The sequence below is a fragment of the Cibotium barometz genome, chromosome 21 (assembly GCF_041138505.1).
Source record: "Cibotium barometz isolate CiBa-2024 chromosome 21, ASM4113850v1, whole genome shotgun sequence".
In the NCBI taxonomy this organism is placed as follows: domain Eukaryota; kingdom Viridiplantae; phylum Streptophyta; class Polypodiopsida; order Cyatheales; family Cibotiaceae; genus Cibotium; species Cibotium barometz.
In genome coordinates this window covers 23,407,957-23,552,135 of record NC_141066.1, presented here as the reverse complement: position 1 = coordinate 23,552,135, position 144,179 = coordinate 23,407,957, and the positions used below count along the sequence as shown (strand labels likewise).

General features: G+C 43.2%; 1 protein-coding gene and 1 long non-coding RNA gene across 8 annotated transcripts; one reads left to right on the top strand and one right to left on the bottom strand.

Annotated features, from left to right (window-relative positions):
* The first annotated feature begins 25,389 nt into the window (after window positions 1-25,389).
* On the top strand, window positions 25,390-126,581 carry LOC147626969 (mitogen-activated protein kinase kinase kinase 3-like). 7 transcript variants are annotated; one of them, XM_086815535.1, is made up of 12 exons: window positions 25,459-25,583; window positions 25,929-26,279; window positions 26,400-26,772; window positions 38,403-38,831; window positions 38,905-38,992; window positions 39,709-39,771; window positions 39,860-40,020; window positions 54,126-54,201; window positions 91,723-91,782; window positions 125,049-125,159; window positions 125,245-125,454; window positions 125,555-126,581. In XM_086815535.1, exons 2-12 carry the CDS (start codon window positions 26,114-26,116, stop codon window positions 126,083-126,085), a joined length of 2,268 nt encoding a protein of 755 aa, XP_086671661.1. In that variant the 5' UTR covers window positions 25,459-25,583; window positions 25,929-26,113; the 3' UTR covers window positions 126,086-126,581. The 7 variants fall into 7 exon arrangements, with proteins under 7 accessions (XP_086671658.1, XP_086671665.1, XP_086671659.1 ...); XM_086815532.1 differs by having other exon boundaries at window positions 25,390-25,583; window positions 25,929-26,772; XM_086815533.1 differs by having other exon boundaries at window positions 25,449-25,583; window positions 26,087-26,772.
* On the bottom strand, window positions 111,943-116,847 carry LOC147626970 (uncharacterized). Its single transcript, XR_015268431.1, has 3 exons — window positions 116,791-116,847; window positions 116,622-116,644; window positions 111,943-113,705 (listed from the first exon to the last, which is right to left on the bottom strand). It is a non-coding gene; the product is annotated as an uncharacterized LOC147626970 (long non-coding RNA).
* Window positions 126,582-144,179: the final 17,598 nt, after the last annotated feature.

Below are 144,179 nucleotides of genomic sequence, written 5' to 3'. Positions count from 1 at the left end.
AGGGTGTTCTCACGTGAAGAGTGTGTGTATACAAATAGTGTGCACATAATAGTGCATGGCCATACATGAATATAGAGTGTCCACAAAAATCTTCATGGTTGAGAGTGTTCACATAAATCATTATGGCGATTCCAACATTCTTCCCTGTTGAAAATGCAACTGCCCTCAGTTGCATAAACAGTCGATTGACGATTTTCACTTGTGATGTATGACCTGTACTCATAGAGAAGTAAAACTAAAAAGTAGATTGTTAAATAAAAAGTAAAATCAGAATACATATTGCTTGAAAGAAATCCAACGGCCTATACACACTATGCACACACTTACTTTGCAAGTCGACTGTTTTCCCCACGAAACAACTCATAAATGCGTCGAGTCAGAGGTGATCAAGCTCACTCTTGCATGATAATCCATCAATAATGCTAGCATTTCCATCATTCCCATTGCTTTAAAAACATCGTGAAATACCTCAACTCGGGGGACCTTTGCACAGAATAAATTCAACTGTAAAATATCATACCTCGTACATTACCTCAATTTGGTGACTTTTGCACGCAATAAATCCAATTGTATAATATCAAACCTTGTGTAATACCTTAACTCGGTGACCTTTACATGGAAAAAGTATAAATTTTAATCGTGTGGTGAGACCTCCATCGGTATCCTCACACGGATGCATTGGGGTAACACCTCAACCGGTACCCTTAAACAAATGCATCAAGAAATTCGTGTGATACCTCGACTCGGTGACCTTCACACGCCTACATTAGCCCCTACACCAAATGCAAGATTAAATGAAATTGTTTGTGAGATAAGTCGATCAAGGCAAGGTGTGTGTGGCCCTAGCGTGTTCTAGAATTGCAATGAAGTGAACACTTATCCATATTGAAGAAATAATACCATAGAAAAGGAAGTTATCTTGTTTGAAAGTTGAGTGTTGAGCCATGACATCGGATTCTATGATTTTTGTAGTGTTGCAAGAATTCGACAACGTAAAGGGAATGAGGTAAGGAAGTGAAAGGTTTGAGAAGAAGCTTATAGGGTAGGTGGGAGGGGTACGATGAGGATACACCTGCAAAAGGATTAGAAGCAGACAAACATGGCCTACACACACACACACACACACACACACACACACACATCTCTATATGTATGATATATGTATATATATACAAACACACACACACACACACACACACATCTCTATATGTATGATATATGTATATATATGTACATATACATACATACATACATACATACATACATACATACATATATATATATATATATATATATATATATATATATATATATATATATATATATATATGCTAATAAAATCACAAAATTTAACTAATATATAATTTGGAGAGAAAAATTGTGCATGTGCATCTCAAGTACAAAGCTTCATATAAAAGAATATACAATATCTACATCGAAGTGTTGATTTGGGCGACTCAAAGATTCAAGTCGAATAAAGAAAAGTGCTTGAAGTATGATGCCTTGAAAAACTCATAAAATCTATATCAAGTATTAATAGGTTAGTTCTTTAAAAAAACAAAACAAAAAACAAAAAATTAATGAATATACAAACTTTAATTGATTTGACGGCACCGTAGTGCGATTCTCACCGCGCATGAGATGGATTGTTTGATAAAGCATGCTAAAAAAAACTAATAATCTCAAAAGAACATAATATACATATAAATAGAGTTGCTTTTTTTTGGGGGGGTTTCTAATTTTAGAGACATAAAATTTATCACATTATAGATAAACATAGATCCCTAATTATTACTTTTTTTCTATTTTTAGAAAGGACTGACAAATCTGGCCTAATAGAAAGGTGACTCATCTTGTTTGAAAGTTGAGTGTTAAGCCATGATATCGGACTCTATGATTTTTGTAGTGTTGCACGAATTCGACAAGGTAAAGGGAGTAAGGTAAGGAAGTGAAAGGTTTGAGAAGAAGCTTATAGGGTAGGTGGGAGGGGTACGATGAGGATACACTTGCAAAAGGTCTAGAACCAGACAAACATGGCCTATATGTGTGTGTGTGTGTGTGTGTGTGTGTGTGTGCTAATGAAATCATAAAATTTAACTAAATATATAATTTGGAGAGAAAAACTATGTGCATGTGCATCTCAAGTACAAAGCTTCATATAAAAGAATATACAATATCTACATCGAAGTGTTGATTTGGGAGACTCGAAGATTCAAGTTGAAAGAAAAGTTGCCTTGAAAAACTCATAAAATCCATATCAAGTATTATTAGGTTAGTTCTTAAAAAAACAAAACAAAAAATAAAAAATCAATGAATATACAAACTTTAAATGACTTGATGGAATCATACCTGCCCCCGTAGTGTGATTCTCACTGCTCATGAGATGGATTGTTTGATAAAGCATGCTAAAAAAAACTAATAATGTCAAAATAACACGATATCCATATAAATAGAGTTGCTTTTGTTTTTTTCTAATTTTAGAGATATGTAAATTTATCACACTATAGATACATAGATCCCTAATTATTACTTGATATGTACATAGATCCCTAATTATTTGATAGATAAACATAGATATACATAGGTCGAAAATTTGATTTACGCAACCTGTTTTAAAAAAAACAACACAAAAAAGCAACCTCGGATAGTAGTCCACTAATCTGGTCATAACTTTTGCTAGAAAACTCCGATTGAGGAGATTTTTAGTGCGTTGTAAAGCTGACAATCAACTCTACAAGTTTATAGAAGAAGTCAAAATTTGTCGAAAATGTGATTTACGTAACCTGTAAAACAACACACACAAAAAAAAAGCAACCTTGAGAGCGTAGCCAAGCTTTGATTCCATTGTTGCAAACGGAAGCAAGATGAGACATATAAAACCACATAAAGCATGGAAACATACATATCAAGAATATCATGAGAGCTTCAACACGTAGGGAGAGGGAGAGAGAGAGAGAATCATTTGCTCAATTGGCCCTGCAAATGAGTGCCATGAATGGTCCCCTTATTGGGTATTTATAGTTTTTATTAAGATAAATTTGGCAAAAGCCAGTTACAATGCCTTTCTCACCCAATTTAGAACTTTTGATACAAGAGGGTGTTCTCATGTGAAAAGTGTGTGTATACAAATAGTGTGCACATAATAGTGCATGGCCATACATGAATATAGGGTGTCCACATAAATCTTCATGGTTGAGAGTGTTCACATAAATCATTCTGGCGATTCCAACATTCTTCCCCGTTGAAAATGCAACTGTCCTCAGTTGCATAAAGAGACGGTTGAAAAATTTCACTTGTGATGTATGTATGACCTGTACTCATAGAGAAGTAAAACTAGAAAGTAGATTGTTAAATAAAAAGTAAAATCAGAATACATATCGCTTGAAAGAAATCCAATGGTCCATACACACTATGCACACACTAACTTTGCTAGTGATCGACTGTTTCCCACGAAACAACTCATAAATGCGTCAAACTAGAGGTGATCAAGCTCACTCGCGCATGAAATCCATAATTAATTCATAAATAATGCCAGCATTTCCAACATTCCCATTGCTTTAAAAACCTTGTGCAATACTGTGACACAAAGTTGGGGTTTTGACTTCGGTCACTTCATAGAATCAAAACACACTTGTATAAAACCTCACAGCCTCCTCACCTCCCTTTCTCTCCCTAGGTTAAGATAAAGATAAACACATCAAAGGTGAGATCATAATTCATGGAAAGAAAGATGAAAGGCTCAGGAGAAGCAAGAATTTCTGCCAGTCTTGCAGCTCCAAACAAGAGGGCAATTCTTTGTTGGAAGAAAATCTTCCGACTCAGGACTATGTGAACGGAAATATACGGGGAATGTTGGTAAGGTCCATCTGTTCAAATTGGGTGATTTGGATGGAACATCTTAAAGTAAAAGAATATAGCAATCACTTACAAGAGAATAAGATACATGGGATTTGCTTTTTGATAAGAGATTAAGAGGAATTAATCATTATTAAGAAGAAATAATGGCCAAAAGTCTATAAAAACAAAGATACACAAAGAATTGCAGTTTTAAATTCATATAGACTGTACAAAAGAAGATTACATAGGTACGTAGAGCTTGAAGAGAGATTTGCGCCTATATAAAAACTTTCAAAAATGGGCAACTGAGCGCAACGTTATGAGCATTTTACTACAAGGCTATAAAACTGCTAAAATTCGCCTAAAAGTTAGCAACTTTGGGAGAAATTCTGATCATCAAAAAGTAAAGGACTAAAAAATTAGTTACATGAGTGGAAAGAGTATATAAAGAGCTTCCTAGCCCTATGATCAATTTTAGAAACCAATACCCGAGTGATGAGTAATTACCGGTTAAAATTTGGGTATTAGACCACAAAAATTGCACTTCCCTCTTTGCATGAAATCTCAATTTTCACATAGCCTCTTGCCTTTCATCTCCTTCATGATTCAAGTTAGAGGGTAAGGGTTAACATTGCTCAGCGGACAATCGTAAAGATTTACCTATGGTCCCCAAAGTCCACATGCTCATTACCGCTAAAACCATTGGTACCTCCAAAGGAGGGTGGCAATAAGGCAAGGGCTACCTTGAGAAGTCACAGGCCCACCAAGATAATAACTCCTTATCTCACTTATCATAAATCATCACAAAGAGGTCCAAAATTGGGTTAAGCATGAGGAGCTAATGCTAAATGAGACATTCACATGTAAAGAGAGTGTTTAAATAAGGGTTTGAAGATAAGAGAATGGCAATGACACAAAATGCTCAATTGAGGATTCATTGATTTGAAAGGGAGAGGAGGGCTCCTTTTATAGGTGGAGAATCACCCTCTCTTCCATTGTTACAAATTACAACATAAAAATCTTCAACCCTTCAATGACATAAGGGTAGATGTCACCATCAATTGTCCTCTTAGGTTAAGTCTTTTATTGATTATTAAATTGAAGTCTTTTTGACTTTGAAAGTGTGATGAGATAATAGCCAAGTCTAAGTGGCATGTAGGTGGAGATCCCACTTACACATGGCGAAATTCTCCTCTTCCATGTAGGCATTCTAGAAGAATCTTTCCCAATTATGCACCTACACACACTCCTCCACATGTCTTCCACACTGCCCAACTTGTAGCCTTATGGTGAATACTATATTAATAATACAATTAAAATCCATGTGAGCATGAAGGCCCACTTTTATTTTCCACATCACTAGCCTATCTAGCATACCAAAGTATTTATCAAGCATACTTGTGGCATTTACAATGTGTGCACCCTAAATCAAATAAAACCATTATATTTGAAGATAGAATGCTGTTATCAGGGTAGCCGCCAAGCCGCCGCATCACCATGCCGTTATTCCATTGTGGGCGCCGCAATCTTCGTGGGACAAGCTTCCAAATTATTGCCATTGAGAAACCATCAAAATATGTACAAAATTGAAAATAAAAGATATCAATTTTTCATGTCACATCTTTCCCCCCTCCCCCAGCAGATCCTCCATGCTTGTCTTGGGGGTCTGCTGGCCATGGTGCTCGTCGAGGGTAAAATATCTTTAGCCGGTACTCATTGGCACGTCCGGGAATCTCCTGGCCACATGCATCCTCTAGAAGATAGGTGTTATTTTTGAACTTTTGCTTTATCCTGAAGGGGCCTTCCCAGCGTCGAAGAAGCTTCTTATCTAGCTGTTTCTCCACACGGCCATCATACCTCATGTGACTAAGCTTCCTTGCTTGAGTTCTGGCTTCCTCTTCTTCTTCGTGAAAGTGTCATGCCTTGCCTTGTGCCGTTGTTGTGCAGCCTCCAAATTTTGAAGTGCCTGAAGTCGCCTCTCATCCAAGGTCTCCAGTTGTACTAGGCATTGGGCATGTGTTTCTTCTTCATTATTCAAGTAGCGTGCAAAAGATGTGCGAAGGCTTGTGATTTCCAATTCTATTGGCAAAATAGCCTCCATTCCATAAACGAACTGAAAAGGTGTGAAACCAAGAGAGAGTTTGTGAGTTGTCCTATAGGCCCATAAGAGCCTCTGGTGGCAAATGCACATCCCACTTTCTCTTCATAGTATCCACTAGCTTAGACAAAGATTCACAAAGCAGTCCATTAGTTTTTTCTACTAAACCATTACATTGGGGATAATAGGGAGTTGACATAGCATGCTTTATTTTTAATTTCTGCACCAAAGCTTCGATCAAGTCATTCCTGAAAGACCTCCCCCCATCCGTAAGGATTTCTAATGGGCACCCAAATCGGGCACATATGTATTCCCTGAGAAAGGATGCCACAGCCACTGCTTTATTATTGACCATGCATGGCCTTTTCTAATGGGCACCCAAATCGGGCACATATGTATTCCCTGAGAAAGGATGCCACAGCCATTGCTTTATTATTGACCATGCATGGCCTTTGCTTCTGCCCACCTTGTTGCATAATCTGTGGCCACCAATATGTAATACTTCCCATGTGAGGAACGAGGAAGTGGGCTGCTTATGCTCATATGCCTGGCATACTTCATAGCTTCTGCACCACTCATAGACATCCTTGCTGAGTCGAGGCCAATAATAACCTGTGTTAAGGATCCTCCGAGTTGTGCTGGCTGAGGCAAAGTGACCTGAACATTCATGCAGGAAGATTAGCAAATTAAATGTATTATTGATCTATAATTAAGGCACTATTAAGTCTTAACCCTCCTCTTGCACCTTAATGTTGATAGTTTGAGTGAATCTACAAGATTAGCTTTAATCTCATGTTGTTAATCTCTTTTCTTGATCAAGAAACTTTCCAAACCATCCTAATCACCAAGTGATGTAATATTTATTAGTAATCACCTTGATTAAGCCTCAAACTTGCTTAATCTCTACATAATCCAACAAGTATGGTTGTTGTCCACCTACTTTGTCCCTTTTCAACCTTTCTTTGTATAACAATGGTTCTTTATAAGAAAATCAACCAATTACTGAAAAAGGTTGAGAGATTGAGTACTTAATGTATTCCACTCCAAATCCATGTTAAAACTTGATTTTCACAAGATTTCAATTTTGCACACTTTCTTGATCAAGATTTGGTAATCAACACTCCAAGATTTCAACTCTACACTTTCTTGATCAAGATTTGCAATCAGTACTTCCAAGAGATTCTTTGAAGGCTTACACGTTTCTTAATCTTTTTCCCATGAAGATTTGCACAAGACCAAAGATCTTTGACAATCCCTCACAGAAACAATCTAAAAAACTTTGTAAAAAACTAATCCAAAAATGATTAAACACTCCCTAAACAAGAATCTAAGCAAAGCTCTGATACCAATGCAAAAAAAGTAACCTAGGCAAGGGATAAAACTCCTTGGTTGGAGTCCTCACAACTAGACTCAAGGGCTAGAGTCCACAGAGGTTGCTCCTCAATGCCTTGAGTAGCCATAGGTTCATGAAGGAAGCCATGAAAGATTGTTCAAGAAGCTAATAGCTCTAAGAAAGATAAAGTGTATATTTTTTCAAAAGGTAATGAAGGTATCATCAATTACACAAGACGTGTGCCTTTCATAGTTCCAAGGCCCATGTGTGTCCATATGTATAAATGGCCTTAAGCCCCCATGTGCCTAGGCCCTGGTTAGTAGACACATCCGGGACCTTCCTTAGTATACCCCTCTGTAGGCCCATGCGGATGTGTGTTCCTCCATGAGTGCTATCAACTCTAGAAAGCATGCTGGGCACAAATGTTATCCTACCACTATAACCAAATTTGGTGTGTACACCACGGCACATTATGGGCAGTGTGGCAACTCTTGGTTTCCAAGAAATATCCCATGTACAAGTAAGTAATAAGAGAGTAGAGAAGAGGGAGAGTTCATAAGTATTGTAATGCAAGGGAATGAAGGTATTATATTGCTTAATGTCAAAAAAATGACATTTACAAATAACTAGTTTTCACAGTAGGTCGGAGGACAAAAGTTAAAAATGGTCCATTAGCACTAGTTCTAGTCTTAAGCAAATATGTGGGTTTGTGACTTCTCTATTCGGCATTAAGCTCAGTTTAAGGCTGTTTCATAAATTCCAGTGCCATCTTACAAAAGATTAGGCTTCCGTTACATGTGGGTAAGATGGTGAAGCGCCTTATGGATAGGAAGAGCTGGAAAAAGGGTTCTTGGAGACATGATGATGATGAGTTTGTTTAATAAATAAAATTAATTTGAATTCCACTATTTCTTTGACAAATGTTGATTTTATGTGATTATGTGATTATGTCCTGCAATAAATTTTCTACGTTGCTCTTTTTCCTTGACTTTTTCAATGACTTTGTTAGATTACTGTAATACCACTACGGGCGTTACCACGAGAGGGGACAGCCTCTGGCTCACCACCCAGCCATAGAGGAAGAATGAGGATTACCCCTCATTCCCTAGGCTATATAGTGTGTGGCTTGTTGTCCACACTAGCCTAGCCGCCCATGACTCCACACGGGTGTCCTCTCCCACTGAACCCCGGATGGCCACGTCCTTGGCCATCCAGTCTGCCGCCGTCGGTCATCACAGGCGTTACAGCCTACGTGACATTACCCCCCCTTAAGAAGAGTTTTCGTCCTCGTAATAAACAAACTGGGGAAACCTCTTGGAAATTGCACTACGGCGTTCCCAAGTAGCTGCCTCCTCATCCCTGTTTGTCCATTTAACAAGTACCTCCTGGTACACTTTATTTCGGGTTTGTCTGTCACGATACTCTAGAATCTTTTTAGGTTCATGTGGTATCTTTGGTGGCTCTATCAAGTCCACCAAAATCTCTGGAGAAACTGCGTTCTCTAACCCGTGAATTGATTTCTTCAGTTTACTGACATGGAAGACAAGATGGAATTGAGAACTCTCCGGTAACTCAAGTTTATATGCTATGTCCCCAATCTTCTTAAGGATTTTAAAAGGAACACAATATCTCGGAGAAAGTTTATCACACTTTCCCGTTTTCATGGTTTCTGACTGCGCAGGAACCTTAAGGAATACAAAGTCACCTTCTGCAAAGGTCACCTTTCTACGTCCTTTATCCGCATAAGTTTTAGCGCGATCCTGAGCGCTACGAATGCTCTCACGTGCGGCTCTGAGCATATCATTCATATCTTCAAGGAAATCCTTGACAGATTGAATCTTATCCTTTTCTAGGCCTACAGCCATCGGAGATCTCGGCTGGAATCCATACATTAACATGAATGGTGTAAATCCAATCGTCTCGCTGAGTGTTTGGAGCTGTTTATAGGCAAACTCCAATAAAGGCAAGTACTCTTCCCAACAATTACTAACATAAGAACGCAACATATCCTCTAGAATTTGGTTAGCTCTTTCAGTTTGACCATCAGACTCCGGATGATCTGCCGTACTCATACTCAGAGTAGTATCCAACTTTTTGAAGACTTCCCTCCAAAAATGACTGTTGAACTTTCTATCTCTATTCGACACTATATCTGCCGGCGATCTGCCGTACTCATACACAGAGTAGTATCCAACTTTTTGAAGACTTCCCTCCAAAAATGACTGTTGAACTTTCTATCTCTATCCGACACTATATCTGCCGGCGGGCAGGCCATATAGCTTGTAGAGATGTTCAATAAAGAGTTTTGCCAACTCTGGCGTTTTAACAGTTTTCTTCGTGGCGATAAACTTTGCCATTTTAGTTAACCTGTCCACTACCACCCACACCGAGTCATTCCCTCGACTCGTCTTGGGTAAACCGATAATGAAATCCATGGAAATGCTTTCCCATTTCCCTTGAGGAATCCCCGACGAAGTTTATCACTCCCCTTTGAAGCCGTGGCAGTCAAAGGTGATGAAGGGCCTACGTCAGAGCTCTCCGGCTCCAAGCTGTACCCGAAAGACACGGCTAGTCTCTCCGGACTAACTCTCGGCTCCCAACTATACCCGAAAGACACGGCTAGTCTCTCCGAACTAACTCTCGCTTCCCTTCCCGTTGCACCTTCGGCCAGTCTCTCCGGACTAGCAATACGTGCCAACGAGGGAGGTGGTCACGTTTGTGAAGAAGTGCGTACACGTACAGCGCGCTAGACCTCTGTAAAAGATGGATCGTGCTCACATAAACCACGTAGTGATTCCAAGAAATCATTCTTGAAGACTGTGAAACTAAGTTCATTAATTTGTGGCATGCGACTAAGTGCATCTGCCACCACGTTATACTTACCTTTCTGGTAACGTATCTGAAGGTCAAACTCCTATAGAGTCTCCGCCCACCGAGCTTTTCTACCCTTCAGTTCATTTTGACTTGAAAGCCATTTCAGACTTTCATGGTCCGTTCGGACCTCAAAAGTAGCACCATATAAATAGTGTCTCCACTTTTTCGGTGCATGAACTATCGCTAGTAACTCTCGCTCGTAGGCTCGCTCGTAGGCTGAGTAGTTACGCTGCGCACGATCTAACTTTTTACTCTCAAATGCAATTGGACGTCCCCTTTGCATAAGTACAGTCCCAATGGCCTCATTACTAGCGTCTGTTTCCAAAACAAACGGCTCATTTGGATCGACAATAGTCAAAATAGGTGGAGCTACGGTCACCTTGAGCTTATCAAAGCTCTTCTGTTGGGCTTCCTCCCAACTAATGTTTTTAGTTTTTGACCGTAAAACTGGTCAGTCACGGGACTCCGATCTTCGCGTAGTCCTTCACATACTATCGGTAGAACCCCGACATGCCAAGAAAAATCTGCAGTTCCTCGAGATTCTTCGGCGCTAGCCATTTAAGAATACCCTCTACTTTTTCTGGCTCCATCCGCGTACCATCAGCGGATATAATATGGCCAAGGTAGTGAATTTCTGTTTCAAAAAATTCACATTTTCTCTTCTTTGCAAATAGTTTGTGCTTTCCCAACAACTCGAACACTAGACGCAAATGCTCTATGTGTTCTTTCTGTGTCTTACTGTACACAAGAATATCATCTAGGAAAACTACTACGAATTTTCCTAGATATGGACGTAAAATGCTGTCCATCAGCGTCATAAACGTCATTGGAGCATTGGTTAGCCCAAAAGGCATAACCAAAAACTCAAAATGCCCGAAACGGGTCCTAGATGCTGTCTTCGCAACATCTTCTGCTTTAATTCTAACCTGATGATACCCTAATCTTAGGTCTACTTTTGTAAAGTATCTCGATCCATAGAGTTGATCAAACAACTCATCCATGCGTGGCATCGGATACTTGTTCTTAATCGTTATCTGATTAAGAGCCCTATAGTCTATGCACATCCTCATAGATCCGTCTTTCTTCTTTACCAGAAGAATAGGCGATGCCCACGGACTTGAACTAGGCCGAATGAAGCCTTTGTTCAAATATTCTGTCAAGTGTTTTTCCACCTCCTGTGCCTCGAAGTGGCTTAATCTATAAGTAGGTTTGCTTATAGGTTTTGATCCTGGCATAACTTCGATGCCATGGTCTACTTCTCTAGATGGTGGTAAGCCATTTGGCAAATCATCAGAAAAACATCCTGAAATTCCTCTAATAAATTCATTAAAGTATCTACGTACTTTTTCTTTAATGTCTCTTTCACCTTGGATGTTTTCTTGTTTGAATCACATGCATGCCAAACAGGGTTTTCAAACAGTGGGTCTCGTCTAAGGCTATTTTGTTTGCCTTGTTTGTCTACGCAAACATCATTTACAGTTTCATCTACGGAAACAGAATTTAAAAGAGGGTAACAAGCATATACCTCTGCTATCTGATCTCTACGGACCGCTGTGCACAGCTCCATGGAGGAAATAAGTGGTGTGGCGGGGACAGTACGGTCGCCCTGCAGGGTAATGACTCTACCTCCATGCTCAAAACATAGCGTATTATGTAGGTAATTCCGAGCTAGTAGACTAGGGCCCAAGCCATACAGCCACTCCCTGCCTAGATATACGTCTGTTCTGGCTAAGTGCATGACCTGAAAGTCAAGCGGAGTCTCGTAGTCCTGCATAGATAATGGGACCCCCAATACTACGGTATTCCATATCGTTTTGTCATATCTGTTGGCTAGGCCAACAGTATACTCATGATCACTCTGGGTCTCAGTCAACCCCAACTTCTTGACTAACGAGTAGTTCAAGAAGTTGTGGCTAGCTCCATCATCAATAAAAATTGTGACTCTACGGCCACCTATGGTGCCATACATGTACACCATGTCATGCGGACCTACAGTAGGCTGCCACATCGCTGGTGTCACTGAACAAGCGTGATGCTCATCACAATGACACACTGTCATCTCTCTGAACTCTGCAGAACTGAGAGGGGAGTCTCTGCACTGTATGCAACTGCCTAGAGGATTTACCATCTTTTTTGGGCTCGTTGCCACTCATGCTGGCTTTAGGCTTTGGATACTCAGCCTTCGTGTGTCCTACATCATTGCAATTAAAGCAGCAATTTTCCTTTCGCGCTTTAATATACTGCTCTTTCTTTTGGATTTCGATGTCTCTTTTTTTCTTGGATGGTCGCGGTTTTTTAGACCAATGACCACCCTATCCTTCCTGGTCCGTCCTATCCCCTTGTTTATCATTGCGGAACCTTTTTCTTTTAAGGCCTGACCTCCTCTTTTCACTACCCTCGGCCCTGCTCGAGCCACCACGCGCACTACGGCACTTGATGTCATCGAATATCTGCGCATACTTAATTGCCTCTGCTAAGTCTTTAGGCTGTAAGGGCTCTACGTACTCAAGGTAATCATCTTTGGGGCCTCTTTTAAAGCATCGCAATGTCTGGAATGCATCGATCCCCTTTAGCTTGAGTACTATCTCCCTATAGTCTGAGATGTATTGAGTCAGGGATTTGTTCTCCATCGAGCACTTGTCCCATAACTCCTAGTTTCTCTTCGCCTCATTAACAGGCAAAAACTCTTTTCGAAACATCGTTTCAAACTTCGTCCAAGTGGCAGGACGAGTTGTCAAACTCATCCACCACTTGTACGCTTTGTCGGTTAATGAGAGGCTAGTCTCTACGGGCTGTATCCAGCTAGGCTGCTGTCGCAGCGCGTGCAAATCTGACCACTTCGCTAGAAACATGTTGACCGAGTCCTTGTTTCTCTCCTTCTCCTCGCCACCAAAACTAGGCGGCTTTAAGTCTTTCAATAACGACGAAGCTGTCTCTACGGATGGCCCCGCAGGCGCATCGGCCTGTACTCCTAAAACCACTGGCGAGACTACGCTCACCCGTACCGTAGGAGTTCGTCTATCACGAGGAGTCAGAGTACTAGCCTAGGCGGCTGTCAGTGCATCTAACCTTGTAGAGATGCTCTGTAGCATCGTGACTAAGTCAACCTGGACTTTACCCATATTGTTTAGTTTGGCATTAAGATATTTAAAAAGTCCACTAGAGAGCTCCGTCTCCGTCAGGATGTCGGCAGGGTCCAATAGGTCATAATCGTCGTCTCGTCATATTCCAAGAGGTCCTCCTCGGTCCCCTCGACGACGTCGGTGTTCATGTCATCTAGCTCATCGGCCAGAAAGGGGTCATCTGCTATTGCAGTCGCGGGCTCGCTGGGTCCTAAGGCGGGGTCAACAGACGAGGAGGATACTGGCGGATCACACGTGATCGACGAGCGCACTCCGGACTGGACAACGGTCGGGCGTATACGGCCTGACAATTCGGTCGGGATCAAACCCACGACCGAGGACAAGAGACCTGAAAACCCTAGAGAAGTAGAAGGCGGTGGGGACACACTACGCCTCGCAGACATCTTTAATTCTTGCACAAAGAAAAATGCGAGAACTTGGAAATTACAAAAAAAAACGCTAATAAAATGAGTAGTGGTGGAGAGAGAATAGTCACCCCGCTTACGGTCGCCTGTGCGACTGTCGTTGACTGCCGATTTGTGTTACACTGCAAGTCTCTACAAGCGTCGCTACTCCGGGATGCTTTGATTCGAGAGAAAAGTGCCTACAACTCATGTTAGATTACCGTAACTCCACTACGGGCGTTACCACAGGAGGGGACGGCCTCTGGCTCCGGCCTCTGGCTCACCACCCAGCCATAGAGGAAGAATGAGGATTGCCCCTCATCCCCCAGGCTATATAGTGTGTGGCCTGCTGTCCACACTACCCTGGCCGCCCATCACTCCGCATGGGCGTCCTCTCCCACTGAACCCCGGATGGCCATGTCCTTGGCCATCCGGCCTGCCCGTCGGTCTCACAGGCGTTACAGCCTACGTGACAGACTTGAACCTGCAAAAGAATATCCCAAAACTTATCGATATAAGCTTGGACATTCTCTTTATCAATCTGGCGCAGAGTATCCCATCGTTGACGTGCTTTAGCTTTATACTGAGATGGTAGAAAATGTTTCTTTAAGAGTTTCTGAAACTCTTTCCATGTTGAAGGTCGATGTTTACCTTGTTTAATCACGTTCCACCATAAAGTTACACTTTCAATTAAATGATTACAAGCACATTTAATTATATATATATATATATAAAGTTTATTGTAAAGGGGTTTATCAAAGCTTAAGAAAGTTTTTAGTGGAAAAAGTCGTGCGGAGCCCCCGTTTGTAAGCTTTATTATTAAAAGCGTAGTATAAAGCTTTTAATTAAGCTTAATAATAAAAGCTTACAATGCTTTTATGAATTAATCCTCCCAACGCAGTTTATGATGTCTGCTGGCGGTGATCGCGTTGCTTGCATAGCGTTCTCATTCACTCTCCTTGACCTCAACTCGTAAGCTTTACTATTTAAAAAGCTTTTAATCAAGTTTACTAGTAAAGTCTTACAAGACTTTTATGGCATATTCCAGCGCAGCTTAATAAAAGCTTAGGTGTGAAGCAATCGGCGCACGGCCAGTCCCCTCCTCGAAGAAAAAAATTTCCCAAACCTTATTAACATCACGTGGCCGTGAGTTGGAAGGGAAAGAAGATGGATTTTTTTTAAAAAAAGTCTAATTTTTGAAATTTTCCCAAGAGTGCATATTCTCCATAAATTGACTCTTGGAGATTTGTACAGAGTCCATTATAGGTTCCTTTCTCCCTCAGTAGTTTAACAACCTCAAAAGCTAAGCAGGATTTGCTCTCAATTTTGGAATTCATCCATATAGACGGATTAGAAAGAAGTCAAGAATCTAGCAAAACCGCTTTTCAATTTAGGAGTGGTTTCATGGTTTTCTCAAAATGGTTTACCACCCTCCTCTTAACCTTTGGTTATTACCCTTTGGTTAATAGAGGCAATTCTTTAAAAACCTTTGAGCTTAGCTTTCTCCCACTCAATTTTATTCCTAGGTTTTATCCCTAGGGAGATATGAAAAGATGCAGGGGAGAAGAGAGCTTGAGCTCTTGCAAGCACACACACTCACAAAACCCTAAAAGAGCACACACAAGGTGAGAGGCTGAAAATCTTCTTCTTCTTCACACAACACTCAACACACCATATACAAAGATAAGAGTACACACCATATGAAAGGTACTCAACCAAATACATACTAGGTTCTCTATAGTGTGAACCCAACTAAAAATGAGCTGGCACTATAACTATGCCAGTCTCTAGAATGGCTGTCACACAGCCTGTCATCCCACTAGCCGCATATCACCCATGATCTCACCAACCATGCCAGTGGTGTAATTGTGGGGCCTATCCCCCAGGCGGGTCATCAGTGTCCACCGCCTCACTAGATGAGCTCGATATCTCAACACTCCTCCTCAAGCTCAACTCCATCTCATGCACACCAAGCGAAGCCTTGAATTTGTGGAGCTTCTCTGTACCTAATGCTTTGGTGAAGATGTCAGCTACCTGATCCTGTGTGCTGACATAAACAAGGTCAACATCTCCTGCCAAGACCTTCTCTCTGACAAAATGGTAGTGGACCTCTATATGCTTCGTGCGAGCATGAAAAAACTGGGTTCCTGGCCAACTGTATACTGCTAATGTTGTCACAGAAAATAACAACTTGTCTATCCACCACTGATAGACCCAAATGTGCAAGTAGCTTTTTCAACCAAGCGATCTCACATGCTGCCATAGCAGCACCTCTGTACTCGGCCTCTGTAGTAATGGATAGAGCAACCGTAGGCTGCTTCTTGCTGCTCCAAGTCACAGTAGCACTCCCCAAAGAAATCATGAAGCCACTAGTAGATCTTCTATCTGAAATACTACCAGCCCAATCAGCATCTGTGTACCCATGTACACATATCTCTGTCCCAGTTTCATAAAATAGTCCACAATGCAAAGTAGACCTCACATACCTCAGTATGCTTCTCAATGTATCCAAATGCGGCCTGCATAAACTGACTCACCAACCCCATAACATAGCTCAAATCTGGACTGGTGATCGTCATGTAGATCAAGCTTCCTACTATGCGCCTATACATAGTAGGATCCTCCAAAATCTCTCCTGAATCTGCACTCAACTTGCCATTCTGATCCAATGGCATTGAGATAGGCTTACAGCCTATCATACCATACTTGGACAATATGTCCAAGCCATACTGTCTCTGCAGTAATCCAATACCATGTGGTGACCTAATCACCTCAATGCCCAAGAAATATCTGAGCTCCCCCAGATCCTTCATCTCAAACTTCTGTCTAAGCAAGATCTTTACAACAAAGATCTCTGCATCATGGTCCCCCGTAACTCATCTACATAGATGACAACAAGCACAACCCCTCTATCACCGTGTCTCACATACAGCGAGAAATCTGCATTGGCTACATGATATTCAGAAATCTTGTCAGCAGACCATGCTCTTGGTGCTTGTTTTAAGCCATACAAGGCTTTCTTCAACCTGCAAACATGCTCGGGGTGACTCACATCCTCATAACCAGGTGGCTGGAACATATACACCTCTTCCTGCAAATCCCCATGCAAGAATGCATTCTTTACATCCATATCTGATGTAAAGACCATTTCTTTGACGTAGCCACCACTCCTATCACAACTCTCACTGTTGCCATCTTGGCAACTGGGCTGAAAGTTTCCTCATAATCAATGCCATATGTCTGCGCATATCCTTTGGCTACCAATCTAGCCTTGTACCTGCTTCTGCTTCCATCACTGTTATGTTTTACTTTGTACACCCACTTGCATCCAATGGCTTTCTTGCCTTCAGGCAATTGCACTAAATCTCAAGTCTCATTTCCATATAGTGCATCCATCTCCTCATCCATAGCTTTCTCCCAACACACATTTCCAACAGCCTCATCAATGCATGTGGGCTCTACAACCTGCACAACCTTTGCCATGTATGCATAGTGATGTTCCACATAACCACCATCATAGGTAAACCTCTGCACAGGATTCTTCACTCTCCCAGATCTCTGCATTCATGGCTTCCATAGCCTTCTTTACACCAGGTGTTCTCATAGTTGGTATCCCAAGCTCCTTATCAAGGCTCATCTCTGAGCCACTAGACTCTCCATCAACATGAGAATGCCCTATAGAAATGTCAGGCATACGAAGGGGCTCAACCACTTTTTCTTTGCCTTTATGTGATGTACTAATCACATTTGCAGGACTGGTATTATGACGCAGCCTGCCACTCCATGGTCTTATTAACTGAACCACTAGATGAGGACTCTCCTGGTCCACTCAAAGACTGTGATTGCTGACTTGCATTCTGTGCAACCACATTTCCACTCACATCAGCCCCAACAGCTTCTTTTTCAGTAGCATACCAGCTGCTCATCTCATCAAAAAGAACATCCCTACTTACTCTCAACTCACGTGTAGCAGGGTTATAACACCTGTATCCCTTTGCTCAAGGGAATATCCAATAAACACACATTTTTCAGCTTTTGGATCCAGCTTAGTTCTCAACTCATCTGGCACATGCACATATGCAATGCATCCAAAATTTTCAGATGAGACAAATCAGGTTTTCTGCCAGTAAACCTCTCCTCTGGAGTTACATCATGTATGGCTGTAGTTGGAGTCCTGTTCATGATGTAAACTGTTGTAGAAAAAGCCTCAGCCGCCCAATAGCTATGCGGCATATTCTTCTCTTCCACCATCAATGCTCGTGCAATCTCAGCAATGTGCTTGTTTTTCTGCTCAGCAATTCCATGTTGCTGCAGAGTGTATCTGCATGTAAAGTATCTCTGAATACCATTCTTTTTTAAAAATTCAGAGAACTCATTGGAAAAGTACTCTCCCCCTCCATCTAACCTTAGGCACTTTACATATTTCCTTGTTTGCTTTTCAACCATAACTCTGAAATTCTGAAAGTGAGTGAAAACCTCACTCTTCTCCTTCATGAAGTATCACCACACTTTCCTTGTGTAGTCATCAATAAATGTCACATAATACCTGCAGTCTCTCATAGGCATGGTCTTCGTAGGACCCCATACATCTGAATGCATAACATCTAGTGCATTTCTGCTCACATTTCTGTTACGTGGAAATACATGCTTTGTTTGCTTTCCAAATTGGCATGCTTCACATATTTTCTGCATACCTTCAACTTTAAACTTTGGCAGCCCTGTTACAATTCCTTAAGTCTGCATACCTTCAACTTTAAACTTTGGTAGCCCTGTCACAATTCCTTTAGTTTGCATAGACTTCATTCTTTGCACATTCACATGTCCAATTCTTTTATGCCAAATGTCTGTGTCTGCAACAATTCCTGAACCATTTGCAAACATTGCAGCACTCGCTTCAGGCATGTTTACATTCAACGTAAACATTCTGCCCACTCTGTTGCCTTTTGCAACAACCAACCTGCACTTGTCTTTAAAGTCTTCAACATAACAACCATCAGGATTAAACTGAACCTGCAAACCCTGCTCAATCATCTGGCCAACTGAAACCAGATTCTTTGTTATGTTCGGAACATGAAGTACATCTGCAAGGTACTTCACTTTGCCATCCTGCATAGACAATGGCACATCTCCAACATGGGCAATCGGATGAGCAGTGTCATCCCCTGTTTCCACAAAACCTGGTCTTTCAAGGTTCTTCATCTCCTTGAACCACTCCCCATGACTTGTCATGTGGTTCGAAGCACCTGAATCAACGTACCATAGATCATCTTTATGTGCTGCTTCAACATTTTCACACATGGCATTAACGACATGCTCCATAACAAACAACCTTTCATTATCCTCATTGTTTCTGCTCGAGGATGCATAGTTCTTTTGCTGCAATTTTCCATTTTGCATGTCAGCTTGCTTCTTATAACAATCTGCTTGCACATGTCCAGGCTTACCACAATAAAAGCATCCACGTGTATTATTATACTGCCTTTGCCAATTTCCACGACCTCTTTGACTCCCCCTGCCTCTGAATCAGCCTCTTCCACCTGCGTGTTGTTGTTGTTGTTGTTGTGAATTCTGGGACTGTTGTTGTTGCTGCTGCTGGCCATAATTTTGATTACTTATTCGGCCACCTCCTTGACTGCGTCCACGGCCTCCTCTACCTCGTCCTCTTCCTGAACTTGTGTAGAAGGCCTGTTGCTCTGAACTGTTTTTGTTTTGTGAAGACTGTTAGTCTTCACCCAAGCTCTTCTCTTCTATAATCAACATGGACACCAAATCTGTAAAATCGGGAATGTTTTCTCGAGTCTGAATAGACGTCTTGAACGCCTTGTATTGTGGCCCGAGACCACGTAGACACATATCATCCATTCACATCTATCCCAATTTACATCATATCACATCAAATCCATTTCACATCACATCTCATTCATTCACATCCCGATTCACATCACATCACATCTCATCCATTCACATCACGTATCATCCATTCACATCTATCCCAATTTACATCATATCATGTTACTTATCATCATCATCTACTAAAACACCAATAGATGTAAGGGATTCCACAATACCCTTTATCTTCAATGCATAGTCATTCATAGACATACTCTTTTTCTCCACAGTACGAAGTTCATTCTTCAACTGTATCTTTCGTGCCTTGGTATTCGTTTCATAGAGTTTTACCAAGGTGTCCCACGCCTCCTTGGGGGAATTGGCATCCTGTATGTGCCCAATCATGGTGTCCTGTATACTGATAGAGAGCCAATACATAACTTTTCTGGCTCCTTGGTTCCAATCCTTGAACTCTTTCACATCTGCAGCAGTCGGATTGATGTCCGCCGGTATCTCCGGTGCCTCTTCGTGCTCACCTTCTATATAGTCCCAATAGCCCTTTCCCATCAGAAAATTTGTCAGCCAAGCATGGAAGTTGTTCTTATCAAGCTTCTCAGCAACAATCTGGTTTATGCCATCATTTGACATCTTACCAGACACACAAATTTACCAGAAATAGCACTCTGGTTTGTCCTTCACACAAACTGTTGTATTTTATGCAGCGGTATTGTAGTGCACTCAAATGTCACAACCAGTGACCTCAATGTGCATACATACACCCAATGGCAACTGTTGACCTCCTTGCAGCACACACAGTGTCTGCACAGCCAATCTGTCTTCCTGCAGTTCTTAAAACAGAGTTCTGTAGAGAATCGATGACTTACCCGCAGTGCTCGAAATCGCCTGCTTTCTGAAAAATGGAGGTCGTAACGCACCCGAAACGCGTTTTCGGCCCAAAAAAATTTGTTCGATGTCCGATAGGACTATATAGTTACCCTATAGCTTTACTCCCGCGAAGAAAGCTCCTCAATCAGAGATCGCTTGCCGGTGCCTCTCGTAGAGCTCCCGATAAGGGTGTAGTTGTTGCCAACACAAATAGGGAAGAGTAGTTGAAGCTCTTACCCTCGTACCGCTTCTTGTGCTTCTCTTGCTTGCAGCTCAGCCCTTAGCATGAACGAGGCTCTGATACCATGAAAAGATGCAGGGGAGAAGAGAGCTTGAGCTCTTGCAAGCACACACACACTCACAAAACCCTAAAAGAGAAGGTGAGAGGCTGAAAATCTTCTTCTTCTTCACAAAACTCAACACACCATATACAAAGATAAGATTACACACCATATGAAAGGTACTCAACCAAATATATACTAGGGTTCTCTATAGTGTGAACCCAACTAAAAATGAGCTGGCGCTATAACTATGCCAGTCTCTAGAATGGCTGTCACACAGCCTGTCATCCCACTGGCCGCATATCACCCAGGATCTCACCAACCATGCCAGTGGTGTAAGTGTGGGGCCTATCCCCCAGGCGGGTCATCAGTGTCCACCGCCTCACTAGATGAGCTCGATATCTCAACAAGATAGAAATCAAATAATTTGCAAGAAGTTGACTTAAATTCAAGAATTCATCAAACATCACATGACCATGATTAAAATATTCAAAAACAATCATCCCCCCTCATGTGTGTATGGCCTATTTCCCCCACACATGAGTATTTACTAAATATTTTAGTCCAAATTAGAAAATATTTTATTCCAAATTAGGTCATAGTCTCCAAAAAAGTGATGTTTTTCTTGCACGACACTCTTATCTTCAAAAATAGAGTGCCCATAAATTGAGGCTTGGGTTTAAAGCATATCACGCTTTACCAAATATTAAAAATCAAGTCTATGCTTGATAAACTATACAAAACTAATCAAAATGTGCACAAGCTAGCACATGTATTTACAAGCTTGTTTACAAAAATGGTGTGCCAAGTAATAAATTGGTGCGACTTCTCCTCAATCCTCTGAATCCTCTTCACCTATAAAATAACCAACAATAAATTGGTGAAATAAATATTCCATAAGCATACAAACCATCATCACAAACATGTTTGCCAGGCGTAAGTAATCTGGGAATCACCCCTACATACGAATCAACTAAAACAAACATTGGAGACCCCAAGCATACATCAATAACCACTAAACATATTAATATTTATAATGGTATCACCCATGATATTAACATAATTTGGCATGACGCAAAGATAATCCAAGTGTCCTCGAATGATCTAAGAGGGTAGAATAATATTTTTAAGAGGGCTTAAAATATATTTCCTTAACAACACGGGCCTCACTCTTAAGAAAACCTCCATATCAAGGTGGTAAAAAATATGTCTAAATACATGGGCTATAGGAATATGCATACATTTTTTTAACAATTGTTGGCCTAGGTGAATGGGTGGTCCTCCTCTAGCTTTAAAATTCATTCGGAAAGGATGTGTTCCAAGCCTTGATATAAATTGTGGATATACTAGCCTTACAGTTTTTTCATCCTCTTTTAGGATATTCCCCTTTCTCTTCAAGGCAAAATAGTGAGATTTTGGCACAACCCCCAAGCTGGTGGGTGTATTGATGAGAATCTAAGCTTGCTAGTCTAAATGCATTATGTTGGAGGAGCTCTCCTCTTTGAAATATGTTTGTAGATCACTTGGGTTGGTTGTGTCTTAGGAATTTTAAGCTTGATTTCGTATGATGTATATTGAGGTTTATAGTGTATACTATAAACTTAAATATGACGTATATATACTTTCATATATAGTGGTTCCTCTCATCTATTCAGGATATTGAGTATTCCTTAAGTGAAATAACACACTCAAGATGCTTATATAAACTTTCTATTATTTTTTCTCGCAAGAGAGCTATCGCTAATATATATAAACTTTCTATTAGCTACGCTAATATGTAAAACCATTTTTTGTGAAAAAAAGAAATAGATTTAGGCTTAGGTTTTCTCAAGATTAATCTTAGAATAGGCCAATTTTAATTTTACATTTTGCTTAGTTAGACTAATGAGGGTTTCAATATATATGATATCATGTGAGTGCACAAGCTATTATTTTTAAACAAGGTTTATTTACAATGTTTACATTTACAAAGGTGTCCTATTTATTCACTACTAGTGTGGTCAACTTATAGTGGACATATGAAATATTCATATGAGATTAATGTGGTTCAGATCAACACCTTGGACATTAGAGTTACGAAACTAAATTTCATTCTTGGAGAACCAAATCTCCCATAAGAAGGAGTACTAATTACACTAAATACTATGTTACTTTCATGGACATGACTGGTTTCCTTTCCTAGAATCCCCAATGAAACCCTTTATCCAAGCATTTAGTACCCATTTGCCCATCTTTGTCCACAATCTTGAAAAGGCATGGCAACAAGTACCATACATTTTCAATCCTAGACTTACATTTCATGCATCTACCTAAGCTCATATACATATGCTGTAGTTTGGAGCTAATAGGAAGGGCACCCAAAATTACTTCTCCAAAATTAACATGTGGGAGATTAGCTTTCTTTAAGGAAAGGGTAAGCAAATATATATTTTTTGTGTCAACAAAATATATGATTCTAAGTTATAAAGGGTCCCTGAGCTAGTAGAGGCCCATTCCACACAAAAAAAGGCGAGAAATATCCACATTATTCAACCTTCTGAATTGAGAAAAATCAACCAAAGACAAAGGAGAAGAGAAATGAAGGACCACCACATGTGGGAGACTCAGTGATTACCCTTTGGTCCCCCTTCCATTCCATTAATTAATAAAGAATCTATAGAATGGAGTGCATTTGTAGCTCGAAGGATCCAAAGAGAAAATCTTATAAATCTAAGCGTGCCCTTTCCAACATCCCTTAAGTTGTACCTTAAAGAGGACCAAGTGTGTCCTTTCCAATATCCCTTAAGTTTTACCTTAAAGAGGACTACCCTGTCCTTTCTAATATCCCTTAATTTGTACCTTAAAGAGGATTACCCTATCCTTTAGCATTACATTCCATGGCTACTATTGAGAGACAAACTTCTGTAGTTGTGAAGCTACCTTGACCTTGGCATGAGTTTACACCACCAAAGTCTTTGGGAGAGAAAACTTTACTCCATGAGATCTAGTGAGAAGGCTTCTTCGTAGGATTATTTCTTTATAAAAAAGCTTTGATGGGGAAGAGTAATTTGTGCCATTGGAACTTCTTGAAATAATTGAAGGGAGAGTATAACTATAAGTATGTATGCACAATATACTAGTATGCATGCATAATATACTTGATACCTTGGAGTGGAAGGGGAGAAGGAAGCTATTCCACTTCTTCATTTTAGCATTCACTTTCTAAATATAAGTATGTATCCATAAGATACTAGTATGCATGTAAAATATACTTGATACCTTGGAGTGGAAGGGGAGAAGGAAGCTATTCCACTTCGTCATTTTAGCATTCACTTTCTGAATATAAGTATGCATGCATAATATGGTTGATACCAAAGGGAGAAGGAAGCTATTCCACTTCTTCATTTTAGCATTCACTTTTTAAATAACCCAAGCAACTATAATTACTTAATTGTTAATCCCATCCCAACAAGGACAACCTAGAGATGCCTAAACACAATCCCTTGATTAATAATCTAGCATCCCCACCTTGAAATGTCAAAAGAATCATACTTATCCTAGATTTACTAAGGTTTTATATCTAGAACGTAAGGCATTTGAAGCATTGTAGGCCCTCATCTTTTGCTCATATGCCTTTAAGAAGAGGATAGATTCATTAGCAAAACATTGAATAACTAGTGGCTTGCCTTTTAGAAGTTGCAAACCTATAAATTTTCTTTGCTACTAGTTCTAAAGCTCTAATCAAAGGCTAAGTGATAACAACAAAGAGGAGAGGAGTAGGGGGCAACCTTGCCTGGCAGATCTACCAGTACCAAAATTTTAAAACAAAACCACATTAAGTAGGAGTTTGGACTTGGCATCTAATAAAAGCACATAGATGATGGAAGTTACTATCTCCCTAAAGCCAAGATTAGCAAAAGAACTCTACTAAAATGACCAATGTCCTCTCTACATATGCCTTCTTGAGATCAAGTTGAAGCAGAATACATATGTGGTTAGTGATCTGGACTAGCTCCTGCACCCTATTAGCACATTGTATATGTTGTCAAGGATGGACATACCTTGGATAAATCCATGCTAATTCTTTACAACCAATATTTGAAGCAATGGAATCAATCTAATGGCCACCACTTTAACAAGAATCTTAACAGCAAGCCTATCTAATAATGTGAAAAATTTTCACAAACTACATGCTTGGAGCATGGTGTAACATTTTTCGCATGCTAATATCTTTCCTATAGTGTATGGATAATGTAGATTGATCATGGAAGAGGAAATTATGAAACAAAAGTAGTGTTAAAGAAAGCTTGGACTCTAGCCAATGTAAAACAAAATCCTCGTCATTTGAAATTTTGATTCAAAATGCTCATCCATTTATTAGTCAAGAAGGTATTTAGTAGCGTCTGTCTAATGAGACATGTGGGATTGAATATTGGCATAAGTGGTGACATGTATGGGACTTCACACAAGCAAGTCTAACCACAACACTTGACAGTCAAGAATTGCAACATCAGCACCAGCCAGATGACCTCATGTCGTTTTCAACATGGAGAAAGTGGCAGCTTCCCATGACCTTAACAAAGGCGAGAGCATCTTGGTAGGACTTTTTTCCTTCGAGAAGGTGGGATGTTCTCTTCTATTTCATGACCTTCCTACCTTCCTAAGCATAGATTAAAAATTTCCCACAAAGGGCATACATAAACTTATTCATTGGGCATGATAAAAGAGGGGCTTGATTGATGTGCATACCCACTCTTTTTTTTTTTTTTTTTTTTTTTGGAGATAACTTGTAGGTTGTACACTTGAAAATTGGCGTGCATTGCCAACCGTCTCCAGAAGTTTCCTAGTCCACTACATGGCTTATTCTTCCTTTCTTTTTCTCTGCACTAACAGAATAGGGTCGTTTCGTCTGGTTGATTGGGTTCTTCATATTTTAGCAAGGTAAGCTCTACCCATATCTCCTCAGTCTGACGCCTTGCCTGACTGATCTTTATGCTGACTTGATCAACAAGACAGGGCATGCAGCTGTGTTTTGCTTTTACCTGGGTTTGATTGATAAGCAGGGCTTTGTTTACTAAAGAATTAATCATAGCATTAATTAAGATCACTTGGAGAATATGATTGTTTAATTAGTGTTCTTCAAGCTCAGAAGTGTTGAGTGTCACTAATTAAGCTGGCTTGATCAGAAGCATAAACGATTCGTCAATAATTAATCAAGCTTGCTCAATCAGCACAGGGTTTTGTGTGCTGAAGAAGCCATTAATCAAGCTGCCTTAATCATCACAGGATCTGGTTGCAGTGGCAGTGTTTTGCGTGATAAAATAGCAAATTTCCTTTAATTCAAGCTACTTGGGTCAGCAGCAGGGTCTTGCAGTGCAGGCAAGTTAAGTTTTGGATTGTTAGGAAGCAATTCAACACTAATCAAGCTGCCTGGATTGACATAGGGTCTTCCTTACTCGCCCATTTTTCAAATGGCCATGTTTTCCTCGCTTTTCAAACGCCCCAAGGATGCCAAGCACAAAGGAAGCAGCCGTGATAAAGAAGAGAATGCATCCTTGGATGGCCACGAGGGATCAAATGACAGTAGCAGGTCAATCCGCAGTCCCCCAAGATTGGCAAGATCACCAGTCATTCGAGGTATCAGACATCCAGACAATGTTGAATTATCAGGAATCTCTCTTAGTGGGATAGATCAGTCCGCTGAGATGACCTCTTCATTGGCTCCGGGTTCACATTCATCGTCTCCTTCCAACACAGGGTCTAGGTATCTGAGAAACTTCGAGATGCTGTCACCTCTCCCATCGCCCCCAAGGTCACCCAGTAAGATCCCTGTGGGTTCACGCTCTCGGTCTCCTTCCAACACATTTTCTAGGTACCCAAGCAACTTCGAGATGCTGTCGCCTCTCCCATCACCCCCGAGGTCACCAAGTCAAGTTGGCATTCAACCTTTGAGTCTGTGGCCACTTCCTTCTCCGAAACAGTGTTCCAGAGGAGAACAGGACAATGAGAGAGATTTGATTGGATTTTCTTTGGAAAATGCGAGGAATGGTCATGAAATGTTACTTCCTTCCTACACAGGGTTGCTTGAAAGGGACACACGCAAGCCACAGCAGTCTACCATGGATACCGAGTAAGATAGCATTCTTCAATTTATATCATTCTCCTTATCTTATTTAAAAAAAAAAATTCATCTGGAAAACATGTGTATGTTTTGTCCTTGTTTCGACAAATCTACTGTTTATATTTAGCCCCCTAGTGGCATGGCTTTTTGCCTGACACAGAGAGTCATTCAAAAGGCTTTCTTGTCCAGTCATCTGCCTCATCACATGATTTGTGCAGGGTCTATGTGCACGTGCAGCAGCTTCCAAAAAGGTAGTCCTTTAAGAGGAGTTTCAAGGGAGGCTGGCATAGACACCAACAAGGTGATGGACCCATGAAAAATATTGTGGATGTTATCCTTGGATCTGTGGACGCTGGCATGTTCAGGAGAGTGGAACTTTGATTCCCACATTGCACGTCCATCATGGCAATGCTTACTCTCTTCAAGGCACACGATTGGAGCCTGGCACATTGACCATTCTTGCACACTTGACAATGTCAACATAAAGGTGTTAAAACACCATGCTCGGTGTGGTGGGAGTGATGCCCAACCACACAGACACGCAGAGGGGCTACCACCTTGACATAGGAGCTCGTCTCGACCCATCTACCAGGTGCCCCATACTCGGAGGGGGTTCTCCAGGGGAGAGATATCATACAGGGGAGAAGGTGATGATCGTCTCCACAGGGTTGGAGAAATGTAAATCGATTGGCGCGTGGCAGGGTTTGCCAGGTGGGGTGCCGTTGACAGCCAAGGGGTGTGAAGAGTCTAGTTAGTTGTCGAGGAATCTGTGAGGGCTGGAGGGAACCTTCCCCGATGGGGAGCTGATCAAGGGAGGCCTCTTGATCTGCTGGCCTCGTTATGTGGTGCTGGGCAGGTGCAGTAGGCCCTTGTATGAGACCTTGTGGGGGTAGTGGAGCAGCCACTTGGTCCACCACATCCTTTGATTGCTATGCAAGAGTGATTTGTGATAAATGTCATTACTTTGGGCTCTGCGCTTCGTGAGTTGTGCCCCTACATCTAGCCTGACTCCATTGCAGGCGGCAGCCAGAGGACCTGCCACTCTTGCTCAGAGGTCGTTTGCTATTGCCGCTCTTGTGCCTGTTAGGGGAATGTTCCCCTGGCTTGTGAGGGGTTGAGGGTGTGAGAGAGACGGTTGGGTCAGGAATGCGCTACGTTTGGTAGCTGAAACACTGTCGTGGCAAACCAAAAAACTTGATCCGCGGCAAGAAATGGGAGCCAACCACCCGTGGATTGTGAAGTGTTGGACGAGGTTCTTTAGAGGGGCAATGAGCACGTGAGGATAGGGGAATGGAGCACCCGATCACCGGGAGAAGCTTGAAACATTCCTTGTGTAGGCCCGGAAAGCAAACTATCATTGGGAAGCTGGCTGCACTAGTCAGCAGGTCAGAGTTTGGAGAGCAGCGTGTCTTCACGTGGTGAAGTACAAATGAGCGTCCCATACTGCAGTGAGGTTTAATGCAATGGGTCTTCCTTACTCCACTTGTGTGCCTTGTTTGCATGGCAAGCAACACAGAGAGCCTTTCCCTCACGAGGCTACTCATCGGGCTTCTCACATCCTGGAGCTTATCCATATGGACTTGTGTGGTCCCATGCAGACCACTACCCAGGGTGGTGCGAGATACTTCATGCTTATTATTGATGATTTCTCACGTAAAGTTTGGGTGTATCTCTTGGTAGAAAAATCTTAGGCTTTCTCCCGCTTTCAAGAGTGGGTGGCTTTGATCGAGAATGCGACCACAAAGAAGGTTCGACAAATTTGTTCGGACAATGGAGGAGAATTCATCTCCAAAGCCTTCCACAACTTTTGTTCACAGAGAGATATTGGCCATCAGTTCTCCACACTTGGCACTCCACTATAGAATGGTGTGGTTGAACGCAAAAATAGGACTGTTCAGGAGATGGCCCGTACCATGCTTTCTTCTTGCGATCTTCCTTCCTCTTTCTGGGGGAGAAGCTGTGACCACTGCTGTCTCCTTCATCAACTGTTCTCCCACAAAGGCGTTGCTATACTGACACTGGAGGAGGCTTCTACATGACAGAAACCTTTAGTTTCACATCTCAGGGTTTTCGGTTGTGATGCCTATGCTCATATCCCTGATTCTACTAGGTCCAAATGTGTTCCCAAATCCAGGAACTGCAAATTTCTTGGTTATATCTCTCAATCCAAAGCTTACAGATTATGGGATCCAGAGACAAAGTCCTTAGTGATTTCCTGCGATGTTCACTTTGTTGAACCCTCGTCCAATGATTCTCGGTGTCACTCCGAGCTTACCATAGAGGTTCCTCATCCTCCTGCTTCTTCCTCTTCTTCCCCGGCTTCTCCACCCCCAACTTCTCCATCCTGAGTTTCTCCGCTCTCAGCTTCTCTGACTACTCTTGCATCTGTGCGATGGAGGCTTGCCCCCGGGCGTCCTCGATGGTCGGAAGTCACTGTTCGTGACTCTCATCTCTGAGATGTTGATCTTCATCAGCTTCCTGACTCCTCAGTAGCACCTTTGACACGGGCACAGAGATTATAGCAGCTTCGTCATTCTTGTAACCTTGCCTTGATGAGTAAAGTGGTGTAGTCATATGAGCCTACTATAGCTAAAGAGGCTCTTGCTCTTCCTAAGTGGCGTGCAGCCATTGGTGGAGATTGATTCCATTGAAACGAATGGTACATGGGACCTTTTGGACCGGCCTTTGCATAGGCAAGTCATTGGGGTCAAGTGGGTCTTTAAAACCAAGTTTCATGCCGATGGTTATCTGGACAAACACAAAGCTAGATTGGTTGCAAAGGGGTATTCTCAGATTGAGGGTATTGACTATGAGGAAACTTTTGCCCCTACAGCTAGATATACCACTATCCGGATAGTTCTTGCTCTCTCCGCTCATCCTCACTGGCCCGACATTTCTTATAGTGCCAGTATTCTCAATTAGTTCTCTTCCACTTCTTGCGACATTCTCATTGGCAATCCGCTCTTAGGGTTCCTCGATACTTACCACCATTCCGCTCTTAGGGTTCTTCGATACTTACCACCATGTTAGAGCTGAGAGGTGGTGGAATGATCATCTCTATCCTCATTTGATCCCTTTTATGCTCTCATTTATTGTTAAATCCCCATAGGATCTCCTCGTAGAACGCTCCTAGTACAAGACTTGAAACCTGCAAACAAACAAAACAAACATGACGGGGGTGCAGGCCTGACTCACCTCCCAACCTTGATAGCCGTGGGCAAGCCCACAAGTCTTGGCTGTCCCCACCGAGCCACGAGCTGAGCTAACTAGATGGACGTACCGACCAATCTCTACCTCGTGACGTCCCATACCGCCACACGAAGCTACCCTCGCGGGCCTCGAGACTGCTGCCGGCCTCGGCTGCATAAAGCAGGTGCACGTCTAGATCTAGGCTCCTGATCATAGAGCTCTCACAAAGACACGCGAGACTCTATATGACTAATGACTAACCTTGGCCACCCTTTTATAGGCTCTTGGCCGGTCATCGGGCGTTCACACTTGGGTGCCCGCCCGTCCATACTTGGGTGTCCGTCCATAAGTCTATCCCTAACTCAGCTCGCCAATCAGCCTCCCTAGCTCCAAGCTTTCCCAAACCTCGAAGCTAGTCTTGTGTGCGTGTAGCACACGGTAGATACACATTGTGCACATGACATACTCCCCTTCCTCTAAGAGCTCACTCCTAAGCTTACTAATCTCTCTGAAGAGTAGTCAATGTCTCCCATGTAGCGTCCTCCTCAACATGATCCTTCCACTTGATCTTGTATTCCGTGATAAGCGTATTATGCAATCTTCTTTCACGAAATCCAAGAATCTTTTCAGGTTCGTGTGGAACAAATGTCATGTCCTCAACATCTATGATTTCTTGAGGAGTAACTAACTGGTCTGTTCCACCCAGTACTTCCTTAAGTCTACTGACATGAAATACAGGATGAACTTTCACATGAGAAGGCAAATCCAATTCATATGCAACTGAACCAATCCGTCGTGTAATACGAAATGGTCCACGATATCTAGGGGATAATTTCAGAGATCGACCTGTCCGTAAAGTCTCGGAATCTTTCGGAACTTGCAAATACACCATCGTGCCTTCAGAGAACTCTCTGGGTGAACGATGTCTATTAGAATAAAATCTGTCTCGGTCTTGAGCACTTCTAATAGATTCCTTCGCAACTTGTAACATTTCTTGCATATCTTGCAAAAAATTACATGCTGCATCATGTTGAAGTCCTGAGAATCCCATTGTAATAGGTGATCTAGGTTGAAAACCATACATAAGCATGAAAGGAGTAAAACCTGTACTCGTATGCTTAGTACTGTTATATGCAAATTCTAACATAGGAAGATAAGCCTCCTATGAACTCTCTCTTTTGGATACATATACTCGAAGCATATCCTCCAAAATCTGATTCACTCTTTCAGTCTGGCTATCAGATTGAGGATGATATGAGGAACTCAAATTCAAAGTTGTTTCCAACTTCTCAAAAACAAGTTTCCAAAAATCTCACTCGTAAACAGTCCCTATCACTGACTATGTCCTGCGGTAACCCGCACAGTCTAAACAATTGCTCGATAAACTGCCTTGCTAATTGTGTAGCTGTAATGGTCTTCCGGGTCGGTCAAAATCTAGCCATTTTTGTCAAGCGATCTACCACAACCCAAATAGAATCGTGGCCTTGATGTGTTCTTGGCAATCCGGTAATAAAATCCACGGAAATACTTTCCTATTTATTACCTGGGATTTGCAAAGGATGCAACAACCCAACCTGTCTAAAGCGTTCAGCTTTATTTGCTTGACAAACTTGACCCTTGAGAACATAATCTTCTACATACCCTTTCATCTTTGGCCAATAAAAAGTGTGTTTCACTAACGATAGTGTCCTGTGTACCCCAGGGTGTCCAGTAGAAGGGGGGTCGTGACACTCCTTAAAAATCTTGGACCTAATGTCCAGGATTTGTAGTACACAAATTTTGTCATTACGGAATAGTAAACCATTCTGAAACATCCACTGGCCTCCTGCAGCCTGAATGGTATGCTGCTCAGTCATCGAGTCTTGGTTAATCAATGAGCTCCCGTCCTGGATCTTCTGCCAAAATGGACCAAAATAATATCAGTCCTGCAAAGCCCTGTCAATGACTGAAATAAGTCAGTAGAAATCTCGGTGAATGACAAAGTATTCACCTCTGTAATTCGACTAAGCGCATCCGCGACACTATTCATGGACCCTTCCCTATAACGAATCTCAAAATCAAAATCTTGCATTAATTCAGCCCATCGAGCTTTGCTTCCTCTCAAATCATCCGCATCACACACATACTTGATTGACTGATGATCAGTCAATACCACAAACTTGGAGCCATATAAATAATGTCTCCAAACCTTGAGAGCGTGAATCACAGCATAAAGCTCCTTCTCAAGGGTTGGCCAACAAGTTTGAGTGTCGTCTAGCTTTTTACTTTCAAAAGCAACAGGTCTACCATCTTGAAGTAGAGCAGCCCCGATGGCATAGTCACTGGCATTAGTTTCAAGAATATAAGGCCGACTAGGATCGGGTAATGCTAAGATAGGTGCTTCCTTAACTTTATCTTTCAAAAGTCTGAAGGCCATATCCAGATCGTTATCCAAGTGATAGGCTGATTTGACTTACGTCCACGACCTTTCAACAAGGTGGTCATCGGTAGTGTGAGCTGAGAGTACTCCCGCACAGATTTCCGAAGAAAAACAACAAAATTGAGAAAAGAACGAAGTTGTTTCACTGTTCGCGGTATAGGCCAGGCCAGAACCTTCTGAACTTGGTCATAGTCAATGCTCAATCCATCTCTAGTGATTTTGTGTCCCAAGTAAATGATGTCTGTCATGAAAAACTCACATTTACTTAATTGAGCATATAGTCGATTCTGTCTTAAAATAGTTAAGATAATCGTGAGGTGTCTAATGTGATCCTCAAGAGTATGACTATATATCAAAATATCATCCAGGAACACAACCACAAATTTTCCCAAATGTTCACGAAAAAGATCGTTCATCATCTGCTGAAAAGTGCTGGAGCATTGGTTAACCCAAAAGGTAATATGAGAAACTTGTAATGGCCATACCTAGTCCAAAAGACGGTTCTTTCGACATGCCTTTCATGAATACGTATCTGGTGATAGCCAGTACGTAAATCTATCTTCGTGAAATATTTCGCTCCTGCTAACCGGTCAATCAGGTCATCTGATCTAGGGAGAGGATAACGGTTCTTAATTGTCAGCTTGTTCAATCTCTTGTAATCTATACACATTCTCCAGGTGTTGTCCTTCTTTTTCCTAAGCAACACAGGTGTACCCCAAGGTGATTTAGTTGGACGGATCTGGCCTATCCTCAAATAATCTTTGAGTTGTTTGGCCAACTCATCTTCCTTAGCTTGGCTCATCCCCTGTAAGGTGGAATACTAACAGGGTGAGTACCAGGGATCAGGTCAATACGATGATCTACTGCCCTTTCACGTGGTAAGCCCAATGGCAGTTCCTTAGGAAATACATCTTGAAACGAATGAAGTATCTTCTGTAATTCTTTGCTTTCAAAGACACTTAATTCATTGACATCCATAGAGGTATGAGAAATGAAGAAAGTGGAATCAATACACAATGGAAAGCAGTATACAAAGAAGAATCCATTATATTGCCAAAATCAATTGTATTTACAAGGGGTCCCTGAGAGGGATGTATACAATCACCTAAGATACTATACTCGGTGTTCCTATGTTCAAAAGAAAAAATGTGACTAGACCAATCTATCTGGACTTGAAGAGTCTTAAACCACTCAATCCCTAATAATAAGTCTACATGTTCTAGGTGCATAATATAGAATTCCAGAGTATCTTTGTAGTCCTGAATCCGGATCGGTAGCATCTCCACCTTTCTATCCCATACTTGCCGACCCGCAGGTAGGCGTACCCCATAGGTATGATTGCTGGGTGTTGTATCAAGACCCAATTTTTGCACAAGTTTGTAATTAACAAAGTTGTGTGAGCTGCCAGGGTCTAGAAGAATGTGGATTCTATGGCCATTCACTTCTCCATAAACTCGGAGAAGATCATGCAAGCCAAAAACTTTACAGTTGAACAGACAATTAGAACATGTACTAGGGCGAGAAAGTACAATAACTGATGTACCTGTCAAAGACAACTGGTTAGCTGCCTTTGGCTTGGGTCCTGCGTTGGTCTTTGCACCCTTTTGCTTCGGGCACTCGTTACGCATATGTCCTTTTTCTTCGCAGATGAAGCAACGTCCCTCCTTCTTGAGCTTCAAAGCCTTAAGGAGATGTTTCTTCTTCGCTGGTGTCGAAGTTGAATTCTTCGAAGGTTGGCCCGAAGACTTTCCTTTAGTCGTGCTAGCCATTGGTGCGGAGAACTTCCTTTTGTGCTTGTTCCCTTGCTTGGTAACGGGTTTAGACTTGGAAGAGACCATTGTATCATTATAGATACGAGCGGAATGAATGGCTTCGTCCAAAGTTTTGCATTTGTTGTTTTTAACTTGTAAACCCAAAAGAGTTGTGGGATCCATCTTCGTAGCTTTCATCTGCAAGTCCCTAAATTTTTGGAGATAGACCTCATAAGTGAGGTTCTGTGAGGTCATGGTTAATGTGCGGAATGCCAGACATCTTATCTTGGGACACATTCAGAGTGTCCCTACTCTTAGACCCCATTGGGAATCTTACGGCATTTCGATTGACATTCAGAGGGTTTTTTGGCGGAGATTGTGGCATTCTTATAGAAAGCCACAGATTTTCTCCTTTATCTGGGTTTCTCTCTTGGTGGTCTGGCCACCAATCAGTGAGGTCAGTTACTGGTGCTTGCCCAGCTTGCCCTAGATGTGCAGGAGTTTCGGAGTCAGTTTACCATTGTTTATGGGAATGCAGGGAAGCACAGAGGGTTTGGTCTGCGATTGCACACCTCTTTGGTAGGATTAAGAGGGATGCTATCATTTCTTTTGGTTCTATCATTTGGTTGACACAGTCTCGGCCTCAGCTGAGATTCGAGGGAGACTGACAGGAGCTTGGCCATTATGGTTAGGCAAGGAGTTGCTCGGCAGTGTTGTCTTCAGGATTTGCCACTTTCACACTTTGTCCCTCTGGCACAGAGGTTAGACAGCTCTTGGGAGATTATTGCTAGCATCTCAGCCTGGAATATCTGGAAGGCTAGATGCACCGAGGCCATTGAGGGTACTCCCGTTCTTGTTTCTCAGTGTCTTTGCAGGATTTGGAGTGACATTATTCACACCATCATGGTTACCTGGGCCAGAATCCAGGGATCTTCGAGGGCTGCGGAGAGGAAGCGAGGCCAGTTTATGAGAGAGTGGGACATTGGTATCTTTTTCACGTCCTCTCACTCCGGACCCTATTGGGAGCATGGGGCTCTTGATTGGTTGAGATCTCCACCTTTCTTGGTGTGAAATCTCCATTTTGTAAAATTTTTTCATACTTAATAGAAGTCTCCTTTCTGAAAAAAAAAAGTAGTAAACCGGGCAACAACATCACAGTCATCCTCTTTCTTGAGGAATTCTTTCTTGAAGACGTCTTCGAACTGTGCCCAAGTCGTTGGTTTAGGGTTGAGTTCCTTCCACCAAAGCAAAGCTTTTGGTGAGAGGAAACCTGCTGCTAATTGGATCTTTTTTCCATCGTCATATGGATGGAACTGAAAATGGACTTGCCACTTATGTAGCCAAGTGTCCACTATCTCCTTGGTACGCTGCTTTTGCTCGGCCCCAAACTGTTCCGGAGTAATATTGGGGCCTAAAGTAGATGCCAAGGTATCCATACCCGAAAGAGTAGATAGGGTAGTGGTCAACAAAGAGATGGAGTTCTGTAAAGCCTGCATCTGCACGGCGATTTGTGCTTGACATTCCGAGGAAGAAGCTTCGAGAGCAACTTTAAACTCTTGGAAATATGATTTTGAAACATAATCGTCGAAAAGATCGGCATCGGTGGCTTCCGTAGCCGGTAGGTCTTCACCTTCGATAAAGGGCTCCAACTTGGATTCTTGGGTCGACATCTTGAAGAGGGCAAGGTGAGAGAAAAAAGTTGATCTTGCACAAATAAGAGTGCTAGACAACTTGAGAGCTTGAGAGTTTAGTGGGCTGCTGTCCTGATGGTGTGAGCTGAGGAAAAACGCTTAAGTGCTCTATGTAGCAGAGAGGGCTGCTGTCCCATGAGCTGTAGATAAAACGCTGAAGTGCTGAATGTAGCAGAGAGGGCTGCTGTTCCACACTGTGGCCTGTAGTAGAGAGTGGGCTGCTGTCCCAATGTGTGGCCAGTAGTAAACACTGAGGTGCTGTACTGTCAGGTGGTGATGATGATAAAGCAATGTGGTGTAGGGCCCGACAGAAGCAGCAGATGGTACTGGATATGGTCAAGAAGTGGTACCCAATGATGAATGATGAGGCTAACCTATATATAGTATGAGGGAGTGCTGGTCAGCCAACCTAAAGGCTGTCGACCAGCAACAAAGACACAAAAATCCCAAATAAAACCAATAAAGCCTAGTAAATTCCCTTTTTAGGGCTGGAGAAAATGTTGTTGTTCACACATCCCCTCCCAGGCAAAAAAGGGAACCATGAGAGAAGATGATGGATTCCAAGGTCCCACACTGACACACTGGCAGAAGGAATGTATCCTCCTTTGGAAACAAAATCTGATAAGGTCAGAGAGGGCGATCGTGATGGCAAAGGTGGTGAAGGTGAGGTGATGTAGATGGGTTGATCATCTCCCAAAGTAAGATCTTGAACGGGTCTCTTCTCTGAGTAAGAAGTCCTATTCCCTCTGTGTTCTAGATCAGAGTTTGGAGAATCAACTTCTGGTGAGAAGAATTGATCCTCCGGGAGTGCGGGTAGAGGATCCATGTTGTGTGCTTTTGAGGTCTTCAATTCCTTTGCTCACGATAGCTGTGACATGTGAGGGAAAAAGGACGAGATGTATGAGAGATCAGAAGTCCCATTCCCTGTGTGGTCCAAATCAGAGTTTGGAGAATCAACTTCTAGTGAGAAGAATTGATCTTGCGGGAGTGTGGGTAGACAATCCATGATGTGTGCTCTCGAGGTCTTCAGTCCCTTTTCTCACGATAGCTTTGATACCATGTGAGGGCAAAAGGAAGAAAGGACCAGATGTACGAGAGATCAGAGCAAAACAACACAGCATGAAATAGGTGAGTGAGTCGCGAGTGAACATATGTACAAGAGCCCTCTGATGTGAGGTGACTCTGAGTAGAAAAACCAGTGCAGAAGCAGAGATGATGACGGACTTGAAGTACGGTCAATGACGAAGGCTCACGTCGGTGGATACGAGAGGTGGTCGGTGTCGAAGGCTCGTGTCGGTGTCGAAGGCTCGTGTCGGTGGATACGAGAGGTGGTCGGTGTCGAAGGCTCGTGTCGGTGGATACGGAGGCACTCCGAGGTGGTAGTGGTAGCGGAAGATGAGGTGATGCAGACTTTGGTGACAAGGGTGTTGCGGTACCTAAGGTGGTAGATAAAGAGCAGTTAGGGCTGCCGTCCCGAGTGGTGTGAGCTCTGGTGACAAGGGTGCTGCAAGACCTGAAGGGTGCAGGCTCTGGTGACAAGGGTGCTGCATACCTGAAGGGTGGTGAAGAGCAGAGAGGGCTGCCGTCCCGAGTGGTGTCGATGGTGAAGATAAGTAGAGATTGGGCTGCCGTCCCGATGGTGTGATGTAGTAGAGAGTGGGCTGCTGCCCCAGAGAGTATTGATGATAAAACGATTATGTCCTGTACTGTAGCAGAGAGTGGGCTGCTGTCCCGATGGTGTGAGCTGAGGAAACATGCTGAAGTGCTCTATGTAGCAGAAAGGGCTGTTGTCCCATGAGCTGTAGATAAAATGCTGAAGTGCTGAATGTAGCAGAGAGGCTGCTGTCCCACGGTGTGGCCTGTAGCAGAGAGTGGGCTGCTGTCCCAAGGTGTGGCTAGTAGTAAACGCTGAGGTCCTGTACTGTCAGGCGATGATGATAAAGCAATGTGGTATAGAGTCCGACAGCAGCAGCAGCAGCAGATGGTACCGAATATGGTCAAGAAGTGGTACCCAATGATGAATGATGAGGCTAACCTATATATAGTATGAGGGAGTGCTGGTCGGCCAGCAACAAAGACACAAAAATCCCAAATAAAACCAATAAAGCCCAGTAAATTCCCTTTTTAGGGCTGGACAAAATGCTGTTGTCATACACTTTGTCCTTAGTCATGGATTTTTATGTTGGCCGACCAGCCCCTTCATGATGTATATAAGAACAGGCTTTTTGCCATTTAGTTCATTCATCATTTTGCTGAAGTGTTGGATTATTGCTGGCTGCTCCAAGTCCCTCCTCTGCTTCCGCTTGCTGCCTTCAATCATTCTCTCTTTGTAGCTTCTCCCAAGGTTGCCACATCACCCTGGTAATAGTATGCAAAGAGCAAGGGCATCAAATCACTTCTAATGACTTGTTGCGCACCTAGAGGGATCTCACAATTTTTGCCTATGTTCGATTTAGCAATGTTCAAGAATCAAGATTGTATATTTTTTTCTCCATAAACGCTTCAAGGGTATTTGCATGCATTTTTTTTTTTGGTTTTTTTTCCAGATTCTGAGGTCGAGTCTGATGATTCCGTTTTCTGTTTTGTCAGAGATTTTCAAAGATTACCTTCACGCACACCCATCCACTCCTCTGCAAGTTTTGATGGGATGGGGCCTGGAAGCTCTGTCAAAGGTACAGCTTCTAGTCCACGAAGATTATCATTCAGAAATGCGGAGTGGGAAGGAGGTGGAGATATTCACACTCACATATGTCCACAAGAATTAGGTCCTCAGAAGGCTGAATATTCTCAGCGTGATGATGCGGCAAATTATGCATCTTTTAGGGCTACAGGACATCCATGGTCCCACTCTCAAACGGCAGGGACACCTACCGCATCACCTTCTGCCCCTCTTTCACCTCGTGCTGCTCCACCTCAGAGTCCCGGGAAAGCAGAGTCAAAGACCTCAGTTGGGAAATGGCAGAAAGGTCATTTATTGGGAAGTGGGTCTTTTGGTAAAGTCTATAAAGGGATACACAGGTAGTAATGCAGCTTTGGTAGATTTACAACTAGTTATGATTTGATGGCTGTCTAATGTCTTATATTCTCACAGTGAAACGGGGGAATTTTGTGCCATTAAAGAGGTGGAGTTTGTCCGAGCTGATCCCAAGTCAAAAGAATCTTCCGAGCAGCTTGCAAAGGTCTACCCCCTCTGCCCCCTATCCTACTTTTTTTCCCCATAGCTCTGTGTCTAACATTGCCCAACCCATCCCCATCCTGCTTTGCTATTTGCTCTCATAGCTGCCTCTCTTGACTGATTGTCTACCCACCAGCTCCTTACAGGGATTCCTCTTGATCCTGCTTATGTGCATATGCCCCCTCAGCCCGTTTCCACCTGCTTCTTTCTAGAGAACCATGTGCACATGTAAGAGCGGACTTCCAATTCCTCGTTCTCATATTGTATCCTCTCCCGTAATTGTGCAGTAGCAACAACCTGACCCCCCTTCTAACCTCCACCATTCAGCCTTTGTCACCACCTTGTGCAGTCATCCAAGCTCACTGTTCTAAAAGCACACCTGTTCACCATAAAATTCAGCATGCCACGTTCTTCATGTGGAAAGATCATGCACTTGTCAGATAGGGAAAGTTGTATTTTGTTTTGATATAGTCATCTTCAAACAACAATTTCTATGTTTGTAGTCTGAACAACAACTGTGTGGAGTGTTTTATGACTTCGTATGAAAGCATTGCCCATACATGGGAAGGTTGGTAGATGTTGCAAGTGGTTTGGTTACATGTGACAGGGCTCCACACGATTGCCACTCCATCCCCAACGGGCAGTGTGGATGGTCCGACACCTTTTGTAGCATAACTAGCGTAAGATTACCCATTCACCATCTTTACCTTCGATTTGCAGGAAATATGTTTTTTGAGTTCCTTGCAACACCCAAACATTGTCCAATATAAAGGAAGCGAGTTGGTACTGTATTTTGTTCAATCCTACTCTCTTAAGTTTTAATGCAGTTCTAAGTTTTAATAATTACACATCAGATTTGGTTGTGTTTCAGGTGGGTGATAGTTTGTATATCTACTTGGAACTTATTTCAGGAGGCTCATTATACAAGCTATATCAGGAGTTTAAGAAACTTGAAGAGCCTGTCATTCGACGCTATACAAGACAGATCCTTCTTGGCCTAGAGTTTTTACACAGCAGGAAAACTGTGCACAGGTATAAATTCTCTTGATGCCTTGTGTCTTTGTCTGAGTACATAATTGCCTAGACGTTTTATCCCAAGGAAGATAAAGTGAGATTAAAGAGAGAGCTAATATTATTCGATAATTAGGTAATTAAGAGCACAAGATAAGTTGTAGTCAGGAGCAAATCTCATTTTGTAGGCTTCATTGAGAAGGTGGCTTAACCTCTTGATCAATCAAAGAGTGACTTGACTTTTGACTTGAACACTCTGCTATTCTTTTCAGAGATTCTAGTAGGCAACTCTTTCCTCGTTGCATACCCGATACATTGCTTCCAATGTGTCCCGTGCAAGCTTCGATGTCTTGCAAGAATGAATGTGCAGTATAATAGTCCTTTTCATTGAAAGGGCTATCAAGGACATGGCCTGTGCATCCCTAGAGTCCCATCTCTTCTGCTCTTGTGTGGGAGTAGGTTCTACCTCAAGAGCGCTTTGAGGCCCACCTCCCCTTTGAGGCGTTGTTGGCTGTATGGTAAGTGGGCGTGTGTCATCACCACACACGATGCTCCAAAGCCCTTTGACTACCATCAAATTACGGATCATGAAACTCCAGAGGGAGTAGTTAGATTCATCCAACTTGTCCTCCTGCCTGGATGAGCACACCAAATACACTTGTAGCATTTTGAGCCATGTCAACAAAATATACCTGCAAGCAAACCAAGCACCAATGTGCATTGCCAGGCAACCAAATGTCTTGTGCAAATTTTTGCCTGCAAACTGAAGCAAGTGTAAATTTGCACCGAATAGTCCAATTACACACAATGCGTATACATATGCGACAAATCACAGCTGTAATGCCCAATTACATGCTCCAATTTGAAAAGCCCCAATTTTTTTGCACTGCAATTGCTTCAATGTGCAGTTAATTGCCCAATTTTGACAAAAGCCCCAAATTTCTGCAAGCAGGGGAGGCTTAATCTGCTGATTTTGAGGTTAATTTGAAAAACACCCAAAATCTAAGCAAAGCAGTATGTTCAATTTCTCCAATTTGTCATCAAATTGAGAAATCCCCCAAATTATCTGAACCTTGTCAATTTTCCAATTTTCCAATTTTCCTGGCAAAGGGGAATTTTGGTAGACCCCCAAAAGTTGCTGCACCTGCACTAGGACGGCTACAAAATTTGTTTATTTTTCCTTTTCATTTTTTTTGAAATTAAAATACTTGGAACTGAGATGGCCAGGTACAGCTGGCTAAGTGGCTATGTTGCAGGGGGCGTGAGGAAGTACTGGACGGAAATGAACTGTGCCGGACGGGGAACTGTGCTGGACCACGGACGTTCAGGTGGAGTAGTTGTAGGCAAGCAGGCAGAGTGCAGGATGAGCAGTACAACAGGTACGGTCGTGCAGAGGGCACATGTGGGGGTGGGAGCCGTCGAGCGTGCGATTGCCATCGGACAGAGGAGCCACAGGGCGGGAACTGCAGGACCACAGACGGCGCAATGAAGGCTCGATCTTTGGGCGGCGGCGGCTGCTCGCGAAGAAGGACGGCGCATATCGGGCAGCGTAGGCACCAGGGGCAGGCAGAGGCAGAGTTGGCTGTAGTAAAGCCGCTGGCGTGGTCGGCGCGCAGACGGTCGGAGGCGTATCTGGATGCACTATCGCTGCCGGCGCGCTGGAGGCCGGAACTGGCGCAGATGCTGACGTACGCCAGGCAAGAGGCGTTGAGTGGCAGCGGCAGTCCTGCCTGCACTAGTGCCGCCGGCTGGGTTGGCCGGAGCAGCGGACGGAACTCCACAAGCGATGGACGTGACCGATGGAAATTCACAGTCAATGGATCTGTTCGACGGAAATTCACAGGAAACTGCAGAGACTGAATTTCCAGAAAGTTGAGAACCTCCAGAGCTCTGATACCAATTAATGGTGTTGGATTCACACACACTCACACACACAGAAACTTGCACGTTAGCGTTAGGTGCAGGAAGAAGAAGCTCACACAGAAATGAGAGAGAGAGAGAGAGAGAGAGAGAGAGAGAGCCAAAAGTGTGGTAGCCACAAAATGCAAGTCAACCCTTGCATGTGTGCCACATCCATACAATATAGAAGTACAAAATATTATATGGATAGAGTGGAGTGTCCTTTCACACTTGATATCCAAGGGGAAAAACCACATGGGAAAAAGTGCCCTTGGTTAAGCCCTGTTCATACATAGCACTACCATAAGTGAGCATATGCCTACATTCATCACCCGCATCTGCACTTCCAAGGAGATCCGCTTCATGGGTGATACTCTATTATACAGAGCTACCAAATCCCTCTGGCCAGCGTCATATGTTTTATATGATTAATCACTTGTGGTGTTAAGGAAGATGAAAGAACACACACGTGCATTGAAACGATTCCACAATTGTGCCTGAGTCTCTCGTTCTTTCTTAGTAGAGGGTAAAGCTCCCCATCCTCCAACTCCGGCTGTGGAACACCAACCACAATGAAATCAGCCAAGTCATAAGATTCCAAGACAGACTCCATCATTACCTTCCATATGCCGTAGTTGTTCTCGTCCGACTGTCAATCCACCGGGAATGTGGGGAGAGTAGGGATCTTCACGTGCTTCTCAGCCATCTCAAGCAAGTCTGCCATCTCAAGGGTTCACAATGTCTTGTGAAGGGAGGGTGGGTGGGAAAAAGAATGAAGAAGAGGCTGCAAATAGTATGCAAGGTGGCTGTCCAACGGTGATGGCCGCCTTCTACCCGGTCTCCAAGTCCCGAACAGCCCGAGCAATCTCCAATCAGCACCACAAATCAGCAAACCCTCAAGCTCCCACTGTCTCCAAGCTTCAAGCCACTGGGGCTTTGATACCATGTCAGAATGCACAACGGAAATGAAAGACAACTGCTGTAGAGAGAAAAAACGTAGAATAGAGAAGAAAGAAAGAAAGAAAGATATATTAATGTCTGCGAAAGGCCAAAGTGGCCTATGAGACTAAAACATAGTACACAGCTGATGGTGTCTCATCAAAAGCAAGACAAAAAGGACTAAAAAAGTCCTAAAACAGTCCTAAACAGCTATGAAAGGAAAATACTCCTACTGAGGTACAACAAAAGTGTATAATATCTACAACTAGCACCTGGTCGTATCTGTCGAGGTGGTCCTGGCCTTCATGGCTCGCTGGCGGGGGTGGATCTTGGTGTGTTGTCCTGGCTCGTAGGAGAGCCTCTCGAAGGCATCCGAGCTCCAATAAGAAAAGCCCCAAACACCTATGATCCTCAAACTCCATCACATGTCGTAATGGTCCAAAACCCTCTCGGAAGAGAGACTAGTATCTCCCTCGTATCTCATAGTACACAGTACATCGGCATATGTAGTGCTCCTCTGACTCCACTTCCTGGTGACATAGCTGACAAATGCAGTATTCTGGCTTCATCCCCTTGTATCTGCCAGTCTCTACCCTTAGCTGATGTGATGAAGTGCGGATCTGTCCAATGGCACTGCGAATGCCATGTGAGAGATGGGTGTCCATGTATGTAGACCATGTCACAAAGCCATCTGGGGAGAGATGTAGAAAATGGTCCCGATAGTGGGCCATCTTCGTGCCTAGTGGTAGGGGGGGGCTTGACCATGTCCTTTCTGCATCTAGCCTCACGATGTCCATCCTGATCACCCTATTCTGCTCAGAGCGACTAAGGTCCAAGAAGGGCAGTCCAGGCTGTAATCAAATGGAGGGAGTGCATCAATCGTCATGCCATGTAATCTCAGCCAGGTACACATCTGGGTGTACCAACATCGTATATTGCCGTCTGCTGCTAACTGCCTGTAAGAGATAAGTGCTAGGTGTGGGTATCTCTGTCTGGGGAGCTCCCATATCCTCTGCAAAAATGTCACTGACTGGAACAGGGCTTCGGTAACCACTGGTGCGGCTCCTATCTTTGCTCTGACAATCTTATGAGGTACCGATGGTTTGCCTCGAATCATGTGTGCGATCATAGTCACTAGTGGTTTCTCTAGTACCTGCCATCCATCATAGAAATCTCTCTCTGGTCCGACCTGGTTGATAAGCGGCTCCCTCCTCGTGTGGTAGAGGCTGGGTCCCCATATGGGTGAGCCATATAGGAGTGTAGGTGTGACCAATGTGTCAAACAACCAGAGTTTGGTGCGCGGCTCCTGAAACTGAATGTAGGCACATTATCTCTCTAGTGCCCCTAGGGCTGCATATCCACGTGCCAATCTAGCCTCTGCTACTTGCCTCATAGAGAACTGTGGTCCGTTGAATGTGACTCGTAGCTACACATATGATCTGGTGTACTCCACTGATTCACCTCTAAAAAGTGAACTGATGGTCGGATCTAGTCACCTTGGCCTGTGCGGTATTGAAGACCATAATCTTAGTCTTCTCAAGGTTCACTGTGAGGTCCCTATCTGCACAAAACGACTGCAAAGCATCCAAATGCCGTTGCAAACCCTCAGGGGAGTCTGCAAAAAGTACAATGTCATTGGCATACAGCAGTATGGGTATCCAAACCCCTGCCAGACTGGCCCCCTGCCCCCCCATCCTGTCAATGTAGTCGGATATCTCATCAATGTAAAGTCCAAAAAGGGTGGGTGACAGTGGGCATCCCTGCTTCACCCCAATGGTGCTAGTCAGTGTATCCGACATGCCTCTAGGAGTCCGTACTCTGCCTATCACCGCCTCATATAATGCATAAATGCCCCACTGCATCTCCTCGGGAACACCAATGTCATGCAATCTCCTCATGAGTCTGGCACGTGGCACCGTGTCAAAGGCTTTGCGGAAGTCCACAAAGCAGCAATATACCCTCTTCTCCCGTGCTCGTCCCTCCTCAATGAGAGCCCTGAGGGTAAATATGTGATCCAAAGTCGTGAAACCTCGTCTGAAACTTGCTTGCCCAGGTGCTCTGAGTCCATGTGTCTCAGCCCATCTACTCAGCTCTCGATCCAAAATAGATCCGAATATCTTGGTCAAGCAATGGCCAATCATGATGGTCCTGTAGTTCCCTGGTATCATGGGGTCACCACTCTTAAATAGAGGTACAATAGTATGTGCCAACCAACTATCTGGGAAACCTTTGCAAATGGCCCTGTTAAACATGTGTACTAGCAATGGTGCCAATACATCTCTGGTACGTAGTCTGTCAATAGCATCCAAAACCATCCGAATGGTGACAAAGTACTATGATCCGGGCGAGTCAGTGTGACAGATGAGGGATGGGGGGCTGCCTTGGTACTTCATATAAAGTTCTTGCATATTCATGCCATGCCTCAGGTGCTGTGATAGGTGTGGGTGGCTGTCGCTCATGGAACATCCTCCACGCCCTCTTGCTGTCCTGCCCCAAAAATAGTTGGTATATCTCCATCTCAATCTTGGCCAGGTAATCCCGCTTCTTCCTCCACACGAGGCGTTTGAAGAGCGTTCTAGCCTGTCTGTGTGTGTGGATGCTAAGGGTGATCTCCCGCTGCAGGCAGTCACGAGTCTCGCGACAGTCATCATCGTACCAACCATTCTGTGGGGCCGAATGGCGAGGAGGGGTAGAAAGGGGGGGGGGTATATGGGAAAGCATATGCTGCTGAACCATGTAATACATCTGGCAACTCTTTTGTAAGCTCTTCCGTTCGTTCGTTCATTCGAGAGAGAGCTGTATAAACTCTGCTCTATACACAAGATCCGATATATAAGATACAAAAAGTGTGGGGGGCAGGGCCACACATATATATATATGGCCCTGGGCTGCTGGTCGGCCAGCCCAAAACAGGCCGACAGCAGCCCCAAATGCTCATGACCAGAAAAAAAAGCAATCGGCCAGGAAAATCACAGTCGGCCAGCACTGACAAAGGTCGGGTAGCAACACGTCCAGTCGGCCAGGTCTGAAATCAGCCAGCCGGCACACAACAGCCCCACGTCCATTGAAAACAGGGTAAAATACAAGGAAAAATGGAGAACTAGCTACACGGGCGGGCACACCCACAACAGAGGCCCTAGTGTGTAATGTACAGACGGGAGATGATTGCTAACAAGGGCATCCCTAGGGAGGCACGGATACACAAGGTATGCATGACCAGGGAAGTGGAGACAAAGGAACACTGTTTGTGTAGATGCTCACCCTATTATGAGATTCTTGAGAGATTCCATTGTCTTTTTAGAGATTGATCCAGCTCTCTCTCATGGGTTATGCAGTATACAGATCAACGATGCTTGGGTATGTACCTACTGGAGCTTCGTCGTCATTGGGATGCTAAGCTCAGACGGCGCCCACCAGGGGGCCGCAACCACAAGGATGCTGCTCAGACCTCCATTACAGACTTCTTTCGACTGCCTTAGCCTGCGACAGAGGAGGCCACTCATATGAGATGATCTACCCACATGACAGTGGCTTTGCATTTGGAGTTCGGATTTCCAACAGTACATGTGCACTTAACATAAAGACGAACAATGTTCCAGCAAGTTTTAAAAAAGGAAGTAGTTTGATTTGTTTTATTAAGATTGGGGGCTTCATTACGGAAAAAGAGTGAAGGATTGCTACATGTAAGAGGGTCAACAGATTCATATAAAAAGGGAACCAACCTGACATTAAGAATGTTGGTAAGAAAATGTCTACCTTGGATGGCTGTAGCTTTCCAGTGATCAAAAGTTGACAGGTTAAAACTGCATAGTAAAATAAGGGTATTAATTGTAAAAGGGGATCTTTGTCCTATCGTTTTAAAAGACAAAAGTTTGTAATTAAGCCTTATGGAGTCTAGTTCTAAGCTAGTGATATTGAAGTGAGGGAATGGAGGAGGAGAAATCTAGCAAAGGGTTAATTGGGTTTAATGAAGAGAATTGAAAGCAGGAGGTAAAAGAAGAGAAGGGTACACAGTCTTTGGGTTCTAGACTATCAAGGTCAATAAGAGGATTGGATGGGGCATCAATGGAAGAGAAAGAGAGGGACGGTGGAGAAGTGTGACATGCAAACGAAAGTGTGATTTGATTACCACTAAGAAAAGAGAGATTAATGCTCATCCTACTTAGACTAGAGTTTCTACTCTTGCAGGGTTATTATTGTGTAGTCAGTCGTGCGGTGCACTTCTGATGGGTCTGTGCCTGGACCGGAGTTTCTACTCTTGCTTATTGTGTAGTCAGTCGTGGAGTGCACTTCTGATGGGTCTGTACTTGGACCAGAGTTTATACTCCGACGGTTCTGGTCCAGGCATAGACCCATCGGAAGTGCACCACACAACAAACTACGCAATAATAACCCAAGGCATCACAACGGTAGAAGTGGAAACTCTGGTCCAAGCATAGACCCAGCATCACACGACTGACTACACAATATTAACCCAAGGCATCACTTACATAGTGATAACCGCCACCCAAACCCTGCTAGATTAGGCCCGCTAATCCAAGGATTAGCTCCAGGTGCATAACACAAGTGTCACCAGTGATGGATCTGAGGAGGGTGTAAGCACATCTCCCTCCATGTCATCCAAGTGTAGGCATGGGACTAGCTCTTCTTCTACTAGCGGCTTAAACTTTGCTATCTCCAGTCTCCTCACCCTCCATGGTAAGGGATTCAAGAACTGGGATAGCCACAAACTTTAGCATGTGTTGGTCCTCTTACGAGTAATTCCTGTGCTTGCAGTGAGCCTAACACCACTGACATCAAATGCTTCTTCAGGATCCTCCAGCAGTGTACATTCCTTTCCTAGAGAAGTAATCTCCAAGGCCTTTTCCGGTCGTGGGAAGCTCTCTGGCATCCTCAAAAACTCCCTCCTCCTGAGCTTCAGCCTCTGGTGAACTCTCCACTTCTGTACCATGTGCCATTGTCTATAGGGTCCATAGTTGTTAGTGCTGCACCTCATGGCTGGAGCTCTCTTATGCTATGCCCAGTAGACATTGCGCTTCTCTTGCTGCCATTGGTATGCTTTGATTTCCGGTAGGAGCTCTTCCCATTCCATTTGATCTGGGCATGGTTCTGTTCATCTTCGTGAAATGATGCTGTTCGTCTATAATAAGCCTTTCCTGCTGATACTTTTCCCTTATGGAATCTGTGAAGAAAAATAATGACTTGCCTACCTAAGCTTGACCTAATTACATGAAAGACTCTTCTACATGCAAGCTAAAACTTGGGCTACAGGAAAACTTCAATGCAACCCTAAACCCTAATACTTGAATCGGGCTGTAAATGTTGGTTGCCCTGCAAAACCTAAAAAATCCAGATGTATGGAAAACAAACACACCTTGGATGACCTAACACAAAGCTTGCAGAAAGGATGACCTGATGTTTTGATGCCCCAATGTGACATGCAAGCGAAAAACACAAAATAGAGAAGAGGTAAGAGAGACCCTAAACTACTGTATATTGCCAAAACATAGCAGAAGCTAATCTGATTAACACTAAGAAAAGAGAGATTAATGCTAATCCTACTTGCAAACACACAATAAAGAAGAGGCAAAAGAGACCCTAAATGAGTTTCTAGATCCACAGTAAGATATGTCGTGATGGGGAGAAACAGAATTAGGGTTAGAGTTCATTCATGGGAGACATACACAGAGAAGCAAGGGAGAGAGAGAGAGAGTTGTGGGGATAAGTCAACTCATGAGACATGAGTGTGTGACTCCCCTATCACACATGTATATTGCACTAGTACACATAGTGCACTTAGTACATTAAAAGTACTAAGTGTACTATGTACTATAACTTATGGGCTTGTACACACTATAAGGGTGGGCATAACGCCTTTACCCCAACAACCTCCCACTTAAAGGCAAAGTGCCCTTAAGGAAAGGAAAAGAAAAAATCAGCATGTACATGATAATATACAAGGCCATATCAAGGCTGAAAATGGCCTCATCCAATGCCCATCAAGTGTCTGCAATGAGCAAACCGCTCCGGAGGCAAACTCTTCGTCAACAGATCAGCCGGGTTGTCATCCGTATGAATCTTAACAAGCTGAATTTGCTTGTTCTCTATCACCTCTCTGATGAAGTGATACTTCACATCCACATGCTTCGTCTTTGCATGAAAGATAGGGTTCTTTGCCAACTGAATGGCACTCTGACTGTCACAATGCAACAATGGAATATCCCCTGTATAACCCAAATCAACCACTAACCGAGATAGCCATAATGCCTCCTTGCAAGCCTCTGTGGCTGCAATATACTCGGCCTCTGTAGTAGATAAGGCAGTGCACTTCTGCATCCTGGATATCCATGACACAGCACCTCCTGTGAATGTAAATACATAACCGGTAGTAGACTTCCGGTTATCTGGATGACCGGCATAATCCGAATCCGTGTAACCATGCACTAATGCATCCTGTTTGCCAAAGCAAATGCACATATCCTGTGTGCCCTTCAGGTATCTCATGACACCTTTCACTGCTTCCCAATGCTTCTTGCCAGGGTTGGCCATGTATCTAGAAACCACTTCCACTGCAAATGCAATGTCCGGCCTAGTAGCAACCATGGCATACATGAGACTGCCACAAGCTGAAGCATACGGAATCTTGGCCATATCAGCCCTGTCACTATCCGACTGTGGGCTGTCCATAGCACTGAGTTTCACATATGGAGGCAAAGGAGTACTAGCTTTCTTCCCCCCGTCCATATTGAACCTCTGCAAGACTTTGCCAATGTATTCCTTCTGAGACAAATACAACACATGCTGATTTCTGTCCCGAAGTATCCGCATACCCAAGATGTGATTTGCATCACCCAAATCCTTCATATCAAAGGTTTCATGCAGCCTCTTCTTCAAGGCATCCATCTCTTTACGAGATTTCCTGGCAATCAACATATCATCAACATACAAAATGAGAATCAATAGACTGCCATCCAAAGCTTTCTTGGTGTACAAGCAGTGATCTATGTCACTTCTCCTGAATTTCTGTGATTTCATGAATGTATCAAATTTATGATACCATTCCCTTGGTGCCTGTTTGAGCCCATAAAGACTCTTTTTCAGCTTGCATACAAGCTTCTCCTTTCCACTCACTGCATAACCCTCTGGCTGCTGCATATATATCTCCTCATGGAGATCACCGTGAAGAAAAGCAGTCTTCACATCCATCTGAATCAAGTCCAGATCATCATGCGCAACCAAAGCCAACACAGCTCTAAGTGTGGTCATTTTGACCACTGGAGAGAAGATCTCATCAAAGTCCACACCATATTCCTGCTTGAAGCCCTTAGCCACTAACCTGGCTTTGTATCTTGGCTTTGCATCTGGTGCAACTTTGAGCCTGTAAACCCACTTGCATGGCAAAACCTTCTTGCCTGCAGGCAAATGCACCAACTTCCATGTTTCATTTTTATGCAGAGAATCCATCTCTGACTTCATGGCACGCTCCCATAGAGCTTTGTCTGCCCTCTGTAAAGCCTCCTTGTAACATGAGGGCTCCCCACAGTCAGTAAGCATCAAATAGTCAATTCCTGGAACAAACCTGTCAGGGGCTCTGGAGGGTCTAGTGGACCTCCGTACCCAATGACCATCATTTGCAGGTTGCTGTCCAGCCTGCATATCACCCATTGGTGGCTCCTGTTCCATGCCATAAGGCTGAAAAATCATGCCCGGTATCTCCTCTAACTGTGGTATATCCATAGGGATATCTTCTGCCATATCTGGCTGTCCATTTGGACCATTTTCAGCACCATTTAAGGGCTGGTTTTCCTGCTGTAATGGCTGATTTACAGCCCTTTGTTGTTGTCCATGATGTCCATCATCATCAAAGATGACTCTGCTAGGCTCCTGTTGCCTTGCAGGCTCCTTATACATGCATGTTTCATCAAAAATGACATCATTGCTGCGTATGATCTTTCTATTCATGGGATCCCAAAGTCTATACCCCATTTCACCTCTGTCACCATATCCTAGGAATATGCATTTGTGAGACTTGGGATCAAGTTTGGTGCGCATTTCCCTGCGTATGTGCACGTACGCAACGCAACCAAACACTCTCAAGTGCTTGTATGACGGAGGCTTCCCTGTCCATACTTCTTCTGGCACTTTCCCACCAAGCCTCGTGTTAGGTGACCTGTTTATAAGGTGAACGGCTGTCATAACAGCTTCAGCCCAAAAACCATGAGGTAATGCAGCATGTGACAACATAGAACGGACCTTCTCCTGAATGGTCCTGTTCATCCTCTCTGCTGTCCCGTTTTGTGGAGGATCATAAGGAGTAGAGAGCTCCGTCTTGATGCCTTTAGCATCACAAAAGTCCTGAAACTGTTTGGACATATACTCTCCACCATTGTCGGAACGCAAAGCCTTCAGTGTTTTGCCAGTTTGATTCTCAACAAGAGCAACAAACTTCTGAAACACTGAGAATGTATCACTCTTCAAACGAAGAGGATAGACCCACACCTTACGTGTGGCATCATCAATAAAAGACACAAAATATTTTGCCCCTCCCAAAGAAAGCTGAGGCATCTCACATACATCTGTATGCACAAGCTCTAACTGAGCATCTTTCTGTCCAAGAGCTTTCTTGTGGGGGCACTGTAGTTGCCTACCATATATACAATGCTCACAAAATTGAAAACTTGAAAACTTTAGAGAAGGCAAGTAACCCAAACGAGACAATTGCTCCATTCCTTTGACACTCATGTGTCCCAACCGGCTATGCCACATAGAGATTTCCGGCAGCTCGGTTGCATTTACATTAGCATGGTGACAAACACCTGCATGCATAAAGTAAAGAGTGTCCACCTTAGAGCCTCTGGCAACAACCAGTGAGCCCTTACTAATTTTCCACTTTCCACTGCCAAATGTGGTAACATAATCAGCATCATCAAGCTGTCCAGTAGAAAGCAGATTCTTCTTGATCTCAGGCACATGCTTGACATCATGGAGCATAAGCTGTGAGCCATCTGAAAATACAAGCCTCACATCACCTCTGCCAAGAATCTTGCATGCATGGTTATCACCCAAATAAACCACTCCTTCATTGCCAGCAGTATACCTGACAAATAAGTCTCTGCAACCTGTGACATGAAAGGAGGCACCTGAATCAATGATCCATGAGTGCATACCATGACCACCTGTAAGAAGTGAATGGGCATCAAGTGAAGAAGTAAATAGGACCTCATCCTCACTGCCACCTGCATGTGACACATTGATTTCTTCAATCTTGACTCCACTTTTGCCCTTTGGCTTTACATCTTTGGCTTCATCCTTGTCTTTGTCTTTTCCCTTTTCTTTTTGATCATTTTTCCATTTGTAGCATTGCTTTTTAATGTGTCCCTTTTTGCCACAATAATGGCATTCCAAATCCTTTTTGGAGCGAGACTTGCTCCTTCCCCTTTCTTGGCTTTTCCCCCTTTGCTGGGATCTCCCACGTGCATTCATTGCATTGGACTTTCCAACAGAGTTGTTTTTCCTGTTCATCTCTTCTTGAAGAAGAGCACCCTCAACATCTGCATATGACAGCATAGCATTCGAATTGCTAGTGGCTGTCCTGAATGTGTCCCAACTCTCTGGCAAAGTGCATAACAAAAAAGTGGCTTTGAACTCATCGTCCATTGCCAACTTTTGATTAATGACCTGGCTGACAATACCATTAAACTCATTTAGATGGGCTGTCATAGACGCCCCTTCCTTCATCTGAAGACCTATGAGTTTCTTCAACCAATACACTTTGCTTGAGGCACTTTGTTGGGCATACAAGTCCTGCAATCTCTGCCACATTCCCCAAGCTGTCTTCTCTTCACGAATGCTGAAAAGTAATGAGTCTGACACAGACAACATGATAGTAGATCTTGCCAGCTCATCCATATCTTCCCACTCTTCAGCTGTAAGAGAAGCGGGCATCACACCCCTTTCTTTGATAGGCTTGTGCTGCTTTTTCTGGAGCAACACATTGTAGCACTGGGTTTGCCAAATATCATAATTATGCGAGCCTTCAAGCTTCTTAATGTGAAGCAATGAAGAGCTCTCACCTGTGGTTGCCATAGCAATATGCAACCTTTAATGCCTGACTCCCTGCAAATGTGCAAACACTGCACCCAAGATGTGCAAACACTGCACCCAAAGCACACAAAGTGCTCACAAATGTTCTCCCAAGCTTTATCTCCCACTGCGGAAGCAAGAATGCAACTTTTCTCCCACTTTTTGTGATGAAAACACCAAAATCTGGTTGCTGCAGATTTTGGACAGCACCTTAAATGTGCTCTTTTGCCCTTCCAAAGTACTGTACAGCAGTACCAAGTGCTCACCAATGATGTACCAAACCTGTCCCGACAAGTACAGCAGCTGAAATTGAACCTTTTGGTCACTCAAATCAGTGTACAGCCATGCCAAAACTTGCACAAAGCTGTGCCAAATCTGTACCAGCAGGTACTTGTTGTACGGTAATACAAACGTAGAAGAGGGCCGCGATCTGATGACCCTTGATGTCGAAAGTGTTGTTCTTAGACTTGGCTGTCACCAACACTGCTTCTAGGATGAGTACAAATGACCCTTGATGTCGAAAGTGTTGTTCTTAGACTTGGCTGTCACCAACACTGCTTCTAGGATGAGTACAAATGACCCTTGACCTCCCTTTATATAGGTTTCTAATAGTAGGTTGTATGCTGTGCATAGGAAAGCTAAATTGTGTGGGTGAGTGTGTTAAGAAAAGAAGGTGACGGGGTATGTGTCGTGTGTGTGTGTGCGCATGGGAAAGTAGCTAAATTGTGTGGGTGACGGGGTATGTGTTGTGCACACATAGGAAAGCTAAATTGTGTGGGTGAGTGTGTTAAGACAAGAAGGTGGTGGGGTATGTGTCGTGTGTATGCGTGCATAGAAAAGCTAAATTGTGTAGGTGAGTGTGTTAAGAAAAGAAGGTGATGGGGTATGTGTCATGTGTGTGCACGCATGGGAAAGTAGCTGTCCTTCAGGGATGCTCTTAAGTTTGAGAAAATGTGTTATATCTCAGTCACAAAAAAGAGGAAGCATCAGTATATTTTTTTGCTGTAGTTTTCCATAATGTGTAAAAACAAATTTTGGAGGGCTAAGTGTGAATGGAATGAAGAAGCATGCACCACCTTTGCTTGCTCTCTGCTCTCTAAGGATGCTGTTTTCTAGGATGGAAAGCTATGTCTATTTTCAAATATTGTTTGTATTTAGATCATTTATTTGTACAATTTCTTTTGTGTACATGTTATGCTGTCCAGGGACATCAAGTGTGCGAACATCCTAGTCGACCAAGATGGATCAGTGAAATTGGCCGATTTTGGCTTGGCCAAATATGTATGTTGCAAAACTCTTGAGGACTTTGTTTTTCGGTAGCCAACAGATAAAACATTAAAGATCATTTGATACACACACACACACACACACACACACACACACACACATATATATATATATATATATATATATATATATATATATAGAGAGAGAGAGAGAGAGAGAGAGAGAGAGAGAGAGAGAAATGATATGAAATGTTATATTAACGTCTTCAAAAGGCCAAAGTGACCTATGAGACCAAAGTTACAACCATGTGACATCTGATACACTATCTGGAAAAGAAAAGAAAGAACTGAAGGTAAGTATCTAGCCCTACAATACATCAGTAGGGAGCATCCGGAAGTAGCAACTAGGGAGAGTGGGAAGCTAATGCTACTAGTCAAAATGGGGTACACGAGTACATGGATACATGAATACATGAATACATGAATATGGGGGAGTACAAAAGTGACAGTGAGTACAACAGTATATGGCTGGAGTGGAGAGAGAGAGAGAGAGATATTTATATATATTATAGACACACACACACACGCGCGCGCACACACACACATTTTTTTTGGTGAAAGCATTGTTCTGATTATTAATTAAATGTACAAAGGAGTGTGTCTCACTGCAAAGACACACACTACTCAGAAACAATGATAAAACACCTCTAACTGATTGTAAGGAAGCTCTCCAATGAAAATATGCAAGGAGGAAGAGAGCTTGAGCTCTTCCAAGCACACACACACTCACACAAACCCTAGAAGAGAATACACAAGATGATAGGCTGAAATTTGTTTTTCTTCTTCACAACAAAAAGTTTCTACCAAAAGATAAGTGAAATACAACATAAGTACTAAAGTACTATGTACATGCGGTCCATAATGTGAACACGCTAAGTGAGTGAGCTGGCAAGATAAGTATGCCATAACTCTGTGGCGGACTAGTAGCTAGTGTAGTCCAGCTCCAGAATCATTGGCGAAGATCTATCATGTCAGCATCCTACTAAATACGCCAATAATGTAAGTAGCGGAAACAATCACCCAGGCATATCATAAGTGTCAGTTGGACATCTCAACACTCCCCTCAAGCTCTCAACTCCATCTCTAGGACTCCAAGCATAGTCCGGAATCTGCGAAGCTTCTTTGCTCCCATGGCTTTCATGAAAATATGAGCTACCTGCTCCTCTGTTCTAATATACATGAGATCAATGTCTCCTAGTAAGACCCTCTCTCTCATGAAGTGATAGTGGATCTCTATGTGTTTAGTCCACGCATGAAAAATCGGGTTTCTCACCAACTGTATATTACTGATATTGTCACAATAGCTGACAACCTGTCTGTCAACATGCAGCCCCAAATCACTAAGTAGCTTGCGCAACCAAGCTACTTCACATGCTGCCATTGCAGCACCCCTATACTCTGCCTTTGTACTCGACAAGGCAACTGTTGGCTGCTTCTTGCTGCTCCATGTCACAGCACCACTTCCAAAAGAGAATATAAATCCACTGGTAGATCTCCTATCTGCGGTACTACCAGCCTAATCTGCATTGGTGTATCCAAACACCTGCAACTCTGTTCCAGCCTCATAAAAGAGACCATAGTCTCTTGTAGAGACTTCACATAGCGCAATGTGCGCCTCACACCATCCAAATGTGGCTTCCGAGGAACCTGCTCTGCAATCCAACTGTATAGTTCAAATCTGGCCTAGTGATCGTCATGTAAATCAAGCTACTCGCTATCTTCCTATACGTAGTGGGGTTCTCCAAAATCTCACCTGCTGCAACTGCACTCAACTTGCCATACATACATACATACATACATACATACACACATATATATATATATATATATATATATATATATATATATATATATATATATATACCTAGATGAATCAAGGAACATGCCCAAATTCACCTTTTAGGAACGTGCATGTTATATACTCCATTATGCATAGTATGGACTAGATACTACAACATCCCCACTAACGTCATCAGTGCCCAATAGTGGGTGTAGAACTCTGTATCAAGATATGCTCTCACACACGCACTCCACACACACACACACACACATAAGAGCATATATTCACACAAAGCCGTTCGTACTGAGTTTCTATCAAACTTCCGGAGATGCAGGGCAGACTCAGTCATAATAAAGCCTAGCACTAAGGGAAGTAGCAAATAGAAAGAATTAGTACAGCAAATAAGTAGTCGATAAGGCAAATGCACTGCTAAAGATAGAAAGAATAAGCACAATATCAACTAGTCGCAACTCGGACGAAAAGTTCACAATGTGAAATTTGCATGTCCACTAATACGGCTTAATTATATACCTAGATGAATCCAGGAACATGCCCAAATTCACCTTTTAGGAACGTGCATGTTATATACTCATGGTAGTCAACCCACAAGACTATATAACTATCAACTCTATTATGCATAGTATGGCCTAGATACTATGACAACATCGCCACTAACGTCATCAGTACCCAATAGTGGGTGTAGAACTCTGTATCAAGATGTGCTCCCACACATGCACTCCACACACACACACACACACACACACACACACACACACACACAAGAGCATATATTCACACAAAGCCCTTCGTACTGAGTTTCTGTCAAACCTTTGGAGATGTAGGGCGGCAGACTCAACCATAATGAAGCCTAGCACTAAGGGATGTAGCAAATAGAAAGAATTAGTACAACAAATAAGTAGTTGATAGGGAAAATGCACCGCTAAAGATAGAAAGAATAGGCACAATATCAACTGGCCGCAACTCGGGCGAAAACTTCATAATGTGAAATCTCCATGTCCGCTAATACGGCTTAATTATATATCTAGATGAATCCAAGAACATGCCCAAATTCACCTTTTAGGAACGTGCATGTTATATGCTCATGGTAGTCAATCCACAAGACTATATAACTATCAACTCCATTATGCATAGTATGGACTAGACACTACGACATCCCCACTAACGTCATCAGTGCAAAATATTGTGTGTAGAGATCTGTATCAAGATATGCTCTCACACACGCACACCACACACACGCGCGCGCACACGCGCGCGCGCACACACACACACACACACACACACACACACACACACACACATAAGAGCATATATTCACACAAAGCCCTTCGTACTGAGTTTCTATCAAACCTCCGGAGATGCAGGGGAGACTCAGCCATAATGAAGCCTAGCATCTAAGGGAAGTAGCAAATAGAACGAATAAGTACAGCAAATAAGTAGTTGATAGGGCAAATGCACCGCTAAAGAATAAGCACAATATCAACTGCCTGCAACTCGGACGAAAACTTCACAATGTGAAATCTGCATGTCCACTAATACGGCTTAATTATATACCTAGATGAATCCAGGAACATTCCCAAATTCACCTTTTAGGAACGTGCATGTTATATACACATGATAGTCAACCCACAAGACTATATAACTATCAACTCCATTATGCATAGTATGGACTAGATACTACGACATCGCCACTAACGTCATCAGTGTCCAATAGTAGGTGTAGAACTCTGTATCAAGATATGCTCTCACACACGCACTCCACACACACACACACACACACACACACACACACACACACACACACAAGAGCAGATATTCACACAAAGCCCTTCGTACTCAGTTTTTGTCAAACCTCCGGAGATGCAGGGCAGACTCAGCCATAATGAAGCCTAGCACTAAGGGAAGTAGCAAATAGAAAGAATTAGTACAACAAATAAGTAGTTGATAGGGCAAATGCACCGCTAAAGATAGAAAGAATAAGCACAATATCAACTGGCGGCAACTCGGACGAAAACTTCACAATGTGAAATCTGCATGTTTGCTAATACGGCTTAATTATATACCTAGATGAATCCTGGAACATGCCCAAATTCACCTTTTAGGAACGTGCATGTTATATACTTATGGTAGTCAACCCACAAGACTATATAACTATCAACTCCATTATGCATAGTATGGACTAGATACTACGACATCCCCACTAACGTCATCAGTGCCCAATAGTGGGTGTAGAGCTCTGTATCAAGATATGCTCACACACACACACACACACACACACACACACCCACACACAAGAGCATATATTCACACAAAGCCCTTCATATTGAGTTTTTGTCAAACCTCCAGAGATGCAGGGCAGATTCAGCCATAATGAAGCCTAGCACTAAGGGAAGTAGCAAATAGAAAGAATTAGTACAGCAAATAAGTAGTTGATAGGGCAAATGCTTCGCTAAAGATAGAAAGAATAAGCACAATATCAACTGGCCGCAACTCGGACAAAAACTTCACGATGTGAAGTCTGCATGTCCACTAATACGGCTTAATTATATACCTAGATGAATCAAGGAACATGCCCAAATTCACCTTTTAGGAACGTGCATGTTATATACTCATGGTAGTCAACCCACAAGACTATATAGCTATCAACTCCATTATGCATAGTATGGACTAGATACTACGACATCGTCACTAACGTCATCATTGCCTAATAGTGGGTGTAGAACTCTCTATCAGGATATGCTCTCACACACGCACTCCACACACACACACACACACATAAGAGCATATATTCACACAAAGCCCTTCGTACTGAGTTTTTGTCAAACCTCCGGAGATGCAGAAACTCAACCATAATGAAGCCTAGCACTAAGGGAAGTAGCAAATAGAAAGAATAAGTACAGCAAATAAGTAGTTGATAGGGCAAATGCACCGTTAAAGATAGAAAGAATAAGCACAATATGAACTGGCCGCAACTCGGACGAAAACTTCACAATGTGAAATCTGCATGTCCGCTAATATGGCTTAATTATATACCTAGATGAATCAAGGAACATGCCCAAATTTACCTTTTAGGAACGTGCATGTTATATACTCATGGTAGTGAACCCACAAGACTAAAAAATTATCAACTCCATTATGCATAGAATCGACTAGATACTACGATATCTCCACTAACGTCATCATTGCCGAATAGTGGGTGTAGAACTCTGTATCAAGATATATACTCATGGTAGTGAACCCACAAGACTAAAAAATTATCAACTCCATTATGCATAGAATCGACTAGATACTACGATATCTCCACTAACGTCATCATTGCCGAATAGTGGGTGTAGAACTCTGTATCAAGATATGCTCTCACACACGCACTCCACACACACACACACACACATAAGAGCATATATTCACACAAAGCCCTTCATACTAAGTTTCTGTCAAACCTCCGAAGATGCAGGGCAGACTCAGCCATAATGAAGCCTAGTACTAAAGGAAGTAGCAAATAGAAAGAATTAGTACAACAAATAAGTAGTTGATAGGGCAAATGCACCGCTAAAGATAGAAAGAATAAGCACAATATCAACTGGCCGCAACTTGGACGAAAGCTTCACAATGTGAAATCTGCATGTCCACTAATACGGCTTAATTATATACCTAGATAAATTCAGGAACATGCCCAAATTCACCTTTTAGGAACGTGCATGTTAGATACTCATGGTAGTCTACCCACAAGACTATATAACTATCAACTCCATTATGCATAGTATGGACTAGATACTATGACATCCCCACTAACGTCATCACTGCCCAATAGTGGGTGTAGAACTTTGTATCAAGATATGCTCTCACACACGCACTCCACACACACACACACACATAAGAGCATATATTCACACAAAGCCCTTCGTACTGAGTTTCTGTCAAACCTCTGGAGATGCAAGGCAGACTCAGCCATAATGAAGCCTAGCACTAAGGGAAGTAGCAAATAGAAAGAATTAGTACAACAAATAAGTAGTTGATAGGGCAAATGCACCGCTAAAGATAGAAAGAATAAGCACAATATCAACTTGTGGCAACTTGGACGAAAACTTCACAATGTGAAATCTGCATGTCTGCTAATATGGCTTAATTATATACCTAGATGAATCCAAGAATATGCGCAAATTCACCTTTTAGGAATGTACATGTTATATACTTATGGTAGTCAATCCACAAGACTATATAACTATCAACTCCATTATGCATAGTATGGAGACTAGATACTACGACATCTCCATTAACGTCATCCTAATAGTGGGTGTAGAACTCTCTATCAAGATATGCTCTCACACACGCACTCCACACACACACACACACACATAAGAGCATATATTCACACAAAGCCCTTCATACTGAGTTTCTGTCAAACCTCCGGAGATGCAGGGCAGACTCAGCCATAATGAAGCCTAGCACTAAGGGAAGTAGCAAATAGAAAGAATTAGTACAACAAATAAGTAGTTGATAGGGCAAATGCACCGCTAAAGATAAAAAGAATAAGCACAATATGAACTTGCCGCAACTCGGACGAAAACTTCACAATGTGAAATCTGCATGTCCGCTAATACGGCTTAATTTTATACCTAGATGAATCCAGGAACATGCCCAAATTCACCTTTTAGGAATGTGCATGTGATATACTCATGGTAGTCAACCCACAAGACTATAAAATTATCAACTCTATTATGCATAGTATGGACTAGATACTACGACATCCCCACTAACGTCATTATTGCCCAATAGTGGGTGTAGAACTCTGTATCAAGATATGCTCTCACACATGCACTCCACACACACACACACACATAAGACAAAGCCCTTCGTAGTGAGTTTCTGTCAAACCTCCGGAGATGCAGGGCAGACTCAGCCATAATGAAGCCTAGCACTAAAGGAAGTAGCAAATAGAAAGAATTAGTACAACAAATAAGTAGTTGATAGGGCAAATGCACCGCTAAAGATAGAAAGAATAAGCACAATATCAACTGGCCGCAACTTGGACGAAAGCTTCACAATGTGAAATCTGCATGTCCACTAATATGGCTAAATTATATACCTAGATGAATCTAGGAACATGCCCAAATTCACCTTTTAGGAACGTGCATGTTATATACTCATGGTAGTCAACCCACAAGACTATATAACTATCAACTCCATCATGCATAGTATGGACTAGATACTACGACATCGCCACTAACGTCATCAGTGCCCAATAGTGGGTGTAGAACTCTGTATCAAGATATGCTCTCACACACGCACTCCACACACACACACACACACACACAAGAGCATATATTCACACAAAGCCCTTCGTACTGAGTTTCTATCAAACCTCCGCAGATGCAAGTACCGGATTGAAACCTACCATGTATGAAATCCGTTAGCAAGTACCGACACACACACACACAGACTTTTTTTTAGTGAAACCATTGTCTCATTAAGAAAGAAGCGAACATACATTCATAGTTGTCCCATATGAGGATAGCTACTACTCTGATCAGAAACAGTGGAGAACACTTCTAATTGTTGAAAGTGTTCTACGATTTGATGAGAATCTCAGAGGGACTGGAAAAGAGCTCTCCGGAAATAAACAAACAACCGGATAGATTCTCTAGAGAAGAAGAGCAACTGATTCTGAGCATGATAGATATTCTACAAAGCCCAGAATCTGGTCAAGGAAGTTTGTATAGTCTGTATAGGGGAGGAGAAAGGAAGTCTGTATAGTCTGGTAGGGGAGGAGAAAGGTGCTAAAATATAAGCATAAGCATGTCCCCGTGGTGTGAACATACTCATACATTATTAGCGGACATGCAGATTTCACATTGTCAAGTTTTCGTCCGAGTTGCGGCCAGTTGATATTGTGCTTATTCTTTCTATCTTTAGCGGTGCATTTGCCCTATCAACTACTTATTTGTTGTACTAATTCTTTCTATTTGCTACTTCCCTTAGTGCTAGGCTTCATTATGGCTGAGTCTGCCTTGCATCTCCAGAGGTTTGACAGAAACTCAGTACGAAGGGCTTTGTGTGAATATATGCTCTTATGTGTGTGTGTGTGTGTGGAGTGCGTGTGTGAGAGCATATCTTGATACAAAGTTCTACACCCACTATTGGGCACTGATGACGTTAGTGGGGATGTCGTAGTATCTAGTCCATACTATGCATAATGGAGTTGATAGTTATATAGTCTTGTGGGTTGACTACCATGAGTATATAACATGCACGTTCCTAAAAGGTGAATTTGGGCATGTTCTTGGATTCATCTAGGTATATATTTAAGCCGTATTAGCAGACATGCAGATTTCACATTGTGAAGTTTCCATCGAGTTGCCGCCAGTTGATATTGTGCTTACTCTTTCTATCTTTAGCTGTGCATTTGCCCTATCAACTACTTATTTGTTGTACTAATTCTTTCTATTTGCTACTTCCCTTAGTGCTAGGCTTCATTATGGTTGAGTCTGCCAAAGGGTGTGTGGTCCCTCGTGAAGGAAACAAGGGAACTCAACCACGATGATAAAGATGACATCCACAATGATGAGAAGGCGCAATCCATCATTGCATTGCATCTCACAAAGGACCTCATCCACCATGTGTCAGACCTCACCACTGCCAAACAAATGTGGGAGGAGCTTGACAAGCTTTACGGAGCTCGAGGTAAAAATTCTATAATTGCTCTTAAGATTTCTTAAAATGCAATCGGGTGAATCATTGGGCTCTCACATTTCAAATCTCAAAAGTATTATGGCCCAACTCACATCAATCAACTGCAAGGTTGATGATGACGATGTCATAGCCGTGCTTTTGAAGAGCATGCCGCCAGAATATGAGCTTTTGTTACTACTTTGAAGAACTTACCCGCACCCACTCTCGAAGGGTGCATCTCCGCTCTTCTTGAGGAAGGAACCAAGGCAAAAGACAAGGCTTCTACATCTACAAGCACTTCTTCAGCGCTCTCTATGACCACCAAGAATGTCCTAAAATGTACCTTTTGTAAGAAGAAGGGGCATAGTGAATCTAGGTGTTTCAAGAAAGACCCAAATAAGAAGAAGTGTGGCAAGTGTGTTGAGCAAGGCCACCTCTCAAGGGAATGCATGGATGGAAGAAGAGAAGAGAGCAACATAGTCTCTTTTACCACACATCTATCTGATAATCTCTTGTAATTTTTTCGTTGTTTCATGTAAACTCCTATGATCATAACTAGTTGTAAAAATGACTATCATTATAAAGGCAATATTGTGGATGTTTATTAAATGAAGAGTATCTAAATCCAATGCTACTCATGCATTGAGGGTGGGCGTTAAAATATAAGCATAAGCACGTCCCCGTGGTGTGAACATGCTCTTATTGTCATGTGCACAGCGTGTATTTACCGTGTGCTACACGCACGCAAGACTAGCTTCGAGGTTTGGGGAAGCTTGGAGCTAGGCAGGCTGATTGGCAAGCTGAGTTAGGGATATAGGAACGCAAGTGTGGACGCCTGATGACCGGCCAAGAGCCTATAAAAGAGTGGCCAAGGTAAGTCATTAGTTATATAGAGTCTCGCGTGATTTGTGAGAGCTCTATGGTCTGGAGCCTGGATCTAGTGCAGACGTGCACCTGCTTTACGTAGCCGAGGCCGGCAACAATCTGGAGGCCCGCGAGGGTAGCTTCGTGGCGGTATGGGACGTCGAGAGGAGGAGATTGGTCGGTACATCAACCTAGTTAGCTCAGCTCGTGGCTCGGTGGGGACAGCCAAGACTGTGGGCTTGCCCACGGTTGTCATGGTTGGGAGGTGAGTCAGGCCTGCACCCCCATGTTGTTTGTTTGTTTGTTTGCAGGTTTCGAGTCTTGTACCAGGGGCGTTCCACGAGGAGATCCGGTGGGGTTTTGACAGTGGTATCAGAGCGTGCCTCGTAAACGAGCAAGCCGGTAGTTAGGTAGAGAAGATGAGGTCGAAGAAAGGTATGTGTTCAAGAAGCTTGCTGTTTTTTCTGTGCATATTGCTGTTTTTTCAGATAGTATGTGCTTTTTCATCAAAGAAACCCGTGATGAGGGTGTAGGTAGATGGTAGGGTTGTTTGCTTTGCAAGAAGAAGGTTGAAGATTCGTGTTTGTGCAGTCGCATGAACTGTTGAGAGAAAACAGAAAAAGCACGTTTGCTTTTGGTTGAACGAGAGAAAGAGAGAGAGAGCGAGAGAAGCGATTGCTGGATATGCAACGTCGAGTGCTGGTCGTGTATATTGGCCGGGTACAGTGGTACTGCCGGGGCTGTTGTAGGCGTAGGCGTATAGGCGCCCAGGCCTACGAAGGCAGGCGCCCAGGCCAGGCCTGCAGGCGCCTAGGCCTACGCAGGCTGCCGTGCACACAGGTGGCCAAGCCCAGGCGCAGGTTGGCGCAGACAGCCACGATCACCTGCATGCAGGACGGCGCCGGTAGTAGCGTAGCTGACGACAGCATGTGGCGCGCCGGCAGTGCTAAATCCAGGAGGGGAGTGAAGAAAAAAACAACAACAAAAGCATTCGCTGATTTGGGGCGCTTTGGGTTTTTTTTTTAGTTTAACTTTTTTTCCAAAAAGTTTAAAGATCCCCCTCTAAGGTTTAAAGATGTGTTTTTTTTAAGAAAGCAAAATATATATATATATATATATGTGTGTATATATGTATATATATATGTGTATATATGTATATATATATGTGTATATATGTATATATATATATATATATATATAAAAACACAAAAGCAAAAGCTCAAGTAGCTTTTGGGGACAGTTATATAAACCCCTTAAGTGGGCTTCTTGCCACACATCTCTCAAGTTTTTAAGCTCTCAAGCTTTAAAGTTCCCTTGCACTTTTATTGTGCAAAGATCGAATTTTCTCTCCACTTGCCCTCTTCACGATGTCGACCCAAGAATCGGAGTTGGAGTCCCTTGTTGAACGCGAAGGCTTGCCGGCTATGGAAGATGCCGATGCCGATCTTTTTGACGATTATGTGTCAAAATCAGATTTCCAAGAGTTCAAAGTTGCTCTCGAAGCTTTTTCTTCGGAACGTCAGGCACAAATTGCCGCCCAGATGCAAGCTTTGCAGAACTCCATCTCTCTCTTGACCACTACTCTCTCTACTCGTTCGGGTATGGATACCTTGGCCTCTGCTTTAGGCCCCAATATTACTCCGGAACCGTTCGGGGACGAGCAAAAGCAGCGTACCAAGGAGATTGTGGACACTTGGCTACATAAGTGGCAGGTCCATTTTCACTTTCATCTATATGATGATGGAAAAAAGATCTAGTTAGCAGCAGGTTTCCTCTCAGGCAAAGCTTTGCTTTGGTGGAAGGAACTCAACCATAAGCCAACAACTTGGGCACAATTCGAAGACGTCTTCAAGAAGGAATTCCTCAAGAAAGAGGATGATTATGATGTTGTTTCCCGGTTCACAGCTTTGACCATGACCTCGCAGCACCTCACTTATGAGGTCTACCTCCATAAGTTTAGGGACTTGCAAATGAAAGCTACAAAGATGGATTCCACTACTCTTTTGGGGTTCTTCGTAGGTGGTTACCAGACTCATACTGTTTATAGGTTAAAAATAACAAATGTAGAACATTGGACGAGGCCATTCATTCAGCTCGTATCTATGATGATACAATGGTCTCTTCCAAGTCTAAACCCGTTACCAAGCAGGGGAACAAGCATAAAAGAAAGTTCTTTGCACCTATGGCTAACACGACTGAAGGAAAGTCTTCGGACTAACCTTCGAAGAATCCAAGTTCGACACCAGCGAAGAAGAAATGACTCCTTAAGGCTTTAAAGCTCAAGAAGGAGGGACGTTGTTTCATCTGCGAAGAAAAAGGACACATGCGTAACGAGTGCCCGAAGCAAAAGGGTGCAAAGACCAACGTAGGACCCAAGCCAAAGGCAGCTAACCAGTTGTCTTTGACAGGTACGTCAGTTACTGTACTTTCTCGCCCTAGTACATGCTCTGATTGTCTGTTCAACTCTAAAGTATTTGGCTTGCATGATCTTCTTCGAGTTTATGGAGAAGTGAATGGCCATAGAATTCACATTCTTCTAGACCCTGGCAGCTCACATAACTTTGTTAACTACAAGCTTGTGCAGAAATTGAGTCTTGATACGACACCCAGCGATCATACCTATGAGGTACGCCTACCTGCGGGAAGGCAAGTATGGGATCGAAAGGTGGAGATGCTTCCAATCCAGATTCAGGACTACAAAGATACTCTGAAATGCTATGTTATGCACCTAGAAAATGTAGACTTGTTATTAGGGATTGCGTGGTTTAAGACTCTTCAAGTCCAGATAGCTTGGTCTAGTCATATTTTTTCTTTTTAGCATAAGGACACCCAATATAGTATTTTAGGTGATTGTATACATCCCTCTCAGGGACCTCTTGTAAATACAGTTGATTTTGAAAATATAATGGATTCTTCTTTGTATACCGCTTTCCATTGTGTATTGATTTCACTTTCTTCCTTTCTCATCCCTTCCATGGATGTCAATGAATTAAGTGTGTTTGAAAGCAAAGAATTACAGAAGATACTTGGTTCGTTTCAAGATGTATTTCCTAAGGAACTGCCATCGGGTTTACCACCTGTAAGGGCAGTAGATCATCGTATTGACTTGATCCCTGGTGCCCATCCTGTCAGTATTCCACCTTACAGGATGAGCCAAGCTGAGGAAGATGAGTTGGCTAAACAACTCGAAGATTATTTGAGGATGGGCCAGATCCGTCCAAGTAAATCACCTTGGGATGCACCTGTGTTGCTTAGGAGAAAGAAGGATAACACCTAGAGAATGTGTATAGATTATAAGAGATTGAGCAAGCTGACAATTAAGAACCGTTATCTTCTCCCTAGATCAGATGACCTGATTGACCGGTTAGCAGGAGCGAAATATTTCACAAAGATAGATTTACGTACTGGCTATCACCAGATACGGATTCATGAAAGGCATGTCGAAAGAACTGCCTTTTGGACTAGGTATGGCCATTACGAGTTTCTCGTATTACCTTTTGGGTTAACCAATGTTCCAGCCACTTTCTAGCAAATGATGAACGATCTTTTTCGTGACCATTTGGGAAAATTTGTGGTGGTGTTCCTGGATGATATTTTGATATATAGTCGTACTCTTGAGGATCATGTTAGACACCTCACGATTGTCTTATCTATTTTAAGACAGAATCGACTATATGCTAAGTTAAGTAAATGTGAGTTTTTTGTGACAGACATCATTTACTTGAGACACAAGATTACTAGAGATGGATTGAGCATTGACTATGACCGAGTTCAGAAGGTTCTGGACTGGCCTATACCGCGAACAGTGAAACAACTTCGTTCTTTTCTCGTTTTTGTTGTTTTTCTTCGGAAATCTGTGCGGGAGTACTCTCAGCTCACACTACCAATGACCGACTTGTTGAAAGGTCGTGGATGTAAGTCAAATCAGCCTATCACTTGGAATAACGATTTGGATATGGCCTTCAGACTTTTGAAAGATAAAGTCAAGGAAGCACCTATCTTAGCATTACTCGATCCTAGTCGGTCTTATGTTCTTGAAAGTGATGCCAGTGACTATGCCATTGGGGCTGCTCTATTTCAAGATGGAAGACCGGTTGCTTTTGAAAGTAAAAAGCTAGATGATACTCAATCTCGTTGGCCAACCCTTGAGAAAGAGCTTTATGCTGTGATTCATGCTCTCAAGGTTTGGATACATTATTTATATGGCTCCAAGTTTGTGGTATTGACTGATCATCAGTCAATCAAGTATGTGTGTGATGCGGATGATTTGAGAGGAGGGAAAGCTCGTTGGACTGAGTTAATGCAAGATTTTGATTTTGAGATTCGTTATAGAAAAGGGTCCATGAATAGTGTTGCAGATGCGCTTAGTTGAATTAGAGAGGTGAATACTTTGTCGTTCACCGAGATTTCTAGTGACTTATTTCAGTCATTGAGAGGGCTTTGCAGGACTGATAATTATTTTGGTCCATTCTGGCAGAAGATCCAGGACGGGAGCTCATTGATTGACCAAGACTCGATGACCGAACAGCCTACCATTCAGGCTGCAGGAGGCCAATGGACTATTTCGTAATGACAAAATTTGTGTACCACAGATCCTGGCTTTTTAGTGAGCTCAGGAGTGAGCTCAGAAGTGAGCTCTTAGAGGAAGGGGAGTATGTCATGTGCACAGTGTGTATCTACCGTGTGCTACACGCACGCAAGACTAGCTTCGAGGTTTAGAGAAGCTTGGAGCTAGGCAGGCTGATTGGCGAGCTGAGTTAGGGATAGACTAACGGGCGGGCGCCCAAGTGTGGATGCTCGATGACCGGCCAAGAGCCTATAAAAAGGGTGGCCAAGGTTAGTCATTAGTTATAGAGAGTCTTGCGTGATTTGTGAGAGCGCTATGGTCTGGAGCCTGGATCTAGTGCAGACGTGCACCTGCTTTACGCAGCCGAGGCCGGCAGCAATCTTGAGGCCCACGACGGTAGCTTCGTGGCCGTATGGGACGTCGCAAGGAGAAGATTGGTCGGTATGTCAACCTAGTTAGCTCAGCTCGTGGCTTGGTGGGGACAGCCAAGACTGTGGGCAAAAAATTGCCCACGGCTGTCATGGTTGGGAGGTGAGTCAGGCCTGCACTCCCATGTTGTTTGTTTGTTTGTTTGCAGGTTTCGAGTCTCGTACCAGGAGCGTTCCACGAGGAGATCCGGTGGGGTTTTGACACTTATGGCATGTGGTCTAGGCTGGATAAGACTGGAGTGGTTTGTATGGTTACACCTCACATCAAGAGGGATTGTGGATAACCATGAGCATCTATAAAATGCACATGGCAGCTTGCCTTTTGTATCAAGTGGGAGCACCGCCTACAAGAAGCAGTGGCAATGTGCCTTTATACCAAAAGAGATCCAACTGGGAATACTCCAACTAGATATCTCCATAGAAACAATCGTTGCTTAAGGGGCAATCCTTTCTTCCAAATTCTTTTCAATACAGCTTTCCACCAAGCAAGAGATTTTGACATATGCCAGAGGCAATTTGCATGATCCTCAATCCATGGAGGTGGTAAGAGCAACTTATAAGCCTTAGCGGCAGACAAATTGGCAAATGATACAGGAGTATATCCTGGAAGTTGCCTATCAAAACACCAATCTTGGATTGGCTTGTGGTGCATCCCTAAATTGCATTGCCTGATTGCACGTGGGAAGGTAAGAACATAACCATTTCCATCTACAATATCGCATACGTGACGAATTCCCAATGTAGAAAGATTATAGGCCTTTCTTGGTTGAGACAAAGCAAGCGGTGGATCAAACATCCTGCTCCAATGAATACTTTGTAAAAGAAGTGAGTTTCCTTGATTTGGAGGCCTACTTGACCATTGCAAGTGACACAATATAACCTGTGAGCAGTTGAATATGGAGAGCTTGGAATCTGACCATGAAAATACCCAAAGATTATATCATCATAATTGATGATCCAATGACCATATTCATCTATTTGCATGTTAGTGCACAGAGCTCCCAGCATGCATGCCCATGGCTTGACTTGCTCTATAACTGCAGGTAGAAGAGTGGCTTTCCTTGCGAGTATATGATAATTAATGTTAAGGACATTGAGCCCGGGGGAACAGATAAGGTCCTGCCTTAACAAACGTAACCCTTTTCTATCTGCCTTGGTTTTCCACAGGCATTCCATTGCTTTAAACATGAAATTATCAATTTGTTTGCTCGACCAAGGTAAGAGCGGAAGATAGAACTGAACATATGCCATGATTATTGATTGTACTATATGCAACTGCACATGTAGAGGCCATGTAGATAATTTCCAGTATTCTATTTTAGAGTGCAATTTTTCCATCACCCATTGAGTTTCATCTTTCAAAGACAATTCCCAACCAATGGGATAACCAAGATGCCTCACTATCTCTTTAGGTGGGATGATCTGACTTGGCCACAAAAGCTGATACCAATCATAATCTTTCAAAGGGAGCAACTTTGATTTTTGAAAATTTACATGTAATCATACCATAGAGGGACAATGCTTTCATGAGAGTTCTTACATCAGCCCCTGTATTCTTGGGAAAAATGAAAGAGTCATCAGCATATGCCTGTGCTACAAATTGTGTACCATTACCCATGGAGAGACCATGTAGCTGTCCATCTCTTGTCAATCTTTCCATGTAAAGGAGCATTGGGTGAGTCGCAATGGCATACAAAAGTGCACTAAGAAGACAACCCTGGTGAACAGATTTCCCAAGATACCATGAGGCTGAAAGTTCTTCGTCCAAAATGCATTTTGTTGATCCCTCTTGATAAAGCCAGAAGATGACATTTTTCATTTTAGGCCCAAATCCCATTCTGTCCATTACCTGAGCTATGAACTCCCATTGTACTGTATCAAAAGCCTTAGCTATGTCCACCTGCATGATAACGTATACTTGGCATATTCAATGCCAATATACACATTTGCTATATTGTCAATGATTTGTCTTTGAGGGACAAATCCATACTGCGTAGGATGCAAACCTGCATGTAAGATGCCTTTTATTCATCTTGGTAACCAATTTATATATGACTGGCATTAAAGAGACAGGACGCTAATCTGGATTTCGATATGACTTCGCAAAGCTGTTTTTTGGGCAGTAATTTCAGCAACCCTTCTTTCCATGAAGATGACAAGCATCCAACATTTCAGCAGTGATTCACCATAAGCAAAATTGGCGATCTCAAAATATCCTTGAATATCCGGAAGAACTTCACTTTCAAACCATCCTAGCCTGGAGACTTCCATTCATAGGCCTTTCAAAGCATCATGCAGTTCTACATCCGTGAAGGGCACATCCATAATGTCGGCCCCTTGGGGTGTAATGATGGGCATAACCTGATGTAAGAAAAGCCCTCGTGCATCAAGAGCCTCTTGAAAGCGGGAGAGGGGTAGCGAAAATGCAAGAAAAGTAATCATGGCAAGCCTCAGCAAGCTGTGTTTTTGTGCATGTCCAGGTACCATCTGTTCTATTAACTCTTGTAAAGCATTGTTTTTGCCTAGAAGCATTGAGACCTTTGAAAAAAGATTTTGATGAGAACCTTTATCAAGAAATGGCTTCTGCCTTGCCCTAGTTTGCCATTTATTAAGCTTACGTTCATCGTCATGACGAATAAAAATTTCAGCTTGTGTTAACAGTTGCTGCGCATCATTATTCAGCTCTCTAGAATGACCGATTTCAGTGTACTTTTGTATTGCCAATTTTGCTTGTTCAACTTGTCCTTCGTTCTCTCCCATATGCCACCTTCCATAGTCTTGTATCACAGCGTGCATTCACCGCACAAAACTGAACCAAGCAAAATCTGTCTTCTTGCATGTGCATGAGAAGAGGATGCACAACTGAATGTACCAAATCAACAAAAGGAGCATGCGACAAATAAGTGTTATTAATCATGAGCAATCTTTTATGAGGTAAAGGACAATCATTGTCAGCCATGGCAAAGTACAGAGCAAGCCATACCGGCGAATGATCAGAAAGGCGCAATGTACGATCAATCCACATCTTACATGTGTATGCATCATACTGAGTGGCATTGAGAAGGTACCATCTATCCAAATGTGCCTAGTAATGCAAAACAACATTATGATGAAAAGTATAACCCTTAAACTGCGGCATGAGTTGTGTCAACAAATCACATGCATCCAAAGAAGTCATTGTCTGCATCCAATCTTGCCTTTCGGAGGACATCATATGAGAGCGGTGAGAGGTGTTATCATGGAAGTCAGGGGAATTATTAAAATCCCCTGCGATGAAAGCATTCGAAATCCATGGGTATGCACGTAAGGAGCACCACATCTCAGCTCTATATGCTGAAGTTTGCGAAGCATAAACACTAGCAAATTCATAGAGTTCTCCTTGAATCATACATTGTACCACAAGCCAACGGCCATTCGGATCATTGTGGGCTAATACAGGCTATAAATCATGCTTAACCATTATGAGGGTGCCAGAAAAAGATCGAGATCTTGCATAGAAGATTTGATATCTAGAGAAGACTCCTTGTCTTTCAGCAAAACTATGCTGATTATGCTCTTGCAAACAAACATATGACCAAAGAAGCCTCCATTTATTCACATCACAGATGTGAATGTATATTGTAAGTAAAACACCGGATTGGTATAGACATATTTAGAATGTGAGCGATGTAGAGGCTACACCTCAACTTGCATGGTAGCTTGACTGGTCAAGTTGCCATGCAGAGGACATTTTGGAGTTTGAAAATCAGCCATATTTTTGTGCATGAAATTCTCTGCATCATGTGCAAACAAAGAATCACCTTTGACTACTGCCGCCCACATCCTTGTAATATTGCTTGAAGTGTCTGGCACAGGGGTAGGCGAAGCGGATGTAGAAGCTCCTTCCATCCAGTTGCGAGAGACCAGGGGTCTTTGTCTAGAAAATATTGTTTTTTTGGGAGTTTGCCATGTATTAGAGTCAGGTTTGTCTTTATCTTTCACATTCATCACACGAGAACCTGTTGAGACAACTTTTGCTTTTGCTTTATCCAAACCTGCAGGCTATGAATGATTTACATTCTTGCTCTTTTGAGTTTGCACAGATGGCATTGGAGTAGTGTGAACATGGTTGCAATAGGCGGGCCACAATAAAAGCGAAGGACATTCTGATTGCATGTTCAAACTTTTTGCAAGTAAAGCAAGAACCTGCGAAATTTTCCCATTTAAGCTTAAAGAAAACTTCCTGTGTCAGAATCCCTTGCATTTCAATATCCATTGCAACCTTGTCAAGGGTTTGTTTGTCTGTATCCCAAAGGATACAGAATTTGTTAACACTGCCAAAAGATCTGGGAGGGCATACAACCTTACCCAGTGATTCAGCCAGAAAAGGCAATGCAAGGCGCATATAAACTGGGAGATCCACCACTTCAACCCATACAGAGCACCTGTGTTTGATAAAATTATGATAGTCCTTGGTGGGCGACCAAGGGTACACATGCACCATTTGATGTCCAAAGAACAAAGGCGACTTTTCCAACGGCATTTATTTATGCTTGGATTCAATGAGAATGACCTCATAGAAGCCTCTCGCACTACAGAGTAAATCCCTTCCACAAAACATCCACCAAGCATGGCTTTTATCCATTGGCCAATATCTGCTGTGCAGCAAGGATTTTACTAGGAAAAAAAAGGATTACCGCTTTTTGAGATAGTCTTGTAACAGGGTCAAAGAGTACATGACTAGGTATTTTCAAATGGAAATCCGGCCGCATCCCATGCTTGTGAGATGTTTGCAAAGCCTTCCTGAAGAGTGTCGCAAAAGTGTTGCAATTCGGGATTGCCACGATGGATCAAAATTCAGTTGTCTGTGTTTGGGATCAACATACAATTCCCTTCTATGGTAAGTAGCTACAGATTGGGCCATGAAGAAAAAGAGAGGAGAAACTCAGGCAGAAGATACAAGAGGCACAAAAAAATAAGAAGACTCAGACACAGAGAAGAAGAAGAGGGGAGCAAAGCAAAAAATAAGAGAAGCATGCAAATATGTTTAACACAGAAGGAATAGGAGAGAGAAAGAGAAAGGGTACACACGCACGCGCGCGCGCACACACACACACACAAAATACACACACACACACACAGACTTTTTTTTTAGTAATTCTTATAGTGGGAAACTTCATTGCGAGGTGAAAACCCACAAAACCCACAAACAAAACATCATGATACAATTGAGGTTGCTATATAGGGCCCATGGAATTGACTGCCTAGAAGTAGTCAAAGAAGGCCATGTATTGCTGATCGTCTATTTGGTGCAAGTTTCGACAGTCATGTAGAGACTGCCGCAACAAGCGTCGGAAGTAGGTGTATTGATCCAGAGGAATATGTCCAAAATGCATCTGATTTCTATTTTCCCATATTGTCCACAATGCCCAAAAAGTAGTCCATGCAAAGAATACGAGCGGAAAGCCAAAGTGTCTTTCCAGAATGAGCAGGAGAGCACGAGAGAAATCACAATACCATAGCAAATGAGGCTATGTCTCATCGCGTAGCATGCAGCTTTGACATCTTGCCGTAGTGATGTGCCTCTTTTCCAAAAACACACCGACTCACAAAGCTCCCACAGTGCATCTCCAAAAGAACAATCTTTCTTTCATTGGCAAACCATGCTCCTCAAACAACCACCCCACCATCTATCTGTTTTATGCACTATCCAAAGCGCATTAGCATGATTTGCAATCCAAGGAGGCGCAAGCATTTTGATATAGACCCTTTTAGCTATTAGTTCATGTAACCTTGTAGCATGAGGTGGAGCAACCCACCAGCCCTTCAAATGCTCCTCATGATTCAGTGGAGGCACTGGTTGAAGAGGCTGCAAGAGCTCACAAACACACACACACACACACACACACACACACACACACAGACCTTTCTTTTTGTGAAACCATTGTCTGATTACTTACTCAAGGTATGGTACAAGCATAGCTATCATGAGGAAGGACAAGCTAGAAATAGTGGAAAAACACATCTAATTGCCTAGTAGTGATCTCACCCAAGGCATAAGAGGCTTGGAGAGATTTACGCAAAGAGCATCTAAAATAAGTGTAAGTATCAATTGGTTGGTCGGTAGAGACTCACTAATTTCTATCATGCCAGAGAGTCCATAGTGTTCAAAATGTGTTTTGTGAGGCCGGCTGACCTCTCTAAGCCTCCGGTGGGCCCTCCCTCCAGCCTTCCTCTCCGATGGATCTCTCACAGCAGCACCCCTATCTGGCCCTCCCCCGTCTCCTCTTCCACCCTCGACACCGACTTTACCCGCAACAGTTCACTCTGCCTCACCCTCATCATTTGACCCCCCCCCCCCCCCCCCCCCCCCCCCCCCCCAACTGCCTGTCCAGAGCACTCCCGTCGCCCCCCAACACCCCTTGATCCGGAATGGAGGTAGCTGGTGGGTTCTGTCCGTCGCTTGATTCACTGCTTTTTTGAGCCGGTTGAGATGACATTGCACCTCCCTAGTGAGGGCCCTCCTGCCAGAGTCCCCATGTGGGGCCCCCAAGATCTTGGGGCAGCCTATGGACTATAGTTTCTCCTGATGTCTGCCGACAGAAGGGACCAACATGTATGAGGAGACAGGAGCCCCTATTCGGGTATGTGTGGTTTTTAACCATTCCAGACCGTCTACGCTAGATAACGGCGCAATGATCTTCTCTTTCCCCTTCAGTGCAGCCGCGGGGATGGAGTGGGCTCGTGAGTTGGTGGTAGCAGCCATCCAGGGACAGGCACTTGAGCTCTCCCACCATCTCCACGATCTTTGCATCACCGACATTCTAACCCACTTTTGGCCTTTGGCTAGGATGGAGCTTGGAGGTTCAGCCCATCGAGGCCAGGATGGGGAGATGGTAGCCTCCGGCCCCCCGGAGGTGTTGCTTTTGTATTCTTGCATACTTCTGCCATCATACCACTTCCCCCTTCTTACAGATACGTCCATTGTGATCGATGGACTCCGGATTATGCATACGCTTGCGCTCAGATAGAATGGCGTCACATGGAGGATAGGATAAGTGCCCACCTTGCGCTCAGATAGAATGGTGCCACATGGAGGATAGGATAAGTGCCCACCTGGCACGCCTTCGTCCCCGCACGGATTGTGACTATTCCCCGTCTAAACCCTTGCCCAAGACTCTCGGAGTGGAGGGAAGTTCCGCTAGTGCTACATCACATAGAGATTGAGATGCGGATTGTTTCATGGAACATTCAGCGTTTAGGGGGGCCTCAGTGCTTTCAGAGACGAGGCGTCCTCAGAGGCGAGCTTCAGAGAGGCATAGTTGGGGGACCCATAGACATTTTATTCCTCCAAGAGCATCACCTTTTAGAGGGGCGCACCCGTCGATGCAAGAAGATTCTTTGAGGCAGGAGTCACACTTTCTGGTCCCCATCCTTCGGCCCCTCTAGGACGCAGTATTTCTGTCAATGAGCAGCTTTTGCCGGCACTGACTAGCTCAGGAGTCATAGTCCCGAGGCGTGCACAGTGGATTACCATTTTGATTGAAGAGGATAGCGTTGGCTTCTTCAATGTTTATGCTCCGAATTCTGCAGTAGGTAGAGCCCTCTTTTGGAGCACAGTCCGGCAAGCCCTCCCTTAGGCTGACTTTTGGTGCTTGGGCGGTGACGTTAACATGATAGAGGCATCAGAGGACAGACTTGGAGGTGGCACGGCCACAGTCTCAGGAGTAGAGTATTTGGCCTAGGAGGAGGTGATTCTCGCACTCAGGGAACAGGACCCTTGGCATCTTCTAGATTTTGGGCGTAGCCTTGGGAGCCTTTGCTTCTCGAGATCGGATTGGAGGAGCACCCGTAATAGTGTGGTGAGGCAATGTGTCTCTTGGCCAGTAGTATACCCACTCGAAGCACCCCAACCAAGCATCTCCATAGGAAGACTCTTTGTTTCTAATTGAGTTTATTTTTCCAAATTCTATTAAGGCATGTTTTCCACCAACATGATGGCCTAGATATCCGCCAAAGCTGATTAGCATGCTCAACAATCCATGGGGGAGGAATAATCAGCATGCTTTGGCTGCAGTCAAATGATCAAATGAGATAGGCTTATAACCAGGCATCTGTCTATCTAATTCCCATCCATCAACGTGTTTTGTGCATTAAGTGGTGGAACAGGTTGTATAGACTGCATTATCTGCACAATCTCTTGCCATATTGGTCTGTGATTCATCCCCGAATCGTATTGACGATTTGCTTGAGGAAAGCTGAGAACCTGTCCATTCGCATCTATAACATCTTGTACATATCGAATACCTTTGGTGGATAGAAAATAAGCCTTTCGAGGTTCCAATTATGCTAGTGGTTCCTCAAAGACTTTGTTCCAGTGTATACTTTCCAAAGTCAAGAGAGTTTCTGGTGTCGGCATTCCTGCCAGACCAATGCAAGTGTGAGAGGATTTGTTTCCAATCTTGAATAAACCTGGTGGAATATAGATAGCCAGGTATTTTACCATCAAAAAGTTCAAGAACAATGTCCCAGTGTGTAGGGATCCATTTGCCAAGGTTTTCATGTTTGCACATAAGGTGGCTAGCATAATTGCCCATGGCTGTTTTGTTGTAGAAAATCAGCAATCATTGTGGCTTTTTTGGCCAACACATGATAATGTACGTTGAGAATATTCAAACCACCGTGCATCTTAGGCGTACAAACAAGTTCATATTTCAATAGCCTAAGCGCCTTTTTATTAGATGTGGTTCTCCATAGACATTCCAAAGCTCTTGACATGAAATTGTCAATATCTTTTTTGGCCCAAACTAAAAGAGGCAAGTAGAATTGAACATAGGCCATAACAATGGATTGAACAATCCGGAGTCGAACGTGCAGAGGTCGTGTGGAAAGCTTTCAATAATCCAATTTGTGATTCAATCGCCGTAAAACCCAGCATGTCTTATCCTTCAGGGAAGCCAACTAGCCTATGGGATAGCCCAGATGTCTAATAATCTGATCTGATGATAAGATTTGTCTTGGCCACAATATCTCATGCCAAGAGTATCCATTGAGGGGAAGCAGTTGCTAAGTTAACATGTTATCCTGCAGCCAAGCTAAAAGGTGACAATGCATCCATAAGTGGTTTCACATCAGCAGGATTATCTTTAGGAAAAAAGGAGTCATTGGCATATGCTTGTGTGAGAAACTATGAGCCACCACACATTGCTAGGCCATGGAGATTGCAATTTGCAACTAGCTTGTCCATTTACAAGAGCATAGGATGGATAGCAATTGCATATAACAGTGAACTAAGTGGGCAGCCTTGACGTAAAGATTTTCCTAGTTTCCAGGGAGTAAAGAGATCTCCTCTCAATATGCATTTTGCTGAGCCTTCAGCATACAACCAATAAGTAACATTTCGCATCTTTGGTCCAAAGCCCATTTTGCTCATCACTTGTGCAATATAGTCCCAATGTACCGTATCAAAGACTTTAGAAATATCTACCTGCATGATAATGATGTCCTAATTTGTGTATTTGGCATATTCAATTCCAATATATGCATTTGCAATGTTATCATTGATATGCCTTCGTAGTATAAAACCATACTGTGCAGGATGCAATTCTTTATGTAATATACATTTGACTGGACTGACTAGCATTTTTGTGATAAGTTTATATATCACAGGCATTAAAGTAATAGGATGCCAATCAGAAATCATTTCGCACAATTGTTTTTTAGGCACAAGCTTGATAAGTCCTTCCTTCCAAGAAGTCGACATCATCTCTATGTCCCAACAATGATTTATCATGGAGAGGATAGTGCCTTTCATAAGATCCTAGAATGCCTTTCATAAGATCCTAGAATGTCTTGAAAAGCGGTGGATAAAGGCTGTTTTCAAAGTCTTGAAGTTTGTCTTGATCGCAGGGATCAATGTAATAAACCATCGGTTAGCCTTTCCCACTAAGCAAAGGTTCAACGCATGTACCTTGGTGGGGCAATTTGGATTTCCAAAGACTTCGCATCGCTGTCAAACATTTGTATGAATGGAACAGGATCACTCGTTCCATCATATTTGCCCATGATTTTGGAAATCTATACGACCGTATTTTTGTATGAGTCACTGAGGCTGTGTGTGATTGCTCTTTCGTAGGTAGGGACTCACTTAGTTCTTGGGCAACCCTCCTTCCTAGATTAGTCAGTATGCAAGGTATGAGCATCTAGGGGTTGCAAAGGGATGGTACCTAGCATGTCTAAAGGCTTAGGACTTGTGATAGTGCTAGACAAGGAACCAAATCCTAGAGGGATTGATGTGACAAGGGACAAATCCAAAAGGGATAGATGTGACAGTGGGCGTACTCTAGGGCTAGAAGATATCAGCCATTGGGTTCAGTCTTGGTGTGAGGCTACGTAATCCCTCTATTATTGCCATATCTTGACGTTGTCAATAGCTCCTTAATGAGCAAGCACACTTTTTTTTTTTTGCTTTTTAGGTTTTCTTACAGCCTGTTTTACAGCCTCAGGAGTCTTGGTGTTCCCTTCGTTGGGTCAAACGAGTGTCCGTTTTCCCTAATAAGCTTAGGCGCTACACGCACGTGAACGACCTCTTAAAGATATTTTTCCGGAAGAAGTGCATTCCAATAGCATCCCAGATGGAAGAGGAGGTCTCAAAACCTGTTTTCCATCACTGTATCAAGATGAATTTTTTTTCCGAAAAGAATTTCATTATTTCGCAGACCGTTTTCGAATGTGTTCCAAAGGAATTTAGAAAAACTCTGTATGAGAGAGTTGTATTTTTGGAGTACTACAACTTTGTCTCTCTAAGTTTTTCGTGATTTTGCTGTTTAGACACTCAAAAAGCAGTCCGAATATAATCCTCAATCGTTTTCGCGCTGTTTTGGGCGGTTTTTAGTGCTCTAATGGCCGTTTTTTGTCTCAATTTTCGGGTTGAATTTTGAGGCTGTTGGTCGGAAGCCAAAATGATGGATTTTGCCCTCGGACGCTCGGATCAATTTCGAAGAGCTCGATGCCGGCTTTCCGATGAGTACTAGAGTGCGTCCATCGGATTCACAGTTTAGGAGATATGAGCCTCCAAACAGGACTGTTTTCCAGACTCCTTTCACGACGTGAAACAGCAAGGTGTAGTTCATGGCGTGAAACGGACTTCACGAATTTTATGAAATTTGATTTTTTGTTTTTTTTTTGCGCGCGGAGGCTGTTTTACATCGGAACAGCAGGTGTACGGAACCGCTTAAGGCGTGAAACCTTAAGGTGTGAAACGTCCGATTTATTATTATTATTATTATTGTTTTTTGGGCGTGAGGTCTTAAGGCGTGAAACCTTAAGGCATGAAACGATGATTATTTTAATTATTTATTTATTTTTTGGGGTGAGGCCTTAAGGCGTGAATCGCTTAAGATGTGAATTGCTTAAGGTGTGAAACGTTGATTATTTATTTATTTATTTTTTTGGAGCATGAGGCCTTAAGGTGTGAAACTCTTAAGACGTGAAACCGCTTAAGGCGTGAAACCTTAAGGCGTAAAATGTTTTTTTTTTTGGGTGTGAGGCCTTTAGGCGTGAAACGTGGATTTTTTATTTTTATTTTTCTGAGTCTAGAGGAAAATTCGAATTTCCTTGTTTGGGGAGAATATTTTTTGAATTTTAAATTAGGAAGATATAAACATTTTCCCAAAAAGGTAAGTGGGAATCAAAAACACTTTAATGACATCTCTCTACACCCTTCATAAATGACCCCCAAAATGGACAATTTGACAACTCATTGGTATCTTTTCATTCAATGCTCATTAGTCTTAATGAGTTATGTAAAAAAGTGCTTAGAAACTAATCAAAGATTAATCCTTACATTAATTCTTCTCCCTTTTAGACTATCAAGGGCTCTAATTAACCACTAATCACTAATTAATTCACACCATTGAGCACATCATTTAATAGAGCATGGAATTGCTAAGCTATGTGGATCAACTAATATGTAAATTAATCTATAATTAGAGATTAATTAAACTCTTAATTCTAATCTCTTCTCTTTATGCAAAATTAAGCAAAAGATAGTCAATTGATGCAATTAGATGTTTTGATACATCTAGATACTCCCAAAACACCCAAAAATACTAATTTCGATCTCTTATATGATCAAATTTGACTCCAAAAAACACATTTTCTAATCTTTTTGCCTCTTGAACTCGATTAATCACCCCTTAATGACAAAAACCAGGCAATTAAGGAAGATTAATTAATTCCAAGAGTTTTTTGATGTGTTTGAGAAAATTTTTCAATGATTAAGCTACTCATAATACTAGCTAACACTCTAATGCACACAAACCAAACAAAAAACATACAAATCAACCGAAAGTTAATGATTCTAGTTCTATGTTTAATTCTAAAGAAAGCTAAAAATCACTAAAAGTTACATTCCATAGCATTGTTTGATGCAATGGATGTAAACAAAGCCTAATACACTCTATGTGCAAGCCCTAGGAATATTAAAAACCACATTAAAAACCACATTAACAACAACAAAAATTAAGATTTAAGCTAAAAATTAAGCAAAAAAGCATTCTTTATAAAACAAAAAAGAGAGCTATTCTACACCAAATCACATACAAATCACCATCAAAAGCACTTCTTTTTCATGGGAAACCACTAATCAAGACAATGGACAATGGGTAATGCATAGATTAGAGAAAAACGATGGAAAAGCCAAGAGATGACTCCCCGGCAGCGACGCCAAAAATGTTTTTGCTCACCCTAACCATCCTTGAAACACATCCAACAAGAGATTACCTGGTAAACCGCGACTATCATAAGGATCTTTCCAATGGCCGAGCTCATAACCCTTGAGGTCTCCAAGCTCTACAACTCCTTAAGAAGCAATTCCACCGCGTCTCCCACGAGCGTTGTTACACCGCTGCGTTACACTACGTGTACTCGTCTCTCCTCTCACTCCACATCACTCACACACTCACTAGCATGCATTAGAGAGAGAGATTAGCAAGAGCAAGACTCTATTGTGCAATGGGGGAGTCCTTTGTATTATGAGAGATATTCACTTATATACATGGCTATAAGTGTTTACACTCACTTAAACTGTGGCCAACCAGGCACTTTAGGCTCATTAGAGCCTGATGCTATTACAATGACTACTCTCATAATATATACATAAAGTACATCACTTGGGACTTCATCCTAACTTACTATCACACGCTCTTGAAGCGGAAATCGCTATAAGTATTACATAGGACCATTACGGGTGCCCGTGTAGCGGTTAACAAATGCATCATCAAGCTCATCGTTAGTGAATGGTTTTTCAAAGTCATGAGCCTCTTATTGTGTCATTATACTTGTCACAGTGTCCAATAGAGTTTGGTGGGCCACACAAACTTGTGTAGTAGCAGCAAGTGGAGACGCAAACATGTCAGCAAAATGCTATAAACCTACCTCCTCAAGTTGTAGCTTATTTATGGTCCAGTTTATGGTCCATTTACCATTGCGTTGCTTTATACGCACTATGGGTTGCCTTTGACAAGAGGCATGTATATCTTTGAAGAAAGCTTTTGAGGAACAACCTTTATCAAGCAATGGTTTTTGTCAAGCTTTTACTTACCATTTTTGAAGCCTTCTTTGGTCATTGGTTTTCAAGGTTTGCTGCGCATTTCACAAATTATCTTGCTCCTGGGCATTCGAAATCCAATTCTGGTTGATTTCTGTGTATTGTTGAATAAGGTGTTTAGCGGTGGACACTGTCTTTCTTCTTGCAAATACCATCTGCCATAATCCTGTATAACAACTTGCATTCTAATTACAAAGCTATACCAGGCCACATCCAAGTCCTCACATATCTGCATAGAAAATGGATGCAAAACATCTCTCACCATTTCCGCAAAAGATCCATGCATGAGATAGCTATTGTTGACAATCAACAATCTCAGATTCATAAAGGAATATCCTCGCTCCTCGGTCCTTACGGACTCCCTTTACTACAGAGGAGCTGGCGGAGGCATTGATTGCTCTTCCTAGGGGACGCCACTGGGACTGTTGAAATGAGTGATGCTAGAGTGTCAAGTCACCTAGCCAAGTTATCCCACATGAGCTATCAAAGCTTTGTTATACTTTCTTCATATAAAAGGAGGACATTTAAAGCATTAGAATACAAGCATAACATCTCAAGTCTTTTTATGAGTACAAGTTTCCATCTTGTAACCTAACTGAACTTGAGTCTAAACTTAATTAGCACACTCATCACCATGAGTATTGTTCATTTTTATCCACCTTAGATTAGTGTTGTCATTAGATTAGGATTAGGATCTAATTAGATAGTTGATTGTCATTAGGGAGCTTGATCCATGAATTTCAACATGGTATCAGAGCTTGGTTTAAGCTCCCCATTAGCTTAGCTTTAACTCATATTAGTCTAACCTTTTTCATTAATCACTTAATTAGCTACTAATCTCATCTTATCCTTCCTTCCTCTTTGTGGCCCGAATTTCACAAGCTTGCCATTGACCATTCTCTTCACCATTTTCAAAACCCTTCTAGCCAAGTGTTGGCCTCACATAGCTATTCACTCCAACTAGAGGAATTAGAGAGATTCGCCCGTTGGCTGCCCAAAAATCGCTATAAAGCGCCGATTGGTCTTTTGAAGCTTTCATGCCGTGTACATCAAATTAGGGCAAGCCCTTTTAGCCATGTATTCGACTTACCTAAAGGCCTCCACAGCTCAAATCTTGTGGGTAAAGGCTTAGTCTACGCACTGGGAGCATCTGTTTTAGCAGGCGCCAAAAACAAGCGAAAATCAATCATTTTCGGCATTTTGAGCTGCGTTTTTTTACAAGAGCCTTTGACCCTCATCAAGAGCAAGAGGTTCATCAAGAAAGCCTCATAAAAAAGCTTTCTCATTTCTCAAATTTTCCCTCCAAAGTTTGTTGTTGTTAATTAGTGTGATTAGCACTTAATCACTGGTATTAGCAAGCAATCAGCAAAAATTGAGTTGAATCAAAATCAAAACTGAAAAATAAGAGTACTATTTCACAGTGGGAAACATCCTCTTGCATCAAAATTCACTGCAACTTCTTGCATTACTCAATTGAAGAGAATTTGTTTCATTATCATCCTTGTACTAGGACTAGACACTGGCCGTGAATCATTATCACGTGCAAAGACCTTCCCGATCTTCACACTACAGATTTGTATGAGATTAGACACTGTTGACAAAGCAAAATAAAAGCTTGTTAGTAAGACCTTCTTAGTATGGAGTGTGTTAAAGTTGTTTCAAGATTTAATGGTGATGGTTTTTCACATGGCAAAAGCAAGACGATGTACTTGCTTATGCGTAAGAGGCTTTGGCACCTTATTGAGGATGAAGAAGTGGAGGTTGAGCCACTTCAAAACAACAAAGCATTGCTCAAAATCTTGATGATGATGTGATTAGTCACATTGCTGGCATCAAGGATGCCAAGTTGGCATGGCAGGAACTCAACTTGGCATCAAGGATGCCAAGTTGGCATGGCAGGAACTCAACAAGATTTTCGGCACCGACTCAAAGAGCTCAAAGATCAACCTTCTCATGCAGTTTTACAAGCTCGACAAGAAGGATACCGAGACTATGGCACAACACATTAGTAAATTAAAAGGTATCAAACAACAACTTAGTGCATTAAAGAAAGTCATTGAGAAAGATGAATCTATTGCTATATTGCTAAAAAGTGTTGACAAAGAATCTTACGAATCAATTGTTGCTACACTTAAAAATGTGCCCAACACTAAACTCCAAGATTTAGAATCATCTCTACTTAAATAAGAATCCAAATTCAAAGATAAAGAATCATTCAAATCACATTCAAGTGAGGAAGCACTGCATACAAAGGGTGGGAGATTTCAAAGGACAAATCAATCAACATCTCAACTTTCAAGATGCTATCACTGTGGAAACTTGGTCATACCAAGAATGAATGTCGTAATAAAGATGCTTGTTTGTGACTATTGTGGAAAAATTGGTCACCTAGAAGAAGATTGCTATCAAAAAAAGAAGCAAGCAAACTACATCGAGGCCAAAGCTGTCCCAGCTGAAGACGTGCTCTTCTAGAGAAAGAACCATTGTACTTTTCACCCCTGTTATCTCTACAAAAAGTGTGATGTAATTAGCCTCTGAGGCCATATGATGCACTCAAGCTGAAATTCATAGCCAAAGTAGCTATAATGTCAAAGTAGCATAAAGACCAAAGTAGCCTAGCACAAGGAGAGAGAGAGAGAGAGTGAAAGCCTAAAAATTGTACCCAATCTAGCATCAAGGGGGGTTGTTGAAATGAGTGATGCTAGAGTGCCAAGTCACCTAGCCAAGTTATCCCACATGAGCTATCAAAGCTTTGTTGTACTTTCCTCATATAAAAGGAGGACATTTGAAGCATTGGAATACAAGCAGCACATCTCAAGTCTTTTTATGAGTGCAAGTTTCCATCTTGTAACCTAACTGAACTTGAGTCTAAACTTAATTAGCACACACTCATCACCATGAGTATTGTTCATTTTTATCTACCTTTAGATTAGTGTTGTCATTAGATTAGTATTAGGATCTAATTAGATAGTTGATTGTCATTAGGGAGCTTGATCCATGAATTTCAACAGGGACCTCATGGAAGGCGACCTTCGAGCTGCCTTCAATGAGATTATATCCACATGAGCCATGCCAAAGGGGCTTTCAGAGGGTTTGATACACTTGATTCCTAAGGAGGTTGGTGATCGATTGGAGATCCAGCAGTGGAGACCTATCAACCTTCTTGGAACCGCCTACAAGATCTTGGCCAGGGCCATGAGTCGGAGACTTTAACCTTTCCTCCTTGAGTTGATTCATGACACTCTGTCAGGTTTTGTTCAAGATCGGAGTATTCTGGACAACATCTTCACCTTCTAGGAGGCGATTGCTTTGGCAAGGATGCGGTAGCAGGACCTCATAGTGCTACTCGTTGACTTCGAGAAAGCTTACGATAGGGTGGATTAGAGCTTTCCGGAGAGCACTATGAGGTGGATGGGATTCCCTGTGGAGTGGATCCATGGGGTTTCAAGACTCTACTCAGCCTGTCACAGCCAAGCTCTCATTCAGGGAGCCCGTGGCAACAGATTCCTCCTATCCCACACAGTCCGGCAAGGTTGTCTTCTGGCACCTTACCTTTTCCTGTTCGTTGTCGAGCCCATGAGCAGTTTCCTCTCAACCTAGGAGACGGGGCTTCAGGGATTGCGTCTCCCCCTCCGTACATAGGAGTCAGAGTTTGCAGATGACACAACCGCTATCCTTTCTGGAGTTGTTGGGAATCTCCAGGGATTCGCTGAGGCGTCGAGATCTTCTGTCGCGCATCAGGAGCACAAATCAACTGGCACAAGTCGTGCGGTTTTTGGGTGGGCTGTGCATCTGCCTTGACTTGGCGTTAGTTGAGGCTTTCCAGTGGATCTCGAGGGGCACTCCAGCTTGCTATCTCGGATGCGAGGTGGGCATTGACATCTCTCCAGAGCAGCAGCTCGTCCCTCTTCTTCCGAGCATTCAGAAAAAGCTTTTGTATTGGAGTTCTGCAAGGCTCTCCCTAGCTGGTAGAGTGGTGGTGGGGAAACACGTCCTTCTTGCCACCATGTGGTACATCAATTCTTGTTGGGCCTTCTCTCAAGCATATATTGGCTAGGTTCAGCATTTGATCCGAAACTTCTTATGGACTGGTTGTGACAGGAGGCCTACTAGGGCCAAGGTGGCATGGAGAGTGATCATTCAGCCACGACGTAGAAAGGGGCTAGGCATCATTGACCGTGCTATTCAGAACCGTGCCCTGCTGGGCAAGCTGATTGTTAGAGGACTCCTTCCCGGTGGCGAGCCTTGGAAGGACTTCCTCTTGGCCTGGATTTCAACCCACACCCCGAGCCTAGAGGCCCTTGACTGCACAGTACCAGATGGATCTTCATAGAGATGCGGGCCTGCGGATTCAGCCCAGCTTTTGAGGACAGATTTGCAGCCAGTTTACTTCGAGCTTGGGATCACCTCAGGCCGGTCCTTAGTTAGGCACACTGGTAGCCTCAAAGGAGCGTCTCCGGTAGCCATTGGTCTGGAACCCCTGGCCCATTTACCCATTGGCCATATTTTGGGGACCAGACCTCATGTATCATGGGGTGCGGTGAGCATGGGACCTGCCAGGTCCCATAGAGATTGGCTTGCACATAGGCAGTTACCCCTGGAGCTTCAGGAGAGAGGCCTGACAGGGATCTAGGGTAGAGACAGGCTCAGCATCGACATTGACTCTTCTATCCCTCAGGAGTGGCTAACCCCTATCCCAGACTTGACTCCCTCACTGTGGCTAGGTTTGTTTACCAGGCATGATATTCTTTTGGCAGTCCACGGAGCGTACAAAGACAGTGGTTTGCTCACTTTTTTTGATTGGTTCACATGGCAGATTAGAGAGATCCGAGCCCCCCTTGGAGGATTTCCTACACCTTACAGAGGGTGCAGGTGATTGGATTTCAGGCGCGGAAGTGGCACATAGACCCCCGACCTGTCAAGGTGGCCAGAGAGAGATTCTAGCGGCTATGGATATGGGAGAGATGATCTTGCATGTGCCTCCAATGGGACCTGGGAGAGTGGGCTTGGCATGACCCTGTTGATTGGGAGGAGACATTGGATGGCCCTCTTTTTTGCATATGAAGCGCAGCGAGGACGCAGATTTAGATGCCAGAGATTGATGGCACCCCTTCAGCAGTGGTACATTGGCAGTCCCAAGGCCTCTCTTAGCGTTTCCTCTCAGATTTTTGGAGGAGTCTCTGGGACAGTTTTCGGCCTTGAAAGATCACTCTCTTTCTCTGGCTGATGGCACACAGGAATTTGGCGGTTGGCATGTGGTTGGCCATTGGAGGTCGACCAGCAACTTCCACGAGGTGCGGCCACCCTCAGGAGTCTCAAGTCATTGCCTTTGGGACTGCCCGAAGGCTCAACAAATTTGGCAGCAGATTCTCCGCATCTTCACGATGGGTAGGGCCTCGACCCGGATCATTTCTTGGATCGCTTGGGCCATAGAGGCTGAGATGGTCAGGGCTTATGAGGAGGATGGTGGGGGGCTTGCCCTTAAGGTCTCTCACCTCTGTATTTCGGCAGTACTAGTCACATCCCCATCTACGGACCACTGGAGACTGGGCTCATGTTAGAGATGGGAGATATGTAGTAGCATTGTAGCCTGGCACATGGCGAGCTAGATGTAGCGAAGCCATAGAGGGTACCCACACTCAGCCTGCGGAGTCCATCAGGAGCATTTGGCTCGACATCATCCACACCCTCCGCGGTCAATGGGGAAAGTTGTAGGGAGGCTCTGATCGTATGCGGAAGCGGTGGGAAGCTTTCTTGAGGCTTTGGAGGCCTAGTCCTTTTCTTACCAATAGAGGAGGTGATCTCACTTGGCATTACCGACCACCTATGCGGTTATCACAACACCCCCCCCCCCTCTCTCCTTGTATGAGATAACCTTCTCCTCATAGAGCGGCCAATCGAAAGGGAAGTGCATCTTTCTCCACCCCTTGATTATTTGATCTCCACCTTGTACATGAGGCGAGGTTGTATCTAGCCCTCCGTGGTTGTATTTGGCCCATCATGGTTGTTTTCCATTAACTAATAGAAAGATCTTTTTCTCGAAAAAAAGAGAGCAGCACCTCCAGGCTGGAGGACACCGCCTCTCGTCCTGATCTCTATGGCCTGAGCCTCCCAGCTCCATCCGAGCCAGGGGCTAGAGATGTGTGAGCATGTCGGTAATGCACACATCATGAAGATGGTGCGAGAGCTCTATTGCCTGTCGCTGGATGGTGGCAGCCACCGACTCCGAATCCCACTCCGTCTCCCCGGGGCTGCACTCAATGGAAAGGAGAAGATCATTGCGCCACTCTTTGTGTTGGCATGGATGGTTTGGAATGATGAAACACCACATAGATCCGAATGGGAGCCACTATCTCCTCAAAAATATCAATTCTTTCCACTGGAAGAGATTGGAAGAAATCGCAATCCACTGGCAGCCCTAGAATCCTAGGGGGGGAGGGGGGGGGCATTTAGGGACTGTGGTGGGAGAGCCCTCACTGGGGAGCGTAGTCACATGAAAACGCATTTCTGGATTGAGAAACTCCGAAACCCCGAAACACAAGAAACGTTTCAAAACGTTTCAGAAACTCTTGATTTTTTTGGTTTGTCAAAAAAAAGATTGTTTCTCAAAGTTAAAAGTTTCTATTTTTTGGAACTTTAGCAATGCAAAATTATGTAGAAAAAAATCCGAAACCTTGGTGTTTCTTAGCCGAAGGCCGAAACGTTTTGCCCCGAAACCTCAAAAACCCCGAAACGTTTCTGGTGACTATGCCAGTGGGGAGGCGGCAATGGTCATCTGTATCGGCTCCAAGAATCGATGAATCAAATGGTGGATGGAGCTTGTCGGCTGCCTTCGCTCTGGATCGGGCGCTGCTGGAGGAGGCGGGAATGCTTAGGAGAGGTGGAGGGAGGAGGGAGTGCAGGCTCAAAAGAAGAGGACGTGGCAGGGGGGACTATCGTGGGAAGAGTTAGGGGCGAGGATGGAGGATGAGGAGGGGGGGTGGAGAAGGCGGAGGGGGGTGGGGAGGCGGGGAAGAGGGAGATGGAAGCGGCTATGAGTGATGCACCAAAGAGGGAGGTGCGGGAAGGGGCGAGCTGGTCGGAACCTGGTGCTTGGCTGCCTGAGGGCATGCCTCTCTCCCTACCCTTTGATGATGATCTGAGCTAGGACCGGCGGGGACCACCGGAGGCGGTCTTGTGGACTGGCGCCGAGGGCAAGCTCTGGTGAGGTGTGCCATCTTCCTGCAAATGAAGCATTGGCCAGGAAGGCCCGAGTACTCCACTCTTTGTAGGATGGGGTCTCCCTGGAGGCAAGGAAGGGATATGACATGAGGCACTCTCTCTCCGAAGGGTTGGAATCCCAACCGTTTGTGCGAGGGACAAAGTGGCAAGGGGGGGGGGGGGGATCCCATCACTCCCCCAATGGCTCCACCAATCACCGGAAGAAGAGGAAGGTATTCCTTCCTGAGGCTTGGGAAGCATACTATCACAAGAAAGCTTGAAACGCTAGCCAGTGGGTCGGATACGAGGTCGAAGCCGTGCTGTGACCTCGCAAAGAAGGCTTGGGCCGTACGCAATGTGGTGGGGCTCAGCTGCACGACTCTACCTGACGCCGCTGGCAAGTCAAACTCAACCTGGTAGTAGCCACGCCCCAATCGATGAATGTTTGTGATCTTTGCAAGCGCTCCAAGGAGACTAGCCTGTAGAAGATCTCTCAGTTGTCCGCAGCAGGGTGGCTATCAACAATCTTGCACACCAGAGTGGAGGCCTCTAGAGATGCAATTGTTTTAACAAGGAGCTGGAGGTCGGCTTCTGAGAAGGATAGGCAAGGGACAGCGGCCTCGATCAGGGATGACGGAGCAGCTACCATGGAGTCCTCTTGAGGGATGAAGACCAGAAGAAGCTGAAGCTTGCTGAACAATGAAGGTGCCCAAGAATTGACTAAACTACTTGAAAAAAGCGGAGGGGAAGAGGCGAAGCCAAACGAGGCGGGGGAGGGGGACGGAAGAGGCCAAAGGGGAGGGAGGTGAGGGAGGGGGCAACACGCGCTTAAGAGGGAGCAGGCAGGAGGAGAGGGGGGACAGCGGGCTGGAATGGGGGAGGAGGGGGTGGTGGCCAGCAAAGGCAGTAAGGGCGAAAAAGGGGGGTGGGGGAAATGGGGGCGAGTAGGGCGCCCCTCGGGGGCCGCCCGGGGGGGGGGGGGGCGGGGGGGGTGTGGCATGGCAAACTGGGAGGTACAGTCGAGGGGGGGCGCTCACAGCTCCAGCTTAGATTTTGGCTCATGGCCTCAACTAGCCTCCACAAACCCTAATGTATACCGCTAGTTACCATGCTACGGATGGGTTCATACATACACAGTCTCCTCTATCAACACCTAAGACTTTGACAAATGCCCGTACATCTGGCTACAAGGTTAATAAGCACGCCCTAGACATCAATACATCATTCAAGAGGGTTACATTGGTGTGCGGGACAAGCATGACTTGACGTGTTCCGGAGTGCACATGGCCTTGACATTCCTGGGGTGGTACATTAGTTGACATGTCCCAGGCAAGGGCTCACAAGGGACCAGGTGTCCAGCCACAGGGCTTGCACTTTTCCTGTACAGTCATGTCCACGGCATCCAAGATGTACGTGACATCCCCCTTCCCATCTTATTGTATATACCTCGTTGGAGGGTGTATATACCTCATTGGAGGGTTGTAATCTGCCTCTGGGGAACATGTTTGTTTCCTCTACTAACGAGTCTTGTTTTTTTTTTGGGGGGGGGGGGGGGGGTGGGGGGGGGGGGGGGGGGGGGACTTCATGGTTCCAGAAATTGGATATCCATCATGGTTTGCCAAGCCCTAGACCAATCTGAAGTCGAGGCTATCTGTGGTGCTGCTGTTGGTAGACTGAGCCTAATTTGTTGGAAAACAATCATACAGATCCCATGCTATGCATTGCTAACAAACATACATGAGAACGAGATCTACAAGTGTTGGGTAGCCAGTCTTGCACAAAGTATGTATAGGCTCACACTTGTAACCTTAAACAGTGGCTGTGTACTGATGGAGATTGTCAAGTCATTAAGGTTAGGTGTTCAAGGCCATGGATAGGATGAACTTGGATCATTGGCAAGTGGGAGGCTTTACAAAGCGATGGCATCCTTAATAACACGTCATATTACCATTATTTGAAACACTCGTTACAGAAACTTAGTGGAGATGCTCTTCATGTGATCTTCACCTTGGGAGCTTTCATGTTTGTGTATTGTGTGTGTGTGCGTGTACTCGTGTATCCAACTATTGCCAATTAAATGATAATAGGAGGAAGCAGACTGCTTTATGCACCATCACTATCTGGACATGCATCATCATTTGCAGTAGATCATGAAGCCACAAGAGCTACTGTGGATCTGTTGGCATGATAGTATGCTGCATGGACACATACATCCACACAATCGTGCGCTGAGTGTGCATAAGGGGGGTGTGGACAAACTTGCGTATAACTATGACCTTATTTTCTATTGAGATTTTTCATGTAAACTTCTTTGCACATTAAATTTTCTCTTACTTTTTGGAGTTACTATTGTTAATTTCTGGAAACAGATGAATAAGTGTAAAGATCTGTTGTGTATGCAGATAAAGGAGCAAGGCATTCCTTTCTCTTTGAAGGGAAGCCCGTATTGGATGGCTCCAGAGGTATATGCTTGTATTCTAACTTTCCCCACCGGTTCTTCTGTATGTGTTTTTTGTACAGGATCTTAAGGCACTTCAAATTGGAAAAATATGATAGTTTGGTGCTCTCATCATGTAACTCTGATAAGCATAAGGAGCAAGTCATAAATGGTTTGCTAATCTAGTGCATTGAAATAAATATTTTAGCAAAATATGTAATATGTTCTTTTTTATCAAAAAATGAGGCTTCTATTAAGATGACAAAATACACCAAAAAACCAGGTTCAAACCTTGTGAGACAGGGTTCTTAACGCACAAACAACCTAGTACACACTACTGGTGAAGCTAACGCCATGATAAACCAGTAGGGGAGTGGTGGTAAAAAACAACCTATGGTCCCACTCTTTCATAAAAGCTCAACAAGTATCCTCATCCAAGTGGCCCAAATCTGCCAACAAGCTGTAATGCTTGAAATGATCTTCCAAGAAGAATCTATTGGTGTGTGGTATGGTCTAAATTGGGAGGCTGGAAACTTGTCCAATGAACATCTTTGAACTTCCACTGTATGTATCCATAATGCATGGTCATAAAATATTTGTGGACAAGGGTTGTGCCTTCCTATCCGTTCACAGGAGGAGCTGCTTGACTCAGAGTTTGCCGATGACACAGCAGCATACCTGTCAGGAGATGAGAGGAATCTCCAAAGATTTGCTGATGTGATAGAGATCTTCTGCTGTCCATCTGGCACACAGATCAATTGGCATAAGTCATGTGGACTTTGGGTTGACTCCTCGCCCGCCCCAACTTGGAGGCTAGTTGAGACTTTTCAATGGACCCTGAGCAGCAGTCCTGTTCGTTATCACTCCTGTTCGTTATCTTGGATGCCAGGTTGGTATTGACATTTCCCTAGACATGCAGCTAGCCCCTCTTCTTCTGAGCATTCGGAGGAAGTTGTTATACTGGAGTTAAGCTAGGCTTTCCCTAGCTAGGCCAGTCATGGTGGCAAACCAGGTACTTCTAGCCACCATGTAGTACATCACTTCCTGTTGGGCCTTCTCCTTGGCATGCATTGGTGAGGTTCACAGCAATTGATCTGCAACTTCATCTGGGCCGGTAGTGATGGGAGGCCCGCACGGGCTAAGGCAGCCTGGAGAGTGATCAAGGAGGCCTAGGCATCATCGATCCTTGTATCCGGAGCCGAGCGTTGTTGAGCAAGCTGATTGTTCGTGGACTTCTTTCGGGTGGTTAACCTTGGAAAGCTTTTCTCTTAGCCTGAATCTCAGCCCGCACCTCCGTTTTGGGTAGCCCTTGGCCCCAGAGACTGATATGGATCTTCATAGAGGTGTGGGCCTGTGGTTTTAGAACCGCATTCGAGGACAGATTTGCAGCCAGCCTCCTTCGAGCTTGGGACCACCTCAGATCGGCCCTCCAGCAGTCCTCCCTAGATTCAATAGAGGAGCGCCTCCAGCAGCCCTTGATATGGAACCCTATGGTGCGGCTACCCAGTGGTCACATGCTGGGTGCCTGTGCACACGTTTCTTTGAGAGCTATGAGGCATTGTCCCAATGCAGTCTCTCTTAGAGAGCTTCCCTGAAAGGCCCAAGCGAGGAGCCTTGCTGGGATACGAGGGAGGGACAGACTCAAGCCTCGACATTGACTCTTCCACCCCCCCCCTGCCCCCCCGGAGTGGGTTACCCCGATCCTGGACCCCTCTCCCCCGTAGTGGCTGGAAGTGTTCGCTAGTCATGACACACCTTTGGCAGTGCGTGGTGCTGATGAGAGTTCAGCCCTCCTTACTTATTCTATCGGCCTCATGGCAGTCTGGTCAGAGCAGAGTTTCAAGGACCTCAGTGGGATGCGCTTTGTAGAGAGTGAGGGTGATTGGTTTTCACACAAGCATGGTTGGCACATCGACCCTCCACCAGCCAAGGTGGCCAGAGAGGGCCTTTGGCATTTATGATTATGGGAGAGCCGTTTGCTCATGTGCCTTTAGTGGGACCCAGGAGAGTAGACTTTTGGCAGGATCCCTTTGCCAGGGAGGAGCTCCCGGCACCCCCTTCTTTGAGTACATAGCACGGTTGGGCCACAGGATTCAAATGCCCGAGATTAAGGGCACCCCAACAGCTGCGGACACTGATGATCCTAGGATCTCTCCCCATAGTTTCTTTCGGACTTCTAGAAGAGGCTGTGGGACAATTTTTCGCTGCTGAAGATAACTCTCTTTTTGTGGCCGTCAGCCCACAGGAGCCTCGCGGTTGGCACTTGGTTGGCCATAGGAGGTAGATCAACAGTCTGTCTGCTGAGGTGTGTCCATTTATAGGAGTCCCAATGTCATTGCCTCTAGGATTTCCTAAAGGTTCAACAGGTTTGGCAGAGGTTTTTCCACATCTTCAGGATGGCTAGGGCTCCCCCCCGCAGAGTCACTTTGGGCACAGTTGCTTGGACCACAGAGGCCGAGGCAGCCATGGCATATGAGGATGGTGGGGGACATGCAGTGCAGGTTGTGTATCATCAGTTCTCGACATAGAGTGTACTTTCAGCTGGACTATTGCAAAAACATGTGCAACGAAGTACGCATCAATCTTCTCATACCATGCTCTGGTCTAGTTCTGGCTCCCTCTTTGTTCACTGGACTCCAGGCTCCTATGAGAGATGGGAGATTTACACCTGTATTGCTGCATGGCATATTTGGCAAGCTCGTTGTAGCAAGGCCATTGAGGGCACCTTCACCCCACCAATGGAGTCCATCCGGAGCATATGGCTCGATATCATTCACACCCTCTGTGGAGACTGGGGGAAGCTTCAGGGTGGCTCTTATCACATGCAGAGGTAGGCCTTCCTGCGGACTTGGCATCACGGCTCTTTTCTCACTGACACTGGTGGTGGTGAGCCCACCTGGGATTATAGACCACTGGTATAATTGTTTCCGGGAGAAAAATAAAAAAATTGTGGGCCAGACTGGCCTAACCATGGAATAGAACCCAAAGTAATAAAGCAAGTGTTCTTGCTTAGCATTCTGACTAAGAAACCCATGCATTGCAGCATCAATGGTGCGTCTTTGCATCCCCATATGCAATGGTTAACTGTCTTTGAAGATATTGAATAATGGGGACATGTAGGGTTTCCGGACCATCCTCTCCTAGTTAAACCAGTAGGCCTCCATGCTGAAAGAGGGAAACGTTCTTCTTTCTATAGAAATGCCATAACCATTTCCAAAAGAAGGTCTACATGTGGTCTGCAATGCCATCTCTCCCATCGTCCCCTCTTGGTGGGAGTCTATCTAGCTAAGCCTTGAGAGAGATCTATTTGCAGCTTTCCCCTTCCCTTTGGTGCTTGAACAAGGGGCATAACCTGTCCCAACATTGCCTACATGCCTGGAACAGCTTGCAGGTTTCCTTGCGGTGAATCCATCACCAGGGAAGAGACCTCCCAGAAGTGGTATTGTTGGAAATAAGTGCACACTAGGTGTACTATTTCTCTAGTCTAGTTTCAGTCTTTGTGTCTTGAGTCTAGTGCCATGTGGCACCTCTACATTTATCCCATAAGTGAGTCTACTCAATCTTGTACTTCTCACCTATAAATTGTAGGTGTCACATCAATGAATGTATCAATCTTGTGTCTTGTCTACACTCATCTCAAGGTAACTCTTTGTCTTTCATTTGTTCTTGTTCCATTTCTAGTTTTGTTCTTGCTTTCATATTTTCAACATGGTATCAGAGCAGGCTGCTTCTGCCCTGTATTGCCTGCCATAGCTTCAGGCCACCATCTCCCTAGCTGCACTCAGCCTGTAGGACCAGCCTATTCACATTCTACACAGGCTGCGCCGACCTGAACAGCCTATTCACATTCTATCCGCCCTGCGCCGACCTGAATCTTCTGTCCGCCAGTGCGCCGGCCTGATTTCAGTAGTTGCTGCTGCCCGCCGTACTGTTGCAGCTCTTCTTTGGCTGCCTTCTTCATCAACTCAAGGGTGCGTATCATCTCAAGGAAGCTGCAGATCGACTGTCCTCCTAAACAAGTTATTTTACTGCATTCAGTTCTGCCATTGCTTCCTCTTGAAGAGTCTACAAGGTACTGTGCATTGTCTCCATGAGTTTGCTGGTTAGTCCTTTTTCCTCATATCTGCAAACTGCTAGTTCCTCATGCTTCGATGGGCTGTCAAATGCTATGGCCTTGACAAGTGGTGAGAGAGCCGGCTTCTAAAAACAGTTTGGATCTCTTCTTTCATTCATTTCTGCAATCTTGTAAGGGAATAGACACTGCCCTTGCATTTTAGCAAGAGGTAAGACCTTCCCACATGGCCTCTTCTACTCATTCTCTCATGTCTATCGACAAATTCAATGGGTCCAACTTTCATACTTGGCAAATCAAAATCAAGTGCCATCTTATGAAAGAAAGTCTTTGGGACGTTGTTCATCCTGCTGCTCCCGAAGAATCCGACATTGAGCAAGTTATCACTTATGCTCCCACTGCCAAGAATGACAAAGCCTATGCTATCATCTTGCTCGGTCTTGGAGATGATTACATTCATCACATGTCCGACATACAGTCTGCTTCTCGAGCATGGATCACTTTGGATACCCTCTTTGGACCCCGCTCTAAAAATTTTAAGATTGCACTTATGATCTCATTCTTTGATCTATATATGCAGGAGGGAGCTACTATAGCCTCTCATGTCAATTATTTTCGCAGTCTTATGGTTCAGCTTGCATCAGTGAAGTCCCCCATCTCCGAAGATATTGCTATTGCTGTGCTTCTCAAAAGCTTACCTGATACCTATGCTACTCTTGTCACTACCTTCAAGTATCACAATAATCCTACTCTTGAAGGTATCATCAATGCTCTCCAAGAAGAGGAAAGAACAAAACAACAAAAGGTAACTGACACTGCATTTTTAGCAAAGAATGGAGGTTCTAGGGTAAGAAAGCCTTGCAACCATTGTGGAAAAACTAATCATATGGAGAAGGACTGCTTCAAGGCTCATCCATGCACCATTTGTGGCCGTGATAATCACCGGGAGAAGGACTGCTACTCTAAAACCTCTACATCAGCCCCTGCATCTACCTCAGCCCATGTTGCTGCAGCATCTACATCAGCAGATCTTGCTGTTCATTCCTCACATGATGAGGAATGGGCTTTCTGATTACTTCACCTTTCTTGTCTACCACTTTGACCACCGATGATGTAGGTCAAGGGGTTCTAGTGTCTTACTCATTATGCTTTTTGACCTCTCTCTTGTCCCTACCCAAGAGGCAGAGATTGCCCTTGAGGAGGGTGTTGGAAAGATGTCTTCAAGGTCCATCTGTTTGTCTACAATCAGTCTTCTGTCTATCTAGTCTTGTCTGTCTGTCTATCTGTTGTCTGTCTATCTGTCTATCAATCTGACTGTGTCTTGTTTTAAGATCCATCTTGTCCCTATCCTTGTGGACCCATATGAGGATATCACTTGAGGAGGGGTGTCTCAGGATCTTTTGTCTCTCAGTCTATCAGTCTTTATGTCTGTCTTCTAGTCTTGTCCATCTTGTCTTCTAGCTTGTCTCTCAATCCTTGTCTAGTCTCTCTGTCTTGGTCTTATCTTTTGTCATGTTATAGTCTTGTCTTTTGTCTTCCTCCTATTGTCCACTTAAGGAGGGTGTTGGAAATAAGTGCACACTAGGTGTACTATTTCTCTAGTCTAGTTTCAGTCTTTGTGTCTTGAGTCTAGTGCCATGTGGCACCTCTACATTTATCCCATAAGTGAGTCTACTCAATCTTGTACTTCTCACCTATAAATTGTAGGTGTCACATCAATGAATGTATCAATCTTGTGTCTTGTCTACACTCATCTCAAGGTAACTCTTTGTCTTTCATTTGTTCTTGTTCCATTTCTAGTTTTGTTCTTGCTTTCATATTTTCAACATGGTATCAGAGCAGGCTGCTTCTGCCCTGTATTGCCTGCCATAGCTTCAGGCCACCATCTCCCTAGCTGCACTCTGCCTGTAGGTTCAGCCTATTCACATTCTGCACAGGCTGCGCCGACCTGAACAGCCTATTCACATTCTATCCGCCCTGCGCCGACCTGAATCTTCTGTCCGCCAGTGCGCCGGCCTGATTTCAGTAGTTGCTGCTGCCCGCCGTACTGTTGCAGCTCTTCTTTGGCTGCCTTCTTCATCAACTCAAGGGTGCGTATCATCTCAAGGAAGCTGCAGATCGACTGTCCTCCTAAACAAGTTATTTTACTGCATTCAGTTCTGCCATTGCTTCCTCTTGAAGAGTCTACAAGGTACTGTGCATTGTCTCCATGAGTTTGCTGGTTAGTCCTTTTTCCTCATATCTGCAAACTGCTAGTTCCTCATGCTTCGATGGGCTGTCAAATGCTATGGCCTTGACAAGTGGTGAGAGAGCCGGCTTCTAAAAACAGTTTGGATCTCTTCTTTCATTCATTTCTGCAATCTTGTAAGGGAATAGACACTGCCCTTGCATTTTAGCAATAGGTAAGACCTTCCCACATGGCCTCTTCTACTCATTCTCTCATGTCTATCGACAAATTCAATGGGTCCAACTTTCATACTTGGCAAATCAAAATCAAGTGCCATCTTATGAAAGAAAGTCTTTGGGACGTTGTTCATCCTGCTGCTCCCGAAGATTCCGACATTGAGCAAGTTATCACTTATGCTCCCACTGCCAAGAATGACAAAGCCTATGCTATCATCTTGCTCGGTCTTGGAGATGATTACATTCATCACATCTCCGACATACAGTCTGCTTCTCGAGCATGGATCACTTTGGATACCCTTTTTGGACCCCGCTCTAAAAATTTTAAGATTGCACTTATGATCTCATTCTTTGATCTATATATGCAGGAGGGAGCTACTATAGCCTCTCATGTCAATTATTTTCGCAGTCTTATGGTTCAGCTTGCATCAGTGAAGTCCCCCATCTCCGAAGATATTGCTATTGCTGTGCTTCTCAAAAGCTTACCTGATACCTATGCTACTCTTGTCACTACCTTCAAGTATCACAATAATCCTACTCTTGAAGGTATCATCAATGCTCTCCAAGAAGAGGAAAGAACAAAACAACAAAAGGTAACTGACACTGTATTTTTAGCAAAGAAAGGAGGTTCTAGGGTAAGAAAGCCTTGCAACCATTGTGGAAAAACTAATCATATGGAGAAGGACTGCTTCAAGGCTCATCCATGCACCATTTGTGGCCGTGATAATCACCGGGAGAAGGACTGCTACTCTAAAACCTCTACATCAGCCCCTGCATCTACCTCAGCCCATGTTGCTGCAGCATCTACATCAGCAGATCTTGCTGTTCATTCCTCACATGATGAGGAATGGGCTTTCTGATTACTTCACCTTTCTTGTCTACCACTTTGACCACCGATGATGTAGGTCAAGGGGTTCTAGTGTCTTACTCATTATGCTTTTTGACCTCTCTCTTGTCCCTACCCAAGAGGCAGAGATTGCCCTTGAGGAGGGTGTTGGAAAGATGTCTTCAAGGTCCATCTGTTTGTCTACAGTCAGTCTTCTGTCTATCTAGTCTTGTCTGTCTGTCTATCTGTTGTCTGTCTATCTGTCTATCAATCTGACTGTGTCTTGTTTTAAGATCCATCTTGTCCCTATCCTTGTGGACCCATATGAGGATATCACTTGAGGAGGGGTGTCTCAGGATCTTTTGTCTCTCAGTCTATCAGTCTTTATGTCTGTCTTCTAGTCTTGTCCATCTTGTCTTCTAGCTTGTCTCTCAATCCTTGTCTAGTCTCTCTGTCTTGGTCTTATCTTTTGTCATGTTATAGTCTTGTCTTTTGTCTTCCTCCTAGTGTCCACTTAAGGAGGGTGTTGGAAATAAGTGCACACTAGGTGTACTATTTCTCTAGTCTAGTTTCAGTCTTTGTGTCTTGAGTCTAGTGCCATGTGGCACCTCTACATTTATCCCATAAGTGAGTCTACTCAATCTTGTACTTCTCACCTATAAATTGTAGGTGTCACATCAATGAATGTATCAATCTTGTGTCTTGTCTACACTCATCTCAAGGTAACTCTTTGTCTTTCATTTGTTCTTGTTCCATTTCTAGTTTTGTTCTTGCTTTCATATTTTCAACAGGTACGACAGTCCCGGGTGTGAGCAAGTGGACCACAGCCAAGAATGTGTCCTGGGCAGCTTCAAATCGTTTGGAAATTGGCACAGCTTTAGAGCTCCAAACAAAGTGTATGGCACTGAGGCAGCCTTCATACTGTGGGGTAGCAGCACACAGGGCCCTTTAGAGGTTCATACAGTCCGTGGACAGCAGCAATACAGCCCTGGTGCACTGAAACAGCTTGTAAGAGGTGTGGAGCAGTTGGTACAGATGATATAGCAGATGGAGCAGCTTCAAGGTGGCCGTACAGCACTAGGCAACCAGATAACAGTCGGGTATCTTTAAAACAACAGCAGAGACCTTTGGAAGGACCAAGCAATGATGATGTCCCCTTGGTTCATTTCTCCAAGCGATGAGGAAAAAGAGGGTAATTTATCCAAAAGGACCAAACCTCCACATGCAGGAATGTAGTCATGCCACCCTTGAGCCTTTTTAACTCCCTTGCATGAGGAGATGCCAAAAACTGCTTCAACTGCTTCCCAAAAGGAAAAGATATTATCAAAGATGATGTGTCTCTGTACAAAAGCAGTCTGTGCCTCAGGTATTAAATGAGGCATGAGGAGTTGGAGTCTCAAACTATCTTCCTTTGCGAGGATTTGTATGGAGAGGAAACGGAAGTGCACCACTGACGGATACATGAGAGGTGCATGCACTGGCATTGAAGGCATCGCACTGTCACTCCCAAGGGCATCTATCAGAGAGAGGAGATTCCACCAAAGGCAGTGCCACTCCAATGGGCATCTACCAAAGATAGGAGATGCCACCGACTCCACCATGCCTCACAGGAATCATTTAAACGGCCCTCAGCTCATCCTTGAGGACATCCTTTATCCTATCCTTGGGGACATCATTTTCCATCTAGTCCTGTTCATGGAGTCTTATTCATTGGGTGTTGTAGTTGCGTGTTATTCGGTCTTTGTATCGTCCTACTTACTCTGTGACCAGTGATGGGTGTGCACGGTACAGTGAAGGGCATGGAACAGCTTCTTGGGAGTCATGCAAGCAATGTTTATAGTGTTATTATCATTGTGTTATGCTCATATTCTAATCTATCTTAGTCTATTCATGTGTAGATTGTGTCGTTAGTATTGAGGACTCCAGACATACTGTCCATAGTCACATGGAATGTGGAATGGGGGAACGAGGCCCAACTTCGGAACGGGGACGTTTGGACTCGGAACGGGAACGGGAACAACACGTCATCATGAGATAGAGTTTAGATAGGAATGAGACATTAATTATGTTGCGAACAAGTTACAAGATAGACAAATAGAGTAAAGAATGCAATAAATTTACAGCATACAAACTGGCAAAAACTTCACAGAGAACAATTTTCAAAAGTAGCAGCAGCTAGCCATGTTCGTAGATTTCTCATGAAGAAAACAAGGGTACAACAAAGGGCTTGGATAACTAAGGAAATGAATACAAACTTCAAAGATCTATTAAGGCACTCTAAAAAGGAGAATGTCAAATAGAGCTTAGAATATCATCCAAACTCTGATTCGTAGCTGCATCGTGAGTTGGTGAAGTTGGAAGCTCATAAGAATCTGAATCCGAATCTCCCTTCATGGATATATGAAGCTCTCATTGTCAAGATTACCCCTTGCAACTTGAGCCAAAAGGTGCAAGTTGGCTCCGACATACACCAAATCATTTGTTCTAGTTGTTAACAGGCGGTTCCTCTTCTTTGAGGCAACATGGCTAAAGACACTCCATAGTTGCTCAATAGGAGAGGAACTTGCATTCTGACTAAGAATGCAGATGGCAAGACGTTGAATATCTAGAGTTGCTACTCCATAATCCTCCCACCAAAGAGGCCCTCCCATGTGTGTCCTGTCTGCTTGCGCATCTGCAGAACCAAACTTTCCAACTTTGCTCCTATACAAGGAGAGCTGGCTTCTAATTGCTCTATGTACCATAGCATCTAGAACCAGTCTCGCAAGAATAAGATCCCAACCTTCAGAGACTTAATTATCCCTCTCTTGGCCATTGCCCTGGAACTCTGGATCTAACACAAATGCAGCCGCATGCATATTTGAATGGTATTGATCCCCCCTACCCTGACATAGTTTTCGGAGTTACTCTCGCTTGTGTTCATCTACTTCCAATTCCTTGATGCGCTCCACCATCTTGTCAGTGCCTTCGTACACCTTACCAATGCATGGCTTTCTGCTATCCACAATTCAGAGCATGTGGATGATAGGCTTGGTGATGTCGACAAGATGCTTCACTTCACCCCATGAGCTGTCATCCATGATATGGTTGTAGCATGCTCTTGCCTGTGCTGTGCGAGAGGTTGGCCAATTGTTCCACACCCTAACCCTCTGTAGTTTAGTCTGGACCGAAATTTTGTAGTTCAAAGTGGATTTTAATATGATTTTCTTCAAAATCCTTATGCAATACATCAAACAAGTACTGCCCATCAGGGTTATCATGATTCACAGTTACCGATTCTGAGTCTCTTGGGATCCATTTCCTCTCGAACCTTGTGACAGCTATGAACAAAAACATGCGAAAAGGGAAGGAGGGAAGTGTGACAGCCAACAGGAGGAGAAGAAACCCAATTGGAACCAACGGTAACAGGTAGAAGAGGCGACAATCAAAGTGACTTCACTCCGAACAGAAACTGACAGAATAGAAGAAGAAAGCAGCAACCCACCTCTGCAAGGCAAACAGAGCAAACATAGGCTTAGACTAGAAACACTGCTATGACTAAGAGCGGCACCGGAGACATAGCACAAAAATGGTAAAAACAAAATTCGAGAAGGGTAGAGGAGACAGAAGCTTAAAGGAGAGAAGGGGGCTAGAAACAGTGCAGAGCTACGTGGGTGACCTACACACACAGACACCAAACACTCTCTCTCTCTCTCACACACACACACACACACACACACCAGCAGCACGCGCATACAGACACACACTTTTTTCCTTTGTAAAACCATTGTTCAGTTACTTTACTATACAAAGAGAAACAGCCTCGCCAAAGAGAAACAGCCTCGCCAAAGAGGTGATAGTCCAAGTGGTAAAGTGTTTGCCTAGGACCGAAAGGTCTTGGGTTCAAACCCTGCTTGGACCCCTCGGCGGCACCCCTCATCCGCGCTCTCCATAAGCTTCCCTTTCGGCGTCGATCGTGTTCTGGCCGCCTTTCCCAGGAGGACTCCAGTGGAGCCCCTCCGCTCTCTGTGGTCGAGTGTGCTCGTCGCCCTCTTCAAGAGGGCCGCGTAGATGATCTTGTAGCTCACGACACCAGCGTGGCTGGGACGTTGAGCGAGTTGTAATGTTAACTATTAGTAGGATCTCTCTCCCAGGGGGGGGGGGGAAAAAAAAAAAGAGAAACAGCCTCATGAGAGTGTTTCTCCATAACTCACAAGAACTAAAAATACTGGGCAAAAAAATCTAGATGTATTTGTCTAGCTGTTGTGGAGCCGAAAGTAGTCATATGGTGCAATGATTAATGAAAGTGGTAATACTTTTCAATCGAGGGTGATTGGAAAGCCAACCGACTGCGCGCAATCCAAAGTTACCAGAGAGCCCAAAATCTTGTGCATTCCAAAAATGGAGCTATTTTTGCTAGCCTCCGCTCATATCTACCAAAGATCCAAAAGGTCTTGGAGATATGTGTACCAAGAAATCTAGGAGTCAAACACAAACTATGCATGAAATCTTGGGTATCAGTACAGCACCATAGCAATTGCTAGATGGTCTCATTAGAGCATGAACATGTCACAAGATGGTAGTGTGGTTACGCTAATTAAAGACTGAATTCTTCATGAAGCATGGTTAATTTACCATATACATGGTTGTGAATCAAGAAACACATCTTTGATAAAACATAGCCAGGCATCCACACGAAAACTCTTCACAAAACCATTGTGATAACACAGCATTAGGGACCAGAAGATGGGCTGCCCCCCCTTCCCCTTCCCCTTCCCCACCCCCCTCCCTTCCTCCTTGGAAGGTAATTCTATTGCCTTAAGGGAGTATTCGTATACAAGTACATTGAATGGATAGCCTGCCCCAGCCATGCACCACAGTTTCTTGCAAAAACTTTGAACGAAAACAAATCAATCAATCAGCTAGCTTGCAAGTAGCCTAGCTACCACAAGCAACAAGGTGCCCTGCACCGCCTCAAAGATTGCCTAGCAATCCTCAAGAGATGAAAGCCTAGCTTCCCAAGATCCAACTATCCAATATTTGATTACCACCTTAGGCAAGTGCCCAACACTTCCCAAGAGTCTCCCCACTTGATTCTTCACAGAACACACCAGCAGGCAGGTACATGACTTGTTCTTCTTCACCTCCAGGCTTTGATAATACCCTTGTCTTGTGATTTCATGCGAGAAAGGGGCACAAATCAGGGTCTGGCAGCAATAGAGAGCTCCCAAGCATAGCAAATGTGTAGAGAAATGGTTGGAATTGCTAGCTGTACAGCTCTAATGCTGCCACACAGCTTTGGGCTGCTTGAAAAGGGCTGAAAACAGGTCGTACAGCAGTAGCTATGCCAGGAGGAGGGCTGAAATCAGGTTGTACAGCTATTGAGGTGCCAGAAGGGGGTTGAAAACAGGCGCCTAGCTGAGAAGAGTGCCACAAGAGGGTTGAAGACAAGCGCCCAGCTCTAGGCATCAAGTAGACATGAGGAAAATGGAATGAGAGAGCTTCTCTTAGTTGGCAGGTGCTCTTTTATAGACTTGGATGGGGTAGATAGTTTTACATGCTAGTGGATGAGATTACATGCAAAAAGGTGAGGTTGGATGAGCTTGTATGGTTGCATGGGCTTGCATGAACTTGCATGGTTGCACGGGCTTGCACGTAGCATGCATGCAGGTAGGTAGGCTTGCATGTGCATGCTTGCATGAAGGTAGGTTTGCATGTTGCATGCATTCATGTAGATAACTTTGCATGTAGCATGCATGTATGTAGGTGGGCTTGTATGTGACATACATGCATGTAAGTAGCTTTGCATGTGGAGTAGGTAGGCATGCACATGCATGACAGCCCTAAAAGTAGAGAGTCGATAGCCCCTCCTCCTGTAATTCCAAAAGTTCTTCTGATGGCTCATATACTTCATAAAAGAGGGTGACCAGCTCCATGAAGGGCCCCACACTTCAACAAAGGCGTCGGGCCTCATTTTAATGAATGTGAATGCCCGGCCTCATTATTAATGAATGTGAACACTTTTGGTTATAACTCTTCATTGGCCTTCAAATACCTATTTCTTCTACACAAATCCCACACACTACAGATTAAAAAAAACAATTTGTGTGGCTCACTAGCCCATGGGTGCAATCCAAGTGTCCCCAAATCCATGGACCCCACATGCGATGAAATCCAAGCATTGTCTAGGCATAGAAAACAGTACACAAATTAAAATAAACCATGCACACAATGTATGCATCTTAATACATATTTTGGAAGAAACTTCATCTATTCACATGTACTTCCATGTGAAATCCTTACAGACTATGGCATTTGGCTCTCCATAGCCTCTTTCACATGCACCTTTGTCGCCAGGGTCTCCAAGATGCAATTGGCACTCTCTAGGGAAGCATGGCCAAGACATGCCATGGCTGCATGCGGTGTCGTACACCCATGTCCATGGGTGTAATAAGATTAGTGATATAATCCCGAAAAATTAGGAGGCAGTTACAAAACATCTTGGGCATTGAGCAGTAGTTATCTTTCTTTTTGCCAAAGTTGTACCACAACAGGGAGTACTCGGCAATACTTCTCCACAAGAATACTCGATGTCTTAGTGCCAGCTTGCTTTTCTATATTTTCTGCAAAGTTTGTTTCCACAATTTTTCCAACTTATTCATATGTCATATCATGTTTGCATGCTCAGAGAACCAAGGCCGTGGAATGATCACTCTATAGACTCTTGCTGCTGTGATGAGAGAGGAAATTTTACTAAAACAAGAGTCTCATGTCTTTGTAGTAACCAATTTTCCAGCCTACTATCTTGAGGGTCATGTAACACGTTCTCAAAGGGCTACATTTGGGATCTAATTTGCTGCCATGGATGTCTATAATGCATACCCAAAACCCATTGCCTTTGAGCTTGTGGGAAAGATAAAACACATCCCTCATAGGGCATGGCATCCTACATAGTACATAGTCCTTTAATAGAAAAGAAATAAGATGATCTAATTGTTGTAATCGCCAATGGAGTAGCAAAAGCTCTACTCCAGTGTATATTTTCATGCCTCAAAGAATCTTCCTATCTATGGAAAGGCCTTCCAAACCAATGCAGATATTGAAGCACTTCTTTCTAATCGTCAATCAATCTACTTGTGTATGGGCAGCCACGAATCTTGCCTTGCACATATCCAAATAGTATATCCCAATATTGTAACTACCATTTGCTAAATGAGCATGTGTGAAACTTTGTACACATTGTTGCTACCATGAGTGCCCAAGGTTGTTCCCGTGCAAGAAAATTATGTAGCAACATTGCTTTTCTCGCCAATACATGAAAATGAATATTAAGAACATTCAGTCCACCATGCATTTTGGGCGAAAAGACCCTCTCATATCTTAAAATTCTTAGTGCTTTTTTATGATGTTTTGTCTTCCACAGTACTTCCATTGCCTGTGACATAGAACCAGCAATTTTTTTTTTGTACCATATCAGAAGCAGCAAGAAGCCATGAGAATAGATTGACAATTCTAAGCCGCACATGAAGTGGCCAAGTAGGTAATCTAATTTTGCATGTACTTTTTGAATGACCCATTGAATGGCATCTCGGTGAGACGCATTCCATCCTAGTGGATATCCCAAGTGCCGAACAATGTTAGTGGGTGGAAGGATTTGTCCCGGCCATAAAATGTTATGCCAATCCACTTCCTTCAAGCACAACAATTTGGATTTCCTGAAATTTATGAAAAGCCTTGTAGCCTCACCAAAAAGTTCAAGAGCTTGCATAAGTACACTGAGGTCATGCACCATATTTTTACGGAAGAAGAATGGGTCATCAACATAAGCTTGAGCTACCAAAGCACGACCCTGTGGCAATTGCAATCCATGTAGTTATCCATTGTCAATGAGTTTATCCATATAAAGTGACAAAGTACGAGCCGCAATTGCTTTTAACAAAGCAGCCAAATTTTTGCCTTGCCGGACCGATTTTTCCAATCCCCAAGGAGAGGACAATCCTTTACCTAGTATGCACCGTGTCGTGATGTCTTGGTATAGCGAGTAAGTGACATTACGTGTTTTTTCTCCAAATCCAAGTTTTGTCATTACTGTAGCAATATAATCCCATTGAAATTTATCAAAGGCATTCACCACATCTATTTGCAATAATAAGACATCCTACTTTGTATGTTTGGCATATTCTATTCCCACATATGCATTACATATATTATCCGTGATTTGTCGTCTAGGGACAAAGCCATACTGAGCTAGATGTAGGTCCCTATTCAAGATCATTTTGATCGTAGCAATGAACGTTTTAGTGATTAATTTATAGATCACAGGCATCAAAGTAATAGACTGCCAATCAGAGATATTGGACACATTTGTTTTTTTGGCATGAGTTTGACTAACCCCTCTTGCCAAGAGGATGGCACAATACCCTGTAACCATGATTGATTGATCATAAGTAAGATTGATCATAAGTAAGAGAGTGGTCGTTCGAGTATTTCCTAGAACTGAAGAAAGAATTCCACAGTTAAACCATCCCAACCAGGGGATTTCCATCGACCCAACGATTGAACGGCAGTGCTAAGTTCTAATTCAAAGAAAGGATCTTCAAGATCTTGCGCTTCTTCCACATCCATGATTTCTTTCACATGAGAAAGCAGCTTAGCACGAGCAGCAGAAGTGTTGTTTGTCAATCGAGAAGGTGTTGCAAAAGAATGCTGAAAATGAGTAACACGTTCTTTCTCCAACTACATAAGATTTTGTGTCCATTCACGGTTTGGCATTTGAAATCTTGAAATGCATCGCTTTTGCCTTATTGTATGCAAACTTTTGAATAACTCAATTTGGGTAGAGACTGCTTAGCTCCCCGAACCTTGGCCTGCGTCCCTCTGCCTCTGTGCCTGTTTTGCCCCCATCCTTCCTCCACTCGCCCCTGCCTCTCCCCGCCCTTCTTCCTCTCGCTGTTGTCTCCTGTTTGCACTGATTCGCCTCCCCTCCTTCCTCCGCCTCATCCCTCTGCGCAGCCCTTGTTGTGCTGCCTCTCCCCGCCTCCCCTCCTTCCTCCACCTCATCCCTCTGCGCAGCCCTTGTTGTGCTGCCTCCCCCCCCCCCCCCCCCAACTCCGCCCGTGTGCCCAGCCATCTTCCCCTCCCCCTTGCTTCCCTTTCCTTTTTGCTTTTCCCTTTTCCACCCTCCCTTCCTTTCCTCCGCCTCCTTACCTGCCTCTTCCCCTTGGTTCGGATTGCTCCTCATCCGGGTTCAAGTCGGCCTTTTTCTTCGATTAGCATCATGGCTAATCATTCTCCCTCGGCCAAGCGAACCATTGTTTTTTCCGAAGCCAAGCTCACGGTCCCCTTCGTCGGAATCGAGAAAGACTCCAAAACGGCCCTCATTGCTAGAATCTTTGGATCTCACCCTTCCCGTCTCCAGGCTCGGGATTGGGTCCTGGCGGCGTGCTTTCCGACCTCACTCCACACTTTCGAGATGTCAGGTTGCTTGGAAGAGGTTTCTTCCAAGTGGATTTTGAGTATGAGGACGCAACCTCAGAGGTTTTGAAGGGCAGCCCTTTGCCATTGGGCCCGAGGAAGGTTTTTTTTCTTCCCTACTCCAGCTATTTTGACCCTGTTGAGGAAGACCGGAACCGTTTCCCAGTTATTCTCAGATTCCCAGGTCTTCCGCGCGCATATTGGCCTATGCTAGAGGCCATCCGTTTGGGCTGGTTCTTCAAGCGCCCCCCCTCCACACCTTGCCGACATCTTCTGCCCAGGTGGTCACTGCCTCGGCGGATGCTGTCCCTAGGGTCATGGTTCTTGCCCGTGACAGTGAGCTCTTTGAGGACTATGTTTTGCTTCCGGGCCCTAGTGGTCCTTTGAAGCAACGTATGGAGATCGCAGGTAAACTCGATCAGTGCTGGGTCTGTCACCAACAGGGTCACTTTGCTCGAGATTGCCCTCGGGCTCGGTGTCAAAGGAGGCCTCGCAAGCGTGCTTCTCAGGCACCACCTCCCTTGGATCCTTCCCGTCATACAGTCTGCCAGGTGTGACGAGTTGTCTCTCACGCCCGCCCCCTGGTGCAATTGATGGGAAGACCTCGGATCTTGTACCTCAAATAGATGATGTTTCTAGGCAAAGGGATGTATCAGCTCATGCATCTTTGCAGGGAGACGATATATCAGATCAGGATGATTTTGTTGAGTTCTCTCTACTTGGAGGGGGCGATATGTAGGATGTTCAGCGCAGTGGGGATCATGTATTGCAGGATTTTCAGCATGATGTCATTGCCCTTGATGCCCCGCAGGGCGCACAAGGTACTGTGCAGGGCCTCGGACAAGGGCATCTCAGTGGACTTTGCCCCGTGGATTATCCTGTCCTCGAGCATTATGAGAGGCGTCCTCAGGCTGCCCATCGTCTTCTTAGATCGGGGGTCAAACCCTCTTCTCTTCCATGAGAATTGTCTCATGGAATGTTCAGGGCCTTGGAGGGCTTCCCACCCATGGTAGGAAGTGCCTTCTAAAGGACCAGCTTCACCCTGCTATTACAGGAGGGTCTATGGATATACTTTTGTTGCAGAAACACAAATTGGATAGATCTCAGTGTGGCAAAACTGGTAAGATGCTTTTTGGCCACACCTTCTGGCCTTGGTTGTTGGGACTAGAGGAGGTGTTTGCATATTTCAGTGGTAGCATCTGTTATGCCTCATGTTATTGGGCACGGTGTTATCATCCCTGCTAGAGCGCAGTGGATCTTGATCATGCATGAGGGTCAGAAATTGGGAATCTTGAATATCTATGCACCTAACGTGAGAGGTGAAAGGGTGGCCTTTTGGGACACCATTACAAATGTCATTCCCCAGGTTGATCATTGGATAGTGGGAGGAGACTTCAATATGGTTGAGCAACCTTCTGACAAGAAGGGTGGACGCGAAGGGGGTTTACACCCTTTGGAGCGAACCTCATGGAAGAGGTCATGCTTTCTTTTTTTGGCAGGGATTGTTGGGCTGAGGATGACTTCCAGAGGAGGCCAAACTCTTTATCTTTCTCTTGGCATAACCGCAGGAGCGAGAATGAGAGCATCTTTGCACGTCTGGACAGATTTTATGTGGATGATTGGTCCCTGGACAGAGGAGGCACCATTGCTATTATGCCTGGCACCACCAAATCTGATCATTGCCCCCTCGTTTTGTGTCTTAGGGAGCCTGGGGCTTGCTCGGCCTCTCCCCGTGTCCGTATCCCTGACTCTCTTTATCTAGATGCTGACATCTTCCTTGAGATCAAAGAGATATGGAGATCTTGTGACAGTCCTGATCCTCGTCATAATATTGTGCTGGCTATTGAGAGGACCAGCCATCATTATCATAGCGCTGCCTTGTCCAAGAGAAAGGAGGCTCTGGACAAGGAGAGAGCTATTAGGCGTAGGATTGCTGCTCTTCAGAGGGAACATGAAAAGCATCCACATGCGTCTTGGATTACAGACCTCTTGACCACAGTTAGAGCAGAGCTGCAGTTGGCCATGGACAGGAGGGCTGAGTTCACGTTTCATGCGAACGAGGCTTTTTGGACTCAGATGGGTGGAGATGCAACAAAGATTTTTTTTCAGCACACAGGCCTTCCCATAGCAGGGATTCTGTGAGGTACTAGCAGGATTCACAGGGTGAGGTTGAGATTGAACCTGATAAGGTAAGGGGTATTGCTTCAGATTTTTATCGGTCTTTGTTGACTACACAGGTGCCCTCTCCTCGGAGAGATGTGGCACGGCAGAAAGTTTGGGAGTGCATGCCCAGGCTCATTACAGATGCTATGTTCTTCCCTAGATGCCCCTTTCTCGAAGGATGAATTCCTTCACGCACTGCATGCTCTTTCCAGTGGTTCATGCCCAGGTCCCGCCACTGCATGCTCTTTCCAGTGGTTCATGCCCAGGGGGTGATGGTCTTTCTCCCGCCTTCTTTATTCTTTTTTGGGATCATATTGGAGATGCTATCACTGTTGCCCTTCAGGAAATGTGGCTGTCGGGTATGCTGCTGCCATACCTCACGGAGGGGCTGATTCACCTTATCCCCAAGAGTGCGAGCGTTTTCAGATTTCCCGTTCGGTGAGGCAGGGTTGTCCCCTCGCCCCTTTACTGCACCTCATTGTAGCTGAGGCTATGAGCAGGTTTCTTTGGGCTGCCCTTGGTGTTGTGGATCTCAGGCTGCCTTTATGCACGGAGGAAGAGTTTTTGGACTCTGAGTTAGCAGATGATACGGCGTTGTTCCTTGCGGCTTCACTTGCTTGTTTATGTGCTTTCCGGACAGCCTTGGAACCTTTTGTTTGGTAGCAAGAGCTACTATCAATTGGCATAAATCAGTTGGTTTTTGGATCAATGATTCTCCTCTTGCAGATTGGGGTATAGATGTTGGTTTTACTTGGATTGAGAGGATGCTCTGCCAGATACCTTGGTTGTCAGTGGGCGTTGACATCTCCCCTGCACAACAGTTTGCTCCAGTGCTCTTAAGCATTAAAAGAAAACTTCATCACTGGAGCAGGAGGAAGCTCGACTTGGCCTCTAGAGCTTTGGTGGTTAACCAAGTTTTGCTAGCCACGGCTTGGTTTATTGCTTAATGCTGGATTTTCATAAGGGCTGCATTGGCCAGCTTCGTCGCCTTATTTGGAACTTTCTTTGGTCAAGGCTTGATGTTAATGCACACACCAGGGCTAGAGTTGCTTGGGAAACCATTATCAAGCCTAAGCAGGAAGGGGGATTGAATATCATTAACCCTGAGGTGCAATGTAAGGCTTTGCTCTGTAAGCTTGTTGTTAGGGGCTTTCTTCCAGGCACTGAGCCGTGGAAGGACTTTCTCATGCAGCAAATCACGAAGTGTCCCTGTTCGCGGAGGTGACTGGACTTTGAGCTCACGCTTTATTTTTTCGGATGCAGTTCACCACTCCCCTTCCCCCCCCCCTGGTTAGGTCCCTCCTACGGGCCTGGGACTGCCTGAGGAGTTTTTTGGTACACATCCCCCCGTGTTCAGCGGAGGAAGCTAACCGGCAGCCCATTCTGTGGAATGATTTGATCTTAGATGTGCATGGTAGGCCTCTTGGGGCAGCTATGCATATTCTTGGGCTGGCTGGGAGACCCTATGCCCCACAGTGCTGGCTTGGAAGAGGCTTCAGAGCCTCACCGAGGTGCAGAGATTGGATTTCACGCAACATTTGAGAGGCTCTAGCCGGAGGATTGCACAGATTGATGCAACCATTCCCAACCACTGGATTACTGGATCTTTTTTGGAAGGTCGTCATCATTCTTGGTTTGGGGTTTTTTCTGGGATAGGTGTTCCTCTTCAGGTTATGGGTCTCTCCTTGCCTAGGGAGGATGATGTACCGGTCTTTTTTTCTGTACAGGATGGATGGTAGCTGGAGAGATGTGATGTGCAGGACCTTATTGAGGGCCCCCAGATTCGTCCAGTCAGAGTTGTTGGCAGGTCTTTGTTGACACCCCCCCTCCCTAGGTATGATCACAGAGAGTGTTAGCCTTTGGTTGCATGGTGGCTGCCCTATCAGACATTTGCATTGGGACCCCGGTGAGTGGGAGTGGAAGGATGCTTGTAACCCTTTGAAAAGCATGCCTTTTTTCAGTTATGCGGTGCGGAATGCCAGACGTCTTATCTTGGGACACATTCGGAGTGTCCCTACTCTTAGACCCCATTGGGAGTCTTACAGCATTTCGATTGACATTCAAAGGGTATTTTGGCGGAGATTGTGGCATTCTTATAGGAAGCCACAGATTTTCTCCTTTATCTGGGTTTCCCTTCATGGTGGTCTGGCCACCAATCAGTGGAGGTCTGTTAACTGGTGCTTGCCCAACATGCCCTAGATGTGCAGGAGTTTTGGAGTCAGTTTACCATTGTTTATGGGAATGCAAGGAAGCACAGAGGGTTTGGTCTGCGATTGCACACCTCTTTGGTAGGATTAAGAGGGATGCTATCATTTCTTTTGGTTCTATCATTTGGTTGACATAGTCTGGGCCTCAGCTGAGACTCGAGGGGACTGACAGGAGCTTGGCCATTATGGTTAGGCAAGGAGTTGCTCGGCAGTGTTGTCTTCAGGATTTGCCACTTTCACACTTTGCCCCTCCGACACAGAGGTTAGACAGTTCTTGGGAGATTATTGCTAGCATCTCAGCCTAGAATATTTGGAAGGCTAGATGCATTGAGGCCATTGAGGGTACTCCCGTTCTTGTTTCTCAGCGTCTTTGCAGGATTTGGAGTGATATTATTCACACCATTATGGCTACCTGGGCCAGAATCCAGGCATCTTCGAGGGTTGCAAAGAGGAAGCGTGGCCAGTTTATGAGAGAGTGGGACATTGGTATCTTTTTCACATCCTCTCATTCGGGACCCTTTTTTTTTTTTGGGGAAGAAACTTTAATTTAAATTAGAAGAAAAGAAAAGTTACAGCTACAGCAGAGATAAAGGCTCTGCGAGGGGCACAACTGCTTACATAGTCGTGCATAGGAACATCTGAGGGCTTTCTAACAAAATAACAAGATTCTTGTACTATGAGGAAAGGATTCCATCAATCATTGACAGTCGATCTCTTGAGTAGATCTTCATGAGCCTAGACTTCCAAGTCTGCCATCTTCCAAGCTTGACTTCTTGGAAAGTCTTTTGAAAATCTTCCACTGCATCCTTCATCTCCCCCATAACCTGCACAGCAACTTTAGAAATGTGAGCTTTTAAAGCCCAGATATGGTTCCTCCCTCCATTAGAGAAGACATAATCATTTCTTTCTTTCCAGATTTCATGGAGGAACAGACATCTGATCATATGCCACAATGGGGGATCAAGGTGCATACATTCACCCAAAAGAACCTCTTTAGGAGAAAATGGGTTGGGGTGAATACTCTTAAAACAGGTATACAGAAGGTTTAGAAACTTAGCATTGTACCTGCAATGAAAAAACATGTGAGGAATGTCTTCAATGTCAGCATTACACCGGGGGCACAAACCATTACCTTTACCAATCTTGGCAGCACGAGCACCTGTCCAGATCCCCTTATGGAGGATGAGCCAGAGAAAGCAAGAATGCTTAACAGAAGGGGAGAAGGCCCAAATAGACTTAAACCTGTAGCTCCATTGGCTAGTACTCTCCACTTAAGGTTCCACTTATCATTGAGCAAGAGGATAAGTTTAGAGTCATCTCTGCACAGGTTCGGGACAGGCAGGAGAGGGCTACTGTTGTTCCAGCAGACCAATTGGGTAATAGGCTGAGGAGGGGTAGGGATCAACAAAGGGAAGATGGAAGATATAAGTGTTAACCTTTCCATTAAAAGATTAAGACAAGCAGGAGAGACAGTAGCAATGCTAAGGATGTCATACTGGTCAGCCCAGTGATTAGATACCCAGAGGTCCTTCCAACTACAAAAGCCAAGTTTGTACAACTTGTGACCTCTACGTAGCTGAGAATCAGAGATAGGCTGCACAAATTTACTGAACCATATAGAATCATAGGGCAGGTAGAGGAGCTCTTTCTTGTCCTTTAAGCTCACCAAACTCTTATACTTAAACCAAGCATTCCAATACTGGTTAGCAAGAGTAGTACCCTTAGCCTTAAATGGAGCATTGGACATAAATATCTCATTGGGGGAAAATTTGTCCCAGGCCTTAAGATTCCTATGATGAAACTGCCCACAGTTTCTGTGAATGAAAAAAGTCCAGAAGTCTCTGGTGGAGACACCTCTAACTATCCATTTGCAAGCCAGTTTATCAGCCATGGTTCTGATGTCCAGAAGCCCAAGACTTCCTTGATCTTTAGGCAGGGTACACTTCTCTAATGCCACCTTATGGATTTTATTATTGGTGGCACTGTTACCCCAAAGAAAGTCAGCAGTGAGCCTGTCAAGCTCTCTAAGGTGTGTCTCAGGAGGCCTCCAACAAGCAAGGAAGTATATGACAGTAGGAAGGATATAGTAGTTCAAAACAAAGAGTCTAGAGGCTAGGGTAGAGTTATAATCATTCCAATGCTTGAACTTGGCTTTGACTTTCTCCATAACCCAGGACCATCTACTCTTGGAGCAGCCAAAACCCATAGGAATCCCTAGTAACCTGAAAATGGTCCCAGAGAGGACTTGGGTACAACCAGCATTAGAGATAGAGTCAGGAATGTTACCTTTAGAGGCCCATACTCCAGTCTTGGAGTGATTAATAATAGAACCATTGGCTTCACAGAAGATGTCAAGGCAGTTCCAAAAATTTTTAACACTTAAGTCATCATTGTCAATAAAGGAATTAGAGTCATCAGCAAACTGTTGCAGACATAGATCATGATCAAAACCAGGGACAGGAATACCTTTGATCTCACCTTTATCAAGCGAATCCTTGACCAGCCAACCTAAAGCATCAGCCACAATAACAAACAAAAGAGGAGCAATGGGGCAGCCCTGCCTGATAGATCTCCTAAGAGTGATAGGCTCTGTAAGAGATCCATTAAGAGAGACAATAGCTTTAGCATTACCAAGTAGCACATGAACATATTTAATAAAATTTTTCCCAAAGCCAATGTCAGACAAGGATTGTAGAACAAAGTCCCATTCAACTCTATCATATGCTTTATCAAAATCAATTTTGAAGAAAAGAAAATCAAGCCCAATGTCTTGGGCAAACTCACACCCTTCCCAAATGTTGATAATGGCATCAAGGATATATCTGCCCTTAATAAAGCCTTTTTGCTCCTATAGAATGATATCATCCATTAAAGGGCTGATCCTCCTAGCAAGGGTAAGAGCAAAAACCTTATAGGTAGAGGTAAGACAGGTAATGGGTCTCCAGTTGTCAAGCAAGTCCTTTCTCCCCGTTTTATGAATGAGCTTAATGACCCCAGTGTTAACAGAGATAGGGAGGGCACCATAGCTGAGAGTCTCAAACCAAACTTTCAAAAGATAGGGAGCAATCCATTCCTTATACGCCTGAAAGAATTCATTGGGCAAACCATCCATCCCAGGAGTTTTACCTTTAGCCATGTGCTCTATACTTTCTTTCACCTCATCTTCGGTCAGAGGGGCCTCAAGCTGAGACTTCATGAAAGGGGTGACAGTCTTTTTCCTGCACATAGCTATATTAGCTCTAGCATTAGTGGTCCCCTCTGACCTGATGGGCATCTCAGAAAAAAATTTAGCATAAAAATTAGCAACAAAGTTAAGGTTATCCTCCTGGGAGTGGAGAATTTGCCCACTTGAATCCTGCAAGGGAGGCACAAGATCTTGAATTTTCTTTTTTTTTAAGCAGATTAAACATATGTTTATTGGGTTTATCAAATTTCCTTGCCCAGACCCGTCTAGTAAAAACAAGCGCTCTTTCAGCCTCTTTCATCTCTTCTTGCCTCATTACATCCCTGAGACCATTAAGCTCATCAATATGGGAGGAGGTAGGACTGCAATGCATTTCTAGTTGCTGGATTCTGTCAGAAATGGTCTGTCTCCTATTCTTACGTATCTCAGTAGCCTTACTCTTGTAGATGCTCAAAGTTTTCTGAGTAAGCTTAAGAGCATGCATCCAGGCTTTAGCAGGAGAAACATACAGATCAAAAGCAGAGTCAAAGTGATCTTTAATAAGTTTAGAGACAACCTTTGAGGAAAAGAGAGTAGCATCTGCATGAAACCAACCACTTTTCTTTTGATTCACCTGGTTGTTGGCCTCTAGAAGGACTGGTTTATGATCAGAGACACAAATGGAGCCAACAGCTCTACACTGGATATTACAGAAGTCATTAAGAATAGGAGTAGAAACATAGTACCTGTCCAGTCTGGCTGACCTGAAATGCTCCTTTTTCTGAGCATTATCCCAAGTGAAACCAGACTCACCTGACACATCTTGAAGGTTGAAGTGACTGACCAGCTTTTCCCAAAGATTTTTTTCCCCGTCAAAGAATTTTCCCTTTCTTCTTCCATCTGTCTCTAAGAGAAGTCACCATATTGAAATCCCCAAATAGAATGACATTACCTGTGATTTGGAGCAGCTCACACCACACTTGCATTCTTAGATTAACATCACAGGGGGCATACACAGCAATGAGGGTTAGCTTGAAAGGGCCCCCAATTTGGGCACTCACCCAGCTCTGGTTACTAGTATACTGCGTCATCTCTTTAGAAAGGGAATCATTGATACCAAGAGCCAGTCCCCCTTTACCATTAGGATGAGTAGAGGTAAGCCAAGTAAAGTTTTTACTAACTCTGGCCAAATTAGTTTGGAGAAGAAAATCAGTACACTTAACTTCATTAACACACATAAAATCAAAGCTGAGCTTACAGTCATTAATCCAAGTCTGGATAGCCTTAGCTTTAACTGGATCAGTTAACCCCTTGCAATTATAGGTACATCCTTTCAGATTATGAGCACTCATCATTTTCTGGAGTTTTTGGGTGGTTTACTGAGGACAACAGAAGCTCTGTTAACATCATTGGTTTTTTCTTTTTTCCTTTTGTATTTAGGGACCTTAGGGGAGGAACTAGAGATAGGACCAGCTTTGGTTTTCTAAGGGGAAGTTTCAAGAGAACCAATAAGGGTGTCTTGAGAGTCAACCTCATTAATTTCCATCTCAAATTCCTTATCTATGGGAAGGGAGGAATCTATAAACTCCTCATCAGAGTCTTCCTCAGAGGTGGGGACATTATGGGAAGAGTTGCCTGGATTATCCACCCTAGCCTTATCTTCATCAAGACTAGGAGGGGTAACCTGCTCTTTATCAGGGACAAAGTTGGGCAGAACTTCATCAGACCCACCAAGAAGGGGACCCTCAACATCAACAAGCAAAGGAGCAAACTTATTAATGTTTCTGTTACTAGTTTTAGCAATCTTAGGTTTAAAATTATTCTTTTTTCCCACAGCAGTGAAGCCCTCTGTGTGAGTTTCAGCTCCCTTCACCTTGATATTGTCTGGGCAATCCTTTATTAAGTGCCCTTGTTTGTGGCATTTAAAACAAGCATTAGGGAGATTCTTGTATACAATAGCTTGTGTGTGTATGACACAACCTTCCTGGTCATGAATATCTATGCTATACTTGAGCTCTTGGGAGATGTCCACTTCAATCAGGATCTGAGGGTCCCATTTAGGGTTAATCTCTGGTTGGGGCCTTTGCCCAATAACCTTCCCTAGTTTATTACCCATCACTTTAATCCACGGGTAAAAGCAGAGCGGAAGGTCAGGAAGGTCAACCCAGACAGGGGTAATATGTGTCTTTTGCTTGGGATCAAATCGTCTATTCCATTTAGTAAAGACTAGAGGAGTGTTCCTAATCAGCCAAGTACCCTGGGCTAAGATGTCTAGGGCATGCTTAGGGCTTTCAAAAAAGAACAGATAATGACTGTTGGGGAGATACTGGACATAGGGAATCTTAATATTTCTAGGCCCCCAATTTTGTCTCATCCAGGCTTTAAGGGTGTCCATGGGAGGTCTCGGCCCATGACAAGTACCAACCAAAGTCTTGCTCTCAAGATTAGCACACCACGAATGAAGCTCCTGAGTGTTACACACAATGTGGTCAGAGACAGGACCAGGATTTTTAGGTTGCTCAGTATTAGTAGGGGTCGGCTGAAAACTCTCAGAGAAAATAGGGTTAGAGTTAACCCTAATAGTATTTTGTTGAGGCTGTTTAGCCCCCCCACTAGAGCCAACTAGATTATTACCAGACGATACTCCAAGGTAGGGCAGACCTGTACAGAATCCTGTAACAGAGCTAGGCAAAGGGGAGGAGAATCCATGCAAGAAAGGTCTAATCTCAGACTCAGAACCTGAAAACATATTATACTCCTGAGGGTAATAGGGTCTTGGGTGGTCAGGCCCTACATGCAAGGGATTCCTCATGAAATCAGCAGAAAAGGAGGGAGGAACCATACCTGAACTGAAGTACTGGTCCAACTGGGGTGGGACAAATCCTCTATGGGGGTGGAAGAGAGGCGGTTGAAGGTTGAGAGCGGCTCCCATCAAGGTACTCCTCCCGGGCTGCAGATGTTCAGCTTCTTTGCCAGAGCCGGAGTCGAGGACTGCAGCATAGGAGGTGGCAATGGTTGTAGCTGATGGTCCATTCCCTTGTACAGAAGCAGCAGGGGTTGGGTCTTTCAGGAGAGGACTCACAGCAGAGCTGGAGCTTCCTGCCATACTGGCGGAAGCCCCAAAGGGGCGACGTGGCGAGACCCTCACGGCTGAAGCGCGCAGAGAGTGGCGAGAATAGGTTTGGTGCAGAGCACTGGGGCATGCAATGAGTTGAGCAGACGAAGAAAGGGCTATGGCGACCACACAGAACGGTCACATCCGCCACTTTGAGTGTCTTGGAATCTCTTTTGATCTCAAAAAAATTGGAGAGTGTGCTTTCCATTCGGGACCCTATTGGCAGCACAGGGTTCCTGATTGGTTGAGATCTCCACCTTGCTTGGTGTGAAATCTCCATTTTGTAAAAAATTTTCATACTTAATAGAAGTCTACTTTCTGGAAAAAAAAAACTTTCGAAGAAGGCTTTCAAAGAACAAACCTTGTCCAGAAGAGGTTTTTGTCGTGATCGAACTTGCCATTTTTGCAACTTTCTTTGATCATTTTTATCCAGCTCATGCCTAGCCTAATGCATTTGCAGTTCTTCTTGAGGGGATAAGACACGTTTTTGAGGGGATAAGACATGAGTATGGTTGAGCTCTTCAAGAGCCTATAATTGATTTTTCATCTCAATAATTCTTTGCCTTTCTTCCCCTGGATACCATTTTCCATAGTTAGCTATTACTCCTTGTGTGCGAATTGCAGAATGATACCAAGCAACATCTATATCCTCGTATATTTATGCACGAACTGCATCAACGACATCACGCACCATATCCTAAAACAAAGGGTGAGTGAGAAAACTGTTGTTTACCACGCAAAGCCTCTTTTCTAGCAGTTGTACATCATCAATGGGAACATCTAAATAGAGACTCATCCATAAAGGAGCATGATCCGAGAGTCGCAGGGAATAATCAACCCACATATGACATGTTACTGGATCGGTGTGATTAGCATTTAAACTGTACCAACGGTCCAATTTGGCACGGTATTCAGGAAAGGCATTGATGAAATGTGTAACCTTTTTTGTGTGGACAAGTTACTTTCCAAATATCCGTTGCATTCAAATGACGCATTACATTTGTCCATGATACCCTTTCAGTTGCAATCATATGAGTGACCACAAGTGTTGCCATCACGCACTGGCGAATTATTAAAGTCCCCAAATAGAAATGCATTTGTCAGCCATGGATACTACAGAAGTTTGTGCTGAAGCATAGCTCTTTGGGCTGAAAATGAAGGAGCATAAACCAATGCAAATTCATAAACTTGGCCATTCAACATACACTGCAATGATCAGACGGCCATCTAGATCATTATAGGCCACTGTTGGCTGTAATACACGTCTGACCAATACACAAACTCTTTCTAAAGTATTCAAACCTACATAATATATATCATAGTTGTGGAAAAAACCAGTTTGCCCAGCAGCTAGGGCATGCTGATTATGTTCCTGCAAAGATACTATATCCAGTTTCATTCTATACATATAGTCCCAAACCAATCTCCAAGTTCTTGGGTTATTCCACCCTTGTACATTATATGACATACATTTTATTGGCGCATTCATTGTCAGAAGAAAGGGAGAAATTTCAAGTAAAGGCCATATCTATATCATCCTGTATGCTTTGGAGTTTCATCATTCCACTTTTAAGTACATAAGCCTACAACATCTCAGCATCAACAGTGGGTGCTTTATTCTGAGATGTAGATGCAGATGAGTCATTTGTCCAAGTGCGTGACTGCGAAGGTCGCAATCTGACATTGATTACTCTTCTTGGATTCGGGGTCTGCCAGCCCTCTGCATCCAACACATTTTTTTTCTTTTGCGGCAGTGTTTTTCTGAGGTGCCTCAGAGCGTACTTGCAGTTTGGGCTGTTGCACAGTTTTGCTTCTTTTCTGCACAGCCATATTGGCAACAGGGGCAGAAATAGGTGTCTTAACTGGAGGGTTTTTTGCCTGAACTACTGGTTCATTCACCATCGAAGTAGGAAGAACAGAATCAGCCAGAGGTTGCAATGTGAGAGTGGGACAATCCGAAGCTAGAGGTCGCAATGTGAGAGTTGGACAATCCGAAGCTAGATGCCCAAACTTATGGCATGTGAAGCATGCACCTGCAAACACACCCCATTTCAAGTCAAAGAATTTTTCCCCCCATGTTACATCATCTATCTCCACAGCAATAGATGGAGGGGTGGGTTTATCAGTGTCCCACAAAATGTAGGAACGAGTACAATTCCCCATCACACGTGGGGCACAAATTATTGAGCCAAGCTTGGCAGCTCTTTGCTGAAATTTATAGGAAAGGTAACCACCTCAACCCATACGGGGCATTGATGTTTGATAAGTGCGTGTAATCCTTGGTAGTATTCCGCAGAAGCACATGAACCATTCGCTTGCCATAAAACAATGGCCATTTTACCAGCAGTAGTTGTTTGAATGTTGCATCCAAAAGGACTACTTCAAAAAAGCCACGTGCTGCATAATACACACCGTCAACAAAGCATCCACCCAATATGTTTTTTAACCATTGTTCAACATCATTTGTTGATTGCTTTTTCCCAAGGAAAAATAAGATGACAGCACTCTCCAAAAACTTCTTTACTTTTCGCAGAATTGTCTGCACCAAGATTTTGTATTTAATTGTTAGTTTAGGCTTGTCCCACACAGCCTGATTTTCCTATAGTCCTTGTGCAAAACATTAAGTATTGAGCATCCGGGCTATGATGAGACAACACAAGAGCTGATTCCTTTAGTCTTTTAGGCTCTTCACCATTCAAAGTGATACACCTGCAGGTGTATACTTTCTCTTGATCATTGGAGCCCATGGCATGCATAGGACAAAAGATAAAAGCAACACAAAAGACGATTGAAGGAACTGAAGAGGAGGAGGGAAGGGAAGGCTAATCACAAGGCGATAGGCTGAGCAGAAGAAAGGGCAGCAGATAGACTAAGAAATAAGGAAGCGGCAGGAACAGGCGAGGGCAAAAGCAAGAATATGCAAAGGCAGGAAAAGGTGACAGTTGACTCTACAGCAGGTACAGACGAGGACAGGAGGAGCAAGCGACGGCTCACTGGAGCAGAAAAGGACAACAAGAGGAAGAAGAAACGACAACACGCTCCACCAGCAGTAAATAGGTGACAGCCTTCTCACATCACAGTCACTGCAGCAGGAACAGTCGACGTCAAAATCTCCAACAAGAAATTGCGATGACCCTCTCTGCAGGAACATAGACGAACTCCTCCCTACATACACTCTCTCTCTCTCTCTCTCTCTCTCTCTCTCTCTCTCTCTGTCCCCTCCACACTTTCTTCTTCCACAGGAGCATGGTGAGAGATGCTATTGACACGATGCAGAATGGGAGAGCATAGGATCACAATAGACTAGTCGCTGAGCACTTCTCTCATGCGAGGACGTGATGGTCCCACTCTTGGTTCACATGTTCAAGAGGGCCTTATGCGAGGGTTTCCCTGTCAGGTAGGGGAGAGCCCAAGGGTGTCCGATATACTGCTGCTTTGTGGATTTCCCCAAGGCTTTTGATACCGTCCCCTGAGCCAGAGTGATGAGGAGACTACAGGATATGAGAGTACCAGCAGAGATGGTTTGGGGTGTCCTGCCCATTCTGAAGGCAAGCGATCCCATGGACCCCAAAAACTACAGGACTATCATGATTGGTCATACTTTGGCCAAGATCTATGGGTCACTTTTGGAGCATGAGCTGAGCAGGTGGGCCAAGGAGCAGAGACTCAGGACACCAGGGCAGGTAGGTTTCAGGAGAGGGTGATTCTCACACTCTACGAATCCGTCACTGGCAAACTACGGGCCCCAGGGGGAGACTCAGAGGTCATACATAGCACTATCAAGGTGAAGCAGGGCTGCGCCCTGTCTCCCACTCTATTCGGGCTATACATTGATAAGATATCTGACTACATCAATAGACAGGGAGGACCAAGAGCATGACTGGCATGAGGCTTGATACTGATCCTATTGTATGCAAATGACATTGTCCTTATATCTGATTTGCCAGAGGGTCCATCGCCGTTCTAACACTCACATCACTGGCTTTCCACCCATCGAGCTCTTTGCCGCCACCATTTCCTTGCTGGCTCCCAGCCCTCCCTACTCAGGCCCCATATCGTACATCTCTACATCTTATTTCATTACTAGCTCCTGCTCTGAGAAATCCCCACATCGCCACTACCTTTCGTCTCTACCCACTGCAATGAGGCATTTACCTGCTGCTGCACCGGCCGACCATTTCCTTTCCACCATCTCCTCTATGAATCTATCCGCCTCCATTGCCACCGATTTTGAACTCAGCTCAACAAGCCTCAAATTGTCTCATTCACTTGACCTTCTGCTACTTACCTTCTGTAGCAGCCCCCCATTACACTTCCCTCCCCGCCACCCTGCCAGTCTCACCGTTCCTCCCCCACGGTGTCCCGCATCCAACCTCGGGTGCAAAAGGATCTCTCTGCCTCATCCTACCGCCGCACTACCCCCACAGTCACGCCTTCTTCCACTGTCCGCACGACATCATCCGGCTGCCTAGGATCCTCACTTGTTGTAGCAGTATTACCCTCTCCACCTTGCCTCTTTCCTTGACAGCAACAAGGTTCCGTCCACTTCCCTCCTTCGCCACCCGGCCACAGCACCCTCACCCACTTCCCCACCTCCACAGGCGAGCAGCAGGTCGTCATCCGGATCCCTTCTCGCCACCCCTCCTACTACTATGGTGATCACCTCCCTCTCTACGGCTAATCAAACATCACTTCTGGAGAGCCCTCTCTTCCCACACCTACCTTGGATTCTCCACATGAGGTGACCGTTTGCGTAGATTAGGGTGACAGCACTGAGCGCATTGAGCTTCCAGATTCTCCATTTTCTTACAACGCTCTAAATATTTATGTGGGTGATCTACCCTGCTTGCGGTTTCTGGATCCTCCAGAGCAGCTGTTGCGTCATCCTAGTTAGTTGAGCTCGCCATGTTTTGGATAACCTCTCTATTGATGTCTGCATCTACTCCAACTACTTCTTTGAGCTCTCCTGTGATCGCCATTGCCAGAGGGATCGCACTCCATGCGCCTAGGACACCATTCGAGGCCTTCACAGTCAGGTATATCTTCTTGAGCAGCGCCTTCAGAAAGCAGAATCAGAGCTCACTCACTAGTGCACATCATTTTCCCATAGCACAGAGGAGGTGCTTGAGTTACATGAGCAAGACAGCGGACCAGGGAGCTCTCTTTACGACCCCAAGCAGCAGACCTGGATGCCCTTCACCAGTCTCTCCGCCCTCTCCAGTCACTTCTTAGTGGTTCCCAAACCTCTTCATCCACTGGGGTACCCAGCACGACGTCAGCCAGCACTCACATTTTCCCCCCGCATGAAGAGGGCCCTAGTTTTTTTTAAATCATTGTATATACCATCTTTCATGATGTCACTATTTCTATCATTGTACTTATCATCCTTCATGATGTATTTGTATTGACAGTATAGTGCATCTTTTCATTATAAAACAATTTATCAGTTCACAGTGTTTTTTTTTTTCCATCTTACTCACCCCTGCATTTAAAGCCTTGCTCTAAGAGTGGCCAGCCATGTAGGCCCCCCCCTCCCCCTTGGTTTTCTTTGCCACTAGTCTTTTACCTCTCTAGAGGGTTTTTATCTATTTTTTAGATGTATTTTTTTTAAATTAATGGAATAATCTTTTTATGATGGAAAAGAAAAGAAGAGAAGTGGTCCTTGTTGTAAAACTACATCTTTGTTGAAAAATGACATGGCTCGATGTCTGGAAGGTAGAAAATCAGAGGATGTCCATCTGGATAACCCGGTTCAGCTCCTGTATGCTGAGGTGAAGGTTGAGGGCAATTTTGGTTGTACTAGAAAGATAGTGATGGATGCCTTCTAGAGGAGTTTATGTACTATGTCAAAGTCTCTTGTTGATCGTGATTTATTGGAAAATTTTGTAGGTCATCATGCAAAAAAACACTGGCTATGAATTTGCTATGGATATTTGGAGTCTTGGATGTACTGTCATTGAGATGGTTACGGGGAAGCCTCCCTGGTCTGAACTTGAAGCAGTAAGTCTGTCCGCCCTGATTGTAGAGAGTTGCCATGAAGTCTGTCTTGTCTGACTATTTTCTGAACTAACTCTGCTTAATCCAGGTAGTGGCAATGTTCAAGGTTACCAGAGAAGATGCACCTCCCATCCCAGACAGTTTGTCTCCTGATGGGCGTTCTTTCATCAGGCTTTGTTTGCAGAAAAATCCGGCAGGGCGTCCTACTGCTGCGAAACTACTGGAGCATCCATTTGTGCAGATTCAAAACGATGGCCATGATAACATGGTTCATGCTTTTGATGTGCTTGATATATTGGTAATTGCTGGAACTTTTTTTGCCTGTAGAGTCTATCCTTTATAACATCCAAACTTGATACCAGCTTGAGTTTTTTCTTGGGCTGCCTGACCTCTCACAGGATATTGGGGAAACACATATGTCATCTACTCCTCCAGCTGGACCTGGCGTACGTCCCTCTTTGACTGCCCCGTCCTCACCACGGTCTTCACGATCAGGTCTCGTAACACCGCCAAGGGGGGGCCGTGGGGGTTTTCTTGTTCCAAGAATAGACCAGAACAAGGCTTCTGGGAACCCTTTGGTTGTATCTCATAGAAGGTCAAGGAGGCCCAAGAATGTCACAGACGAAGTTCCACCCTCTTCTTCTGGAAGTAGGCAAAACAGCGAGTCTCTTCAAACTCCAGCTCGGCCTTCTCTGAGTGCCCCCGTCTCACCGAGGTCATCACATCGCATTCTCGGGGATTTGTACCCAACTCGCTCTGCTGGTATCCTACCTGATTTCTCAACACCAGCATTTGAGAATAGGCAAAAGCCTCTGAACAATAACAGAGTACACCAAGGTTTTGCAGCTTCTGGGCATGCTGGATCACCTAGTGTGGTAGAGCCAGAGCATGCATGGAGGCGTAGTGGTGGTTTTCGAAGACTGAGATGAGCCAACTGAACTTTCTGAAGATGAACTCAATCTTACTGGGAGGCATTGAAGCTTTCAAACCCATCATGAACGGGCAACACGACAGGAAGACGATGCAAACTCAATGAGAGTTCGCAATCTTGTCATGGAGATTGGTATCAGAGTATTCTTCAAAATCTTGTTGAACACACGGAAGCTTCGATGGAATCCAAGTACCTTCTTTGGAAGAAAGGATAGTGCACATCTGGATTCTGTACCATCTTGAGGCTCATCTGCACTTGGATAGCATATCCTTTTGCATTATGTTCTTGCAGATGCAGTTCCACACTGATTGTTGTTACAACTAAGGTCGATCAAAGTCCTCCATGGTAAACTCAAATGGATCCAAGCAGGGCTGGAAAAGGATTGTATACTATGCTTGTATGGCCACACTCATGTAAACTTTGTTGACACAGTATCTAGACATTATCACCATATTCTTTATGCAATCTTTTGAAGGCATCATCTATATTCTTTATGCAATCTTTCACTACACGTAGAAGGAACCGGAGGAGAAATTCTTTGTAAGATGCAACTAGCTACCATATGGCCAGCAGTGTTGTTAATCATGGGTAATAATTAAACATTGGATAAAGATTGGCTCACACAATCTTGGAGGTCCAAAAGAGAAGAACACAAAGTAACACAAAAATGGATGAGCCAAATGTGTTACTGCCCAACATTTGGGTTTATGACTGCAAAAAGTGAGAGGTACAAAGTATTTACTTCTGTAGTATCATTTGTCATTTACATCCATCCCTTTTTCATCAAGGTAAAAAAAATGTTTCTCTATACATGATGGAATCATGAATCCACCTGTTTTAAACCATTGAGTATTTTGTATGGAGATGGATGAAGTCAAAAGCCTCTTGTAGGGTGTTTATTATGTAAATCTCCATATGTTCTCTTTTGTGAGGACTATAATTACACCCTCTTATGTTGGTAAATATATAATTTCCAAGACAATTTAATCTCCACATGTTTTCTTCAGTGAGGACTAACTATAATTAGACCCTTGTATGTTGGAAGATGTATAATTTCCAAGTCAATTATTTTCAGAGTTACAAAAAAACCCATTTTTGACTTGCAGTTGTGGATTTGTATTGATTATTCATACTGATATGGAGCACTCTACTTTGGAGATTTTTTTGTTTTTTTTTTTGAGACCCTTAAAATTATCTCTTGGGCTAGTATTAACCACTTTGTTTGAATTAATTTATATTTAAAAATAGGGAATATATATTGTGCAATAAAATTGGGTTGATAGGACTTTCACAACGATTATGGGTGAAGAGTTGGTGTGCTTCCTTTTTTTGAAATTTTAAATCCGTTCCTTTTTGTTTTTCGAGTGCAATGCTTCTTTGAGCATCAATTTGTTGAGCAAATACAATAGTCAAAGTAGGATTTCATGGAGGAAATTATATTTTATCAAATTTGACATTTTGATAGTTGTAAGTGTTCTTGCCTCTTTTACCCCATTTGCCTATTGAATATTTTGAGTGTTTGCCAAACCATAGAAACTTGAGAAGAAATCAATTTTGAGTGTTTGGCCAAACCTTGGAAATTCTAGAAGAAATCAAATAACCTATGCTACACTCATATGCAGGCATTTGCATAGAAATCTTTCTTCTGTCCATGGCTTCTTAAAGCATGAGCCCTAGCCCATACTCTTCAATGGTGACAACGATGGGATGTTCACAATAACTAGGAGCTCTCCATGGTTTTATCTACATGCACCATATGGACAAAGTAGAAGAAAAAGGCTTTTGGTTATTGGTCCTACCTTACTTAGTGCCACCTCTTCTTTTGTGGGGTCAAAAGCCTTTTGGTTAGTGATGCTATTGTTTTTAATTGGTCCATCTTATAGTTTCTAAACAATGGAGATTTTCAATGTCTTATCGTAAATTAAGATAGAAGCCTTCTACAACCATGCTAGAAGCCTTCCACCATCAATACTTGTCCAAATTAGCTCTTGAGGAATCATATTCTTTTTTTTGTGAGTGTTGTATTGAAGGAGTTTTTTAAATTTCTAAGCAACTCACAAGTGTAGCAAGCAATTCTTAAACCTAGGTTCTTTTTGGGACTTTCATAACACCGTAGCCCATTCTAATGCCCATGGTTAAGAATCATATCCTTGCTAAACCAATGGTTCATTAATCTATCAATAATGTTCCTTAACAAACTATAACAAAGAGAACCTTTAAAAATGGTCTTGAAGGGGCCTTCAAAATGCAAATATTTAGGTTAACCTCAATTCTCTTTGGACTTTAACAACCCCTTCATGGTTGATATTGTGATCAATGCCATCTATGCCACTATGGCATGATTCTATTAAAAGCCCAATATGCTCCTTTAAGTGGGTTGCATATATTATAGTTAATAGGCTTCAAACTCACATCCACTTTTAGGAACATAATTTGGCAGCCGCTTGGGTAAGAGCCCATTTCCAACAACAACCAAGGTTCATCCATAATTATTCCAACTCTTAGGCTTTTACATCTTGTAAAGTTAGTCCAAGAGAGGAAGCTAGAGAAAAACAAGTGGTGTTGTAGGTGAAGATGTGTTGCTTTTATTAGATGCTTTAGTTAGTAGCATTAACCAATAAAGTCTTCCGTTGAAATAACCCATGAATTGAAATTGATCCAAGATCCATGTTTGGCAACCTAAATTTAGATGCTTTAGTTAGTAGAATTAACGAGTAAAGTTTTCCATTAAAATAACCCATCAATTGAAATTGATTCAAGATCCATGTTTGGAAACCAAGACTAGTTCTCTTTGTGCATGTGTAAATAGGAAGACATGAGGTAACATTCATTATGTGATTTGGAAAAACAAAAAGGTGTTTTGTGGTTTTTTAAGACTTGTAGGTCTTAGATGGTCTTGGATGATCTAAAAAATCCCTAGAGAGTAGAAAATGAGACCTAGATGGTGTAAGAAGGTCTAAGGAGCTATGATTTAGTCTAAAATATCCTTTAAAAAGCCATAAATCGTCTATAATAAAAGTTGTAGATGGTCCTAGATTGTAAAGAATGAGTTATACATGCTATAGAAAGGTCCAAGGAGATATAAATTATCTAAGGTGACTTAAAACAATTCCTATATGGTCCAAAACGAGTCAGAGATAGTATTAGATGGTAAAGAATGAGTCCTAAATGGGGGTAAAATAAAAGTTCCTAAGAAGATTAAGTGAAAGCTTGGACATCTTCATGTAGGAGTGCTCACAAAACATTCCTTCCTACCCTATCTACATGGATTGGGAGGCTTTGGAACCTCATCTCCTTTATGCCTTTGGAGTGCTAGTTTCAAGTGCAAGAACCCTCTTCTTTGGATATACCCCCATTATCTCCTCAAGAACCCCAGGGTTTTCAAGAGCACCAACAATTGTTTCTCTAGTGGACCCCAAATATATCAAGCCGCAACCGGCAACAAATTTTTTATATAGCGTATGGAAATTTCTCTGAATCTGCACTGAGGAGATCCTTGAGGATGAGGGATCTATCTCGAAAGAATCCCCTGGACAAAATGATGGAGGAAACAATCCAAAATATCATAGCAATCAAAGGAAAGAAAGTACTTTTGCCCCCCTCTTTAATTTATTCTTCTCCTCCCCTCTATAATTAATTATCTTGTCCATACATGCATGCAAACAGTGGTAATAGGTTTCTTCATGGGAATGCCCTAGACAAAACTGAGGGAATAACCCAAGAGATCAAAGCAATTTAAAGGAAGGAAAGTACTTATCCCCCCCCTCCACCTCTTTAATTAATTCTTCTCCCCCCTCTTTAATACATTATTCTATCCATACATACATGCAAACAATGGTAATAGATTTCTCCATGGGCCTGGACTTTGCAAAAGATGTGGAGACACTCTTAAGAGAAGTACTCATTATTATTCAGCATAGCATTTATATCATCAACAAATTGATGCCATACTCTTAGTGCCCCCTCTTGTTTTGAGGGGTCAAAGGCCTTTTGGTTAGTGATGATATTTTTTGATTGGTCCTTTATCTTACAATTTCTAAACAATGGAGTTTTTCAATGTCGTATCGATTTTGTTATCAATGTGCTTTGTTTTATATCACACTTAAAGCATGCATACATAATGCAACAACTCTCTATTGATACCATACTATTTGGACATAACACAAGGCATGCCAAGTTGATTTTTTAGTCTTCTTCAACCATGCTAGAAGCCTCCCACCATGAACACTAGTCCAAATTAGCTCTTGGGAATCATATTCCTTTTTTTTGTGAGTGTTGTATTGAAGGAGTTTTTTTTTTAATTTCTAAGCAGCTCACAAGTGTAGCAAGCAAAGGCTTAAACCTAGGTTCTTTATGGGACTTTCAAACACCCTAACCACTCCACTACAATGCCCACAGTTATCCTTGCCAATGGTTCATTACTATATCCATAATGTGCCTTAATAAACTCTATCCTTGCCAAACTAATGGTTAATTAATCTATCCACAATGTACCTTAATAAATTGTGACAAAGAGCACCTTCACAAATGGTCTAGATTGGGCCTTCAAAATGCAAATATTTATTAGATGCTTTAGTTAGTAGAATTATTTAGTAAAGTCTTCCATTGAAATAACCCTTCTATTGAAATAGATCCAAGATCCATGTTTGGAGCCCCTAAATAGATGCATTAGTTATTATTAGTTCTCTTCATGCATGTGTAAATAGGAAGACATGAGCTAACATTTTGGAATTTATTATGTGATTTACAAAAACAAAAGGGTATTTTGTGGTTTTTTAAGACTTGTGGGGGCCTTAAATGAGTCTTAGATGGTCTTGGATGATCTAAACAAGCCCTAGAGAATAAAAAATGAGACCTAGATGGTGTAAGAAGGTCCAAGCAACTATAATTTACTCTAATATATCCTTTAAAAACGTTAAATGATATAGGATAAGTTGTAGATGGTCCTAGATGGTGAGGAATGAGTTATAAATGCTATAAAAAGGTCCAAGGAGATATAAAATTCTTTAAGGTGACTTAAAACAAGTCCTATATGGTCTAAAACGAGGCAGAGATAGTCTTGGATGGTAAAGAATTGAGTCCTAGATGCGGTAAAAGGGCCTAAGAAGATTTAAAGTACAAATTTTTAAAGGTATTTAAATGGCCTAAAATGAGTTTTAAGTAATCTCAGATGGTCAAAATCGAGTCCGAGATAGTAAAGAATGAGTCTTGTCTAACATATCATGGTCTAAGAAGGTCCAAAGCTCTTGGATGGTGTCTAAAATAAGTCATACAGAAGCTTAGACATCACAGAATGGTGTATAATGGTCTAAGAACTTCTAAAGAGGTAAAACTATTGCTTGAATTAAGTCATACATAGTTTAAAATAAGTTCTAGATAACTCATGTTTTGATAATTAAAAAAAGTTCATTCGGTATAACCTGAGAGGAGATATGTCATCCTGTACACTCAGAACTTCTTTCCCCCTGGCCTCCTCCATCTTGGAACAAGAGTTCTCACACTTCTTGCCCTACCTGCATGGACCACGAGGGAACCCTCAACTCCTTTTGCTTTTTGAGTCCTAGTTCCAAGCGCAAATGTTTGTTTATCCTTAGCAGGAACCCTCTTCTTTGGATATACCCCCAATCTCTCCTCAAGAACCCTAGGGTTTTTAGGAGCCTACCCCTCAAGAGAATAAACAAGATTTTCCTCCTTTGGAGAACTCCATCCTTAAAGCCCTCCCCCGTCATGGACTAGGGTTGTGGGAGGATTAATCTGAGCCGTTTATTATAACAGTAATATAACCAGTGGGTTAAGTAGACATTAGCATTTGGAATGATCACATCCAGCAACCGTTGGATGACGCACAAATCAACTATCAAAATGCACAGGATGCTAACACATCAGCACCTAGAATGTTACCAGATGTTGACACCTTAGCATCTGGAATGCTCCCAAATTTCAACACGTCAGCACGTGGGATGTGAAGCGCACTCTGAGATTACACTGCTGCACACTATGGCTCCCCTAAAGGCCGTCGGGAGGGGTCGGAAGGGGGCCTCCGTCCTCCCAAGAAAGGCCTCCCAACGGCCTTTCCCTACACTGTGTCATGGCCATGGGGAAGGTGTTTCTCAAGCAGCAGCAGGTGAACCATCCACGAATTCTAGCGCTGCGGTGTCACACCATGATTGCATTCATAGAAATTCGTGTTCTAGCTAAAGTGTCGTGTTGCTAGGCCGTGGGAATGGCTGTCAGCCACTAGTTGACCCCAAATATATCAAGCTCCTCTGCTGACTAATTTTATACAGAATGTATGGAAATTTCTCAAAGACTACATTGAGGAGATCCTTGAGGGGCTTTCTACATAGCAGTAATGGCATCCAATATATACTTGCCCTTGAAAAAATCCCTTCTGTGATCCACTATACTACGTGTATTAGACCGTCTCCTAGCCAAGGCTTTGGTAAAAATTTTGTATATCACATTTAGCATGGTCAGGGGGGCCAAGGCTTCGGGAAAATTTTGGTATATCACATTGAGCATGGTCAGGGGCTTCCAATTAGACCTCTTGTCCCAATTTTTTGTAAACTTGTGCATTGATGTGAGGGGGAAGATTACCATTTGTAGTACAAAACTGCCATAGCATCAAAACCTTCTGGAGATAGTTTTCAAGAAAGTTTTGGAAAAATTTGATGGGAGGCCTTCCAAACTTGGACATTTACCATCTTTCATGGCCCTCGCAACGGTTTCAAACTCCTCTAGATTAAAAGGCGAGTCTAGAAGAGCAGTAAGAGAGTGAGTATCGGTAGCCTCCCTTGCACTAGAAATGGTTTGCCCAATCTCAAGAGAGGCATTTGGGGGTTGAGAGAAGATATTGGCATAAGACCCTCTAACAAAGGAGAGATTTTCTCCCTTGAAGAAAGTGTGGAGGCCCATGTGTTGTGAAATGATAGATAGCATGTGTTAGTGTCCCACACATACCATTTGGCAAGTGTCCCCCTTATGTCTCTAAACATGAAGTTAATATGCAATTGGTTTACCACTTTTATTTAAGCTATCTAGCATCATATGTAAATTGGGGTTGTGCACCCTCATTTAATTATCATGTGAACATGCAGCTTACACAAACCTTCAAATAATAAAATGGGCCTAGGGGGGCGATACTTATTATCCACAAAACTCGCAAAATACATGTGGTTGGCCTTAAACAGCTTCATCCATACATGCACACAATGGTTTCTAGGCATCTCTAATCCCGTGGACATTCATAGGCAATGCCCACACTGGAAAACAAATTCACTCATGCATATCGTCCATCATTTTGTCCAAGATCTCCTTAGTACAAGCTTCAAGAAATTACATACACTCTGTAGAACATTTGTCGGCAAGCAGCTTGATATATTTGGGGTCCATTAGAGGGACAATTGTTGGCAAAAAGCGAGAAGAGGATCGGGCAGTAAGAGGTCTTGAAGAGCCCGATGAGTTAGGAAATATTCTTTGAAGGAGGGCCTCCTAGAAGGGATTGAGGATAGATTACAAGATGAGGGATCCTTGAACTAGGCCCAGATCCTGAGGGTACTCGGGTTGTGAGGCCCATTTGAGCCTAATCCAAGGGTTGGGGAGGCATGGAGTTCTCCAAAGAATGGGAATCTTGTTGATTCTCTTGTGAGAGAAGGTTGAGAGTAGTATCTCCTTAGGGATAGGCTCTTGAAAACCCTACGGTTCTTGAGAGGAGATATTAGGGGTATATCCAAAATAGGGGATTCCTACTAAGGATAAAGAGACATTTATGCTTAGAACTAGGACTCCAAAGCCAAAAGGGGATGAGGTTCCAAAGCCTCCATTTACAAAGTGGGAGGAATCAAGAGAGCAGGATTTAAGCTTAAGGGGGAAATTGGTCAGATCTAAATAAGGGTGGAGAAGAGATGGACATGCTACCTTAGCTTAGTCTTATCGAAGCATGTGTCATTAGGCCTTCTTCGAGCTGCAGTGTAACTCCCCAACGTGGTACACTAACTCATCCATCGTCGTGTACTCACTATGTTGTCACACTAGAATGCTTCTTACCAATGGGGCAAAGGAAGAGCTCTCTAGCATAGAAGATGAAGGCAAAAGGAGAGAGCCTTCACAATGGTTCTCTCTTACAAAAGGTGGGGGAAAAAGAATCTAATGCAAGAAAAAAACCTATAAATAATCCTATCTAGCAAGCATCAAAAGCATCCATATCAAGCATGCAAGATTCAATATTGATCACAAGCAAGCAAGAGTATAGAAGAAGGGGAGCTCACAAGTATTCTATTGCAAGAGAGTGATTATGTGTTTGCTTATTATCATACAAGTGACTAGTTTTCACATGATAGGCAAGCTAAACTTAAAAATGGTTTGGTGTCTATTACTAGTCTTAAGCAAGTATGTACATGCAATCCTTAGACTTTTCCTCTTTGACATTAAGCAAATACATACACACAGTCCTTGGACTTTTCCTACTTGACATTAAACATAAGGTAAGGCTGCTTTATATGTTACATCATTGTCTTACAAAAAGATAAGTGCATGTCAAAGTGGGGTAGATAGCAAAGTGCCTTACAGAGTGGTTAACATACTCCCCTTCCTAACGGTAGTTGTTTCCTAGAGTCACCCAAGTTACTTGGTGAAGCTGCTGGGTGAAAAGGTGTAGATGGTCCATGATACGCCATGAAGTGGGCAAGGAGGATAAGTGATATAGTTTAGGACCGATCCGTTAGTAGAATGCAAGGCATGGTGGTTATAAGTGTCGGGTGGCCCCTAGGGTAAACAACTTATTGAGACATCATGGAAGGTGATAGGTGATGGAGAAGTTTATCATGTGAGGCCTCCTTTTGATTGACAAAATGAGTGCCAAGACCCTCATGGAATTATTTTCATGGGTAGATGGCATTAGGGTCTTCTTGGCATGCACAATAGAAAAGCATGTCTTGTGGGTGTGGTGAGAGGACCATAAGAGCACTTCAGCTTGCTACCATTAAAAGCTTCATCTTGCTACCATTGAAATATCCTTCCATCTCAATTCCAGCCAAGGTTATTGTCTTTACTTGAAGGCCTTGAGGAGCAATTTTTGTGACTCAATAGGGACCCTAGCCTCTATATCAAAATCTTCATGTGGTGCTAATGAGTTGCTCTAAGGTAAAGCTCTCCATAAGAGGATTTCCTTATTGCCTTGCCTGCTATTCAAAGGCTTACAATCAAATTTTCCATTAGCATGATTGTGTCAAGCCCAAATGCAAGCTGAAAACATGTGCTATTGGTAGCCATATTCTATGGCATGCAGTAGGCCCATAGAGAAATGTACAACTTGTGCTCCCACAATCACTTCTCGATGCCACTATTGTCTTTTTGAGAATAGTGCACAACATCTTGTTTTTGCTTTTGGCTTGGTTGTTTGTGGGTAGTAAGGTGTCAACTTCCTATGCACCATAAGGAACTCTTTGAGCAGGAACACCACTGCGTTTACAAAATGTGAACCATAGTTGCTCACTATTTCTAGTGGGCAACTAAAATGAGTAATGACATTTTTAGTTGCCCACTATTTCCACATTTTTAGTTGCCCACTATTTCTAGTGGGCAACTAAAACAAGTAATCACATTTTCATGAAGGAACTTGGTGATAGATCTCGCATTAGCTTTATACATAGCTTTGGCATCGGCCTACTTTGTGAACTAATCTAAGTCGATGATAATGAAATGTGCTTGGCTTCCCTTAGCAGTTGGGCTAATGCGACCCACAAAGTCTAAAACCAAATTTTTAAATGGTTATTTTGAGATTATATAGGGGTTAGGAGCATTCAGTCCTTCTCTTGGACTATGGCAAAACTTTGGCATTCATCAAAGTGTTCAATTCCATCTCTTCAAAGAGTGAAAGCCACACCATAATCCAATGTGGAGAACCTTGTGGGCAGTTGTCCCTGGCAAAGTGTCCTCCTGTTACATAATGTCCACCCTTTAGTTGAATGGGGACACTCAGACGCTAGTGTGCCATCCTAGTGAATTGGTATCGTGGGTGACCCCACATTAAATACTAGTTACATAGTGTTATTAGTATAGCTTGAGATCATGCTTGACGGGTGTATGTTGTTGAAGTGTAACAAGTAGTGCCATGCTTGTATTGAGTGGACTATGCTGCACATGGTCGAAGCGTAACAAGTGGTTTATGTGCAATTGATGTGCCATGCTAATTGGAGTGTAGCAAGTGGTATACCATGCTAATTGGAGTGTAACAAGTGGTATGGTATGCTAATTGGAGTGCAACAATCGGTATGCCATGCTAATTGAAGTATAACAAGTGAAAAGACACGCCATGAGAGATGATGTGTATAATGATACTCTCATCGTAGTGAAACAAGTGGTGAGTGTATGTTGTGTTTATGCCTATCAACGTTTCGTATTGGGATTAATTATAGAGAAGGTAAATAATTGAAAAAACTAATGTGTTTACGTTTATGAGATAGGTGAAAAGTAGTGCACGTATCGCACATGGAGGATCTTGTCTATATCATCTCAGAATATTATTATTTCGTATTATTTTGTTTGCCACATGCCAAATGATAGTACAAATCATTTATGTATGCTTGTGCGTGGCATTGCTATATTTCTAATACATATGTTAGAAGAGTTTTGGTTATTTATACTTAGTGAACAAGCTCTAGTGTTTAAGCTATTTTTGTTAAAGTGAAAAAGAAATCCCTATTTGTACGCACAACTATTATTAGCTCCTTGCGCTATATATTGAATACAATTCTCAAAATACTCATGTCGTGGAAGTGGGAGCTACACGCATGAGGGGGAGATAACACCCAATAGTGTGTCAATGGTGATGCTCACTCTATTTTTCTTGTTTTTATGTTATCCTCTATCTTAGCAATTTGATTATGGTTTTATCCTTGATGTATATGTGAGTGTGATTAATTCTTCAAGAAGTATATGAGAACTGTGTTAGTGGTATCAGAGCTATGGGTACTTGGATTGAAGAATAAGGAGAAGCTCACAAAAATCCAAAGGATAAAGAAGACAAAGTCTTAAGGACACTTAGACAAAGCTTGGAAGTTTTATGGGCCATCGAATGAAGATTGGAATCAAGGGCATAGAGAGATTGTCACATTTCCTCAAAAACCACTTCTGTGGAGCCTAAAACTACTATTCTTGATGGAAAGTGGTTTTTGTCAATTCTTAGCCTCTCCACTATCCAACTGTATGGATTGAAAATTGAAGGAGGCTTAAGCCCAATTTTCAGATTGCTAAAGTTTTTTTCAATTCTTAGCCTCTCCATTATCTGACTGTATGGATTGAATCACCAATTGAAGGAAGCTTAAGCCCAATTTTCAGATTGCTAACCCCCTGATCATTGTAAAAACCTATAAATGGAAGGTGGAAAATTGCTTTAAATTGAAGAAAAGCGCTTATTGCCTTTTTACTATAAGAAAACTCTTTGGATTAAAGCTTGATCAAAGGGGAGAATTTTAAGGTACTTAATTTCTTATTCTCCTTCCTATCCACCCAATTGGCAACAGCAGTATAGCGGTAGGTAGCGATTCGCAAATTTGGACAGGATGGGCAGCGATCTTTTTTCTTCTTGGCTTTTCTCATAGTAGTGCCCCCACCGCTGGTATTCAACCGTGGAAAACCTTTTTAAATCTTACTATTATAACCTTTTTTAAAAAAACTTATAAGTGTTATAAGATTTAAAAAGATTATGTCTTACCTCTTACATAAGCTTTTATTTTTAAGCTTATATTTCTATAAGTTCAAAGCCCCTCAAAGCCTACAAAAAAAAAAGTAGAGCTTTACAAAAGAAAAATTTTCAAGAAGTGACCAAATCTTGGGCATGATTATTCAACAATATTTTTGACATTTCTAAAGAGTTTTTGAATGTGCTTTTTCTCGGATTCTTTGACATCAAGGAGTCTTCAATACTTTATATTCTTGCATCAAACATCGTCGGCTTCAAAAATTGCAATTTCATCGACTTAAAGAGCAGCACTTCCAACAATAAATGAAAATCAAGACTTCTTTAACGCGTTATTACTTGGATTATTTGCCGGTCAAGGAGTTATCTTCTACATTGGATGTATTTCTTGCGCAATATTTTTGAGCTTTTGAAGACTTTCGGAACCATGGCTATTTTTTGATTATTCAACATCAACAAAATTCTTTCTGCTACTTATCTTTTGACATATGAGCTCTACTTCGAATATTTTGCCAACTCCTCAAATTCAAGCACATCGGCAACACTTTATTACTCAACCACACATTAGATGAGCTAAGTATTATTATTTCAGTAAATTTTCATTTCTACATTTAAAATTTTCAACCTTTATCTTTCCACATCTTTTTCCATCATGAATCCTCTGCCCCCAACCATTTAAGACCGAATTCAGTTACTCCAAAATCAAATTCTTGTTGAGAAGAAGTTGAGAATAGATCTAAAGGATAGGTTATCCCGTAAGAAGAGGCATAGACAAATGCTAATGATACATCTTCAGACTCCGATGGTAACCAAATTCAGAGAATCGTGCAAGCTACTCTTAGAGCTCAAGAGTCTAGGAAAGAAAAGAAGATTGGCCGCAAAGCTTTTACTTTTCAGAATTTTGATGGCAATAAATATGCTTACACCATACTTACTTGGCTTAGTCAACTTGATGAGTATTTTTCGAGGGAGAAATTCTCTGAGAAAGACAAAATCAAGTGTGTGATACCACAATCATTTGGTGGACAATGCAGCATTGTGGTGTAATATGACCAAGCACAAACCAAAATCTTGGAAGAGATTTTAGAAGCTCATCAAGACAGATTTCTTACCCTCATAATACAAAGCTAGGGCTAGACAATGATGGTCTATTTTTAGACAACTTGAAAAAGAGAATATATCCGCTTATGTGAATAGATTTTGGAAAACATTATTACAAATACAGGCAATTGAGAAAGTTTGAACCAAGGATCAAAGAAGGAATTTTATAGCAGGTAGTATGAAACCCACAATTCAATCAGAGGTAAACATGTTGCAACTGCATTCTCTTAGCTCGGCTATTTTCTTAGCCTTGAATTGTGAAAAGAAAAATGGCTTTCCCAAGGAAACAATGACATCTCAAACCTTGGCATTAACATTTTTGAAGCCTAAAACCTTTCCAAAATCATTTGATAAACCTCTCAAAGGCAATAACACAAGTTTTGATACCAAGGTTGATGACTCACAAAAAAAAACTAATAAAGATGATTCAAAGAAGTGTTACAAGCACAACGAGATTGGACATATCTTATTGAATTGTCCATAGAATTCAAAGTTTATTTCACTTGGATTAAACATGATCGATGATGATAAAGATGATTCAAAGAAGTGTTACAAGCGCAACGAGATTGGACATATCTTATTGAATTGTCCACAGAATTCACAGTTTATTTCACTTGGATTAAACATGATCGATGATGATAAAGAAGAATACCCCGATGACAAGTCCAACTCTTGAGGTAACATATTCATTTCACTTGATTATTTTTACAATAAATTTTATTTAAGACTTTTTGTAAATTTCAAGGAGAGTTTTTATTCATCAAAAGTAGAACTTCCTAGACGAACTTGCCCTTCCATCTCGAACTACACTTTATGAAATTTTCACTATGTATTAGTCTTGTGGTATGGGACACAAGATTAATCATGCATGAAGTATTCTAATGCATACTTATCTCTAGATTTATGTGGAATAATTTCTGATGATATGGGACACTAGAATTTATTACATATAGAAGTCCTTGATATATTGGCTCTTTGTCATAAAAGAAGATACTAGAATTTGTATATGGTAAGAAAATGATGCCCTTTGCTCGCAATAAGCAAATATGCAAGTGAGATAAATTGCTTATCCAAGCAGGAGGGATGTTATATAATATCCACCCTTTAGCTAAACGGGGATGCGTAGACACTAGTGTGCCATCCTAGTGAATTGGTGATCCCGCATTACGTGTTATTAGTATAGCTTGAGACCATGCTTGACGTGTGTATATTGTTGAGGTGTAATAACTAGTACCATGCTTAACGATTGTGTTGTGGTCAAATTGAAACAAGTGGACTATGTTAGACAACTGCACATGATCAAAGCGTAACAAGTGGTTTATGTAATTGATGTGCCATGCTAATTGAAGTGTAACAAGTGGAAATACACGCCATGTTAGATGATGTGTATAATGATACTCATTATAGTGAAACAATTGGTGAGTGTATCTTGTGTTTATTCCTAGCAATGTTTCATATTGGGATTAATTATAGAGATGGAAATTAATTGGAACAACTAATGTATTTACATTTGTGAGGAGATATGTGAAGAGCAGTGCATGTGTTGCACATGGAGGATCTTGTCTATATCATCTCAGAATAATGTTTTTGTTTGCCACATGCCAAATTATAGTACAAATTATTTATGCATACTTGTGCGTGGCATTGCTATATTTCTAGTACATATGTTAGAAGAGTTTTGGTTATTTATACTTAGTGTGTGAACAAGCCCTATTTTTGTGCTATTTTTGTATAAGTGGAAAATACGCCCTATTTGTACACACAACTATTATTAGCTCCTTGGGCTCCTTGGGCTATATACTACATACATTTCTCAAAATACTCATGTCCTAAAAATGGGAGCTACACGCATGAGGGGGGGAGAGTGCACGCAATAGTGTGTTGATGGTGATGTTTGCTCTATTTTTCTTGTTTTATGCTATTCTCTATCTTATCAATTTAATTCAAGTCTATGGTTTAATCCTTGATGTGTATGTGAATTTGATTAATTCTTCAAGAAGTACTGAGAACCATGTCTGCTCCACCTATGCCAGAATGGGCTTTCTCAAGAATGGTGACAAAGTCATCTTCATGAATGCATTTCCTCATGATACCATCTTAAACCTTCTTATAAAGCATTCCCATTTTATCAATTGATAGGGGGGTGCCTTCCTAATAATGAGGCATCTAGATATATCCTTTTTGATGGGGCAAATCCACTGGCCAAGAAGCGCAATGTCATCACTTCATCTAGTACATGGTCAATGTGGAACAATTCAGCATTGAGACATTATCTTCCACTCCTAGAATTTGGAATTCTAGAAAGGTGGACATGCACAGATGCCTTTTGCACTGTGATGTGAAATCAAACTCTAAAAGAATGAGCAACCGTCTAGTGATACGCCCCACTGTGCAAGGATTATTCACCAAATATAGCAATTCTTGATGTTTGATAAAAAACAAATTTGGTAGCTATGAGGTAATGCCTATACTTCTTTATAGCATATACCATGGCTAAACCCAACTCTTTCAGTGGTTGCGTAATTGTGTCATTGAGTTAATGGCTAGTGAAGGTCACAAGGAAGTCCGTGTATGCTCCCTCGAATGTGTTTATACACATCCAATAGCAAATGATGAAGCATCGATATGCCTATGGAAAATTAGATCTCGGGATGGGTGAGATTACCTTAGTTATTTTTTTGTATGTCCATTGGCATTCGTCTATCCATTAAAAGACAATCAGCACCTTGTACAAGGGTCTAGCATATATGGCATACAAGAAGATGAATCTTCTTATATATAATACCCCACGTGCCCCATGAATCTCTGCACCCCCTTATAGTTAATGGGTGGTATGATATGATACGCATAGGTTTTGGATTCTATAATAAATGTTGCTATCTTATACTAGGTTGATCTTTACTTAGTTGTAGCCTAAGAAGCCATTCAAGAAGCTATAAGCTTCTGTAGCTCTTTCTAATGTATGGTCAGTGTAAAAGGCAAGAGGTAGTGCTCACAAAATGTGGAGGCGTTAACCTTTTTGAGGTTAATGCATAATCTAAGCTTTTTGTTCTTTTTGGTGGGGATGATCACTTTTAATGAAACCCACTCGGTGTGCTGAATCTTGTACACAAATCCCACTCCCCCATTGATGAGCTTGTCGAGAATTTCTTTGAACATTTTTTTGTACTTGGGATTCATGTGGAAGGCACTCTATTTGGATGGTTTTGCACGTTCATGAAGAGGGAGGTTGTGTTTCACCACTTTCAAAGGAATTCCCTTCATGCTAGTGTATTTCTAGACAAACATATCCTGAAATTCTTTGAGCAGGGCTATTAATTCTCCTTCTTACTTAGGAGTGTGGTCCTTAGAAATAACATTGGTTTAGATTCTCGATAGGGCTATTATATAAGAAATCTGGCTCTCTACTTGGGCTTCTTTAAGCCTTATCGCTATGTATACCACTCTATCCTTGATGTTGTATGATTTAAAGTACTCCGGCACTTGCCTCTTATATTCCTCGTCGTAAGGTGCTTGGGGAGCTCTTTAAGTTTTTCTTCCTTTTGTTCCATATCCTTAACTTTATTAAGCTTATGTCTTAAGGCTCAACAGAGACTGACTTGCTTAGAGCTCATGGGCTCCTCTTCACCTTTATAGATGAGTGTCTTGGCCTAAGTGGTGATCTTGTTTAGGTCAGCTTTCCCAATCTTAGGTGTAGGTTTCATGTGAATCTATAGCCTCAACATAGCAAAGCTAGTGAAGATCTATCTCTATGGGGAGAAGATATGTTGTAGGCTTTCTATATAATTTTCTCCTTTTTGGCCACGTGATTGCGTGTAATGTAAAAGTGATCCTTCTGCAAAGGGGGCCTCACTAGATGAATCACTAGCTACTCTTGGTTTAAAGTCAATGTTAACTCCTAAAAGAAATATTGCACTTAGCTTAAATAGGGAGTACAATCTTGCAAACCTTGTTCTAAGCTTTTATGGAAGAGTGTGCAAGGTTGCCAAAACATGGACCCAATCCTCAAAGTTGTCAAGCTTTGGAAGAGGCTCATAGTCCTAGTTCTCATTTTCACTATCCAACAACTTGTTTTTGCAACATTTACACATGTTTATCAAAGTGGTTCTGATACTTATGTTAGATTATTGGGCAAGAATGCCTCAACCCATAGAATGAGTCTTCTCTTTAGGTTTATCTTCAAGTACTAGTTGCCTTTGCATATATAAATGTGGTTGGTTTTTCCCAACCATGAACCATTCTTGCTTCTCTCATGTAAGCTCTTTCAAGGATCATCATGTCCCTCTTCTTTGAAAATCCATCACCACAAATGTGTGGTGGAGGTTAGTATGAAGGTCTTTATCTTCGCATCTTGTAGAACACCTAAGGTTTTGGCTATGTTCCTAATGGGGAAAGCTTGACCACCAGGAGGCTCAAGCCTAGAAGTGGTAGCCTCCTAGTTATCCTTGGTGATTATGCTAACACAAGCACCATCATCCAAGATCACAAAAGCTATCAATCACTTATATACGGCAAGGCACAACTCATCCTCCTCCTCTTTAAGTTTAGGGTTCAACTCTGTTGTGGGCTCTTAAGTTCCCATTCATCTAGTCTGATAAGTCTCTCTAAAGTTGGAAACCTGAACTTTTAAAGACAAGAAGGTTATTATGAGGCCTTCTATGTCTCGCACATGATATTTGCACTGGTCGGTTTCATACTCACTCTGAGGTCGGGTTAGGATGCGCAAGGGATGTGCACTAATCCTTCCATAGGAGGTGGTGCCTTTGAAGGAGACAAAAAATGCCATTGTCATTGATCACCTCGGAGAAAATGTTGTGCTTACTATGATGACCCATGGAAGGCCATTCACCTCCCATTGAGTCCTCCCTCACTACTACAACTAGAAATGTAGGGCCTTGTTGGATGGGTTCCATGCATAGATGCTCTAAAATTGGTTGTGTTTGTGACCTCTTAAGAATGGTAATGGGTCTGTCTAAGGCATGTGGAAATCTCTAAGGTTACCTTACTATGTCTATGATATGGTTTGGGATACACTCAGCATAGGGGTTAGTGGTTCATGCTCAACCACTTGGGTTGCTCTAGCATTGGCTCTAGCTCAGGTTGCACCTTCCTCACAAGCTATTGGGCTTGTTTCATTCTCTCTTTCTCTAGCATGGGTTTGGGATACTCCTTGAGTTTCTTTGGAATATTTTCATATTATGGGTTTCTTTTCTTTGGACAGAGTGGGTTTGTGTGGGAGGTTGCTTTTACTAACTCCACAAGGGAGGCAACCTCAAAGCTCTCTTTCGAACCA

Coding starts and splice junctions, on each gene's coding strand:
- LOC147626969 (XM_086815532.1), top strand. CDS start 26,114: ATGGCCATGTTTTCCTCGCTTTTCAAACGCCCCAAGGATGCCAAGCAC. Junction 26,773..38,402: donor CAGTCTACCATGGATACCGA/GTAAGATAGCAT, acceptor CTGTTTTGTCAG/AGATTTTCAAAGATTACCTT. Junction 40,021..54,125: donor AGCAGGAAAACTGTGCACAG/GTATAAATTCTC, acceptor TATGCTGTCCAG/GGACATCAAGTGTGCGAACA.